The following is a 105,349-nucleotide window of genomic DNA, read 5'->3' on the forward strand; positions in this document are numbered from 1 at the left end:
TGCCCGTTATCTAGTTCTGTTACCAAAACATTCCAGCTTGCTTCAAACTAGCACAGTTGAGCTGGAGCCTCCTGTGCTGCAGCTTCCATCCATTGCTGCTTGTCCTGCCCCAGGGAACAGTGAGCAGAGCCTGTCCCCCCCTCCTGACCCCCAGCCCTCAGAGAGTTACAGACATTGATTCAATCCCCTCTCAGTCTTCTCTGCTCCAGACTAAGCAGCCCCAGGTCCCTCAGCCTCTCCTCACCAGGCAGTGCTCCAGTCCCCTCATCATCCTCAGGACCCTCCACTGGACCCTCTCCAGCAGATCCCTGTCCCTCTTCAACTGGGGAGCCCAAACCTGCAGGCAGTGCTCAAGATGGGAATCCCAGGCTCACAGGACATTAGGGGTTGGAAGGGACCTCCACAGATCATCCAGTCCAACCCCTGGCAGAGCAGGACCGTAGAGCCTAGCTCAGGTCATCCCATGGAGGCCCTGCTGAAAGACCTCATGCCTTGTATATGTAGATATGTATTTATAATTTGTTTTTCTTTGTCATTTTTCTGCCTTAGTTCTCCTCTTTATTTCATCACTTTATCCTCTTAGGCAGATGTGATTTGCCCTTCTTCAGCCACCACAGCGAGCTGGTGAAGATGTCTGGCCACTGCTCCCAGCAGAGATGACAGAGGGCTGGCCATGCACAGGCTGGTTTCAATGCAAGCACTACAGGGCAGTTCTCTGTGCTTTGCTTTTTCTTTATCTCCCTTCTCCCCCATCTCCCTCCTTTTCTCTCCATCTCCTATTTCCCCCCATTTTCCTCCTTTCCTCTCCATCTCCCTCCTTTTCTTCCATCATCCCCTTTTCACCTCCAACCTTTTCCTCTGTCTCCTTCCTTTTCTTCTATCTTCCCCTTTTCATCTCCAACCTCTCATCTCCCTCCTTTCAGCACCACCTCCCCTTTTCCACCACACCTGTCCTTTTCCCACCCTCACTGCATTTGCCCCAGTCCCAGAGCCCCTGGGATCACCCCAGGTGTGAACACTTTGCCCTCCCTGCACACTCCCCTTTGTAACGTGCCGCAGGAAAGGCAGAGGCCCCAGGCTGTGCCCAGCTGGGCAGAGGGATCCTGCTGCTGTCACCGCTGGCGTGTCCCCATGGCACACCCTGGGCATGGCTCTAAGGGCCTGGTGGCCCCTGTTAGGGCGGAGGAGGGCTACATCTCGGCTAGCTTGCAGAGCAGCTGCTGGAGCTCAGGGTTCTGCTGGCTGAACACAGCCCTCAGACCCTAGCCCGGGAAGGGCCTTCCAGCGCCAGAGGTCTGTCAGGCAGGACAGGCAGTGCTGGCTGCAGCCAGGCCTTTAAATGGCTTTCCAGTTCTGCTCCGCGCCCCATGGCTGCTGCTGCCCTTCCTGCTCCTCTTTGCCTGCTCCCACAGGAAGCTAATCCATCACCCCTCAGCCTTCCTCTTTCCAAATGCACCTTTGGCGATGCCTAAGGTCCCTTCCAGGCGACGCCGTTCGATGGCACTGCTCTCTTCCTGGCTTGCTTCTTTCACTGCCTTGCGCTGCAGCCAGCGTGCTGCAGTGAGCTGCCCCTGGGGGCGTCCTGAGGGGACTGGCGAGTGGCACTGCCACCTTCACGGCTTTTTCCTCCCTGCCCGGTCTCGCACAGGAACGAGGAGCTGCGAAAGGAAACAGTTACTCAGGTTTTCCAGCAGCACTAAGCAAATGCTCCCTAAGCATTCCTCACGGGAGCTCAGAGCTCACCTGCTCCAACCTCCCCACCGTGCCCAGGGACACCTCTCAGATAGACTCAGCTGCTCAAGGCTGCACCAAGCCTGGCCCTGAACACCCCCAGGCAGGAGGCAGCCACAGCCTCAGCCTCTCTGGCCAGCCTGTGCCAGAGTCCCACCACCCTTGTACTGAAGAACTTCTTTCTCAGCTCCAGTCTAAACCTGCCCTGCCTCAGCTTCAAACCACTCCTTTATTGTTTGGCCAGATGGACTCCATCAGCACCTGCTGACCTAGCAGGCAGCTTTGGTAAAATCTCCAGCTGGATGCTGATGGACCTCTGGCAAATATGTTCTCTAGACCCTGCTCAATCTGTGCCAGCAATTCACAGGATCACAGCATGGCAGGGGCTGGCAGGGACCTCCAGAGCTGATCCAGTCCAGCCCCTCCCAGAGCAGCATCTCCTGTACCAGATCACACAGGAACACACACAGGAGGGTTTGGAATATCTCCAGAGAGGGAGACTCCACAGCCCCCCTGGGCAGCCTGTGCCAGGCTCTGTCACCCTCACAGGGAAAAATTCCTCCTCATGTTTATGTGAAACTTCCTCTGCCTCAGCTCCCACCCAGTGCCCCTTGTGCTGTCCCTGGGCACCACCCAGCAGAGCCTGGCTCCAGCCTCCTGCCACTCACTGCACACAGTGATAACCACTGCTGAGGTCACCTCTCAGTCTCCTCCTCTCCCAGCAGCACAGCCCCAGCTGCCTCAGGCTCTGCTCCTAACAGAGCTGTTCCATTCCCTTCAGCATCTCTGTGGCTCTGTGCTGGACTCTCCAGCAGTTCTGTCCCCCTCTTGAACTGGGGGGCCCAGAACTGGACACAGTACTGCAGATATGGCCTCAGCAGGGCAGAGTAGAGGGGCAGGAGAACCTCTCTCGACCTTCTACCCACAGCCCTTCTAATCTACCCCAGAAGGGCATTGCCTTTCTGGCCCCCAGAGCACATTGCTGGCTCCTGCTCAACCTCCCATCCACCAGGGCCCCCAGATCCTTTCCCCCTTTGATGCCTTCCAGCAGGTCAATCTCCAACCCATCCTGACCCCTGGGGTTGTCCTTTCCCAGGTGCCAGACTCGTTGAATTTCATTCCATTTCCCCCTGCCCACCCCTGCAGCCTGTCCAGGCCTGGCTGAATGCCAGCACAGCCTCTGCTGTGGCAGCCACTCCCCAGCCCCATGGCCACAGCCACCCACAGCCACGCAGCATTCACGCCCATGCGCAAGCACCACAGGAGATCTCAGCAGGTTGGGGCTGTGACAAGATGTGTGGCATAGCACTGGAGCAGGACAGCTGCCGCCACTGCCTCCTCCTCCTCCTCCTCCTCCACCCCCCCCCCCCCCCTCCTCCTCCTCCTCCTCCTCCTCCTCCTTCTCCTCCTCCTCCTCTTCCTCTTCCTCTTCCTCCTCCTTTCCTCTGCTCCGGGCAGCTAGGTAAATACCTCCTGCTCTGCTGGCTGACTTCTAGGAGTCTATTAGGAAGGCAAAACTGGTTTAACTAAGGATGCCTTCAAGGTGGCCATCAAGCAAGATGCTGGTGGGTCTCCAGGGAAGATGTATTAGCTCATACTATGAAGCATCAGAGATGCTATGAGCCAAATGGGATCTAATAAGCAAATAAACAATCTGCAAGTCAACAGACAAGTTCCTGCACTTCCCTCTTGCCCTGGAACTGCTCAGGGCAGCGAGGTTGGGTAATTTTTCTTGCCTCAGACTCAAACCACTGTCGCTGTATGAGCAGCAGATCTGCAAAAGCTGCGGGAGAAAGGGCCACAGCTCCGTGAGCAAAGTGTCCCACCAGCAGTCCTGCTGGGCACCCCGTGCTGCTGCTCAGCCCCCCATGCTCCTGGATAAGGGTACAAGTTGATGACCAGCTCCCGTCCTCTCATCCAGCCTGTGCCCCTCAGCACCACTGGCACAGGAACAGGTTGTCCAGAGAGATGTTGGAGCCAGTCCAGAGGAGGCCACCAAGATGCTGAGAGGGCTGCAGCAGCTCTGCTATGAGCACAGGCTGAGAGAGTTGGGGCTCTGCAGCCTGCAGAAGAGAAGGCTTCCAGGAGAGCTTGGAGTGGCCTTGCAGGATCTGAAGGGGGATACAGAAGGGCTGGGGAGGGACTATTGACAAGGTCTGGTAATGCCAGGAGGAGGAATGGGTTTGAAGTGGCAGAGGGGAGATTGAAAGTGGATGTGAGGAAGAAGTTGTTTGCAGTGAGGGTGGTGAGACACTGGCACAGGCTGCCCAGGGAGGCTGTGGCTGCTCCCTCCCTGGAGGTGTTCCAGGCCAGGCTGGATGAGGCCTTGAGTGACCTGTTCTAGTGGGAGGTGTCCCTGCCTATGGCAGGGGCTTGGGACTGGCTGAGCTTTGAGCTCCCTTCCAGCCTAACCCATTCTGTGATCCTGTACCCCACAGGATGAACACAGCAAATTGTGGACGGACCTAGCTGGGCAGTACCTGACATAAACCAGCCCAGAAAGCCACACTGCTGCACCTTACTGTCCCTCTCATCTCAAGGGCACCAACCAGCTGAGTCAAAGTCTGCAGCAACTTCAAGACCAGGTTGGAGACAATGAATCGTAAAAGTCACTTTGCATTGGCTTGCTCCTCGCATGTCAACCTTCAGCCCTTACTCAGCTCTAAGCAAGGTTTCCACCTTTAAAATGGGTGTTTGCTTTTTGATCCCAGTGTGCTTCCCAAAGTAAGCCTTCTCCAGCTGCCTCTGCTGGGAAATGAGGCCCTTGTGTAGCTCTGAGCATGCACCCAAATTGTGTCCCCCACAGGTGCTGAATTTAACACCTGAGAGAAAGGAGAACCAAAGTCTGTTCTCTTGGAAGAGGGAAAGTCAATTCCATGGAGAAAGCCAATCCCCCTGAGACCCAGAGAGCAAAGGGGGTGGCAGGAGAAGAAAATGCCTGTGAAGGCATCAGCTCTGGAGAGGGAGAGCAGGACGACTTGCTCTGCCCTGCAGAAAGACTCTGGCTGGTGCACTTTGGTGTGTCTGCCTGGGGAGGGCCAGCCCACAACAGGGCTCTCCTGCACGGAGAGCAGTCGCAGCCTGAGCAGCCAGCCCTGTGTGTCCATGGGATCAGAATGATTTGGGTTGCAAGGACCTCGAAAGGACATCTAGTCCAACCCCCCTGCACCCAGCAGGGACATATGCAACTGGGCCTCAGCTTCCTTCTGCCCTTTGGGGCAACTCTTTCAGGTGGCACGCTGGCTTCTGGGCCCCTCTGGCAGCGCAATGGGCCCAGGGGACTCCGGACACGTCTGCACTCACGCCCTTGTGTGCCAGGGCCTGAGCAGCTGGCAGCAGAGCACGGCCAGCTACGGCAGACTAGCTTCTTGCTCTTCAGACCAGGCAGCCCAGAGCAGCCATGACCTCCACAGCTGCGGGACAGGAGCCCCAGCTATGGCTACCGAAGCCTCTCAGGGTGGCGGTAGCTGACACCAGCCGCGGTGATGGAGCCATGGAGGAAGATCAGCTGGCCCTGGGAGAAACTCTTTCCCTCTTGCCTTGAGGGTGGCTTAATTATAACCTCACTTTAGTAGCTCAGGGGCCCTTTGATGTGGGGAGCAGCCCAGACCTCCTGCAGGTATCTCAGTGAGGAGATGTCTCCACATCAACCAGCTGTCTAGACTCCCCGTGCAGAGAGGAGCAGCTGGGAGGGTGTGATTCAGCTCGGCTTGCAGCCAACATCTACATCCCACCCAAGGTGACTCTTCACAGTAAGTGGCAATGAAATTGCAGCCCTCAACGGAAGCCACTGGGCTAGGAGACACACCCAGGAACCCATCTGTGCCCTGGGCACGGGGTGAGCACCTCCCTGCAGACAGGGGTGGCAACTTGCTTTGCCTCTGATGGTGGCTCGTACTCAACAAACACTTCTACAGGCTCCAAGTTTTTCCCTTTATCCAGTATTTTTTCCCTTTATCCTATATTTCCCCCTTATCTCCTGTATTTCCCCTATGCCTTGGCTGCCTGGGAAGGTGTTGGAGTCACCATGCCTGGAGGTGTTCAAAGAGCACACAGACCTGTCACTTCAAGACGTGGTTTAATGGGCATGATGGTGGTGGGTTGATGGTTAGATCTGATGATCCTGGAGGTATTTTCCTGCCTTAATGATTCTATGACTTCTCCCTTTTGCATCATGCAACAAGCAGCAGCCAGTGCTGGCCAGGGGACCATCTGTCCTGCAGGACGCCAGGCTGACCACCCCTTTGAGGTCTGCCACCACGTGTGCCTCTCTGCACCAGCAGCCAGGGACAAGCAGTGCCTGAGTTCTGCTTGAGTTGGGGTGAAATCAAGTCTTAGCTGGAGCATGGGCATCAGAATAGCTGTTGGCAGGCAGCCAGGATAATTCAAGTCCATTGAGGGGAAGGAGCTGCCCTTCAAGCTGCCCATACCCGGCACGGGAGGCAGCAGCTTCATGTGCTCTTGCAAGGTCAGGGAGGAAGCCATGGACTGGTCATGGATACAGGGATGCTGCCCATTAGGTGTCTTTGGCAGAGGAACTGCTGTTTGCTTGATGAACTGGAAATAAAGGACCATATCTGGAGGTCTGGGTCCAGCTCTAGGCTCCCCAGTTCAAGAGAGACAGGGAACTGAGGGAGAGAGTCCAGAGGAGGCTATGCAGGTGCTGAGGGGCCTGGAGCAGCTCTGCCAGGAGGAAAGGCTGAGCCCTGGGGCTGCTGAGCCTGGAGAAGGGCAGGCACAGAGGGCATCTGGGCAGTGCTCAGCAAGGGGGGCAAGCGGATGGAGCTAGACGTTTTTCAGCAATGCTAGGGACAGGACAAGGGGCAACAGGCACAAACTAGAACCCAAGAAGTTCCATCTCAACAGGAGGAGAAACTCCTTTGCTGTGAGGGTGCAGAACAGTGGAGCAGGCTGCCCAGAGAAGTGGTAGAATCTGCTTCCCTGGAAAGACTGTCAACCCACCTGGATGTTATGATCCTGGGCAAGCTGCTGTGGGTGACCCTGCTTTAGCAGGGAGATTTGGACCAGCAAATCTCCAGAGATCCCTTTCAACCCCTACCAGTCCTGTGATGGCAGCCACAGCTTGGCTGCTGCTGGCAGGCATCCCCTCTGGAGTGCTGAAGTCATCCTGGCACGGGCAGCTGATGCTAGGGCTTCCTTCTGGGCCGTGGGTGGATGCCCTGTCCCTAGAAGTGTTCAGAGCCAGGTTGGACGGAGCTGTGAACCCATGGCAGGGGTTGTAACTAGATGGTCTTTAGGGTCCATTCCAATCCAAGCCGTTCTGTGATTCTGTGACTCACTACAACCGGAAGAGAGGCAGACCAGACCGCAATACCTGCAGCCTGGCACCTCCTGCACTCGGTGCTGTTCCCACTTTTGATCTCAAGAGGCAAATGAAAACACCCAATAAGCAAATGCCACACTTCCCTCCTAGGCCTTCCCCACCCATGGTGAGGGCATGGAGCTGCTCCCCCCCAGGTCCTGCCCTCATGACCTTTGGGAAATGGCCATAGCCAGAGTTGAAGAGCAAGGCTGAGCAGGCAGGCCCAGTCTTGGTGGGCTTCAAGTCTGACCACATGCCTTCTGCAGGAGAGACCAAACCAAAGCGAACTGGATATCAGACTGGCTATTAGAAAGGAACTCTTTGCAGTGGAGACACTGGCATGGGTTGCCCAGAGATGTCCTAGATACACCCTTCCTGGAGGTGTTCAAGGCCAGGTTGGATGAGACCTTGAGCAACCTGGGCCAGTGGAAGGTGTCCCTACCCATGGCAGGAACTAGATAATCTTCAAGGTCTCTTCCAAACCAAACCACTGTATGAATCTGTAGTTTCCATCCTCGACTTCTCTAGCAGCAGCTGAGGTGAGGGAGAAGCCCCAGTGTGAACATGGTGCCCAGGCCATCCACCATTGTGTGCTAGGGGTGTCCTGACATGCCATGGATCATGGAACTGTAGAATCACAGGGTAGTTTGGATGGGAAGGAACCTTGTAAAACCACCTAGTCCAGCCCCCTGCAGCCAGCAGGGACACCTGCAACTACAGCACATTGCTCACAGCCCCAAACAACCTGACCTGGAGTGGCAGTGAGTCGGAACTATATGGTGTTTATGGTCCCTTCCAAGCCAGCCCCTTCTATGATTCTACAAAGCTCTGACATTCCACCACTGCTGAGCTTCTCCTGGAGAAAAAGCTCCATGTTCCCACCAGCGTACCCTTGAAGTGTTGGCTTAACCCAGATCCTGATTTTCTCTCTCCCACCAGTGGCTGCTCCTCTGATAAAGAGCCAAGTGGAGTTTATCTCACCATCTTTCATTAAAATAAGCCAATTAGGCAACCTCAGGAACCTCTGATCCTGGCCAGCTCGGTCAGCTGGTGTAGCCATGTTTCCAAAGCACCTTCTCCCTCTGCTTTCCTTCACATCAAAGCAGGCTGCGGAGCAGCAATGTCCTCAGAGCACTTCAGCAAAGTATGTCAAGAGGTTTGGGAAACAGCTGATTTAATGCTGAGGGAATTAGTAACCAAATGAGTTCTTAGCCAGACGGCTCCTCTTCTTGATCTTGGGCAAAAGTGGTGCTTAAGTTCTCCATCTCCTGGTTTTGGACTCAGGAAATGTGATTGCACATCTGTCATTATTTCACTGTGCTGTGCTGCTGGCTCATATTAAACAAACCACATTCCTGCATGGCTTAGTCATCTCTGCTGTTCCTTGCTGAGGAGACAAGTCCCAGCTTGACATCCATATACCTGTTGATCAGAGCTCCACTGTTAACCAACCGGCAGAGCTGTGTAGACACCAGCTGCAGGGAGCCTTACCACCACCACCACTGACCTCTTTTCTCCAGCTTGCTGCCACTTTGGATCCCCCCGCCCTTGTGGGTTTTCTTCCCCTCTAGCGATCATTTGGGTGAGGAGCAGGAGGAGCTGGGAGAGATCCACACCTCGCTGAACCCATGTGTTTCTTGGGAAGGTGCTTGAGCCTTCCCCTGTCTTCCACCGAGCAGGTAAGAACTTGTGCTCCAGTTGGCCACCAGTCAAAAAAGGGTAGGTCTCTCCAAGTGGAGCACAATTCCCAGGGATCCTGGTGCCTCACCAGCCTGGGAGGACGTGGTGAGCCCCACGGGATGGGCTCCCTCAGGCAGTGCAAGAGGAACATACCTTGAAGTGTCCCACCTATGTGGGAACAACTGAGCTTTTCTCTTGGTGGCTTTGTCTTCCAGTTCTGCTGAGTTAACCCCGGAGCTCACCATGGAGCTGCTGGAGGAACTTGACTTGTAGCTGTTCCCAGCATCAGGTAGGAAAATGAGCGCCTGTTTGTAATGGTGTTGGGCTGCGGAAGCAAGAAGGAAGGGCGGTGCAGATGGTGACTTGCTTCTGGAGGGGCCATCTTAGCTGGCTCCCAGCTGAGCCGTGGGGCTGTGGCATTGGCTGGGAAGAGCCTGTCGGTGTGGTGTTAGCTGTGTGAGTGGTTCTAAGAGCTTTCTAGCTGCTGGAAGCTCAGCAGAAGAGGTCAGGGCAGTCGTGGTGTTGTCGAGCATTGTGCTTTCCTGGAGAGGATGTGACTGGCCAGGTGCTGTCAGCCATGCTCCTCAGGGCCACCCTTTCCTCTAACATGGCATGTTGGAACAGGAGCTGTGCCAGGAATGGTGCTGGTCCCTGGGGTTGCTGTCTTGGACAAAATATGATTCCCATGGGAAAAGAGAAGTGGCTTGGGAGATTTATCCAGCTGGTTCAAAACATCAGTTTGAAACTGCGCCATCAGAGATCCCACAGTGGTTTTCTCCATCAACTCCTACAGCCGGAGAAGGGAAGGTCCTGGAAAAGGAGGACCAGAATAAATTGGTGGTGAGAGTGGGAGTTCAGGGCTTGGCAGTGGGCAAAGGGACCCCTCTTCGCTATGGGAAGCTGGGTGGAGGGACTGGGGGCTGCTAGGGGATTGCCATCCCTAGGGTCTACCAGAGGATTGCTGCCTCTGGGCGCCTCCACTCCCTCTGCCTCCAGAAGCTGGGAGAACGGTGGTTCCCTCGGCGCAGGGCACGGAGGGCTCTCTCTTCCCCACGCCCACCCATCCAAGGGTGATCTGGGGAGTGGATGCAGTTCTGCCTTGAGTTCAAATTGGGAGTGGTGGCAGATCCCAGCTGCTGGTTGAATCTACCAGCTCATGCTTGAATCTACCAGCTCATGCTTGTGCCATAACTTGAGAAAGGAGCTGGGGGTGCAGTGCAGGTTGCTGGTCTACTGCTGCAGACAGCTTTGGAGGTTTGTGTGCATGGTTATGAAGATGCTGAGGGGCCTGGAGCATCTCTGTGAGGAGGAAAGGCTGAGACCTGGGGCTGTTGAGCCTGGAGAAGGGCAGACACAGAGGGGATCTTCTCAAACTCTCAGATGATTCTCAGATCTTCTCTTCAGCCCTAGACCAGGCTGCCCAGAGAGGTTGTGGAGTCTCCTTCTCTGGAGAGATTCCAAACCCACCTGGACATTGTGATCCTGGGCAAGCTGCTGTGGGTGACCCTGCTTTAGCAGGGGCATTGGACTGGATGATCTCTAGAGGTCCCTTCCAGCCCCCACCAGTTCCATGATGGCAGCCATGGCTTGGATGCTGTTGGCAGGCATCCCCTCTGGATTGCCAAAATAAGTATGACATGGAGAGCTCAGGCTTGCTTCTGGCCAAGGGCATCAGCAGAGTCAATGATCATGCCATTGCAATTTCAATCCCTCCTTGAAAGTCTGATGGCCACAGGGGCTCATCCCAGCTGCCCCACAGGGACCCTGCTCATGGACATGATGCTGTGGCCATGGCAAATGACGGGGCACCTTGTGGCAATCTAACTGTGGCATCAAGGGATGACCATGGTGCAGACTTCACCCAACTGTCTCCTTGTGGCTGCCCAGGTGTCACATTGTGCTAAACCTGGGGTGGGATGGGATCCTCCTTGAGCTCTTGGGCTGTCTAGCAAAAACCTGCATGAGGGAGATGTTATTTCTTCTGAACTGGTTTCATTCAGGGTCCCATGGATCCTCCTGCAGAGTCTCAGGTAGCAACACGGTGCTGGGGGCTTTGGGTCACCCAGTTTGAGCATGGAGTTTAGGAACTCTTTATGCCTTGCTGCTGACCTTTGCTGCTTTGAAAGCATCTACAAGGTAGTTGACCCTGACCCTGCCAAACTCCTCCAGCCCCAGTGAAGCAAGGGGCTGGCTGCTCTCGGCAGGCAGAGCAGCCTGGGAGGAACGTTGGTAGAAGGCTCTTTGGAAGCAGCTAAGAGCTTCTCCAGATCATTTCCTCCCAGCTCTTCGCAGAGGAAATTGGCTTAATTAGCAGTCTTTGTGAATAATTAATTTTCTCCACATTTTGAGATACCTTCTTTTACAGTGAAAGGAGGTCCTGAGATACTCCAGAACTCCCAGCACAGTGGCTCTGCCTGTTAGCTGGTGACCCCAAGACTCACTGAATTCCCTTATGGGTGGTAGAAACAGCCTAAAAGTGACATGAGATGGTGCAGGGGCAGGGAGCTGTTTTCTAAGTGCTTCTTCATCCCCAGCATCTCACAGAGATCAGTGTGAAGTGTGGGGGTTGAGGCTGTTCAGTCTGGAGAGAAGGCTCCCAGGTGACCTTACTGTGACCTTTCAGTATCTGAAGGGGCCTACAAGAAAGCTGGGAGGGACTTTTTAGGATGTCAGGCAGTGATAGGACGGAACCAAGCTGGAAATGGGGAGATTCAGACTGGACATGAGGAGGAAGATGTTCAGCATGAGGGTGGTGACAGCCTGGAAGGGATTGGCCAGGGAGGTGTTGGAGGTGTTTCAGGCCAGGCTGGCTGAGGCTGTGGGCAGCCTGCTCTAGGGTAGGGTGTCCCTGGGCATGGCAGGGGGGTTGGAACTGGCTGGTTCTTGTGGTCCCTTCCAACCCTGACTGATTCTGTTGTTCTACAATTTATATTAGGAAAAAATTCTTTACTGCAAGAGTGGTCAGATATTGGAACAGGCTGCCCAGGCAGGTGGTAGAGTCACCATCCCTGGAGATGTTAGAAAACCATATGGACATGGCACTTCAGGACATGGTGTAGAGATATGATGGTCTTAGGTTGATGATCTTGGAGACCTTTTCCAGCCCAAACTGTTCTATGATGCTCTGTCAGAGCATGGATGTGTGGCCCTAAATTCTGCTGCCCTCCCCCGCCCTCCCCCCCAGTAAAACCAAGATTGTAGGAATGTTGAGGCTCCTCATCCATAAAAATGAGGCTCCTCTTCAGCTTTTAATAGCAGGAGGGTCTGCTGTTGTTGGGACCTGAGCAGAGAGACTTTAATTACTACTTCTGAGCCGAGCAAGATGTAAATATGGGCTAAGGGAAGCAACAAGGGTTATTAAAGTGAAAAGGCTGTAATTGCTGTGCCCCTCCCTCTCCATCAGATTTTCCTCTCACTCTGGTTTGGAGAGGACTGGCTGATCCAGTCAGGCTGTCTCTGGCCATGGGCTGCAGGCTGTCCCCAGGCTGCCCGCTGGTAGGGAATGGATGTGCCCAGCCAGCACCCACCCGAGCTGGGGCTTCCACCAGCCCAGCACACATCGAGGAGGGAATTGCCTTTATACAGGCAGGAAAAGCATTGCAGCAGGGTGCCCAGGGAGGTGGTGGAGTCACCATCCCTAGCAGTGCTAAAATATGTGTAGCCATGGCACATTGGCACATGGCTTATTGGGCATGGTGGTGTTGGTTTGATAGTAGGACTGGATGCTCTAAGAGGTCTTCTCTAACCTTGTTGACTTTGTTATTCTGTGATTCAGTTATACTGAATCATAGAATCAAGCAGGTTGGAAGAGAGCTCCAAGCTCAGCCAGCCCAACCTAGCACCCAGCCCTGTCCAACCAACCAGACCATGGCACTAAGTGCCTCATCCAGGCTTGGCTTCAACACCTCCAGGAACAGCAACTCCACCACCTCCCTGGGCAGCCCATTCCAATGCCAATCACTCTCTCTGACAACAACTTCCTAACAACATCCAGCCTAGACCTGCCCTGGCACAGCTTGAGGCTGTGTCCTCTTGTTCTGTTGCTGCTTGCCTGGCAGCAGAGCCCAACCCCACCTGGCTACAGCCTCCCTGCAGGGAGCTGCAGACAGCAATGAGCTCTGCCCTGAGCCTCCTCTGCTGCAGGCTGCACACCCCCAGCTCCCTCAGCCTCTCCTCACAGGGCTGTGCTCCAGGCCCCTCTGTGATTCCATGGTTCCATGTTTCTGTGATTCCATAATTCCACAGTTCTGTGATTTTATGATTTTAAGATTCCATCAGTCCATGATTCCATCCCCAAGCTTCAGCTTGGCCAGCCTGAGATGTTCACTGTTTGAGGAGCAGGGCAAAGTAATTTTGGGTGAGTTTTCCTCAGGGAAACTCTTTTGCAACTGAAGACACTCCCAGCCCAGCTGCAAAGAGCCTCTCTCAGATGCAAACCCTCCCATGCCTTACTTTAAGTTTTTTTAAGTTGCTATCTTTGATTTCATTTAATAATGGGTGAATTATCAGAACTATGTGCTGGCAGAGAGCCCAGGTTTTGTCAGGAGGCAGAAGTCTTCAGTAACACATTGCTTGAAAATATTTCATCCAAAAAAAAATTAATAAGAGAGAGAGAAAATGAAAAGAAGAAGAAGGAGAGGGAAACATGAAGTAAGTCTGTGACAATGCCTCCAGGGATGGGAAAAAAAACAACTCAACTGCAGGACTTTTTTCTCTCTTTCTTCATGCCTGTGCAGAAGGTGGGACTCCTCTCACCTCCACCAGACAGCCCACACAGCTGAGCCCAGTCCCTGATGGATTGTGGGAGGAGATGACATGTGCACCCCCTCCCAGGAGCCTTCTCTTCTCCCAGATCTCCAGCACAGAAATGGCAAGAAGAAAGGAGGTGCCCCCTCGGCCTTCCGTTATGCTCTCCACCACATCTACCCCTTCAGCCCAGCCTTTGCCATGCACCTAAGCAAAGCATCCCGGAGCCATGTCTTCCCCTGACTAGGACAGCATCCCTGTGGAGCAAGGAGGCCAGGGCTTATTATGGGATGAAGCAATCACACCCAGTCATCAGGCAGGAACGAGGCACAGCCAAGGCACACGGGAGCAGAGGGGGAGGCAGCAGCTCCCCGAGTGCATGCACCAGCACGCCGGGCGGCACGGCCGGCAGCACCCACACTGCACCCCTCTGGGATCCCTGCCTGGCAAGATGGCCAGGCTTGAACCACCCCTTCAGAGCAGTCCCTTTAGTCCTGTACTTATGGGAGACTTAGAAGAAGTCTAGGGGCAGATTCCTGAGGCAGGCCTGTTGTGACAGGACAAGGGTGATGGTCTGAACTAGGGGAGGGAGATTCAGGCTAAAGGCAAGGCAGAGATTTTTTTTACACTGAGGGTGGTGAGACACTGGTCCAGGTTGCTCAGAGAGGTAGTTGATGGCCCACCCCTGGAACCATTTCAGGACAGGTTATTCCCTGCCTCTTCTTTTCTTTGGGGTGGTTTAATTTCTTCAGCTTGCTTATCTTTCTTAAACATGCTTCTTTAAGCCCTGGGCAGGCAGCAGCAATAGCAGGGCTGGTGGGAACTATCTGCTCCCCAAAACTGAAGGGAGTAGCAACATGGGAGCTCAACTCTGAGAACAAGAAAGTAGCTCATGCAATGGAAGAGTATCTCAGCTTTGTGTCCCTAGGGATACAAGGCAGCCAAATGGCTAAGCATGGCTGAGCCAGGGTTGTAAGTTACCACCATGGGAATGAGGGTGCTGAGACCCTGTCCTAGGTTATCCAGAGGGGTGGTATATGTGGACCTACTGTGGGTGAGGACGTTTGGAGCTGTGAGCAACCTGTTGTAGTTGCAGGCATCCCTGCTGATTGCAGGAGAGTTGGACTAGATGACCTTTAAAGGTCCCTTCCAACCCAAACCACTCTGTGATTCAGCCCAATGGCTCTGAACATGTTTACCAGCTTCGAGGATTTGGGATCCCTGCCCTGGTGGCAGCATTCTTCTTCTCCCACGCCACAGTGGCTTTCTGGCTGTCTGGAGGGGGAATTCCCACCCTCCCTGCGCTTGGCCGGCTTTAAGGTAAAAACAGGGAGATGAGGATCTGTAGCCAAAGCCCTGACTGCATCTAAGCTGCTTGCTCTCACCAGTGAAACGGCTCCATTTCCCTGGAGAAAGTGATTTCTCTCCTGCAGAGGAAGCGATGGCAGTGCCAAGTGGATCCCCGCAGGGATCTCGGGTCGCAGCAGCTCTGGGTTCAGTGCCCACAGCCTGGCTGCGTGGCTGGGGCAGGAGTTGTGCCCACGCCAGATTGCAGCCCACTCTGCAGTCTGAGTCAGAGTGAGTCAGCTCTCTGGATCGCTCTCCTGCTGCCCCGAGCCAACCCAGCTCATTTATTAGTTAATTAGTTTTCATTTCCTCCTCCTCTCTGTCCTTCCATTCGCAGCAAGCCCTCTGCCCACTCTCTCAAAGCAAAGAGGCAAACCAGAACTTCCTCTGTCCAGGGAGGGGCACCTCTCTGGGCAACATGGGACAGGGTCTCACCACTCTCAGTGCAAGAAATCTCTTCCTTCTCTCCAGTCTGAATCTCCCTCTTCTACTTTAAATCATCACCCCTCGTGCTGATTTAAGACACTCTTCAAAAGTTTGTCCCCAGATTTCTTCTTGGCCCCTTTCAATTACTAAAAGGCCCCCAGAAGGTCTCCCTTGAGCCTTCTCTCCTCCAGCTCTCTCAGCTAAAAGAGGAACATTGAGACTCCACGGGAGAAGACATGTTTGACACTGAGAGCAGTGAGACCCTGGCCCAGCTTGCCCCATTCCAGGTGAGGTTGCCTGGGGCTGTGAGCAACCTGCTCTAGTTCCAGATGTCTCTGCTGACTGCAGGGATGGACTAGATGACCCTGAAAGATTCCCTGCATCCCAAACTTTTCTATGTGCGTGATTCTATGATCCACATAAGCATCACTGCCAAAAGAGAGAAGCTTTGGGCTTGGCTTTCTGCAGAGGGGCCCATGGACACCAGCTCTTGGATTCCTGTCCATGAGGTGGGGACAGGAGGGAGCCATGCTGGAGATCATAGAGTCAGAATCATTTTGGTTGGAAAAGACATTTCAAATCACCACAGAATCATAGAGCTGCTGAGGCTGGAAGAGACCTTTGAGTTATCAGGTCCAACCATTTGCCCAAAGCTCAGTCCCACCATTACTGCTCAGCTGCTGCCACTGGACCACGTCCCTGAGTATCACATGTTTTATGCAATTCCAGGGATGGTAGCTCCACCATCTCCCTGAGCAGCCTGTTCCAGTGCTTGCGAATACTGCCTGTGAAGAAACTCCTCCTAATATCCACCCTGAACCTCCTCTGGCACAACTCAAGCTCATTTCCTCTTGTTCCTGTCACTTGTTGCATCCAAAAAGATACCAATCTCCACCTTGCTTCTCCAGCCCAACCATTGGCTCCCAGGGCCTCTGCCAGCCTTTTCCTCCCTACAGATCCACTTTTGGCTTTCCAAAGAACCCCCAAAATGTCATTACCTGGCTTGGCTCCCTGGCATTATTCTCTGGCCTGTCTCAGCACTGCCATGTTCCAGCACAGGGTTGCTGGTGGAGGACTTGGGAAGGGCTCAGGCTGTTATTTTGGCATCCCAGTAAGTTCTTGGCAGGGACAGACATGTCTTGAAGATTGTGGGGCAGAGGAGGAAGGCTCAGCGGCTTTGCAAAGAGCTTGTCACCAAGGCTGGTTCCTCTCTATTTCCATGGTGTCCCCTCCTTTCAGAAGGTTTTCTCCCTGGGGAAGCAGCTGAGTGGGGTCCACGGGACGGGTCCTGCAGACAGGGCGGGTGCCTGGCTGAGCCCTGCACACCCTGTGCTGCCCACACACAGGTTAACAGCCTGAAGGGAAACAGAGCCTGCAATGCTGCTCCAGCTGCTGGAGGGGCTCCATGGGGAAGGCAGCGGAGGAAGGGATCAGAGCATCATCTGGACTGGAAAAAGACCTTTAAGGTCATCCAGGACAACTGTGATGGGGACGGGAAAAGGAAACAGGTGCAGGGATAAGTATGGCCATGGAGATGGATATTGGGATAGCGGTGAGTGAGACTAGGAAAGGAGATAGGAACGAAGGCGGGGACATGGATAGGAATGGCTATAGAGATGGGAATGAGGATGAAGATAAGGACAAGGATGAGACTAGGAAATAGGGATGGAAATTGAGATAAGGATAAAGAAGGATGGGAATTTGGGATAGAAACAGGGATGGGGTGGGAATGAGGATGAAGACTGGGATAGTGGTGGGAGTGGTGACAGAAACATGGAAAGAAAAGGAGATAGGGATAACAATCCTAGTGAGATGTGTCTCTGCCTATGGTGAGGGCTTGGAACTAGATGATCTTTGAGGTCCCTTCCAACCTAAACCATTCTATGATTCCATGGAAATGCAAAAGGGGACAGAAAGAAGGATAGGGATGGGGGTGGGAATGAGGATGAGACTGGGAATGGGGATAGAAATGGGAAGATAGACATGGAGATGGGGATGAGGATAATGACTGAGATGAGGATGGGGAAGAAGTAGGGGATAGGAAAGGGTAAAGAGACAGGGAAGGTGAAAACAGGGATAGGGATGAGAGAAGGAATGAGAATGAGAATGGGTGTGGGAATGGGAAGATAAGGATGGGGATGAACATGGAGATGGGGTTGAGGATAGTCATAGAGATGGAAAAGGGTAAAGAGATGTGGAAGGGGAAGAACAGGGACAGGGATGCAGATATGGATGAGAACAGGGATGGGGCTAGGAATGGGAATGGGAAGATAGGGATGGGGGTGGACACGGAGATGGGGAAATAGTAGTAGGTAGGAAAAGGTAGAGATGTAGAAGAAGAGAAAGAGTGGGGTGCAGAAAGGGAAAGGGAGTACCCTCCTGCCCAGGCTGCCTGCTGGCTGGCTCATCCTGCTCTGCTAATAAGCAGGTTGGTTGTGCCTCAGCTTCCCTGCCTGGGTGGGGAGGATTTTTCCAGCACTGAGGGCTTGCAGCTGAGGCATAAGACAGCAGATGGGAATAAGCAGGTAATTTTTATCCCCATGAACTAAGCAATGTCATTTCACTTGGAAAATGAATGAATGAATTTTCCTGCTGTTTCCCTCCTCCCACCCTTCATTCTTCCCCGTCTTGTTCCATAAGGAACCCTCAGGAGCTGGGCAGTTTTAATGCGGCATGTTACATCTGATAGGTAATCAGAGCTGTCTCCATCTCATCTGGGGTGGAAAAAGCTCTCAGTTTCTTTGGCTTTGCTGATTAAAATGTAATTACCTTGAATGCAAATCATTTATCAAAGGCATACAGATGATGTTTTCCTTAAGAAGTTCATGTGTAGACTGGGAGGCGTTGGGCTGATGGTTTGACTTGATCTTGGAGGTCCTTTCCAACCTTAATGATTCTATGAAGAGTGTTTATCGAGGAGCTCATCTGAGAAGGGTCTGCTCCATGCAAGGCAAAACACTTGGGCAGAGGCAGGGGAAAAACAAACCCTTTGCTTCTCCTCTGTTAAAGATCTCCTGAGCACTTGACAGCATCATGCAGCCAACCTCACCAGCGACTTACATTCTCCTGGTCTCTGCTTTTACAAACCTGTCACTGGGAACTGCCTAACCTGGGGGGAAATGAGACTTTTGCTGGCTTTCCATTTTCTTTGTGTAAGTTCATGTGCTGGGAGATCTGATTGCAAAACCAGTCCCAGGGAGACAAAAGTGCAGGTGTTCCACTGCACTCAGCCATGGCTCTTCTCTTCTTTGGGGTGGTTTAATTGCTTCACATGGCTTATCTTTCTTAAAGATGATGCTTTAAGCCCTGGGTCAGCCAGCAGCGATAGCAGGGCTGAACTATCTGCTCCCCAACAATAAAAGGAGCAGAAAATGTGGAAGCTCAACTTTGAGTATAAGAACGTAACTCGTGCAATGGAAGGGCACCTCAACTTTGTGTCCCAAGGGACAAAAAACAGCCAGATTGGCTGAGCATGGCTGATCTGGGGTTGTTACCACCATGGGAATGAGGGTGGTGAGACCCTGTCCCAGGTTGCCCTGAGAAGTGGTAGATGCCCCATCCCTGGAACCATACCAGGTCAGGTTGTTTGGGGCTGTGAGCAACCTGAGGTAGTTGCAGATGTCCATGATGACTGCAGGGCAATTGGACTAGATGAGCATTGAAGGTCCCTTCCAACTCAACCCACTCTTACGGCAAGCACAGAAGACTCCAGAGCCACTGCTGGTCACACTAGAATGTGGCTTGAAGATGGAGGGGAAAGAACTGCTCCTATGAGGAGAGACTGAGGGAGTTGGGGCTGTGCAGTCTGGAGAGGAGAAGGCTCCCAGATGACCTTTCTGTGGCCTTTTTGTATCTGAAGGGGGCTACAAGAAATCAGAGAGGGACTCTTTAGGCTGTCAGGCAGTGACAGGATGGAACCAGGCTGGAAATGGGGAGATTCAGACTGGATGTTAGGAAGAAGTTGTTCAGCATGAGGGTGGTGAGAGCCTGGCAGGGGTTGCTCAGGGAAGTGGTAGAAGCCTCATCCCTGGAGGTGTTTAAGGCCAGGCTGGCCGAGGCTGTGTGCAGCCTGCTCTAGTGTGAGGTGTCCCTGGGCATGGCAGGGGTGTTGGAACTGGCTGCTCCTTGTGGTCCCTTCCAACCCTGACTGATTCCATGATTCTGTACTCCCCACTAAAGCCTTTGGAAATGGAAGCCACATCTGACAATGTGTTTCCTACCCTTCTCCAGAATTCCCATATGCTTTGTCTCTAAAGCCGCTAGAGGATACCAGATTGACCATATGTTGATTGTCCAACTTCCCCTCAGCCTCTTGCAGATGGTAGGTGATGCTCAGGGGCAGCCAAATCTGGCTGCCAACCCCTATCCAAGGAATGTGGGCTGTGGATGTGGCTCACCTCCAGCTCTGGCACAAGGGCGCTGCTCCCCTCGGGCACAGCACCCACGGCGTGAGGGGTGGCTGGGCAGCCTGGCCCTGAGGAATCAGACGCGCCCGAGAGCATATGAAAGGGATGCAGCTGGCTGGCTGCCCATGGAAAGTCCCAGCTCGCTCCTCAACGCCCGAGCTTCTCACCTCGAGCTGTTTGCAGTCTTCCCAATTAGCATAAGCAAAGCTAAGCTGGCTGGATGCTGGCTGCAAGCTCTTTTTGATTGCACTAAGCTGCTGCCCCTCTTGGTATCTGAGGCTGTTTTTAATGTCCTTCCCTGCTCTGCTCCAGCACCTAAAGCACTACCAGCAGTGACGAGGCCAGCCTGGCACGCCTCGGCTTCCTGCACGGACAGACGGACGCATCCTGGAGGCCCTCCGTCAGCTGGGCAGTGGCAGCAGGCTCAGCCCTGCCTCATCACCATCACCTCCTGCTGGGTCAGCCGTGGAATGCCCTGTGCCAGCCGTGCCCTGAGCTGGGTGCTGCAGGAAGTCTTCTTTTGCATCCCCAAGGAGCTGCTTTTGCAGCTTGTGGCAAAAGTTATAGCGACTCTGAGGTGCAGAATGTCATCAAGCCTGGAAGCAAAGCTAAGGGCACTGAAATGGCAGAGAGTGGCAGAATCACAGGATGGTTTGGGCTGGAAGGGGCCTTTAAAAACCATCCAGTCCAACCCCCTGCAGTCAGCAGGGACACCTGCAACTAGAGCAGGTTGCTCAGAGCCCCAGACAGCCTCACTTCCATCTATCACCTCTCTGGGTAATGTGGGCCAGGGTCTCACCACCCTCAGCACAAAGAACTTCCTTCTCCTAGTCTAAATCTCCCCTGTTTCAGCTCAAACTTGTCACTCCTTGTCCTGTCACAACAGGCCCTGCTCAAAAGTGTGTCCCCAGCTTTCTTCTTGGCCCCTTTAAATCATAGTATCATAGTATCATCAGGGTTGGAAGAGACCTCACAGATCATCGAGTCCAACCCAATATTGAATAGCCACCAGAAGGTCTCCCTAGATCCTTCTCTTCTCCAGGCTGAACAACCCCAACTCTCTCAGCCTGGCCTTACAGCAACAGGCTTCCAGCCCTCACATCACTCCTGGCCCTAAATTGATCTGCAGAACATTCATAGTCCATTTGCATAATGCAAAGATGTTATTAATTGCCAATTAGCTGCCAAAGAGGACTAATGGCACCTGCTGCAGGTAGAGTGAATGCAATTGGCCTTTTGCAACTGGGAAAACACCCTGTGGTGTGTAATTGAGTGTCTTCTCCATGCTCACCCCACCAAACTGGCCAGGCCACTACTGTAAGGAAGCTTCCCACAATGCCAGGATGGACACTGCTGGGATAGGGCATTGACAAGAACAGATGCTGCTAATCCCAGAGATCACAGAATGCAGGGGTTGGAAGAGACCTCTTGAGATGACCCAATCCAACTCCTCTGCTAAAGCAGTGTCACCCATGGCAGCCCACACAGGACTACAGTATCTAGGCGGGTTTGGAATCTTTCCAGAGAAGGAGACTCCACAACCTGTCTGGGCAGATGTGTTTTCCTTCCCTAGTGTCGTTGGCATGGCCAGAACTCCATCCCATGGGCAGATGTGTTTTCCTTCCCTAGTGTCATTGGCATGGCCAGATCTCCATCTCATGGGCAGATGTGTTTTCCTTCCCTAGTGTCGTTGGCATGGCCAGATCTCCATCCCATGGGCAGATGTGTTTTCCTTCCCTAGTGTCATTGGCATGGCCAGAACTCCATCCCATGGGCAGATGTGTTTTCCTTCCCTAGTGTCGTTGGCATGGCCAGATCTCCATCCCATGCTGGTGTGTGTTGGGAAGGAGCTGCTCAATCCTGCATGCTGGTAGGAGAACTTTGAGCAGTCACTGTGGAAGGTAGTTGATGGACAGGGGCAGGAGAAGGGGTGATAGGATGATTTTAGGCTGGGTGTGAAGCCTAGCTCAAAGGAGGACAAGCCTGGTACTCTTCATGCAACAGCTGAAGATCCAGCCCTGGCATAAACACAGAGGAATGTGATACAGCCTCTGAGCCTGCTCCGCAGGTAGGGCTGTTTGCTGAGCTTGGTGGTGGAGAAAAAGGAAAATTCTCTCTTCTGTTTTGGGGTCTGGCCTGAGTAAATCTGAAAAATAGGGGTTAATCCTTGGGAAAACACACTGTTTGCATTATTTTCACTGCATTGTTTATCTGGTGGCCTTTTAGAATCACTGGCTGGGCTGGTGCACATCCCATGGGCTGGTGCACAGCCATGCAGCAGCATCCCATACCCCTGAGGAGCTAAGAAAGCCTCAGCCAAGGGCAGAGCTTCTCACCCCACCGCGGGTAAGGGCTGCTCCCCCTGAGCTGGGTGCAGCATCCAGGGGGTCCCACTGTGGGGCTGTCTGTCCTAGCCCAGTCCTCTGCACTGGTACCATCAGGAAAAGCCAAAAGCCGACCAGGGGGCTCTAATGGAACTGCCAGAGCCTGAGGGCTCTCTAAGCAACATGGGACAGGGTCTTGCTACCCTCAGTGTCAAATGTTTCTTCCTTCTCTCTGGTCTAAACCTCTCCTCTTTTAGTAGTAACCCACCAGCCCTTGTCCTGTCACAACAGCTCCTGCTAAAAAGATTATCCCACCCAAAAGCCCCCACCTCACTACCCACGCCCCCTGTTCTGCTCCAAAGCCCACAGCAGGTAGCACGGATGCCTTCTCCATCTCCAGCCATCCTGGTCCCTAGCCCATGGCACCCACTTTTCAGCCTCCCCTGCACAAACACAGCCCTCAGATGCCTCTCTCTGCTGGGGTTCAGCCCTGCTTTGCAGGACAAAGGGGTGATTCCAAGCACAACCATCCTATGCGAACCTCCCCCAACCAGCTTGCCCTGATTTACACCACTACCACCATTGCATTTGGCCAGGCAGTGAATGCCCTTCCCCTGATTCACCCAGGCCCCTCAGTACAAGTTTGTTGGTGGCAGAAGGGATCTGTAGCCTAATTGCTCATGGGAACTCTGTGGTGAGCCATCACTTTGCATCCACAGAGGGGAAGCAGATGCCTGGGAAGCCTGGATCTGGTGCTCCGTGGGTAGCTTTGCACTTCCACAGCCAGGGCACCCTAGCCCCTCCTGTAACAGGCAGAAGTGCTGACAGGAGTTGGGCAGATTGTACCTGTGAAGGGCTGGAGGTGGGTGGGAGTTTGCATGCACCTAAGTATGGAATCATTAAATTGGATCATAGAATTGTTTTGTCTGGAAGAGACTTTTCAGGCCATTTCCTCTTGTTCTATCACCTGATCTAGGGAAAAGAGACCAAGTCCATCTTGGGATCCATCCTCCTTTCAGGCAGTTGTGGAGAGCAGAGAGCTCTGGTTCTCTAGACCCTTCACTGGTTTTCTTGCCAGTCCTCCTTACCAGTCCTTTCCTAGCGAGCCCCCAGCATCTTTCACCCCTTCACCATCATTTGGGTAAGGCCTTGGGCAAAGAAATGTTGGCTGAGGGCAGGGCTGTGCAAACAGGAGCCAAGGTACAATCAGGTGAGAAACACCTGGGATTTCTCCCTTGCTGCCCATCACACCTTCCAGGCACTTTAATTTCAGGGGTTTGGGTTTGCTGGTGTGGCTTTTGTTTGGTTGTGCAGACTAGAACCATAGAATCAAGCGATTTGGAAGAGAGCTCTGAGCTCACCCAGCTCAACCTAGCACCCAGCCCTGTCCAATCAACCAGACCATGGCACTAAGTGCCCCAGCCAGGCTTGGCTTCAACACCTCCAGGCACAGCCACTACACCACCTCCTTGGGCAGCCCATTCCAATGCCAATCACTCTCTCTGGCAACAACTTCCTCCTAACATCCAGCCCAGACCTGCCCTGGCACAGCTTCAGACTCTGTCCCCTTGTTCTGTTGCTGCTTTCCTGGCAGCAGAGCCCAACCCCACCTGGCTACAGCCCCCCTACAGCACACCCCCAGCTCCCTCAGCCTTTCCTCACAAGGCTGTGCTCCAGGCCCCTCCCTAGCCTTGCTGCCCTTCTCTGGACACCTTCCAGCACCTCAACATCTCTCTTGAACTGAGGAGCCCAGAACTGGACACAGCACTCATGGTGTGGCCTCATCAGTGCTGAGCACAGGGGCAGAAGAACCTCCCTTATCCTGCTGCCCACACTGCTCCTGAGCCAGCCCAGGATGCCATTGGCTCTGCTGCCCACCTGGGCACTGCTGCCTCCTCTTCAGCTCCTCTCTGCCAGCACCCCCAGGTCCCTCTCTGCCAGCACCCCCAGGTCCCTCTCTGCCTGCCTGCTCTCAGCCACCCTGGCCCCAGCCTGTAGCGCTGCTTGGGGTTGTTGTGGCCAAAGTGCAGAACCCTGCCCTTGGCCTTGTTCAGTCTCATCCCATTGGCCTCTGCCCACCCATCCAGCCTGGCCAGGTCCCTCTGCAGGGCTCTGCTATCCTCCAACAGCTCCACAGCTGCTCCCAGCTTGGTGTCATCTGCAAACTAAATCCCCTGCTCCAGACCATCAATGAAGATGTTAAACAGTATTGGGCCCAGCACTGATCCCTGGGGCACACCACTAGTGCCAGCTGCCAGCTGGATGTGGCACCATTCACCACCACTCTCTGGTCCTTAGTAGAGGGGGAGGAGAACCTCCCTGGATCTGCTGGACATGCTCTGCTCAATGCCCCCCAGGATCCCACTGGCCCTGTTGGACACAAGGAGAGGGCATCCACAATTTCCCTCTTCCAGTGTCTCACTACCCTTACTGTAAAGAATTTCTTTCTACTATCCTGTCTACATCTATCCTCAAACTCCAGCCTGGTCCTCCCCAGACCCCAGCCCCACCTGGGCACATCCCAGAGGGGCGATGCTGTGATTTCAGAGCCATATTTTCCAGCACATTTACACTGGGTGGTGGTCTGAGACACAGTGCTCTGCCTGAACCCCGCACTGCCTTTTCCATGCCTTGCTTCCCATGGGACGTGTGGTCCTCGGGGCAGAACAACCACGGGTGGCAATCTGGGGCTGATCGTTTTGGCGTGGGGCCATGCCTGCTGCGCCTGACTCACCATTTAACCCCGTTCTGCAATTTGTGCGATGAGCTGGGAGCTGGCTGGGGCCGGGGGGAGGAGCGGGCGGCTGGCAGAAGCGGCACAGCTGCTGCTTCCCGGGGAAATGGTGTGTCTGGGAAGTGCTGTCCACGGAAAAATCACCCTTCAAACCAAACCAAAACCAAAACACAGCGTTCCTCTGCTGCCCAGAGGGCAGGGAAGGCTGCTGGTAGCAGTTGCTTCTGATCTCGGCGCCATCTCCCTTCCTGCTGGGTGGTGGCATCACACCGAGGAATGTCTCAGGCAGTCACTGGGTTGCTCCCAGAGCAGCACCCCGGCGGGATGGTGAGACCCTTCCCTGCACTCCAAAGAAGTGTTGGAGGAGGGGAACCACAAAGCTGGGGCTTTGGAGAGCTCAGCTGTTACGAGCTGCCTGCCAAATAGCTGTGGGCACCGGGAGGGAGGTGGCAGCGGCAGGCGCTGGGGGAACGCCGAGTGCCCTGCGCTCATGCGTGCTGCGGGCGAGCAGCTCACCGACAGCGTCAAGGCCACTGGCCTCCCAGGCTAACCTCAGTGGAGTGCAGCCAGCAGGTCCAGGCAGGGTTTCCTGCCCTTCTACTCTGTCCTAGTGGGGCCATATCTGGAGTTCTGGGTCCCCAGTTTAGGAGAGACAGGGAGCCACTGCAGAGATTCGGTCAGAGGCTGCAAAGGTGCTGGGTGGACTGGAGCATCTCTGTAAGGAGGAAAGGCTGAGAGACCTGGAACTGTTTAGCCTGGAGAACAGCAGCCTGGGAGGGGATCTGATCAATACCCAAAGGTTGGAGGTCAAAAGGATAGGGCCAGTCTCTTTCAGGTGGTGATCAAGAACAGGGCAAGGGGCAACGGGCTCAAACTGGAACCCAGGAGGTTTCATCTGAGCAGGAGGAAAAAGGTCTTTGCTGTGAGGGTGCTGGAAGCCTGGAGCAGGCTGCCCAGAGAGATTGTGAGTCTCCTCCTTTGGAGAGATTCCAAAGCCACCTGGACGTTGTGATCCTGGGGGACCAGACATAGTGTCCCCTCTTTGGCCTCCCCCCATGGGTGCTGCTGAACTCTGTGGTCAGATGTCCCGGGAAACAACCTGGGCTGCAAACAGCCTGTGGCTGCTTCTGAGCTGGTGCCCACCACTGGCTGCAGCCTCATAATGGTGTTTTTGTCCCCAGGGTGTGACGGAGCAGGGGAGGGTGTCCTTGGGTGAAGGGGGGGGAGGGGAGCTGGAATGAGAGATGAGGGAAAGAGAGAGAAAAACAGAGGTGGCCAAAGCAGAGGGATGTGGAGACCCAAGCAACATGACTGCAGCAGGTGGGGTCCTGCCTGCCATTAATTAAATACAAAGGGATTAATGAGCTATTCGTGGGAGCCCATTAGATAATCATTAGCCAAGTTATGGATCCTGGAGGAGACCTGCTCAGCCCATTGCTCAGAAATCAATTCCCATCTGGCTGAGAGGACGCCACTGCTGCTTCAGAAGAGAGTGGCATGGCCCAAATCCTGCCCTGCACCACCAGCACCTTTGGAACTCTTGCTGCCAGGCACCTGGTGCACTGCGACCCCAGCACACCAGCACCTCGCAGGGGTGGCTTCAGGCTGGGATGGCCACTGTGTCATTGACACTGGTGTCAAAGCTGCTGCTCCCTTCCTGTGACACAAAGCCCAGCCCCAAAACTTCTCAAGGTCTAAGCAAGGGATTGGCTGGATGTCCCCAGGGCCCCCGAGGCAAGGAAGGAGAAAAGGCCAGCACGAACTTGTCTACACAAGTATGAGTGCTGAGGGAGCTGGCAGAAGGCATTGCTGGGCCACTCTCCATCCTCTCTGAAAAGTCCTTGAGGACAGGAGAGGTGTCTGAGGACTGGAGGAAAGCCAGTGCCACTCCAGCCTTCAAAAAGGGCAAGAAGGAAGACCTGGGTAGCTATAGACTGGTCAGCCAGTGGGGCTGGACTCCATAGTCTTCAAGAGTCCCTTCCAACCCCCAAAATCCTGTGATTCTGTGATCACACTGTCGGGGTGAGTGGGCTCTGCTTTACCCCTGCCTCACGCCCACCATGGGCTCCCAACCCCTCTCCCTCCTGGCATCTGTGTGACTCCACACCGAGCAGAGCACTGACCTTGGCTGGGGCTGCTGGGAAGCCCCAGCAGCACAAAAAGCTCTTCAGAGTGGTGGTAAATCATTGATAGATGAGTGGCAGATCCGTTGGGCCACAGCCACACTCCTTGCTGCCTCAGGTGCTGTGTCCCTGGGGCTGGCAGTGGGGGACGGGTGGCCTGGGCTGGCTTTTCCCTGCCGCAGTCCTGCCTGTTTATGAAGCACGAGGTGAGAGCCCTGTTTCCACGGGCAAAGAGGTGCCTGTCTGCACCCCTGGAGATCTGGGTGGCATCATTCACCTTTCAAAGCATGCTTGAAACTGGTGCTGGCCCCTGGAAGCCACAGGTTTTGCAGCCATCTGCCTGCCCCTGCTTGTTTTAAACCACGTTGTGCAGAGAAAAACATCAGTGTGGTGGGGCATCTCTGGGGCATGGTGACAGGGGTGCAGGTGGTGCCAAGCCCACAGTGCCACATGTGGTGGGGCCTTTTGTGGCCTTCTGCACTGGAGTTGTGCTTGGTTTAAACATATTTATGGTGAGAGGCCCCTCCAAATGTCACCTCAGGGTGTGAGGGTCCAACTGGAGTTGGTCTTTCAGAAGAACCATATTGGACGACCTCCACTTCCAGGAACTCTACTAGAGAGAATCCGGTGGAGGCTCCAAGGATGCAGAGGAGGAAAGGCTGAGACCTGGGACTGTTGAGCCTGGAGAAGAGCAGTCTGAGAGGGGATCTGATCAGTGCTCAGCAAGATCTAAAGGGTGGGGGACAAGAAGATGGGGCCAGACTCTTTCCAGTGATGCCCAGTGACAGTACAAGGTGGCACAAACTGGATCTCAGGAGGTTCCATCTGAACAGGAGGAGAAACTTCTTTGCTGTGAGGGTGCTGGAGCCCTGGAGCAGGCTGCCCAGAGAGGCTGTGGAGTCTCCTTCTCTGGAGAGATTCCAAACTCAGCTGGACCTTGAAATCCTGGGCAAGCTGCTGTGGGTGCCCCTGCTTTCCCAGGGATGACCTCCAAGGGTCCCTTCCAACTCCTACCACTCTGTGATCCTGTGATGCCTCCCAGCCTAGCATGCTGGTGTGGATTCTCTGATATCTCATAACATGGGGGCTGCTTGTGACCCCCTTGAGGGGCCCTCACTGGGGTTTCTTTCCTGTTTGGGAGGACAGAAGGAGCCCTGAGGCATCTGCTCTTCCATCAGATAGGACTGAAGTCAGCCGAGCAGGCACATACATGGGCTATAAATATCCCCCCACTCCTCTGATCCTTCCTCCCCCCTGGCTGTTGCCATTCCTGCATTAGGACAAATTTCCAGAGGCTTTTCAGCAGCTCAGGCAGGGTAGGATTAAAATCTGGGACTAACTCTCAGGCTAAGAGCCCCCCAGGTCTCCTTTAGGGCCCGAGGAAATGCCTGAGGGAGCGGGGAAGGGAGGAGAGTCTCTGGCTTTTCTAGGGGGCGGAGGGACTGCAGAGAGTGCAGGCTGTGCATTGCACGGGGGGGCTGCAGCAAAGCCCCACACCGAGTCCTGCCCATCTCACCCCACATTCATCCATCTTTTGGTACTCAAGGCCAGCACGGGGTCCCAGTGTGGAAGGGGGGAGGCAATCCTTGCTTCCCATCCGGTCATCCTAAGGAATCTCACAGGATGGAACCACAGCCGGCTGCTGCCGCTCGGTGTTCCAGAGGATCCTGGGTTAGAGGCAGCTGCAGATCCGGCGGGATGGATTACAGAATTCACTGGATCAGCACTGCCACAGTAGCTGCAGGCATTTGATCTGGGGGGAGAGGGTATATGCTTACCCATCGGGATGCACACTTACATTTCAGGCACTGGAGTGAGCTGCCCAGGGAGGTGCTGGAGCCACCCAGCCTGGCTGTGTTTAAGGGAGCTTTGGCTGCAGTGCTTAGGGAGACGGTGTAAGGTGAAGCTTGTGGAGCAGGGCTCTAGGCTGGACTGAGTGAGAGGCTTTGCCAGCCTGGGTGTTTCTGTGATTCTGTGATTGATGTTGCCAAGGGTTGTGGATTCAGGATGGATTTTTCCTCTTTTTTCCATCCCTCTTTGTCTTGGATGGAATCCAAGAGATCCTTTTGATCTCTGTCCTTGCTGCCTTCCCGAGCAAAGAGGGAGAGGATAGGTGGGTAAAGCAGAGGCAGATTTTGGATTCCAGTTCAATAAGCTGTCACACCCCATCCCCAGCATTTTTTGGCTGGCAGCACCTCCTCTGTGAGCATCCCTCAGGCCTGGGGGTGGTTCTGCGTTGCTGACATTCCTTCCCTGGAGCTGATGGCTCCATGCCACCCCAGGCCACCCCTGCATGTTCAACAGGTCAGAGCATCAGAGAACCAGAGAAGCAGAGAATGGTTTGGGCTGAAGGAGACCTTGAACATCATCTAGGAGCACCCTGCAGTAGACCTGACTGCCCAAGGCTCCATCCAACCTGGCTTTGGCACTTCCAGGGAGGGGGTATCCACAGCCTCCCTGGGCAACCTGTTCCAGTATCTCACCACTCTCACTGTCAAGAATTTTTTCTTAATGTCTGGCCCAGATTTCTCTTGTAGGTCTTCTACTTCCAGGTACTGAGCTGGGCTGACACCAGTCCTCCCCTTGGGAAGCTTTCCTCTGTCCTTAGGGAATCTTAGTACCATTCAGAGCTGGCTCCTGCAAGCTGAGTAACTGGCTTTCCTCACTCATTGACTGGGACGGACTGGGGCAGAGGGAGTCAGCTGGGGGGCTGTTTCACTCAGGAGAAGCGAGAAGCGGGGCAGCATAGAAGCAGATCCCCAAGGACGGGTCCTGAGGTGTGCCCAGCATTTAGCCACAGACCCAAATTAAAGCAGATACTTTATTCTGTCTCTGCAAAGGCAGTATTTCAGGCCAAAGATCCGATGGTGTTGTCCTGAAGGTCCCACAAAACACCAGAGGAACCACCCACTCCCCAGCATGATGCTTGGACCCCTCCATCCCAGTTGCTCCCACACATCTCCCTCACCGGGACGGGGGGGGGGAAGATGACGATGCTTAGATCAGCCCCAACCCCAGCACAGTCCACTCTGAGTAGCTGGGATTTGTTTTGCTATCTGGTCCAGGGAAGAATTTCCACATCTAAGCTGCAGCCCTGATGCTGTGCCAGGCATTGCTGAGCAACAGTGACACACCTGTCCTCAAATGCTCCCCAGGAGGATGCTGAGCATCACAGGTGGACACTGAGGTCCTTTTGCAGGGTAAAGTTTCATAGAGCCACAGAATCATTAAGGTTGGAAAAGTCTTCCGAGGTCATCAGGTCCAGCTACCTGGAAGGAGTTCGTAGTGAGTGGGGGTTGCCCTCTTCTCTCTGATACCAGGTGACAGGGCAAGAGGCAATGCTCTACTTGGGAAAAGAGATCAACCCCCAACCTGGCTCCATCCTCCTTTCAGGGAGCTCTGAGGAGGTTCCTGTTGGGACATCCTAAAGATTACCAAAGGGGATGCCAACCACTGGTGGCTTCACCCTATGAGTTGGCACAGCTCTGTGGGATTGTAAGAGCATCTGCCCTTGGGAAAGGGATGAGATCTGGGTGGATTCAATTGTTACTGTTGCTTTGTTCCTAGTTTTTCATCCTGTTAGCAGAACGACAGGGACACTATGCAGGAGATAAAGAGAGCTGAAGTGTTTGTGGGACCATCCCCACCAGTAACAATGCTGGCATTGAAGGGCTGGGATGGAGGATGCTCAGCTGGTGACACAGCAGTGAGCAGCTGCTGTTTCACATCTTCTCCATACAAACACATTCAGTGCAAGAAAAGATCTGCAGGTTTGATGTGAAGGTTTTCAGTCAGAACCAACATCCTGAGACACCTCCAGCAGCACAATCAGCTGAATTAAACCTTGCCCAAGAGGAAAAAACCAACAAACTTCCATTTAGGATATTTCCCCATCTGTGTTTCCTCCTGTCTGGGGATGTTAATCGTAGAATGATTTGGGCTGGAAGGGACCTTAAAGGCTGTCTAGTTCCAGTTCCCCTCGCATGGGCACAGACACCTTCCCCTAGAGCAGGTTGCTCTCTCCAGACTGGCCTTGAGCACCCCCAGGAAGCAGGCTGCCACAACACCCTTGGGCAGTGTGTTCCAGTGTCTCACCACCCTCGTGGTGAAGAATTTCTTCCTAATATCCAGTTTAAATTTCCTCTCCTCAACCCTCGATCCCCTCTCCCTCACCCTATCGCTTCTAGCCCTTGTAAAAAGTCCCTTCTCAGCTTTCTTGTAGCCCCCTCAGGTACTGAAGGTCACTATAATGTGGCTTCCCAGCGCCTCCACTTCTCCAGGCTGAACAACCCCAGCTCCCTCAGCCTGTCCCTACAGGGGAGGTGCTCCAGCACTCTGACCATCTTCATGGCACTCCTCTGGGCCCTCCCCAACAGTTTGGTGTCCTTCTCGTGCTGGGGTCACCAGAGCTGGTTGCAGCACTCCAGGCGGGGTCCCACAAGAGCAGAGGAGAAGGGCAGGGTCACCTCATTCCTCCCCTAGCGGTTCAAGAGAAACGCCACCAGAGTCTTTGTGCTTTCCCTTCCCCAGGAGGACAGGCAGGCACCAGACGCCGGCTGAAGTCCGTGTTTCCAAGCTCCCATCTTCCAGAGTCCAGAGTGCGACACACCTGGTGACTTCTCACAGGGATTCTCCTCCAGCCAGGAGGGTATCAGGGGACACACAGAGCTGCTCCTCTCCTGGAGAGATGGAGCTGCTCTGAGGCTCTTCCCCAGCATTAGCAGCTGTGCCACCCCAGTCCACGACTGTGCATCTCCTTGCTGGTATGGCAGGGCTCTTCCCGATGTTCTGATCAGCCTCTGCGGCGAGGCAGGCGCCGCCGTGCTGCAGCTGTGCCTTACGTGGGGCCGGGAGAGGGCGGCAGCGGTGGTGGTGCGGGGGTGACAGAGCCACGCAGGACCACATGAAGTGATGGGGCCGTGCCCTGCCTTCACCCTCCCCAGCCCCTACAGTGTTTAAGGAGCTGGGCTAAGTGAGCTGAAGGGCAGCTCTGCCACAGGCCTGCCCCAGCCTCGGCTGTCACAGAATCAATCACAGGCCAGTGGGGGCTGGAAGGAACCTCTGGAGATCATCTAGCCCAACCCTCCAGCCAGAGCAGGGTCACTCAGGGCAGGCTGCACAGCATCACATCCATGTGGGCTTTGAGTGACTCCAGAGGAGAGTCCACAACCTCTCTGGGCAGCCTGGTCCAATGCTCTACCAACCTCAAAGTAGAGAAGCATGTGGGGTGCTTCCAGGGTGAATCTGTGTGTAAAACAAGCTACTTCTGCCTGGGGTGGTGGTCCCCACAACCTCACCCCTACCCTCAGTGTGGTGGCACTTGGCATGGGCAGCTTTGCAGAGACTCAGTTAATGGAGGAAATTCTTCACATTGAGAGTGGTGAGGCACTGGCACAGGTTGCCCGGGAAGGTTGTGCATGACCCCTCCTGGAGGTGCTCAAGGACAGGCTGGATGGGGCCTTACACAACCTGGTCTAGAGGAGGGTGTCCTTGCCCAGGGGATAGTGCAACTAGATGATCTCAAAGGTCTCTTCCAACCCAAACCACTTTATGAATCTACAACATGTGTTGATGGTCATGGTGGTGTTAGGTTGACAGTTGGACACAGGACCATAGAATCAGGCAGGGTTGGAAGTGACCACAAGGAGCAGCCAGCTCCAACTCCCTGCCATGGGCAGGGACACCCTACCCTACAGCAGGCTGCACACAGCCTCAGCCAGCCTGGCCTCAAACACCTCCAGCCATGGGGCCTCAACCACCTCCCTGGGCAACCCAGTCCAGCCTCTCACCACTCTCCTGCTCAACAACTTCCTCCTCACCTCCAGCCTCACTCTCCCCACCTCCAGCTTTGCTCCATTCCCTCCAGTCCTGGCACTCCCTCACAGCCTCAAAAGTCCCTCCCCAGCTTTTTTGTAGCCCCCTTCAGATCCTGGAAGGCCACAAGAAGGTCCCCTGGGAGCCTCCTCTGCTCCACCCTGCACAGCCCCAACTCTTTCAGGCTGTGCTCACAGCAGAGCTGCTGCAGCCTCTGAGCATCCTCCTGGCCCTGCTCTGGACACACTCCAGCATCTCCACATCCCTCTTGTCATAGGAGCTCCAGAACTGGATGCAGTACTCCAGGTGGGGTCTCAGCAGAGCTGAGTGGAGGAGAAGAATCACCTCCCTCGGTGTGCTGGCCACTCTTCTCCTGATGCAGCCCAGGCTCTGGTTGGCCCTCCAGCCTGCAAGTGCACACTGCTGGCTCAGTGATGACTGAGAGAGCTTTAAGACCTGATGATCTTAAAGCTCTTTTCCAGCCCAAACAATTCCATGATTCTATGGCACAAGCAGAAGCGAGCTGATGGGTGGAAATGCTCTCTGGATTTCACATGAGCGTGAGAGAAGTCAAAGTGCTTTCCAGCCAGGGCCCTGCTAAAGCCAGCCTGTTGGGCTTTTTCCAGGAGGAGAGCAGAGTGTTGGATTCCCACAATCAGTAGCATGCACTTGCACGGTGTAATTACCCAGCATGAGCTGCTGAGCTGCGAGCAGGCTTCAGGACCGAGCAGGGCTGCTCTTTATTTAGTTGAGGGAACAAGCGGCTGCTCTCCACCGTAGTCCCTTCGTGCAGGCTGCGGGGGCGGAGCTGGCCTCGCAGGTCGTCCCCAAAACGCCTGTAGATGCTCCAGAGTGAGGAATAAATAACTCCACCAAAAACAACCTCAAGCAGATGGCACTTCTGGAGGAGAAGCAGCTCCAGTATGCTTTGCTGCTAATTTATGGGGCTCTTGTTGCTGCTGCTGCTGTTCCCATTCCTGGGTCACCTGTGGAGAGAGACCCACATGTGCTCCATGCGAGTGCAGACCTCCCACCAGCCAGGCCAACTCACCTCACCCAGCTGCCAGGGGGTTGCAACGGGAGCACGACTTGGTCCTAATTCTAGTACTGCATCAACACAATTCCTAAATGCTGGCTTGAGATGCCAGGGCTGGGGATACTGGGCTGCTGGGTGCAGGGTCCAGGGGTGGGCTTCCCTCTCCTGGGGTGCTCAGAGAGGCATATGTGGTCTCTTCCCTGGGAGATGCCAAGGTGGATGCTCAGCTCCTCTCCCTGGAGATGTTTGGGTGGGGAGGTTTGTATCCTTTCACGGGAGTTGCCCAGGCCTGCCAGGAATGGTATCCATGTGCCCTTCCTAGGGGATGCTCAGGCTCCTCCCAGGCTAAATTTGTGTTCCCTCAGAACACCCCCAGAAGCAGGATGGGGCCAAGATCTGTACCGGGACTGGGACTGGGACCCATACTGAAATGAGGGCTGGGACTGGTAACAGGATTGGGGCCGGTACTGCGGCCTGGGCTGGGATTAGGATTGCAATCTACCGGGAGCAGGACTGGGACGAGGGTCGGGACTGGGATTCGGACGAGGGCCGGGACCCGCTTTAGGACCGGGAGGCAGGAGTACCGTATTTCCCGGGTTCCCTCCCCGGGAGCCTGTGCCAGATTCTCTGCGGAGTCCCTCGGGTGGCTGCTGCCGCCGTGCCCCCCACCGCCGGGCTGTCCCGGGGCCCAGGCTGAGGCGGGAGGCGGTGCCGGTGCCGCTCGGGGCGGCGCGGTACGGCCCGGGAAGGGGAGGGGGCGGCGAGCTGGGCTGGGCTGAACTCAGCTGAGCTGGGCACAGCTCCGCTAAGCTCGGCTCGGCTCGGCTCGGCACGGCTCGGCTCGGCTCGGCTCGGCTCGGCACGGCTCGGCTCGGCTCGGCACGGCTCGGCTCGGCTCGGCTCGGCTCGGCTCGGCTCGGCTCGGCAGGCAGCGCGGTCCCCGGAGCCGCAGGTAGGTGCGTTCCGGGTGTCTGCTGTGGCCCGGCTGGGCTGGGCTGGGCTGGCAGGGCTTGGGCCCGGTTTGGCTGCTTGTTGCGCTTTTGGAGCCCGGAGCCCGGGAGCCGGGCGGGGGGAAGATGAGTTGGAGCCGGAGAAGCGGGAGCTGCAGGAATGCGAGTCATTTCCTCCGCCCGCCCGCGGCGACGGGGACGGGGACGGGGACGGGGACGGGGACGGGAGAGAGAACCAGCGGCGCCCAGGCTGCTCCGACCGCCGGACCCCCGCCCGTGCTGGCCGCGGCCACGAACCGCCTGCCCCTCGCCCACGGGCTGGGCGAGACGCAGGGTCACACGCCCACGGGTGCCTCCCCCCCTGGGGCTTCTAATCCCTGGGGTCATACTCCCCCAGTGGGAGCCCTCAACCCCAGCTCACAATCACCCACAGATCCCTTGCTCCTGGGTCACGCTCGTCTGCAAGTCCCTGTCCCGTGGGACCCTTCGCTTGTGGCTCACCGCTCACCCACATCTCCTCGTCTGCGGCACCCCTTGCCCCCGGGCTGCACTCACCCACAGGTCCCCTCATCTCAAGGGGAACATTCTCCCGTGGGTCCTCTCGTCCCTGGCTCACAGTCGTCCGTGGATCTCCTTACCCCCGAGGCACTTGTTCTTGTAGATCTCCTTGTCTCAGGGTCACACTTCCCCACAAGTCCCCTCGCCCCCGGGGCATGCTTGCCCAGAAGTCCCCTGCCCGTCGGACTCCTTCCTGAGTCACATTCTCCCAAGGGTTCCCTTGTCTATGGGACCACTCACTTCTGGGTCACACTCACCCGTGGGTCCCCTCACACTCAGGTCACACTTGTCCACAGGTCCCCTCTCCCCTGGGTCACACTTGCCTATGGATTCCCTTGCCCTTAGGCCACATTTGCCCATGTGTCCCCTCACCTGTGGGACGCCTTCCTTATGGGTCACACTCACCCCTGGCTCCCCTTGCCCGTGGGACCACTCACCTCTGGGTCACACCCATCCACGCATCTCCTTGCATGTAGGACTCCTTTGTCGTGGGTCATACTCTCCCATGAATCCCCTTTGCCCCTGAGTCCTGCTCACCCTTGTGTCCCTTAACCCAGAGGTCATGCTTGCTCACAGGTCTCCTCATTTGCCCATGGCTATCTTTGCCCTTGGGACCCTTTGCTCGTGGGCTACCACTCACCTATGAGTCATCTTCCCTGTGGGACCCCTAGTTTGTGGGTCACACCTGCCCACAAGTGCCCTTGTCCATGGGACTCATTTCTCACAGGCCACACTTGCCAATGGATCCCCTTGCCCATTGGGACCTCTTGCCTATGGGTCACACCAACCTGCTGGTCTCCTTGCGGTGGGACCCCTTTCCCTTGTGTCACAGTCACCTGTGGATCCCCTTGGCTCTTGGTCACACTTGCCAGTGGGACCCCTCACCCCTGAGCCATACCTGTGAATCCCCTTGCCTCTGAGTCACACTCTCCCTTGTGTCTCTTCACCTATGGGCACCATGCCCCTGGGCCACTCTCAGCAGTAGGTCCCCTTACCCATGGGTCACACTCTCCCACGAGTCCTTTTTGCCTGTGAGATGTTTTTTTCCATGGGTGCCATTCACCCATGGGTTGCACTTGCCCATGGGATCCCTCACCCATGAGTGCCATCATCTGTTTGTCCCCCAGGCCACAGTTCTCTTGGCTGTGGGTTGTGGTTGCCCATGGGATCCCTCATCCGTAGATCCTGTTCATCTGTTGATCCCCTCACCCATGGGTCCTCCCATCCATAGATATTCCTGTTCCTGGGTTACAGTCAACCTGTGGGGTCCCACTCTGCATGGGTACCAATGGACCGTCACTGTGGTGCCATGGCTCAATGTGCCAGCTGGTACCTGGTACCACCACTTAAGGTCTTCTCCATGTTTTCTACCAGGAGTGCAAATCCCCACAAGGTTCTGGAAGTGGGAAGGATAAACTCATGGAGCTCTTTAGCTGAGCTTTAGCTGCCACCATGTCGTCATGGGGGCTGAGCTGTCCCAGGATGGAGCTGAGCTTTCCCAGGCCCACGCTTGGTGTTCCCGTGTCCTTCAACTGGCACAGGGGAGTGAGACAGTGCCCATCCCACCAGCCTCCCACCACCTTTGCTGTCGTTTTATGGTCCCTCCTCAGCTTTTATTTTTTCTTTAGCTCACAGTGATGCATTTTCGTCCCTGAGGATGTTTTTTCCTTCCAAAATGCTGGAGTTTTCCTGGAGATGCCTCGGACAGAGCTGAGCACGGGGAGCTGTGCTGCGCAGCCTGGTTCGTGTTGGTGTTTTTCCATGGAACTCACCGATTCTCGGGATAGAGCTGGCATTAATTTGAGCTCTTTTTGCTTGAAAGCAGTGCTGTTTGGTCTCAAGCTCCCAGTCCCATGGGCGTGCTGGGGTTTGGTTGGAGGTACTGGGGCTTGTTTTCTTTCATGCTGCCGTTTGGTGACGGGTTTGCTGGTTTTAGCCAGCCAGGCTTTAGCCAGGCTCTTCAAACCCGGAGTCTGTAAGCAATTACTGCATTACATGAAAGTCAGGGCGCTGGGGGAAAAAGAAAGGAAAAAAAGATTAATTCAGACCAGATGTAAAAATAAATGTGAATTTCAAATTCAGATGATGTCAGCTCCCTCCTGCTAAAAAAAACAGCCAAAAACCAAAACACAACAGAAGCAGCCTTTGGGCTCCAGATGGAGGACGCGGCGATGGCGGTGGGTACAGTATCCGTCTGCTCCTTCCTGGAGTTTGATCCCTTTTATTTTTAGGTTTTTATCTTCTCAAAAAAAACCAAAAGCAGGGTCTGGTTATTTTTCAAGCCAAACCAAAGCTTCTCCCCATCGCTGCTGGGCAAGGGAGGTTGTGGTGTGGTTGAGGAGCTCTCCCAGCTGAAGAACTGGAGAGCAGTGCTGCCAGGGGAAGACAAATGCCCCGGATTTAATTTCATTTTAATCTCCAGGATTAAAAAACAGAGTAACTTGGCTTGGCTTTGGTTTGTCAGAGCTGGAGGCGAGGGTGCTGCGGGGGCAGGGGGGGCCTGGTGTGTTTCAGAGGTGGTTGTGTGTTATTCGCCATAAAGTGGAGCTGGGTTTTGGGCTCTTGGCTGTTCGCATCCCTTTTGGTTTTGTCCTCTCCATGTTCTCCAGAGCAAGGATGGGTTTGGAGGCAGCCCTACACACAGGCCTGTGCCCAGAAGCAGGGCACTAGGGATGGGCTCCCCAGAAAGTGTCTGCTCCTGTGGGAAGGAAGGAATTACCCTGGGTTGGAGCATCTTGGAGGGGGTTATTCAAGAAGGAGGTCCATGGTTTGGAATCTGGGGCTCGTGCTGGCTGTGCCATGGGGATGCAGGATGGTGATGCTGGGCCTTTATGGATGCTTTGTGGTTCAGGGATCCCACAGCCAGGCCAAATCCCAAGGGATTTACAGAAGCTAGTCTGGGCTGCAGTCTGCCCACAGAGTGGGCAGCAAAGGCTTTGTGTCTGTGTGTGTCCTTAAGAGTGGTGCCTGAGCTTGGACTTGTTGCTGATGGTGCTGGGGAATGGTTCATAAAACCCTCGGGAATGCAGAGGAGGGGACAGAATCCAGGGCTGGACTGGGAAGCTGGGGCATCCTGATCCCTACCCCACCCCGGTCTTGATGCAGCTGGAATGCTTTTAGCAAGTACTGCTGCGATCCCAAAGGCTTGGGGCTGAAGTTTTCCGGAAGGAAATGAGGGAAGGGGCCAGTTGTCAGCAGCAGCAGAGGGAAGAGGAAGCGCAGGCTCTGGCCCTCCGTCCCTCCCGCCCTCTCCGGAGCTGTGCCAGCAACATCCATTTCTGCCTGCGTCTTGGTGCAGCCCAGGACGCTTTATTTACATTTCAGTGTGAGAGGGAAGGAGGAATGAAGAGGCCTGGGATGGCTCTGCTGTGAGGTTTCCAGGCTGGATTCAGTTGGCAGGAGGATGGATGGATGGATGGGAGGAGAGGTCTCCCGAGCTGCTGAGGCTTGACCCATGATTCCCCATGCCCTGATGCGATGTCCCATGGGGCATGTCCCCAGCACTGGCTGCAGCACTTTGGGGAATCCCATTTTTGGGACCGTGCTCTTGACTTGTCCATTGCTGGGTGTCCCTAGATTGTGCTCCACCCATCACTGTCATCCCATTGCAACAGCCAAGGGGGAGGAAGAGGAGGAGTGTTGCAGAGATGGAAGACAAGTGAACTCCTGGGGGGACCTTCCTTGTAGAGCTGTTTTGGGCACCTCCAGCACTCAGGGACCGCTGGTGGGGCTGGCCTCCAGCTGCCCAGGCTGAGTTTCCAGAATCTAAATAGCTTTTGTGGTGGATGAAGTAATGCAGTGTTGATAACGGAGTCCTCTTTCCCAGTGAAGGTCCCTTTCATCCGCCTGTCTTCATTAGGAGGAAGCTGTTGAGTTCATGAGGAATTGGAGATGATTTTAATTACAGGGTAACCGCAAGCAGGAATTAATCTGGGCTTTGGGTTAGTAGAAGGTGCATTAAGTGAGGGCTGGAAACTTGTGAGAACAGCTCACGCATACCTGCAGCCTGTGATGTGGGGTAAAACCAACTCCCAAACTCTTCAGAAACAAGAAATTCCTGCCCTGTGAATTCATCTTCCCAGCTCGTGCTGGAGCCTCTCACTGCAGGATGGACGGTGCCTACGTGTGGGTCCTGTGCTGAACCCCTTCCCTCGCCCCTGCTGTGGCTTGGAGAGCTGGCACGAAAGCCTGGAGATGAGTGAGATGCCTGCTGTGGCAGAACTGCTCAAAACTCCTGATGTTTGGGTGATGAGAGGATGAGTTTGGGTGTAGCCAACATGCCAAGGGTGGTGATTCTGCCCCGCAGCTCTGCTCTGCTGAGACCTCCACCTGCAGTGCTGGGGCCAGCTCTGGAGTCCTCAGCACAGAAGAGACATGGACTTGTTGGAGCAGGGCCAGAGGAGGCCACAGCAATGGTTAGAGGCCTGAAAGCCCTCTGCTGTGAGCCTAGGCTGAGAAAGTTGGAGTTGTTCAGCCTGGAGAAGGAGAAGTGGTGGAGAGAGGGTCAGCCCCTGACCACTCTCTGCATGAAAAACTCTTTCCTAATGTCCAATCCCAGCCTCATCTTGAGGCCATTCCCCCTTGTTCTGTCTCAAATTTCCTGCCAGAAGAGATGTTTGAGGAAGGCCTACTGTGACAGGACCAGGGGTCATGAGTAGGAACTAGAGGAGGGAGATTCAAACTAGCGAGGCAAAGACATTTTTGATGCTGAGGGTGGTGAGACCTGCCCAGAGAGGTGGCAGATGCTCCATCTCTGGAACCATTGCAGGCCAGGTTGTTTGGGGCTGTGAGCAAGCTGCTGCAGTTGCAGATGTCCCTGCTGGCTGCAGGGGGTTGGAATAGATGGTCTTTAAAGGTCCCTTCCAAGCCAACCCATTCAGTGACTCCATGGAGAGATGGACTGGAGCTGATTTGGGGCTGGTGATGCTGGCTGGGTTGAGTGGTCAGCACTGTGATGGTCTGGTGGCTACGACGGAGGCACAAACCTGACCCAAAACCACAGTATGGACCCTCAAGCACTTTTGTAGGTGGTTCAGTATGTGAAGGGCTGCAGAAACGCTGCCCATGCAAAGCAGCCTTGCTTCACATGCATCTTTGGAAGAAAACCACTCTTCAGCCAACAAGCTCATTCCATGTTAAATCTGGAATTGCATCCAGCTTCCCTGTGAGAGCCTGGCAGGATACTCTAGTGCCAGCTCCGCTGCTGGGTGAGGTCCTGCCGAGTCGGCAGCGCCGGCGCCGGCTGCCTTTCCAAGCGCGCAGGTTTGGCTGCCTGACGTCGTCTTTACCCCATGGCCCTGGTATGAGGCAGGGAGAGGGTATCCCACAGCCTGGGCTCGAACCCAGGCGGGCTGAGGCCTTCCCTGCAGGTAGCCCTGGAATCACAGAGTAACAGATCGCTTGGTTTTAAAGGGATCCTGAAGGTCATCTAGCTCCCAGCCCTCCACCATGGGCAGGGACACCTCCCACTGGAGCGGGTTGCTCAAGGTCCCATCCAACCTGACCTTGAACACCTCCAGGAAGCAGGCATTCACAGCCTCTCTGGGCAGCCTGTGCCAGGGCTCTGGGACCCTTACAGACAAGAAGTTCCCCCTTGTGTTGAGCTGGAACCTCCTGTGCTGCAGCTTCCATCCATTGCTGCTTGTCCTATCTCAGGGAGCAGGGAGCAGAGCCTGTCCCCCCCTCCTGACCCCAGCCCTCAGCGAGTTACAGGCATTGATTCAATCCCCTCTCAGTCTTCTCTGCTCCAGACTAAGCAGCCCCAGGTCCCTCAGCCTCTCCTCACCAGGCAGTGCTCCAGTCCCCTCATCATCCTCACAGCCCTCCTTTGGACCCTCCCCAGCAGATCCCTGTCCCTCTTTAACAGGGGAGCCCAAAAGTGAAGGCAGCCCTCACTAGAAGCCCTTGTATAAAGTCCTTCCTCAGCTTCACCAGAGGCTCCCTTTGGGTACCGGAAGGCTGCTCTGAGATCTCCCCGGAGCCTTCTCTTCTCCAGGTTGAACAGCTCCGGCTCTCAAAGCCTGTCCCCACCGCGGGAGGTGCTCCAGCCCTCTGATCATCGTGGTGGCCTCCTCTGGACCTACTCCAACAGTCTGATGTCCCTCTGGTGCTGGGTGCACCAGAACTGAATGCAGTACTCCAGGTGGGGTCTCTCCAGGGCAAAGAAGTTAACAAGGCATTTTGTGGCACACCCCCGTGGAGTTTGGATGCCCTTTTCCTAAAGCAGGGAAGACACAGCTGGAAAACATGGATCTCCCAGTGCTACTGAGGCTGATCCATGCTGGAGTTCTCATTCCCAGGGTTTTCTCCAGCTTTCCAGATGGAAAACCTCTCACAAAACTGCCTGAGGACATTCCCACTGGAGTTGTGAGATGACCTGTGTCGCCCCTCACCCCAGCACAGCATTCCAGGGTGGGTTTTTCCAACAATCCAGGCTCTTTCCCACTCGGATGCCTGGCGGTGGTGAGGGCACCGACACAGGGTGCTGGCGAATCAAAGCTGACATTGTAGGAATGAGCAGCAGATGCTTGGAAAGAATTTGCCTGCGTCTGGCTGGGGCTGCTGGAGGCAAATCGCCCTGGAAAGAGCTTTTTTGTGCCTGCTTGCTAAATCTGCTGTGGCTCCAGCTGCAAGAGCCTTGGGGGAAACGCCTGGAGCTGAGGGAGGTCCCACAAAGCTGTTGGCCACCTCTGTGGTGCCCTATGGCCACCCCTTTGGTGCCTTACGGAGTTCTCTGATGAGGTGTTTGCATCCAGCAGCCAAAACTGCAGCCTTTTCTCTCTGCAGACACCAAAATGTATGGGTTTTTCCTCTGCACTGCTGTGGTTTCTCTCAGAGGTAGAGTCCTGCAGGGCCGGGGGAGATGTTTTCTTTGGCTTGACAGTGCTGTCCCACCAAACCACGAGATGCCAGCTCATGTGCTTTAATCTGTGATGTTCAGAGACCAATTTAGGCTGCATGAGGAGAAAATACAGTGCCTGGTGTGGGGACAAGCAGGCAGGGGATGCAAAGAGCCGTGGGGAAACTCCTGAGGGACACCCAAGCTCCATGATGGGGCCGGATGCCCCCCTCTGCGTGGTTTTCAGAGGTGGTTTGGGGGCAGCAAGGAGATGAGCTGAGACATTGGTGGTTTTGCAAGCACCTTGAAGACTTGGGTTAATTTCCAAATGCTCTTAAGGAGTTGTGTTCCTTGGGAGTCCTCCTGTGAGGAGGCTTGGTACAGGAGCCGTGCTGGAGCAGGAGCCCATTCCCAGCTGGCTGCTCCAGCATGTTCCCATGATAGGAGTGCTCTGGGTGTGTGGCACTGGTGATGGTGATGGGATCTGGGCTGGTTTGTGTTTGTGGCTGCAGTTCTGGATTTAATGGTGAGCTGTTTGGTGGATGAGGAACTGGCTGGATGGTCACCTCCAGAGGGTGGAGGTCAGTGGCTGGATGTCTAGATGGAGATGGGTGATAATTAGTGTCCCTCAGGGTCTGCACTGGAAACAGTGCTGTTTAGTATCCTCATGAATGTGCTTGATAGTCATTGAGGCACATCAGAAAGTTTGCAGATGACACCAAGCTGAGTGGTGTGGTCTATGCCCCTGAGGAAGATCCAGCCAAAGGCACCTGGAAAGGCTTGAGAGCTGCACCTGTGTGAACATCATGATGTCCAACAAGGCCAAGAGCAAGGTCCAGCACCTGGGGCAGGGGAAATGCCAATGCCAACATGGGCTGGGAAGAAGGGATGAAAAGGGCCCTGAGGAGAAGGACTTGGGCTGCTGGTGAGGGAGAAGCTGGACATGAGCCAGCATCATGCATGCACAGACCAGAGCCAGTTGTGTCCTGGGCTGATCAGCAGCAGCATGGGCAGCAGGTAGAGGGAGGGGATTCTGGTGCACCTCAATGAGGCTGCAGGAGAACTTTGGGTGGGAGCAGGGTGTGGAGGGTGCTGGAAGGTGCCCCAGGACATGACTGCTTTGCACCCTCCCTGGCACAGCTGACACAAGCCTCTTCATGCCCAGCCCCAATGGGTGCATGAGAGGTGGGGTGGGGATGCTGCCAAATACCTTCAGCCCTGTTTTGTTCACTGCTGTGATTTGTAATGAACCTTGAAGCCAACCTGGCTTCTGCTCTGTTTGCTCCTGGTTGGGATCCATCCTGTCTGGGCATGGCCATGGCAGCAATGTGTGGATGCAGTGTACAGCTGCAGTGGCAACAATGCATGGTCATGATGTATGGATGCCATACCTGGGTACAAGCCATAGCCATGATGTGTGGATGCAATCCATGGGTGCAGTGCATGGCCACAGATCACAGCCACGATCATGGAATGGTTTGGATTGTAAGGCACATTAAAGATCATCTCATTCGAATTCCTCTGACATGAGCAGAGACACCTTCCACTAGAGCAGGTTGGGGGAGGTCTAGGCTGGATGTTAGGAGGAAGATGTTGGCAGAGAGAGTGATTGGCATTGGAATGGGCTGCCCAAGGAGGTGGTGGAGTGGCTGACCCTGGAGGTGTTGAAGAAAAGACTGGATGAGGCACTTAGTGCCATGGTCTGGTTGACTGGCTAGGGCTGGGTGCTAGGTTGGACTGGATGAGCTTGGAGCTCTCTTCCAACCTGGTTAATTCTATGAGTCTGTGTTGCTCAAAGCCCCATCCAATGTGGCTTTGAACACCTCCAAGCAGGAGACATCCACAACCTCCTTGGGCAACCTGTACACCACCCTCACTATAAAGAATTTCTTCCTAATATTCAGTCTAAATCTCCCTTCTTCAAGCTTCAATCATTGCCCCTTGACTTGTCACTACAAGCCCTGGTAAAAAGTCACAGCATACCGCAAGAGACACTGGAACAGGTTGCCCAGGGAGGCTGTGAATGCTCCATTGCTGGAGGTGCTCAAGGCCAAGTTGGATGAAGCCTTGAGCAACCTGGTCTAGAGAAAGGTGTCCCTGCCCATGGCAGAGGGGTTGGAGCTAGATCTTGAAGCTGCCTTCCAACCCAAACCCTCCTGTGATTCTATTACTCTGTGCTGCGCAAGTGCCATGCACGACTGTCATGCATGGCCAAAATCACAGAACCACAGAATCAGTCAGGGTTGGAAGGGACCACAAGGACCATCCAGTACCAACCCCCCTGCCATGCCCAGGGACACTTCACACTAGATCAGGCTGCCCACAGCCTCAGCCAGCCTGGCCTCAAACACCTCCAGGGATGAGGCTTCCACCACCTCCCTGGGCAACCCCTGCCAGGCTCTCACCACCCTCATGCTGAACAACTTCTTCCTAACATCCAGTCTGAATCTCCCCATTTCCAGCTTGGTTCCATTCCCCCCAATTCTATCACTGACCTGAAAGTCCGTCCCCAGTTTTCTTGTAGCCCCCTTAAGATACTGAAAGGCCACAAGAAGGTCACCTGGGAGCCTTCTCCTCTCCAGACTACACAGCCCCAACTTCCTCAGTCTCTCCTCACAGCAGAGCAGCTCCAGCCCTCTGCTCATCCTTGTGGCCCTTCTCTGGACACCTTCCAGCACATCTATATCCCTCTTGTAATAAGAGTCTCCAGAGCTGGATGCAGTATTGCATACATGCAGCCCACAGTGCATGGATACACCACACAGCCATGCTACACATCTGCAGAGCTCCTCCGTGATGTCAGCCTGGAGCCACGAGGGGAGTGGGCATCACCTCTGCAATCCTAATCACAACTCCAGGCTGGGTGGGGAGTGGCTTAGATCAGCCCTGAGGAACAGGACCTGGAGGTCTGGGGTGATGCAAAGCTCAACATGAACTGGAAGCATGTGCGCAGTCCAGAGAGCAACCCTGTGCTGGGCTGCAGCCAGAGCAGTTTGGGCACAGGGCAAGGGAGGGGATTCTGCCCCTTGGCTTTGCTCTCCTCACACCCCACCTGCAGTCCTGGGTGCAGTGCTGCAGCCCACAGCACAAGCAGGACATGGAAGTGTTGGAGCCAGTGCAGAGGAGGCCACCAAGATGCTGAGAGGGCTGCAGCAGCTCTGCTCTGAGCACAGGCTGAGAGAGTTGGGGCTCTGCAGCCTGCAGAAGAGAAGGCTTGGAGGAGACCTTGGAGTGGCCTTGCAGGATCTGAAGGGGGCTGCAGGAGGGCTGGGGAGGGACTATTGACAAGGTCTGGTAATGCCAGGAGGAGGAGAAATGTGTTTGAAGTGGGAGAGAGGAGGTTGAAAGTGGAAGGAAGAAGTTGTTTGCAGTGAGGGTGGTGAGACACTGGCACAGGTTGCCCAGGGAGGCTGTGGCTGCTCCCTCCCTGGAGGTGTTTGAGGCCAGGTTGGATGAGGCCTTGAGTGACCTGTTCTAGTGGGAGGTGTCCCTGCCCATGGCAGGGGTTGGGACTGGCTGAGCTTTGAGCTCCCTTCCAGCCTAAACCATTCTGTGGTTCTGTGATTCCCCAACTTCTGCAGAGCAGCAGAAGCTGCCTAACACAGTCACCTCTGGAGACCCTTTCTTTCCCTGCCATACAAACCTGTGATGGGGGAGGAGGTCTGGACTAGATGACCTGTGCAGGTCCCTTCCAAACAACTCAGTGCGTGCTGTGGTTCTGTGAAGTTGAACCCTTTTGGGAGCCAAAGGCACTTTCACGTAGACCAGAGCAAATATTTGGTGAAGAGGGAGACACTACACTGTCCTCAGTGCCAGAACAAATCTCTGGGTTTGGAAAGGGGGTGACCTAGTTTAGAGTTTAAAATGCTGGTGTGCAATGTGTGTTGGTGTCTCCAGGGGTGGTCATGGAGTAAAAAGTGCTTAAGGAATATTTACCCTTGGAAATGAGAACTGCCTGGAGATAGTGCTAGGAGCTCAGCCCTGCTGTGGATCTAGACATTGTAGACATGGCACTTCAGCGGCGGTGTTGGGTTCCTAGCAGTTGAGGGAGGTCAAGGGATGTTCTTGTCCCCATTCTCTCTGCCTTGGTGAGGCTGTATCTGGAATATTGCTGTCTGGTTCAAGAAGGACAGGGAGCTGCTGGAGAGGGTACAAAGGGCAGAAAGGAGATGAGGGGACTGGAACACCTCTCTCATGGGGAAGGACTGGGAGAATTGGGGCATCTGGTCTGGAAAAGAGCAGTCTGAGGTGGGGATCGTGTAAATGCTGGCCAATACTCAAAGGGTGGGTGTCAGGAGGAAGGGACCAGTGTTGTTATCAGTGCTGCCCAGTGGCAGGACAAGGGGTAGTGGGCACAAGTTTGAACATAAGGAGGTCCATCTAAGCATGAGGAATTTCTTTGGCTCAGCAGTAATGGAGCACTGGAGCAGGCTGCCCAGAGAGGTGGTTCAGTTTCCATTTCTGGGAGTGTTCAGAACCCACCTGGATGTGTTCTGTGTGCTTTTCTCTAGGTGAGCCTGCCTTAGCAGAAGGTTTGGACTCGATGTTCTCTGGAGGTCCCTTACAACCCCTGCCATCCTCCCATTCTGCCTTTTTCAACCCAGACAGTTCTAATGGTTCTATAGGATGGGGAATGGCAGGAGGCACCAATTCCCACCTGCAAATCCCTGTTACTCCTTGGATTGCTTTATGTAACCCCCATAAAGAAAGAGAGATGGGGTGGGGAGGGGAAGTTACCCTGGCAGCTCCTGCCATGGGGCCCTGCACTGGCCCCCTCGCCCTTTTGCTGCTGTGGACAAAACCTCCCCTGCCACTGTGGTTTGTTCCCAGCAGATACTTTCTGTTTTCATTATGCCAGGAAAAACCTTTCCTGAGGACTTTTTCCAGCCCCAGGCCACAGAGATGAAACTGCTGGGTCAGGTTTTTTGGGCTCTGCTGCAACCCTCGGCGGCACCAGGGTTGGAATGTGGGGTGAGGGGATCCGGCGACACCAAGCTTCTGGTGATGAGTGGTTCAGGGATGTCGTGGATGCCCCCTCCCTGGAGGTGTTAAAGGGAAGATGGGATGAGGCCTTGAGTACCCTGGTCTAATGGGAAGTGCCCCTGCTCACAGCAGGGGGGTTGGAACTTGCTGATCTTTAAGGTCTCTTCCCATCTCAACCCATCCCGAATCACTGAGCCTTGCATTTGCCCACAGGGATGGCACCCGCGGGGACCGTGGTCACCCCGGCCCACCGGTGAGGTGCCCACTGCCCACCCTGAGCCCCAGGCCTGGCCCACGATGAACAAACTGCCCTTCCACAACAACAGAGTCATGCAGGACCGCCGCAGCGTTTGCATCTTCCTCCCCAACGACGACTCCCTCAACATCATCATCAATGTAAGGCAGTGTGGTGGGGGGAGGGGGTCAGGGAAACTCCCCTCAGCACCAACTTTTTCATCACACCCTGGTCTATTTGCAAGCTCTGGTCCTTCCTGCTTCCATCCTTCTCCCACCCTCCGTCCTCATATCCATCGTGGCTGACAGTTCAGTCTCCTGTGCCCCAGCAGGTAACCAGGAGGGGGTTGGCTCTGATTTGGGTGTAGAATTGAATGTGAAACTCTCCCAGTTCTGATGGGTTTTTAATTCACCACCCACCAGTATTCTGCTTTCTTCCCCCCAAACCAGTACTCACTCTGCTTTTGCGCCCTTCCATCGTGGTCCCACGAAATAAAATGAGCCCAAAACCCAGCCTGTCACCCCCTGCAGAGTTTGGTGTCTCCTCTTTGGCTTGAATGGTCATAGACACATCCAAGACCACATGTGGGTGGTTTTTGCAGGTGAAGATTTTGTGCCATGAGCTACTGGTGCAGGTGTGTGACCTCCTGAGGCTGAAGGACTGTCACCTCTTTGGGCTCAGTGTCATCCAGAGTAAGTCAAGGGCTTAAGTCATGGCTGGGCCAACCTGATGCCATCGTGGCTAAGCAAGGCATGATGCCACCAAGGGGGGGGGCTGTGTATTTGACCAAAAGTGGGTGCCAATTTACCCAGACCTTTGATGGCCTCTCATTAGATGATGAAGAAGTTATGGGCCCACCACACACCAACAGGTTGGGGGAGGCTTGGAGGGATGCAGGGGACATAGTGGGGGGGCGTGCTGATGCCACCTCTGTCCCACCCAGACAATGAGCACGTGTACATGGACCTGGCCCAGAAACTCTACAAGTACTGCCCCAAGGAGTGGAAGAAGGAGGCCAGCAAGGTCAGCGGTGAGGTCTTGCATGGAGAGCTGACGGCACTAAGGCCACCTCTGTCCCCATCGCAGGTCACTTCCAGGACATGGGAACACAGGCAGGGGTTGGGGGAGGGCAGAGCACGGGGCTGTTACAGCATGTGGGACAGGGTGGGGGGGGTGAGCAAAATGGGTGGAACCCCAATGACAGGATGATGTAGCCATAGCACCAGTGGTGATGGTTTCAAGCCAGAAGAGGGGAGTTTTACAGTAGGTGTAAGGCAGAAGTGTTTGCAGTGAGGGTGGTGAGAGACTGGCACAGGTTGCCCAAGGGGGTTGTGGATGCCCCGTTGCTGGAAGTGGCCAAAGCCAGGTTGGATGGGGCTTTGAGCAGTCTGCTGTAGTGGTAGGTGTCCCTGTCTCTGGCTGGAGAGTTGGAACTAGATGATCTTGAAGGTCCCTTCCAACCCAAACCAGTCTGTGGTTTTATGATGCTTAATAGCTGTTGCCTCAAGTGCTGCCATGTATCTCAGCTCGGGGCATGGCCTCCACTTGCCCTGCTCTGGAGCAATGGATTTTTTCCTCCCTTATTTCCTTAGGCTTCAGCAGAACTTTTAGGGGGGCACTTTTTTTCCAGTCTGGGAGACTTTCTGGTGGCCTTTAAGTGTTTAAAGGAGCCAAGGAGACCGCTGGGGACAGACTTCTGAGCAGGGCCTGTTGTGTCAGGACAAGGGGTGATGGGTTTAAACTGAAGGAGGGAGGCTCAGAATAGAGACAAAAAAGCAATTCCATAATGTGAGGGTGGTAAAAGCCCATCCCAGCTTACCCAGGGAGGTGGTGGATGTCCCCTCCCTAGGACCGTTCTTTGGGGTTCTGAGCAACCTGCTCGACTGGCAGATGTCCCTGCTGACTGCAAGGGCGTTGGACTAGATGGCCTTTAAAGGTCCCTTTCAACCCAAACCTTTCAGTGATTCTAAGATCCAATCAAGTCGAGCATTTGGGTTTTGCCCCCACCCGGAGCACCTTTCAATGATTCCAACACAATGTACCAAGAAGGTTGATCTGAAGGTTCCAGTGCTGGTGCTGAGTTGGCACCCAAGATAGGGACTGGTGGGTGGCAGCCTGGGGAGAGGTGGGAGAAGGACAGTGGTGGTGAATGGCTGCAGACCCCTGGGGGTCTCTAACATCACCACCTCCTTCCTTAAATCCAAATCAGGATAATGGGGGGGGAAATGGGACCAGTTAGTGACTGAACTCTCTCTTGTGGCTTTCACCCAGCGGGGGGCAGGAGAGTGGCCAGGTGGGCCTGGCCCTGGGCAAGCCAAGCCAAGGGACCAAGGTGTGGTGCCATGCTCCACAGAAGCCCTGAACATCTCCTCCCTTCCAGGGCATCGACCAGTTTGGGCCCCCGATGATCATCCACTTCCGAGTGCAGTACTACGTGGAGAACGGCAGGCTGATCAGGTAAGGGGCACCCACCCCTCCCCACCACGGTGGGCACCCACGCTGGGGGAGCAGTTTGTCCCTGGCTGGGAGGGTGCACATCCTTGGGATGCTGCAGGCTGCTGTAAGATGCATCCCAAAAGCCCGTCCCTTCTGTTGGAGCTGTTTGTGGCTGGGTGCCAGGAGCAGGTGGGAATGCTGCTCCCAGCCAACAATGACAAAACCTTCCTGGGGTAGCTGAGGACATCACATTTAGGTGATTTGTCACAGCTTCATCCATGGCACAGCTGCAGGTCTTGTGCCAGGAGCTCCAGCTTCAGGGAGCTGAGAAAAAGGGACACCAGTTGGCACCCAGCCCTGCTTGCTCCCTGCGATCTTTCTGCCAGGGTGGGAAGATGCTGGAGTTTCATGGTTGGACTCCATGATCTCAAACATCTTTTCCAACCAAAATTCTATGGTTCTGTGAGTTGTCTCTCACCCCCTGGTCTCAGTCATGCATGTGGCATGGTGAGGAGTTGCTTGGGAGCGGCTGGGGCTGTTCACCCTAGAGAAGAGAGGGCTCCACGGACAGCTTATAAGCAACCTTCCAGTGCCTGAAAGGACACAGGAGATTTGGGAAGGGGCTTTTTACAAGGGCTTGCAGTGATAGGATGAGAGGGAATGGATTAGAGGTGGCAGAGGGCAGGTTTAGACTGGAGATTAGGGTGCAATTATTTGCAGTGAGGGTGGTGAGACACTGGCACAGGTTGCCCAGGGAGGCTGTGGCTGCTCCCTCCCTGGAGGTGTTCAAGGCCTTGGATGAGGCCTTGAGTGACCTGTTCTAGTGGGAGGTGTCCCTGCCCATGGCAGGGGGTTGGGACTGGCTGAGCTTTAAGGTTCCTTCCAACCCAAACCATTCTATGGCTCTATGAATTTATGAGTGTTTGGGCTTGCATTGGACCTCTAGAGGTCTAGTCCAAGCAGGACCACCTAGGGCAGGCCATAGAGGAATGTATCTAGAGTCTCCAGAGAAGGAGACCCCATGACTGCTCTGGGTAGCCTGGAAAATTAACCTCAGAAACCTTGGATGGACCTCCAAAAATAGAGCTGTGGTACTTCTATGCCTGAAGTGGTAGACTCACAGAACACCAGGTTGGAAGTGGCCACAAGGATCATCTAGTCCAGCCCTTCAGGATAAGATGCCCCATGCCTGGAACCATCCCTGGAGCCAGGTCATGGCTGTCTGGGGTTCTGAGCTCCTCTAGTTGTTGAAGTTGGGCCAGATGACCTTTGAAGGTCCCTTCTGGCCCGAAGCTATGCTTCTGTGGTCCCCCTGTCTCCGGGAGGGCAGCTGGAGTGCTTGGCACTAGACAGTTAGGAAGGTCCCTTCCAGCTGAAGCCGTTCTGCAGTCCTGCAGTTCCTGGGCTGTCCTGCTGATTGCCTCTGCTCTCTGCTCCGCTCCGCAGTGACCGGACCGCACGGTACTACTACTACTGGCACCTCCGGAAGCAGGTGCTGCACTCCCAGTGTGTGCTGCGGGAGGAGGCTTACTTCCTCCTCACCGCCTTCGCCCTGCAAGCCGACCTGGGGGACTTCAAACGCAGCAAGCACTACGGGAAGTACTTCGAGCCCGAGGCTTACTTCCCTGCCTGGGTAAGCACGGTGCGGGGAGGTCACCAACGCGCTAAGCTCGGGTAACCCCCGCGGCTCTTGGTGCTGGGTGGCTGGCAGGCTTCCTGGGTGGCCAGCATCCTGCTGCCTCCTCATCCCTAGTTTAGGTCCAGTTATTAATAGCCTTGGACAACTGTGGGCTGCAAATAGCTGCGGGCAGGGAGGGTTGGAGGTGGTGGATTAGCTCACGCTGCTGCTGGAGGTTCCTCTGCATGTCACAGGGATGCTCGCGAGGGCTTCCCTGCCTGCCACGTGCCATCGTGGCATCAGCACGTAGCCATGTGCAGCCCTTTGGAAGCTGTGTTCTCTTTGCTTTGTAGCCCTCTGGAAGCGGATGTTCTCCTTGCTGGCAGTGGCCATTAGTATAGGCAGCTCTTGGGATATCCTGGAGGGAAAATGAGGCAGGGTGTGGAATGACACCCAGCCTCAGGTCACATCCAACCAGCAAGCAGAGCTGGGTGCTGGGGCAATGCCATCCCAACAACCTTGAACATGAGTGGAGTAGGTAGAGGTTGCATGTGGCAGAGCTGTGTGCAAGGGCAATGCCATCCCAACGACCTTGCACAGGAGTGGAGAAGGGAGAGGTTGCATATGGCAGAGCTGGGTGCTGGGGTTGCATATGGCATGGCAGTGCTGCTCCTCAGAAGCCTTGCACTCCAGACTCTTCACCAGCTTCACTGCCCATCCTTGGACGGGTTGCAGCTCCAAAATGGAGCATATTGCCCCAGTTCCCCTTTATCCCTGAAAATTGTGGCAGCCATGGGTGAGCGTGGAGCAGCAGCCTGGGACAAGCTTCTCTTCTCCTTCAAACAGGTTGTTGCTAAGAGGGGCAAGGACTACATCCTGAAGCATGTCCCAAACATGCACAAGGATCAGTTTGCTCTGACAGCCTCTGAAGCCCATCTCAAGTACATCAAGGAGGCTGTCCGGCTGGATGATGTGGCTGTGCACTACTACAGGTTATACAAGGTGAGCCTCAGCCAACAGCCCAGGCTGGGCTTGGGATTCAGGGTTGGTCTTTATTGAAAGGAGCCCCTGCCAAGCAGTTCTCAATGGTGTTTTGGGAAAAGCTGTGCTTAAATTGGCTGGAAGAGAGCAGTCTTAAAGGCAGGGCTTTGCTCCCAGAGACAGGGAGACCATAGAACCGTAGCATGGCTTGGGCTGGAAGGAGTCTTCAAAGGTCATCTGGTCCAACCCTGCTGCAGTCAGCAGAGACATCAACAACTAGAGCTGCTCAGAACCTCCAGCCAATTCCTTGTCCAGTGAGTTGTACACTAGTATGGAAAGTTGTACACAAAGTGTGGAGAAGTCCATACTTTTCCACTCTGAAGACTGGGTGCAGTTCTGCAGCCCCCAGCACAAGCAGGACATGGAAGTGCTGGAGCCAGTGCAGAGGAGGCCACCAAGATGCTGAGAGGGCTGCAGCAGCTCTGCTCTGAGCACAGGCTGAGAGAGTTGGGGCTCTGCAGCCTGCAGAAGAGAAGGCTTGGAGGAGACCTTGGAGTGGCCTTGCAGGATCTGAAGGGGGCTGCAGGAGGGCTGGGGAGGGACTATTGACAAGGTCTGGTAATGCCAGGAGGAGGAGAAATGTGTTTGAAGTGGGAGAGAGGAGGTTGAAAGTGGATGTGAGGAAGAAGTTGTTTGCAGTGAGGGTGGTGAGAGACTGGCACAGGTTGCCCAGGGAGGTTGTGGCTGCTCCCTCCCTGGAGGTGTTTGAGGCCAGGTTGGATGAGGCCTTGAGTGACCTGTTCTAGTGGGAGGTGTCCCTGCCCATGGCAGGGGTTGGGACTGGCTGGGCTGTGAGCACCCTTCCAGCCTAAACCATTCTATGGTTCTGTGATTCTACCATTCCAGTCTCTGGTCATTGGATGCCAGAGGATGTGTGACTGAAAATGAGCCTGGGGAGGACCTCAGTGGATGTGTCTGAGAGTTGTGCACACCACTAATTAACTGCTTGGACTCAATCCTAAGGCTCTTTTCCAACCTAAGTGATTAAGGTGGCACATGTAGCCATGGAAGGTGAGGTGGCTACACCTGAGGTCGTCTGGGGGCCAGGTTTATCCAGTTCATTCTGCAAACTGTGTGCTTAAAACCATCTCATTTTGTTCTCCCTTAGGACAAAAGGGAGGTGGAAGCCTCCCTGACGCTGGGACTGACCACACGGGGCATCCAGATCTTCCAGGTGGGTGGCTCAGCGAGGGCGAGGACTCCGCTCCCTGCCCTCTGCTGGTGTCCTCAGTTGGGCTTTGTCCCTTCTCCTTTTGCAGAACATGGACGAAGAAAAGCAGCTGCTCTATGACTTCCCCTGGACTAATGTGGGGAAGCTGGTGTTTGTGGTGAGTGCCACCATCCCTAGGAAGACCACCTCTGCCCATGGCACTCCTGGACTCGAAGTCCTGCACCTGGGTCAAGGCAGACCCAGTGCCAGCATAGGCTGAGGATGAAAGGATGGACCAGCAGTGCTGAGGAGGAGGACTTGGGGGTGCTGGTGGGTGAAGAGCTGGGCATGAGTTGGCACCATGCTCTCTCAGCCCAGCCCCAGCTGTGTCCTGGGCTGATCTCCAGCAGCGTGGGCAGCAGGTGAAGGGAGGGGGTTCTGCATCTCTGCACTGCTGAGCCCTCACCTGCGGTGCTGGGGACAGCTCTGGAGTCCTCAGCACAGGACAGACATGGAGCTGTTGGAGCAGGGCCAGAGAAGGTCACAGCAATGAGAGGAGGACTGGAAGCCCTCTGCTGAGAGGCCAGGCTGAGTTGGGGCTGCTCAGCCTGGAGAAGAGAAGGCTCCAGGGAGATCTTCTGGTGGCCTTTCTGTGCTAAAAAGGGGCCAGTAAGAAAGCTGGGGACAGACTTTTGAGCAGGGCCTGCTGGGACAGGACAAGGGGTCATGGTTTGAACTAAAAGAGGAGGATTCAGACTGGAGGGAAGAATTTTTTATACTGAGGGTTGTGAGATCCTGTCCCAGGTTGCCCAGAGTGGTGGTAGATGCCCCATTCCTGTAACCGTTACAGGCCAGGTTGTTTGAGGCTGTGAGCAACCTGCTGTCGTTGCAGATGTCCCTGCTGACTGCAGGGGGGGTTCGATTAGGTGACCTTTAAAAGTCCCTTTCAACCCAAACCATCCAGTGACTATGATTTGGGCATGGGCTGGTGCCGTGCAGACCTCAAGCCAGGTGGTTGCCAGCTGAGGGCTCAGGTGGGCTGCTGCAGGGCTGGGTGAGAATGGAGCACTTTTCTCTCTGAGCTGATGTCCCCCCTCTGCCACACAGGGGAAGAAGTTCGAGATCCTGCCGGATGGGTTGCCCTCAGCCAGGAAGCTCATCTACTACACAGGCTGCCCTCTGCGCTCCCGCCACCTCCTGCAGCTGCTCAGCAGCAGCCACAGGCTCTACATGAACCTGCAGCCCATCCTGCGCCAGGTCCGCAAGCTGGAGGAGAACGAGGGTAGGTGTCCTGGTGCCCCTTCCAGGGACACAAATCCCACCAGCACTGGGCTCCCACCCAGCTTCTCTACCTCTGCAAGCACCTGCTCCTCGACCCTGCCCCGCGGCTTGGGAGCATCAGTTGGTGGCTGTCCTCATGTCCCCCTTTGCCGTGCATTGGTGCACCCTGCCCCTGCTCCACCTGCATAGCCACTCCTGGCTGGGTTGGTGTCAACAGGCCCCTCACAGCTGCCTAGAGCTGGGCACAAGCCCCACTGTGGTCTCTGATGTTAGTTCTTCCAATGCCTCAGAGCAGTGTTCCCAGTGCCCTGTGTCTCATGTCCAGTCTCTAAAAGGCCTCATGCATGCAGAAGATATTTCTCCTCATCTTCTTCTTTCCCCTCCTCATCTTCATCCTCCTCTGCTTCTCCTCATCCTCATTGTCTTCCTCCTCTTTTTTCCTCTTCTTTTTCATACCTCTCTTTCCTCTTCTTTCCCATTATATTCCTCCTTTGCCTCCTCCATTAGAGGGATAGCACATCACAGAGCACAGCAAGTTTGAGGCTCCCCTCCCCACCATGCCCAAAGGGTGCCAGGACAGGGCTGGCTTCCAATGCACCACCTTACTGGCCTTGGGCAGCAATGCTGTTGGGTGCCCCTGGGTTTGGGGTGGTGGCCGTGGCACCATGAAGGGCTGGGGTGCAGGTTGTTGCTGGCTTTGCAGAGAAGAAGCAGTACCGGGAGTCCTACATCAGCGACACCCTGGACCTGGACATGGAGCAGCTGGAGAAGCGGTCTCGGGCCAGCGGCAGCAGCGCCGGCAGCATCCGGCACAAGCGTCTCTCACGGCACTCCACCGCCAGCCACAGCAGCTCCCACACCTCGGGCATTGAGGCCGACCCCAAACCCAGGGAGATGGGAGCAGAAGATGGCTTCTCAGGCGCTGGTGTCCACCGCAAGCTGAAGACTTGCAGCTCCATGACCAGCCACGGCAGCTCTCACACCTCAGGGGTGGAGAGTGGTGGGAAGGATCGGCTAGAGGAGGACTCTCAGGACGATGGTGAGACACCAGCTGAGCATGGGCTTTGGGCCTCACCAGGTCACTGAGAGCTCTCTGAAGGTGCCCATCGGTGGCTCATCCCACCTCTCCCTTGCCTGCAGAAATTGAGATGCTGGTGGATGACCCCCGGGAGCTGGAGCAAGCTGGTGAGATGGAGGTGAGCCCTGACATGTGCGTCTACATCACAGAGGACATGCTGCTGTCACGCAAGTTCAACGGGCACTCAGGTAAGGCTGAAGGGGAGATAGGATCTGTTGGGTGAGGCTGTGAAAAGGAGGGGCTGCCCAGGGAAGGTGAAGGGTTTACTCAGAGCAGGACTGGCCACAGAATCTCAGCATGGTTGGAAGGGGTTGGAAGGGACCTCTGGAGATCATCTAGTCCAGTCCCCTGGCTAAAACAAGGTCACCTGCTGCACGTAGTCACCCTGTGGCACAGGTGTGTGTGCCCAAGCGTGCTGGGTTATTTGGAGGTACCACCAGGGGACGGTGCAGGAGCTGCCCATGGGTGATGGACTTAATCTCAGTGATGTTCTCAGTTGCTGTCCCCTGCTCTCATTGTCCTGACAACTATTTGCCTGTTCCCACGAGCACGGGTGCTGTTACCACACTGGTGATTCTGGCTTATCCAGAGTTCTGCCTGTACCCAGAACCACCTGCATTTCCATACTGGGAGCTACTGGGAGGTCTCTGGGGTGCCATGCTCCCTGATGATGCCATTTTGGTGCAAATCCAGGATGCTTTGGAGGTAAGGCTGGTTGCAATGGAGCTGTTGAGCTGAAGGCACCCCATCAAGCTGAGGTCTGCTTTCATCCCAAAGCAATGGCAAACCCCGAGAGTAGCAGAAATGGATCCCAAGTGACCTCCACACCCTCCTCTTCCTCTCTGCTTCATGCAGGGCTTATTGTGAAAGACATCAGCTCCTCCACCTCCAGCTCCTCGGAGACAGTAGTGAAGCTGCGAGGACAGAGTACCGACTCCTTACCCCAGGTATGTGGCACTGGTGGAGCTTCGGTGCAACCCAAAGCCCTGCTGGCGCTGGAGTGTTGGGTTTCCCTGACCTCCCTGGCTGCCCAGCAAGTCCTGATCCTCCCTTCTGCTTTGGCCAGACAACGTGCAGGAAGCCAAAGACATCGACGGACCGGCACAGCCTGAGCCTGGACGACATTCGGCTCTACCAGAAGGACTTCCTACAGCTGGCCAACCTCTGCCAGGATACAGCCCAGAGCTACACCTTTGGTTGCGCCCACGGGCTGGAGGAGGAAGGGCTCTACTGCAATGGCTGCTTGGCCCAGCAGTGCATCAACATCCAGGAGACCTTCCCTGTCAAAAGAACCAGCAAATACTTCTCATTGGATCTCACCCACGATGAAGTCCCTGAGTTTGTCGTCTGAGCGCCATGGGGGCCAGGACTGGCTGCCCACCTGTGGTGGGGAGGCTGAGGCTCCTTGCCCTACACGGGGGGCCATCATCACTGCCTTTCCCCCCCTACCCCACACAGCTCCCTGCCAACCAAGGCTGTGGCAACCTTTGCACTTGGAGGATCGTGGGATGGAGCCCTCCAGGCATGGTGGAGTGCCACCAGCGGTCCATCCTTTGGAATTTGTGCCAAATTGTCTTATTTTGGCTGGGAGAAGCCCAACTCATTTGAAATAGCAGAAGCCAACTGGTGACTTCTTGTTGCCTCATGGGGAGGTGGCATCTTCTCCTTGCCCCCATCCTGAACGCTGCCAGCGGCTCCACCGGCGGTTTGGTGGCGAACGAAAAAGTGCCAGACTGTTGTGTTCCAAGTCAAGCCAAAGAAATGTAAATACCCTAAAGGCCAGTACGGGGAGGGAGGATTCAGCAATAACCAGCTGGGCATCTGCAGCCGTGGGTGATGTCCCATGGGGAAAGGCACACCAGCAGCAGAACATCGACCCAGCTGTTCTTCCAAAACCACGTGCTGGGGTCAGGCCGGCGTGGCTGCAGCGAGGCGGCTGGGAGCTCTCAGAGCTGGTTTGCAGCTTGGGTTTTTTTTCCTTCTTTTTTAGAGAGAAGAAAGAAAAAACAAAACCAAACTCAAACCTAAAAGCAAAAAAAACCCAAAAACCAAGCAAAAACCCAAACAATCAAAAACCAAACCACCAAAAAAAGACCCCAACCACCCAAGAGAGAAAGGAAGGCAAAGAAAGGAAGATGAGGCCATCTGGGAGGATACCTGAGAGGTCACCTGTAGGGATATTGCAATAACACATCCCAAACTGTCGCGTCTGTAGAGGCTATGTATATAAATATGTCAAGGTTTGTATGTTTCTATATGTCTTGGATCTTACAGACCCATTCACGGCTTCACTCCTGCTCTACAATCCCTTTTGTACAAAGAATCTGCCTCTCAAGGTCCCCTACAACCAAACCGTTTTGGCCAAGGTGAGACAGACTTTTGAGAAGGTTTTGTATGCAACCGCGCTGTGACTGTGGCTCTTCCTGCTGTGGCCTCGGTGGGGTTTCACCAAAGCTTCTCATCCAGCTCTGTGTCTTATAGTTTGAACAGTTCTGCTAAAGGATGATGGTGAGGTGCTAGAAAAATCCCAGTTTCAGCTTGGGGAACCCCAGGTTGACTGCTGGGTGCTGGAGCCCTGGAGCAGGCTGCCCAGAGAGGTTGTGGAGTCTCCTTCTCTGGAGAGATTCCAAAGCCACCTGGTCATTGTGATCCTGGGCAAGCTGCTGTGGGTGAGCCTGGCTGAGCAGGTGGCTCAGACGAGATGATCTCCAGAGGTCACTTCAGTCCCTGGCCAACCCACTCTGGAATTCTGAGAGCATTCGAGGGACCAGGTGTGATGGTGAAGATGAAGCATTCCAGCAGGTGACAGTGGCAGCACAGTGCCTTTCTCCTTGAGGTTCTTAGCGCGGCGGGGAGCGACTGACAGGCAAAGGTGTGCTGCATTTTGATACACCACCTTTTTCTTTTGTAACTGGAAACTTTTCTTAAACAAACAAGAAAATCTTATTTTATAAATAAGCACAATCTTATTTTTGTAAGAAATGTTGGGGGAGGGAGCCAGGGATGGGAGCTGGTACCAAAAGAAAAGGGTGGTGTGGGGAAAAAACCAGCAAACCCAAACTAAAACACCTTCATTGTTCTTGGGACACAAGTTGCTGGAAGGAGAAAGAGCACCAGGTGCTGGAGGACCATGGCACCAGCGTGGTGTGTGCTCCCTCCAGCATGTGATCTCACCTGGTGGTGTTGGGTCATATGGGGCAATTCTGTGGCTAGCCAAATGCTGGCAGGGTGGTGGCCCCAGAAAACCTCTTTTGTCTTCCCAAACCCACCCAGCACAGCTGGTGGGATGCTGCTGGAGGACTTGGGGCTCTGCACATCGTTCTGGTTTTGGGGGAACCCCAGAAAACACCCCAAAAACATTCCTTGTGGACACCACACACAACCCAGGTTGGGTTTGCTAGCAGCATCCCCACTCCATCCCTCCATCCTTGGGCAGGTTTGCACCAGCAGTGAGGGTTTGATGGAATTCGATGGGCTGCTACCGGCAGGAAAATCCCCCAGATTCATCCCTGTCCTCGTTTTTATCCCTCTGTGCCAGGCACAGCTTGTCTCCAGGACCCAACTGCGGAAGTCCTGGGGTGTCCTTCATGGGACCTTCATCCACCGCTCTGACAAAATGGCTCTAGAGGCAGGGATAAAACCCTGTGCAAAGAAACACAACTCCAATCAGGAAGCACTGGGTGGGGGGAGCAGCTAGATCAGAGCATCCCCATTTCTTCCTACCCTCCTACCCCTTGCCCCCACCATTACCCTGCAGCCAACTCCCTATCCAAAAGTTGTCCAGATAGGGTTGGAGTGATGCTGGAGGCCATGGTGGAGCTCCTGAGCAAGCAGGAATGATGCTGGGGGAGGTGGGAAAGGGGGGGTGGACACAGAGGTGCCATTTATTCCACAAGTGTCCATGGATGGGATGGATGGAAATGGGGGGGTGGCGGTGCCCTTGGTGCCTCTCTCCTGGCAATAATGAGCTGTCTGTCCCTGCATGAACCAAATAATCCTTTCTGTGAAAGGATCTTCCCATCCTCGAGATGGGAGAGCCACTCGCTTGTGCTGCCAAAGGACAACACAAAGGGAAATGCTACCCAACCTCCTTCCCCACCCCTAACCCACCAACCCCCTCCCCACCCCACAGCAAGAGTGGTGTGTTTGTACCCAGGAAGTCTGTAGAGTGCCTTTTGGGATACGGCTGCAAGGGACAATAAAGTGAGAGTTGTTTGCATTGCTTTGGCTCTTTGAAGTGCTCCCCCGGGATGAAGGGAGGAGGGAACAACAGGGGTGGGTTGAGGAGTGTGTCACGTTTGTTGTCCTCTGCTCTTCAGCATTGCCCAGCACTGAGGAAGAGGATACAACAACTCCTGCTTTGGGCAAGGAAAATGGAGGGTTTGGTCCTTTCCATCCTGGGTTTTGGTGCTTTATGGAAGTGGGATCCAGTGCCAGCACTCCCACATGGGGAAGAGATGTGGGGGGACCTGCAGGATTTGTCACTGAGGTTAGTCTTCTGTCGAGCTCTGGATTCCTTAGCACAGGAGAGACATAATTCTGTTGGAGTGGGTCCAGAGGAGGTGACAACGGTGATGGAATCCCTCTGCTGTATGGCCAGGCTGAGAGTTGGAGTTGTTCAGCCTGGTGAAGAGAGGGCTCCAGGGAGACCTTCTGGTGGCCTTTCAAGGCTTAAAGGGGGTGATCAGAAAGCTGGGGACAGACCTTTGAGCAGGGCCTGTTGTGACAGGACAAGGGGTAAGGGGGTTAAACTAAAAATGAAGAAGATTCAGACTAGAAAGAAGGAAGACATTTTTGATGCTGAGGGTGGTGAAAGACTGGCCCAGAGTAGTGCTAGATGGCCCCACCCCTGGAACCATTCGAGATGAGGTTGATCTGGGCTCTGAGGAACCTGCTCTGTTTGCAGATGTCCCTGCTGCATGACTCCTTAGGACGGGAGGAAATGGCCTCAAGTTTAGGTTTAGGTTGCACATTAGAAGAAACTTTCACTGAAAGATGCAGAGATGTGATGTGGAGGGACATGGTTTAGGACCAGGCTTAGTAGAGTTAGATACTGTTGGGACTCCATGATCTTAGAGGACTTTTCCAACCGAAATAATTCTATGATTCTATGACCTTTAAAGGTCCCTTCCAGCCCAAACTGTTCTCTGTGGTTCTGTGAATGAAGAAGAAGAGCCTCTCCCATGGCAAAGCAGCATCAGTACAACTTCTGAGTGGTGTCTCTCGCCACCTCTAATTCTTTCTGCCACCATCCTACAGGCCTGGATGCAACTACCTGCCACACTAGTGCTGGGACCACTGCGGCTGCAACCACCTACCAGGGTCCTGGGGCATCCATGGGACCCAGTTAGCCATCCATGCCTCCTCCTGGCACTCTGGCAGAGGGATGGGCAGGAAAGTTCTCTGAAAACAGCCTTTGTCCTCAGCAAGGCAGATGCTGGCCACAGGTCTGGGTGCCTATTTGTCCCCTAACTCATGTTTGTCACTATGTGCAAGGTGAGTGGCAGGAGGCTGGAGCCAGGCTCTGCTGGGGGATGCCAGGGACAGCATAAGGGGCACTGGGTGGGAGCTGAGGCAGAGGAAGTTTCACATAAACATGAGGAGGAATTTTTCCCTGTGAGGGTGACAGAGCCTGGCACAGGCTGCCCAGGGGGGCTGTGGAGTCTCCCTCTCTGGAGATATTCAAGAGCCATCTGGATGAGTTCCTGTGTGATCTGCTCTGGGTGACCCTGCTCTGGCAGGGGGCTGCACCAGATGAGCTCTGGAGGTCCCTTCCAGCCCCTGGCAGTCTGTGACTCCTTGCTTCTAATGGTGCTGCTCCCACTGGACATTTTTGAGGCAGGAGGGAGCAAGTGGCTTCTGGGAGGGAGCTGCCTTGTGGCTAAGTTTAGCCTCCAGATTTCATCCTTCACCCCTAAAAGCCTCAAATTTCCTAAAGCCAGATGTTGAAAGGTTTTTCACCCCAGGGGCAAGAGAATAGGTTGTCCCTTCCCCATGGGCTGCTTAGAAAGGATTGTACCTGCAGCTAAGATTCCAATGAACCTGCCTCCCTCTGGAGGCATTTGATGACTTCACTGCTCCTTCATCGCACCGCAGGAGAGGTCTCCAGGCCGTAAGAGGCCCTCTGGTCCCCGGCTCTGCGTGTGCCCAGGCAGCCTTGCAGCCACGCTGGCCTTTCTCTGGGGTGCTCCGCTCGAACTGAAGCTCTCACCAAAACAGTGAAAAGGCTACGCTAAAGCTTTTTATCTCCACTCACTGCACTACCAGCGTTTGCATCTTCTGCCCCCACTCTCTGGCAGCCTGAGAGGCCCTGTGCTTGGGATTTGCAGGGTGACAACACACAAAGGAGCCAGCTGCAACATACCCTGAAATAAGTGAAAAGGCTCAGAGATGTCTTTGCTTTTGTGTTACATTTTGCAGCCGGGTCCAAACAGGTGAGTCTTGCTCCTGCTGTTAAGCACTGGTGGTTATTTGCAAGCAGGTGTCTCTTAAAGGCCTGTAGAGGTCTCTAGGGGTGTGTAGGAGTCTGCAGGGGTCTGAAGCTGTCTGTACAGGACTGCATGTGCCTGCAAGACCCCTTCAGATGTCTACAGACCCCAACAGCACTCTACAGACCCTTACTGGCAGAGGTGAGCAGCTGGCCTGCTGGAAAGCAGCTCTGGAGAGGGACCTGGGAGTGCTGCTGGAACACAGGCTGGCCAAAAGCCAGCAGTGTGTTCCTGTGGCCAAGAAAGCCAATGGCATCTTGAGGTGTGTGAAGAGGAGCATGGGCAGCAGGTCCAGGGAGGCTCTCTTCCACCTCCACTCTGCCTTAAGGAGGTCACAGATGCACTACTGGGTCCAGTTCTGGGCTCCCCACTCCAAGACAGGGAACTACTGAACAGAGTCCAGTGGAGGCTCCAAAGATGCTGAGGGGCCTGGAGCAGCTCTGTGAGGAGGAAAGGCTGAGAGCCCTGGGGCTGTTGAGCCTGGAGAAGGGCAGGCACCGCGGATCTGAGCAGTGCTCAGCAAGGGCTACTGGGGCTGGGGGCAAGAGGATGTGGCCAGGCTCTTTCAGTGGTGCCCAAGGACTAGGGGCAATGGACACAAACTGGAACCCAGGAGATTCCATCTGAAGAGGAGGAAAAGCTTCACTTGAACATTGTGGTCCTGGGCAAGCTGCTGTGGATGACACTGCTTTAGCAGGGGGTTGGACTAGAAGATCTCTAGGTGTCCCTTCCAACCGCTGCTGCTTGGATTCTGGGATCACCCTTGGATGCAACACTTTGATTTTATGCAGCACCACACAACCTCTGGCTTGTGTCTGGGGTCAGTGGCTCCAAATCTATGGGGGGAGGGGAGAGGAGTCACAGCCAGGCCCAGCCCTGTGCTGGGTGCTGCCTGGGATGGGCTCCAGCTTCCCCGGGCACTGTGGACCCCAGGGTGTCCTCCTGCAGGAAGGAAATCAATCAGGGAGCGTTGCTGTGGAAACCAGATGGGGAAACCCAGTTTGTGGCAGTCAGTGCCCCTCTGCCCACCATCTGTGGGACTCAGTGATGCTGCTGTGGGCATGGGCATGGCTTGCATGGATGTCTCGGGGCTGCAGATGGAGGAAAGGGAAAAAAGCCACCTCATAAAAACCCCACCCAGCCTTCACCAGGGCTCTGGAATCTTCCATCTGAATTCCCAAAAACTGGCACATGGATGGAGAAGATAACATCAACTATTGAGTGCTGGGTGTCCCCCAAGCTGTGTCTGGAGGTAGGGGAGACGTTTGGGCTGCAAAGGGTCTGAGAGTGGCAAGCAAGGGGCTGGGGGATGCTGGAAAGGCTGCGCCAGTCAGGATGCCCACAGCAGGGCAGAGGTGAGAGCTGGGGAGCTTGAGGGTGCTTAGGGGGGGCAGGAGAGGGGATGCAGGCATGGGGTGTTTGGAGCTGCTTGGGGAACTGTGGATGCAGGGCTGGGTGTGTGGAGTGCAGGGTGTGTGACTGGGGGGAGGGTATGTGCGGGGTGAAGGGTGTGGGGGAGGTTTGGGGTGCAGGGTGTATGATGAGGTGCAAGGGAGTTGGCTGTAGAGAGTGGTTAGGTGCAGAGGCTGTGATGGGTGCAGGGAGATTGTGGAGTTCAGGGGGTGTGATGGAGTCTGAGGGGAGTGTGGGGTGTAGGGGATTGTGGGGTGCAGGGTGTGTTATAGGGTCTGAGGGGGTTTGGGGTGCAGGGGGTGTGATGGGTACAAGGGGACTGTGGAGTGCAGAATGGGGGCACAGAGGGTGGGTGTGAGGATCGTGGGGTTGCTATGTGGCATGCATGGGGTGCAGGGTTAGGGGGTGGGGGATCAGGAACAAGGGAGCAGGGAGGAACACGAGCAGAAATGGGCAGAGACAGGGAGAGGGGACCGAGGGAAGGGGAGTCTAGAGAAGAACGATCTGCAAAACACGGAGATGGGGTAGGATAGGGTGGGATGGGAGGGGATGGAGCGGTAGAAGCAGAGGAAAGGGAAAGGAGAGAGAGAAGCAGCAAAAGCAAGAGAACCAGGAGGAGGAGGAGGAGGAGGAGGAGGAGGAGGAGGAGGAGGAGGAGGAGGAGGAGGAGGAGGAGGAGGAGGAGGAGGAGGAGGAGGAGGAGGAGGAGGAGGAGGAGGAGGAGGAGGAGGAGGAGGAAGTCGGGGCCGAGCCGCTTCCTGTAGGCAGAGGGATGAGCGCAGACAAAGCTGGGTGGGGACTCGCCGCTCGGGGCTGCTGCTGACCACCTTCCTCCTGCCTCCATCTCGCCATCCATCCATCCCTCCGTCTGTCCGGCGTTCCGCCCGTCCCGCCGCAGCTCGCCCCGCGGGGGACTCAGGGCAGCACCTCCAGGTACCACCGTGAACAGGGCGGGGGAGACTGGGGCTGGGCTGGGGGGGGGCACTGGGAACACCGAAAGGACTGAGATTGGCAGCACTGGAGCGCAGCGGAGCTGAGCAGGGCGGTTCCCAGCCCCATGGACACCCAAACCCTCTCAAATCAGCCGAAAATCCACCGCCCCACCTCCCGGGAACCAATCTCCATCCCATGAGGGGGTCTTGGGTGGCAATGGAAGCTGCAATGCCCATCGTGGGAGGGGGAGCATCCCTCAAGGAGAAGGCGCCTGGCACCGAGAGTTCAGTCTCCGCAACAAAGATTTGATTTAGAGGGCTTTATCCTCACCTAATCAGGGGATTTGCCATCACAGGAAAGGGTTTTTCCGCGGATGAATGACCCATAGTGTTCTTTTTCCTCGGAGAATTTTCCTCTCTGCGAGGCTTTCCCACCCTAAATCCTGACAGGAACCTCAGCCGGGTTGGATCTGCCCCCAGCTTCGCTTGGTTTGGGGAGTGACGACCATGCTGGCACCCACCCCTCCGTGCCCGCTGTGGCTGCTCTCTTCCTCATCATCACTCCCACCAAAATCCTCGTTTTTCCCAGCCATGGCTTGTAGTAAGGCTGGGGAAATCACTGGGGAACAGTGCTGGGGGAAATCCCAGCTCAGGGCTTGCTTGCCCTGGCAGAAGGTGGGGGCATCTAGCCCAAAACTTTCGCCTCCTGGGTGGGAGTTGGGTTTGTATTTAAGGAGACCCTCGGAGCAGTGATCCCCACAAATTACTAACGAGTTAGTGGTGAGCTTGGAGCTTGCCACTCCAAAGGGCGTGGATCACTGGCTGCTGCCCTACCTGCTGGAGATCAAACGTCTTTCCTCTGCTTCCCCCACGTTATCGGACAGGCATCGCCCCCAGCAAGCGCAGGCTCGTGGGCAGGGCGTGCGGGCGGCAGGGCACACACCCTGGCAGCAGGCCGTGCCAGCACAGAGGACTTTTCCTTATAACTGGATTTCCCTGGATTTAAATCCTCTTTCCCACCATATGGCTGCTGGCTGGATTGAAATATGACTCAATTAATTATTGCCAGGAAAGCTCCGGGGTGAAGCCTTCCTCCAGGGCGACGCTCCTGGGGTTTGTCAGGGGGCTCTTCTCGCCCTGTGCCATGCAGCCTGGCACATGGCTCAGCTCCAGCCTCCCCAGCTCCCACGTTGGGCCCACAAGGCTGGGCACTGGCCATGCCGCTCCCTTGGCACCAGTTATGGTGTCTGGGGGCTTTTTTAGCCTTGCAGGAGGAAGCAGGGTCCAGTGCTTGACTGTACTGCTGGCTGCTCACTTGTGGCACGAGTTTGGCAGCCTCAGCATTGCCTGGGTGATGCCTGGAGCCAGCTTCACTTCCAAAACTGAGTAACCCCAGCTTGGAGGGACCACTACTAGCACAGGGCTACCATCCTCTCTCCCCAGTTCCCCGGGGCGGCCAGCCTTGCTCCCAGTGACCTCCATACTGGCAGTAAGGAAGCTCGGTGCACTCCCTCGTTCCAGTCGTGTGCTGGTGGTGGCCCCCTGGGGCACGCTTTGCATGTGGGCTCAGCTGAGAGGCTGTGCCATGGCACTGCTAGCCCAGGAGCAGGGAATCACAGTGGGATGCCCAAATGGATTCCCAAGGGTAGAAGGCTGTGAGCTGGTGACAAGGTAGCTTTACCATCACTGTCATTGTTGTTGTAGCTGACATGATGATGATGATGATGAAGAAATGCCGAGGCAGCCTGCTGCTTTGCCACCCTGTGCCACAGTTGTGGCCTCCAAACTGCGGTGGCCAAGGCACCACTTCTCCTTTGGACACGCTGTGAGTCACCAAAGGAGGACAGTCAGGCGCCAGCACAGGCTGTTACCATAGTAATTATGGCTGCCAATCTGGCATCAGAGCCCCATGGACAGCCCTTGTGTCCCCCAAAATGCACTGCCCGGGGGGGGGGGGGGGCCCTGCCTCTCCATCCCACTTGTCAATGCTGGGATGCTTGAGTCTGGCACACTCATGACATGTGCTGCCAGCAGGGACTCCCACCAGCCTGTTGCTCCATTTTGGGTTGGGAACAAGAGGTTCCCTGTAGGAAAAGCATCATTTTGGGCATGAGTTGCATCAATTCTCACTGTGGCTTCTCCAGCCCTTTCACTCTTGTGCCTGGAGCAGGATGAAGGAGTGGGATACATCCATGTGCATTCACAGCCAGGCATGCAAGAAATAATCTAAGGGATTAGGGTGGGTTCCCAATTCTTCTTGCTTCTCAGACTCTTTCCTTTCTGTTTCACCCTCTCTGGTTTCTTGCTTCATGGGGTCACAGCAGCTGTTGGGAAGAGGGATGGGATGAAGGGCATCAGAAGATGCTCTATGGGTCATTAAGAAAGGGATTTTTGTCCCTGTTCACTTTCCAGTGGGGATTCAGCCCTTCCTCAGGGGTATTTTTTCCTTCTTGCACCATGCAAACACCCCCAAAAGTGGTCACTTTCAAGTGCAGGAACAGCTTTACACCCTCAAAATCACGGGGAGGAGGCCAAGGTGGAGGGAGATCCTGCTTCTGATGCTTGTAGTAGGGTGTGTAGTGACTGCGGGGGAAAATGAGTTGGCTCTCCTGGGGTTGGCTCTCCCACTGCTGCCTCTGCCAGATTTGGCTCTCCTGGCATTGGTTCTCCTGGTGTTGGTTCTCCTGGTGCTGCCTCCCTGGGCATTAGTTCTCCTGGAGCTGGTTCTTCTGGGGTTGGCTCTCTTGGTGTTGGCTCTCCCAGCTGTGACTTTCCTGGCATTGGCTCTCCCAGCTCTCCGCACAGGCCTGGCAGGAGCTGCTTGGCACTCTCCCCATTTTGAGGCAGGTCTGAGCTCTAGTTTCAGAGTGACATGGAATTGCCTCTGCGGAGTAGGGCTTGCTCCAAACCCCAGCTGAAGTGGCTGCAATGGTGTCTGTTGGGTCTTGGCTTTGGGTCAGGCCAGTGATTAATTAACGATGTCTTCCATCAGAGCAGTGTAAGTAAATCAAAGGACTTGAAGGTAGCTGTGAAGATGGAGCTCAGCTGAGGCTGATGCTAAAGTCATGCATCTCCTGCACTTCACAGAATCCCAGGCTGGTGGCAGTAGGAAGGGACCTCTGAAGATCATCCAGTCCAACCCCCCTGCTAAAGCAGGCGTGCCCACAGCAGCTTGCCCAGGATCACAAAGTCCAGGTGGGTTTGGAATCTCTCCAGAGAAGGAGACTCCACAACCTCTCTGGGCAGCCTGCTCCAGGGCTCCAGCACTCTCACAGCCAAGAAGTTTTTCCTCATTTTCAGGTGGAACCTCCTGGGCTCCAACCCTTTTCTCCATGTCTGGATACCACTGGAAAGAGTCTGGCCCCAGCCTCTCCCCCCCACACACACCCTTCAGCTCTTGCTGAACATTGAGAAGATCCCTTCTCAGGCTCAACAGCCCCAGGGCTCTCAGCCTTTCCTCCTCACAGAGCTGCTCCAGGCCCCTCAGCATCTTTGTAGGTTTCACTGGACTCTCTCCAGTAGTTCCCTGTCTCTCTTGAAGTGGGTAGCCCAGAACTGGACCCAGTAGTCCAGCTGTGGCTTCCCTAGAGTAGAGGTATGGTGGACTTCAAACCCCAAATCCAGTTTTTCACTGGTTCAGTGGGCAAAAAAAACCCAACCCCGAAGTGGCTTCTTAGCAAATCTTCCAAACATCACCTCCCTGTTACGGCCACGGAGCTGGAAAACCCTCTGCACTTCCTGGGCAGCAGCTGCGCCAGGACCTTCTCATCGTACCAAACACAACTACTTTTCACCTTATCTCGTCCTTCCCTGGCTTTTCACACAGCATTTCTCATCCCTTGTTTCCTGTCATCATCACTGGAACTCAGGCTAATCAGTTCAGCCAAGGGAAGGTCCATGCGTTGCTGGGCAGCAGTTGGTGGGTGCCAGCATTGTGGGGAGGCCTCCAGTGGGGGGTGAGTGATGCTTTTGTACAGCATCCAAAAGCCTGCTGAGATGCATGGAGGGGTTGCTTATTCTTAAAGGGGTGATATGAACCCCGAAGTGGTGTAGCCAGTGCAGGGTGGAGGTGCTGCTGTGGTGGATAAGCTTCTTTACATAAGTCCATGTCTCGGTTTAACAGCTTTATCATCCCATCCTCACTCGCTTCTCTGAGGGCTTTAGGAAGAAAAGTTGACTCTGCCCCTCCTGTAATGCTCCCTGGCTAGGACGATCTTGGCTGGCAGCTGGTTTGGTAAGAAGGACCAGTGTGGGTGAGCTGGAACAGCCTAGCACAAGCCTTAGAGCTCCTCAAGGTTCCTGAGCATTCGTGCTTCTTCCTGGATCAGGAGAGGCGCCACTGAGGGCAAAACTCCCCGGCACAGCATGGGGCACTCACGCCGCAAGCTCTGCGGTGTCCACAGCACTCTCCAAACCAGGGCTGCCACACCCCAGCCCTGAAGCCTGGCAGCTGCCTGAGACCCATCTCCACGGGCAGAGCCACCAGCTGCATCAGGGACCGTGGGGATGTCGCTGCCCTGTGCCACCACCGGCACTTCTGTGCAGAGACACAGACCTATTTGTGGAGGAGGCTCGGAGTAGCTCAGGGCGGAGAAAGCCCCTTTCTCTTTCTCCTTCTGCTCCTGCAGGAGCAGCTCAGCAGCTCCAGCTCTCCCTTGGCTGGCACCTTCAGGAAAACAGTGACAGGGCTTGAGTGGGTTTGTGACCTAATTATAGTTGAGCTGTGGCCAGATTGGTCCCTGCAGCATCACTGTGTCAAATCCCTGCGCCTCTTTGAGGCACTGAAACCACCGTGGTGAGGGACCTGGAATGGGGATCATGAGTGGGTGTGGGTTTGGGTTTGATGAAAAGTTGCAGTGAATTGCAAGTTGCATTACTCCAGGCCCTGCAAGGGGAGGATTTGTCATGGAATCATAGAATCACCGAGGTTGGAAGAGAGCTCTGAGCTCATCCAGTCCAACCTAGCACCCAGCCCTGGCCAATCAACCAGACCATGGCACTAAGTGCCCCAGCCAGGCTTGGCTTCAACACCTCCAGGAACAGCAACTCCACCACCTCCCTGGGCAGCCCATTCCAATGCCAATCACTCTCTCTGACAACAACTTCCTCCTAACATCCAGCCTACACCTCCCCTGGCACAGCTTGAGGCTATGTCCCCTTCTTCTGTTGCTGGGTGTCTGGCAGCAGAGCCCAACCCCACCTGGCTACAGCCTCCCTGCAGGCAGCTGCAGACAGCAATGAGCTCTGCCCTGAGCCTCCTCTTCTGCAGGCTGCACACCCCCAGCTCCCTCAGCCTCTCCTCACAGGGCTGTGCTCCAGGCCCCTCCCCAGCCTTGCTGCCCTTCCCTGGACACCTTCCAGCACCTCCACATCTCTCTTGAATTCAGGAGCCCAGAGCTGGACACAGCACTCAAGGTGTGGCCTGAGCAGTGCTGAGCACAGGGGCACAAGAACCTCCCTTGTCTTGCTGCCCACACTGCTCCTGAGCCAGCCCAGGATGCCATTGGCTCTGCTGCTTCATCTTCAGCTCCTCTCTCCCAGCACCCCCAGCTCCCTCTCTGCCTGGCTGCTCTCAGCCACTCTGTCCCCAGCCTGGAGCGCTGCTTGGGATTGTTGTGGCCAACGTGTAGTGTCCTAACACTGCCACACAGGTTTGTGGCACTAAATCTCAAGCTGTGGCAGGGGAGGTCTAGGCTGGATGTTAGGAGGAAGTTGTTGTCAGAGAGAGTGATTGGCATTGGAATGGGCTGCCCAGGGAGGTGGTGGAGTGGCCGTGCCTGGATGTGTTCAAGAAAAGATTGGATGAGGCACTTAGTGACTGGCATCTGGTTGACTGGACAGGGGTGGATGATAGTTTGGACTGGATGACCTTGGAGCTCTCTTCCAGCCTGGTGGATTCTATCGTTCTATGTCACAGAGTGCCACATCCACACACTTTTTTGAACACCTCCAGGCTTGGGGACTCCACAACTTGCAGCCAAGCGAGAGCAGTGGTCATGGTGGGGATAGAGATCTTGCAGCTGCCCCAGCCTGGAGAGCTGGGACAGGCAGGGTATCCTCATGCACCCACCAGCATCCATGTGGCTGTGCAGAACCATGATTTCTCTTGCCTGCTCCCATCTGAGCTGCATCCCAGCAAGGTGAAGTTTGATGAAGCACAGGAGCATGACCCTGGCGCAGCTTCCCCCGTGATGACATGTCCAGGCATCAAGAGTCATCAGCCTGCAGTGCAATCCCCTTAATGGGGATGCTGAAAGAATGCTTCAGGCTTTGATCTTCTTAGTCATGATTCAGAGAGTCACAGAATCCTTTGGTTGGAAGCCACCTTTAAGACCATCAGGTCCAACCATTAACCCAGCACTGCCAGGTCAGCACTAAACCAGGTCCCTCAGCACCACGACTACACAGCTTTGAAATCCTTCCAGAGGTGCTGGCTGCACCACTCCCCTGGGCAGCCTGTCCCAGGGCTTGACAACTCTTTTGGGGAAGAAAATCCTGCAGACTGAGCAGATTGTTTTCACCATGGGTTTGGAGGAGATGGGCTTTTGGGAGCGTCTAGGGTAAGAAATCACCAGTCACCAGCAGATGTGGGATGCTCAGTACTGACTGAAGTCCTTTCTGGTTTCAGTGTCTTTGGTTTTCTTCAGAGTAGAATCAGTGAAGGTAGGAGAGCAGAATAAGGAGGATGTTGGGAGTCAGAGAAAGGATCTGGTACGTAACAGGGTGCCAGAAAGCTGCCTTCATGATCCCGCTGGCACCAGGATGGTGCCAGCATGTCTCTGTGCCATCATTAGGGCTTTGTTGTTTTACCCCAGTTTAGGGTGAAGAGCACCCATGAGACGAGGTCTGGGCTCTGGGCTTTCGGCAAGTCTGGGTTCTCCAAGAGGTTGAACCCAAAGCAAAGAGCTGTGGCACAGCTGCTACAGCCTCAGGCTTGCTGTGGGGCTTGACTGTGTTGGCACAGACCCTCCGTGGTGCTTTATCTATCACCCATGGAGGTTGAGATGAGCAGGATGGTGATTGTCAACCACGTCAGCCTGCTCTCCTTGCTGGAGAAGGCAACATGGGAGCCATTTCACTGCAGAAATAACCTTGCAAGAGTTTATTCTGTTTCAATGTGTTCCCCCCCCCCCCCCCCGTGGGGTTGGGGTTGTGTGCTTTATGCAGGGCTGTGCAAGCAGCAGGCACTGTGGGGCAGGAGAAGCATGGGGGATAAGTTGAGGAGACCACCTTCCTCCCCACTCTGCTTTAAGTTTAACATCTGCAGACACCATTCTGATAGGGAACAGTGTGTGCCCAATGCCTGCAGATGTCTCACATCACTGTGGCGTTAGTGGCTCCTTAAGCATGTGCCACGTTGAGGTTTATGGCTTGGGAGAAGGTTAAATGTGCCTGGAGGTCCTTTTGCACTCATAGAATCTGTTGGCACCATCACCTCACTACACTGCTGCTCTCAAATGCTCCTACCAGATCCTTGCTGCCTTTTGCCTCTTGATAGGGTCAGAGGGACACTGCTCCCTTGTTCTGAGCCTCCTGAGGACCAGGCACCGGGAACACCTCCCAGTGCCCGCTTTTCTAAGGCACTAGAGGGGCAAGGCAGCCCAAGTGCTGGTGGTACCTGTAAGGAGGGGATAGCTCCTCTTTGAAGCCTTGGGAAGTCCTGAAGTGTGGTCTGAATGTAGCAGGAGCTGCTCAGAGCTGGTTAGTCACTCTGAAGGTGAATGGACTTAATCTTCAGCTGCCTGCTTGTAAACCTTGTGGCATTCCCTGCTCTTCACATCTGACCACACCAGACCTCTCGTGACCTGCATGAGGTTGAGCAGTGCTCTCACCACAGATGCTCATGGGAAGTGTTCTGGGCTGGTGCTTCCCCTCCACTCTCCAGCAAGCTTCTTCTGAGCCCTGAGCTGCTGCAGGACACCAAGAACCATAGAATAGTTTAGATTGGAAGGGAGCTCAGAGCTCAGCCAGTCCCAACCTCCCACTAGAGCAGGTCGCTCAAGGCCTCATCCAACCTGGCCTCAAACACCTCCAGGGAGGGAGCAGCCACAACCTCCCTGGGCAACCTGTGCCAGTCTCTCACCGCCCTCACTGCAAACAACTTCTTCCTAACATCCACTTTCAACCTCCTCTCTCCCACTTCAAACCCATTCCTCCTCCTCCTGGCATTACCAGACCTTGTCAATAGTCCCTCCCCAGCCCTTCTGTAGCCCCTTCAGATCCTGCAAGGCCACTCCAAGGTCTCCTCCAAGCCTTCTCTTCTGCAGGCTGCAGAGCCCCAACTCTCTCAGCCTGTCCTCAGAGCAGAGCTGCTGCAGCCCTCTCAACATCTTGGTGGCCTCCTCTGCACTGGCTCCAACACTTCCATGTGCTGCTTGTGCTGGGGGCTGCAGCACTGCACCCAGGACTGCAGGTGGGGTGTGAGGAGAGCAAAGCCAAGGGGCAGAATCCCCTCCCTTGCCCTGCTGCCCACACTGCTCTGGCTGCAGCCCAGCACAGGGTTGTGTCTGGGCTGCACTCACACTGCAGGCTCCTGTTGAGCTTTGCATCACCCCAGACCCCCAGGTCCTGTTCCTCAGGGCTGCTCTCAGCCACTCCCCACCCAGCCTGGAGCTGTGCTTGGGATTGCACCCTCCCAGGTGCAGGACCTTACACTTGGTCTTGTTGAGTGTCCTGAGGTTGGCCTGGGCACAGCTCTGCAGCCTGCCCAGGTCCCTCTGGATGGATCCCTGCTCTCTAGCAAGTCGTCTGTGCCACACAGCTTGGTGCCAACTGCAGACTTGCTGAGGCTGCACTGATTCCTCTGCCCATGTCACTGACAAAGATGTTAAACAGCACTGACCCCTGAGGGAGCCACTTGGCACTGCTCTGCAGGTGGACGTTGTGCCCTTGCTCACCACTCTCTGTGTGGGACCAGATTTTTAGTGAGATGAATCCTTCTTCCCAAGGTCCCAGTGGCTGTGCAGGGAACACCTGATAGTCACATTCCCATGCTAGCAGCACAGTGTGTGGCCAGGGCCCTCCACATACGAGGATTTTGGCTTTCAGTTGTGTTTTGGCTTTCTTACCTGCTCTGGAGGATGTTCCATCAGCACATCAAGCAATTTTAGCTCACTGGCATTGTGGTTGCCTTGGCCCCAGGGGCTCCTTCTGCTTGTTTTGGTTCTTGGATCAGACCCATTTGGGCAGAAGCTGGATGCACAGCACGGAGTGACGGTTGCCTCTCCGTTGCAGTCTGGTCCAGCTGGAGGCACAGGAGTAGGCTGGTTGGTTTTCAGACCAAGTTCTGGGTGTTGGTCGCATTTGTTGTGGCAGAAGTCTCCAGCTGGGGGTTTGGCTTTCTCCAGGCTGGGATGTGTCAGTCCCAGGAGCTGGTGGTCGTGGGGAGAGCTGCCTGAGGATTTGTGCCACCCCCCCCTCTTCACTGTGATGTTTTCTGGATGCCTCGGGGGCTTTGCAGTGAGCAATCAGGGATTTCAGCAGCGAACCAGCATGGGCACTAGCGCATTTAGGGTGGAAGACTCTGGTCCCGCCTGCTGCTCAGACCAGGGCCGATGCCAGAGGCAGACAGATCAGCATTGTCCCCACAGACACCATCTGAGTTCATAGGGGTGTGGGTGCCAACAAGGTGCCCCACAGAAATGCAGCCAGGTCTCCATGTGGCCAGATCTCCAAGAGCGCATCTCTGCGTGCCCTCTTGGAGACTTCCCACTCCCCCGCTGGGTCGGCAGTGGTTTGAGGTCCTTTAAGGGATCGTCTGCCACCTGCATCCTGTAAACCTGTCGAGACCTCTTCTAGTTAGCCTGCAGGACTGTGGTGCTGCTGGAGCAGCTCTGCTCCCTTTGGGAAGCACCCAGGCAGAAGCCTCTCGCCCTGGGTGGCTGAAAGCTCTGGTGGAGCCAGAGTCATGAAATCACGTTGGTTGAAAGAGGCCTTTGAGATCATTGAGTCCAACCTCTAACTCAAGCACTGCCAAGCCCACCACTAAACCATGTCCCTCAGCACCACATCTACATGGTTTTGTAAAACGCCCAGGAACAGGGACTGCACCACTGCCCTGGACAGACAGCTTCAGGGTTTGACTACCCTTTGGGGAAGAAATCGTTCCTCATGTCCAACATGAACCTCCTCTGGTGCAACCTGGGGCCGTTTCCTCTTGTCCTACCACTTCTTACTTGGGAGGAGAGACCAACACCCACCTCACTCCAACCTCCACTCAGCGACTTGTAGGGAGTCAGAAGGTCTCCCCTCAGCCTCCTTTTCTCCAGGCTAAGGAACCCCACTTGCCTCAGCTGCTCCTCACAAGAGCTTTCCTCCAGACCCATTAGCCAGCTGCACTGCCCTTCTCTGGACCCCCTCCAGCGCCTCGGTGTCCTTCTCAGAGTGAGTGGCCCCAAAAGTGAGCCAAGTGTTCAAGCTGTGGTCTCAGCAGTGCTGGGTACAGGGGGACAGTCATTGCCCTGGTCCCGCTGGCTACACTGTTCCCCTCCAAGCCAGGATGTTGTTGGCCTCCTTGGCCACCTGGGCACACACTGTCAGCTGTCAACCAGCACCCTCGAGCCCCTTTCCACCTGGCAGTTCCCAGTTCCCTCAGGCACAGCTCACAAGCTTTGGCCCATGGGTGGGACCTCCTGAAGACGCAGCAATCTGTTGTCTTTGCCAAGGGGCCAGAGCTGTGCTGTGTCCCCAGGCCAATACCTTAGAGGGTTTTCAGGCTCAGTGACTCAAGTCACACTCCCCCACTGCTCCTTGCCCCCTGCATTTGCCATGGGCACGGTGTCCGTGCGGCGCTGCAGCACGGCTGCCACCCACACCCACTGCCTTATTTATCAGCTGCTTCAACAACACTGCTGCTCAGCCCCACAGCCTCGCCTTGGGGGCAGCATGGGCTCCTGGCCAGTGCCCCCCCGCTCCCCACTGACCGCTGGGGGCACGATGCCTGCTTCCTCCATCCGTGCCAGCAGGGAACGCAAAGGCGATATTAATGCAGCAGCCCAGAGCTCATGGGGAGGTGTGAGCAGCAAATAAGGGAGACACTGGCTAAAGCTAAACCCTCTCTGAGTGCTTCTAGTACAAGGTGGCTGTAGATTGATGCTGCTCCTCCATCCTAGCTGGAATCAAAGCCAAAACCACCCCCCCCAAAAAGGCAGCAGCTGCCTTCATCGATTTTCATCACTCATGCCAGGAAAAATAGAGAAGGGAACAGCAGAGCTTCCCAGGTAGAATCATAGAATCAACCAGGTTGGAAGAGACCTCCAAGATCATAGAATCATAGAATCATAGAATCAACCAGGTTGGAAGAGACCTCCAAGATCATCGAGTCCAACCTATCACCCAGCCCTAGCCAGTCAACTAGACCATGGCACTAAGTGCCTCATCCAGGCTTTTCTTGAAGACCTCCAGGGTAGGCAGGGAAAGGAGCCTGCTCTTGGGAAGCAGAGCAATGGGGGAAATTCAGCAGATCCAGCTCATCCGGAGGAGGATGAAGCCCCAGAGGTAGGCATGGGTAGGGGGATAAACGAAGCATGTGGGTGTCATGGCATGGCCAGGATGCACTGATACCCAGCAAAGGAGATGCATGGCAGGGTGAGGCAGCATGGATAACACATCTCCAAGGCAGAGACACTGGAACAGGTCACCCAGGGAGACTGTGGATGCCTCCTCCGTGGAGATGTTAAAAGCCAGGCTGGATGAGGCTCTGAGCAACCTGCTCTAGTGGAAGGTGTCCCTGCCATGGCAGGGTGGGTTGGAACTCTATGATCTTTAACGTCCCTTCCAACCCAAATCATTCCATAAGTCTACGAGTCTATGACCTGGGGCTGCTTAGTATGGAGGAGAGAAGCCTGAGAGGGGATTGAATCAATGTCTATAACTATCTGAGGGCTGGGGGTCAGGAGTGGGGGACAGGCTCTGCTCACTGCTCCCTGGGGCAGGACAAGCAGCAATGGATGGAAGCTGCAGCACAGGAGGCTCCAGCTAAGCACAAGGGGAACTTTTTTCCTGTAAGGGTCCCAGAGCCCTGGCACAGGCTGCCCAGAGAGGCTGTGGAGTCTCCTTCTCTGGAGCCTTTCCAGGCCTGTCTGGATGTGTTCCTGTGTGCCCTGAGCTGGATTGTCTGGTCCTGCTGTGGCAGGGGGCTTGGAATGGATGAGCTCTTTGGGTGCCTTCCAAACCCTGACATCTGTGAACCTGTGAACATCCTGTGATCTTACTTTGAGCTTCTTTGGCTTCCAGTATTTCATCCTGGGTTTTTTTGGTTTTGTTTCTGCTGGAAGCTCAGTATGGGGAGTGGAAGCCCACCAGCCAGGCTGGCAGCTCTAGGGTGGCTCTTTCCTCCTGTCTGGGGAATATTGGTGCTTGCTGAGCATGTGTCACTTCGAGATCCAGCCAGATTAACGTGGGCTGGGAAGAAGCAGGGCCACTGACTCAGCAGGAGGTGTGGCTGAAAGGAGAAAAGGAGCTGGTTCAGGGGGTTGGATTCCATGGGAAAGCCAGGTGATGTGTGCGGAGTTTTTTCGGCAAGGAGCACGATGAAGAAGGTGGTGAGGCTGGAAATGGGCTTGGCGAGCACGGGAAGGGCTCTGAAGGCACAGGGAGCCAATGCTGCTGCTCTGCAGGAGCATCATGGTCGAGAGACATGCAGGTGGGTAAGGATGTGGGCAAAGAGAAGCTGCCGAGCCTGTGGCAATGATGCTGATGCCTCTTAGTCCCTCAGCATCCATAGACTCATAGAATCACAGAATGGGTTGGGTTAGAAGAGACCTTAAAGATCACCTAGTTCCAACCCCCTGCCATGCGCAGGGACACCTCCCACTAGAGCAGGTCGCTCAAGGCCTCATCCACCCTGGCCTTGAACATCTCCAGGGAGGGAGCAGCCACAACCTCCCTGTGCCAGTGTCTCACCATCCTCACTGCAAACAACTTCTTCCTGACCATGTCCCAATTCTGCCACCATGGCCATGCCCTCCTCTGCTCCTCAGGAAGGACCCAGGCGTACTCACTACCCCTCTAACCAGGTCTTAATTTAGACCAAAAAGTGGGGGGAAATAATAATAGAGGCAGCAGCAGGCTGCAGAAGTTAAATTTAATTGAGGTAATATGGGTCAGCTCACAGACCAGGACAGAGCAGCAACCTACTTCTCCCACGCCAGCCCCAGCTAACCTGGTTTGCAGCACTGCCAGGGTTCTCAAGCACTGCCCACATCCCTGCCTGCAGCCCTGCTCTCATCCCCTGTACCTCTGCCTGCAGTCCTGCTCTCATCCCCTGTATTCCTGCCTGCAGCCCTGCCCACATCCCTGCCTGCAGCCCTTCTCTCATTCCCTGTATCCCTGCCTGCAGTCCTGCTCTCATGCCCTGTATTCCTGCCTGCAGTCCTGCCCACATCCCTGCCTGCAGCCCTGCCCTTATCCCCTGTATTCCTGCCTGCAGCCCTGCTCTCATCCCCTGTATTCCTGCCTGCAGCCCTGCCCTTATCCTCTGTAGTCCTGCCTGCAGTCCTGCTCTCATCCCCTGTATCCCTGCCTGCAGCCCTGCCCTTATCCCCTGCCTGTATGTCTTCCTGCACTCCTGCCCTTATCCTTGCCAACATCCTGCCTGCAGCCCTGCCTGCACCTCTGCTCCCCAGAGTAGCCCCAAGTTTGCCAGCAGGTCAGCTTCAGGCCACAGATGTCCAGGCCGGCAGAAGCCACCAGCAACCGCTTCCTGAAGCCCCTGCTCACCAATGCATAGAGCAGGCACAGGGGAAGAAATCTGATTCTCCCTCTTCTTACTTCTGATTCCCAGAAACCTGCTAAAACCACCCCCAGTTAGTTGTGATCCTCCACCTGCACCTTGGAATCTGGCCACCAGCTTTACTCATCTCAGTGATGCTGTAGCACAACAGCTTTGTAGCCAAACCTTCTTAGGGTACCTGGAGCTGCCAGATCGTAGAATCACAGAATGGTTTGGGTGGAAGGGACCTTTAGTGGTCGTCCACTCCTACCCCCCTGCAGTCAGCAGGAACATCTGCAACTAGAGCAGGTTGTTCACAGCCCCAGACAACCTTGTCTGGAATGGTTCCAGGGATGGAACCTCCTCTCTGGGCAACCTGGGACAGGATCTTGCCACCCTCAGCATCAAACATTTCTTCCCTCTCTCTAGTCTGAATCTTCCTCTTTTAGTTTAAATCCATCTCCCCTATCCTGTCACAACAAGTCCTGACAAAAAAATACATCCTCATGTGTTCAGATGTGACACTGGGTTCAGTTTTGGACTCCTCAATCCAAGGACACTGAGGTGCTGGAGTGGGTGTAGAGAAAGGCAGTGAAGCTGGGGAAGGGTCTGGAGAGCAGCTCTCGTGACGAGGAGCTGAGGTTGTTAAGTCTAGAGAAAAGGAGACTGAGGGGAGACCTCATTACTCTCTACATCTCCCCAAAAGGAGGTTGGAACCAGGTGGGGGTTGGTTTCATCTCCCTAATATCAGGCGATAGGACAAGAGGAAATGGCCTGAAATTGTGCCAGAGAAGGGTTAGGTTGGATATTAGGAGCAACTTCTTTAGTAGTGGTCAGGCATTGACACAGGCTGCCCAGAGGGGTGGTGGAGTCACCATCCCTGGAGGTGCTCAAGAAACGCGTGGACATGGCACTCTGTGAGATGGTTTAATGCCCATGGTGGTACTGGGTTGAAGGTATGAGTTGATGACTGTAAGAGATCTTCTCCAACTGAAACGTGACTTTTATCAACACCTTTGGGTGCTCAAGGGCCACCAGAAGTCACCCCAGAGCCTCCTCTTCTCCAGGCTGAGAACCATCGACACTCAGCCTGGCCTCACAGCAGAGCGGTTCCAGGTAGATGTTTTTACCCCACACCCAGTCATAGACCATAGAATCAGTCAGGGTTGGAAGGGACCACAAGGATCAGCCAGTGCCAGCCCCCTGCCATGCCCAAGGACACCCTACCCTAGAGCAGGCTGCACACAGCCTCAGCCAGCCTGGCCTCAAGCACCTCCAGCCATGGGGCCTCAACCACCTCCCTGAGCAACCCATGCCAGCCTCTCACCACTCTCCCACTGATCTGCCAGAGGAGTTCTGTCCTCCCATTTCCACGCTCTGTAGCAGTAGCTCTCAAAGCACAGCTCTGCCCAACACACCAGCTGTGCCCAACGCACTGGCTGTGCCCAAAGCACCGGCTGTGCCCAACGCACCAGCTGTGCCCAACACACCGGCTGTGCCCAATGCACCGGCTGTGCCCAACACACCGGCTGTGCCCAATGCACCAGCTGTGCCCGACGCACCAGCTGTGCCCAACGCACCAGCTGTGCCCAACGCACCGTCTCTGCCCAATGCACCAGCTGTGCCCAACACACCGGCTGTGCCCAATGCACCAGCTGTGCCCAACACACCAGCTGTGCCAAACACACCGGCTCTGCCCAATGCACCAGCTGTGCCCAACACACCGGCTGTGCCCAACACACCGGCTCTGCCCAATGCACCGGCTCTGCCCAACACACCGGCTGTGCCCAACACACCGGCTGTGCCCAACGCACCGGCTCTGCCCAATGCACCGGCTCTGCCCAACACACCGGCTCTGCCCAACGCACCAGCTCTGCCCAACACACCGGCTGTGCCCAATGCACCGGCTCTGCCCAATGCACCAGCTCTGCCCAACACACTGGCTCTGCCCAACGCACCAGCTCTGCCCAACACACCGGCTGTGCCCAATGCACCGGCTCTGCCCAATGCACCAGCTCTGCCCAATACACCGGCTCTGCCCGATGCACCATCCCTGGCTGCCATGAAAAGCCCCTTAAAAAGAGAAAAAGAAGAGAAAGCATCTCCCAGTCTTGCTGCTTTGCTGGGAAGAGATGCACCAGGGAGCAGCAGCACTAGCACTGGGGCTTTGTTTCACCAGAAGAAGGCTATGACCTGTTTGCTGTATTTGAAGCTTGAAATAGAGTCTTATGTGTAATGTGGTTCAGGTGCTTATCACTAATTAATTAATTCTTTTGTACCTAATTAAAGCAGTCCCAGGTAATTCCTGGGGGGTGGTGGGGGGGGGTTGTTCAGCTAATGGGATGGTTAATAGGGTTATTTCTTTGCTGCTGTAAGTTGCTGGGTGATTCCTGAGGGCTAGAAAGGGTTGTTGGGCTTGATGTGAGTGGTACTTAAAATAAACCTCTTAATAAAGGTTAGGGATGGGTGAAGCCATCAAGAGGAGGGCTTCTCATCGGGCTGGCTTCTGCAGCCTTCAGATGCTGCAGATGTCCTTTGGGCGAGGAGATGCTCACACTTTCAGCCAAAAGAATTGGGTTGGGGTTGTTTTAGCTGGGCTGAGAAATGCTTTGCAGTGAAGCCTTTGGCCCTGTGTCCCACAGCTTCCTCCTGAAGAAACTGGCTGCTCACAGCCTGGATTTGCAAAGATGTGCAGTGAGTGCCAGGAGGTTGGAGCCAGGCTCTGCTGGGTGATGCCCAGGGACAACACAAGGGGCACTGGGTGGAAGCTGAGGCAAAGGAAGTTTAATTTGAGGAGGAGGAATTTTTAACCTGTGAGGGTGACAGAGCCCTGGAACAGGCTGCCCAGGGGGGCTGTGGAGTCTCCCTTTCTGGAGGTACTCCAAACCTCCCTGGATGTGTTCCTGTGTGATCTGGTCTAGGAGATGCTGCTCTGGCAGGGGGGTTGGACTGGATGAGCTTTGGAGGCCCCTTCCAGCCCCTGACATGCTGAGATTCTGTGGATGGGTGGACACTTCAATGTGTAAAAACAAGCTGGGTGGCCAGCCCCAAAGAGTGGTGGGGAATGAAGTTAACCCAAGCTGGCAGCCAGTCACCAGTGGTGTTCCCCAGGGCTCAGTGCTGGAGCCAGTTCCCTTTAATATCTTTATCAATGATCCGGATGCGGGGATCAAGGGCACCCACAGTTAGTCTGCAGATGACAGTAAACTGGGAGGGAGTGTTGACCTGCTTGAGAGCAGGGAGGCTCTACAGAGTGACCTGAACAGGCTGAATTGATGGGCTGAGGACAATGGGATGAGATGCAGCCAGGCCAGGTCCTGCACTTGGGTCGCAACAACTCCGTGATCTCTCTAGGTCTGGGCCAGAGTGGCTGACACCTGCTCAGCAGAAAAGGACCTGGGGCTGCTGGTTGATAGCCAGCTGAAAAGGAGCCAGTGTGTGCCCGGGTGGCCAAGAAGGCCACCAGCATCCTGGCCTGGATCAGCAATAGTGTGGCCAGCAACACAGAATTTCAGCCCTTCAGAGGTTGGAAGGGAGCTGCGGAGATCACCGAGTGCAGCCCCCTGCCAGAGCAGGACCAGCCAGAGCAGTGCGCATGGGAAGGCGCCCAGGTGAGTTTGGGAAGACTGTCCCCCTGTGCTCAGCACTGGTGAGGCCAGACCTCAAATACTGGGGTCAGCTTAGGGCCTCTCACTCCAAAAAGAACATTGAGGTGCTGGAGCAGGTCCAAAGAAGGGCAGCAAAGCTGGTGAAGGGTCAGGAGAATGGGTCAGGTGGGGAGTGGCTGAGGAAACTGGGGGCATTCGGTCTGGAGAAAAGGAGGCTGAGAGGAGACTTTCAGACTCTCTACAACTTCCCAAAAGGATCATAGAATGATAGAATGGTTTGGGTTGGAAAGGACCTCAAAGATCTTCTAGTTCCAACCCCCACCCTAGGCAGGGACACCTCCCACTACATGTTGGAGTGAGGTGGGGGTCAGTAACTTCTCCCAAAGAATGAGAGACAGGACAAGAAGAAATGGACTGAAACTGCACTAAGGGAGGTTTAGGTCAGACAGGAGGAGAAATTTCTTCCAGGAAAAGGTTTGTGAAAAGCTTTGGAACAGGCTGCCCAGAGCAGTGGTGGAGCCTGCATCCCTGGAGAGATGTAAAAGCCATGCTGAGGTGGTGCTGAAGGGCACGGCTTGGTGCTGTCCTGGCAGTGCTGCCTTGATGGTGGAAAGGTCCCTTCCAGTTAGAACGGCTTGGCACTCCGGCAGGAGCTCCTGCCAAGTCCCCATCTTCCTAGTTTCTTAGCGTCACAGGGAGGTTGTCCTCTAAGCAAGAGACAGGTTAGCTAACTCGGGCAGCCCAGCGCCTTGCCTTGTCTCCCTCTGGGTGGCTGCACCCTGGTGCGGATGGGCAGGCAGCTGGCAAGTCATGGCAGCCTTGGGTTCAGCTTTGTCCCATCAGGAGTGGGGCAGGCACAGCCAAATAACCAAATCCTTCTGCAGGTGTGATGCTGGGGAATGTAATCCCTTCTTCTTCTCTTCCAAAAAGTATTCTTATCCTTGCAGGATCTGAAGGGGGCTACCAGAAAGCAGGGAGGGACTTCTTAGGCTGTCAGGCAGTGATAGGACATGGGGGGAATTGAACCAAGCTGGAAATGGGGAGATTCAGGCTGGATGTTAGGAAGAAGTTGTTCAGCATGAGGGTGGTGAGAGCCTGGAGGGGGTTGCCCAAGGAGGTGGTGGAAGCCTCATCCCTGGAGGTGTTTAAGGCCAGGTTGGCTGAGGCTGTGGGCAGCCTGATCTAGTGTGAAGTGTCCCTGGGCATGGCAGGGGGGTTGGGGCTGGATGATCCTTGTGGTGCCTTCCAACGCTGAATCTATCATTCTATGAACAACAAAACATAGCCCTTAAATCAGTTTAACTTTTGGTGCTGTGCAGCAGTGCAGAGCTGAAAAGGTAGTGATGGGGATGGCCTGACAGGATGCCTGCCCTTAGCTGTACTTTTTGGTGTGTCACACCCAAATATGACATCTGAAACCTTTTTCTTTGTGTGGGACAGCACAAGCAGGTAGCAAGAGGCCCATCTGTCCTTCTGTGTCACCAGGAAGCACTTCCACCAGCTTGTGTGGGTGTGGAGGGCACAGTGAGGGCTTGCTGGGGGTCAGCTGTGAGCTGGCAGTGATGGGTGCTGTGAATGTGGCTGAGAACTCAGGCTGTGGGAAGAAAGCAATGCTCAGCTGCACCTTTGCTTGCTTGGACCACTGGACCATGCATTTGGTCATCCTTTTTCCTCATTATTTGGGTGTCCTTATTCCCCAGCACTTCACCATCCTTATTGTGCAGTACCTGGGCTCCCTCACTCCTCAGTATCTGGGGATCCTTATTCCTCAAACTTGGCTGTCCTTATTCCCAATTATTTGGGCACTTTTATTCCACTACCCCACCCCCCAACACACAGAAACAAGACATTGCCAGCCTTTGTCCTTGTCCCTCAGTATCCTTACTCCTCAGGATTTGGGTATCCCTGTTCCTCGATATTTGGCCATGCTTACTCCCCAGTACCTGGAAATCCTTACTCCCCATTATTTGGGCATCCTTGTTCTCCAGTGTCTGGGCATCCTTATTCCACAACGTTTGGCCACCCTTATGCCTCAGGCCTTGGCCATTCCTTTCCTCCAGCTTTTGACCATCTTTACTCCCCAGTACTTGGCCATCCTTGTTCCCCAGTGTTTGAGCATCCCCGTTCATTGAACACCTTTATTCCTCAGTGTTTTACCATCCTTATTCCCCACTATCCGACCAAGCTCCCAGACCACCCTTCCTCCCAGTAGTTTATCTCTGGGGGTATTAAAAAGCAACTATTTTCCCCCCAGTATTTTCCCCAAAATGACGACTTTTCCTTCATTCCCAAAGGCCCTGGGGCAGGGTGGGAGCTCACAGAGCTTACTGGCTTGCTGGGACCTCCATGCATTGCAGGAAGAAACTGAATGAAATTTGACAAGGGCAAATGTAGAGTGTGACATCTGGGAAAGAACAACCCCAGGGAGCAGGATAGGTTGGGGACTGACCTGCTGGAAGGCAGTGAAAGGGAAGAGGATTTGGGGGTCTTAGTTGATGGGAGGTTGAGCATAAGCCAGCAATGGGCTCCAGTGGCCAGGAGGGCCAATGGCATTCTGAGGTGGATTAGAAGGGCTGTGGTTAGCCAGCCAAGAGAGGTTCTCCTGCCCCTCTGCTCTGCCTTGCTGAGGCCACATCTGCAGTACTGTGTCCAGTTCTGCCCCCCCCCAGTTCAAGAGAGTCAGAGAACTGCTGGAGAGAGTCCAGCACAGAGCCACAAAGAGGCTGAAGGGAATGGAACAGCTCTGTTAGGAGCAGAGCCTGAGGCAGCTGGGGCTGGGAGGTGAGGAGCCTGAGAGGAGACCTCAGCAATGGTTATCAATATGTGCAGGGTGAGTGGCAGGAGGCTGGAGCCAGGCTCTGCTGGGTGGTGCCCAGGGACAGCACAAGGGGCACTGGGTGGGAGCTGAGGCAGAGGAAGTTTCATGTAAACATGAGGAGGAATTTTTCCCTGTGAGGGTGACAGAGCCTGGCACAGGGTGCCCAGGGGGGCTGTGGAGTCTCCCTCTCTGGAGATATTCCAGATCCACCTGGATGTGTTCCTGTGTGATCTGGTACAGGAGATGCTGCTCAGGCAGGAGGTTAGATTGGATGAGCTCTGGAGGTCCCTGCCAGCCCCTGACCTGCTGTGGTCCTATGCTTGGCAATGCCAGTGGTGGTGCCATGGTCCTGGAGCCTGGAGGATGGGTTGACTCCTTCCCCAGGGAGCCCATCTGGAGAGAGCCACCATTTCCTGTGACTGGTGGCAGGAGGGAGGAGCAGATGGTGTCTGCTGGTCCCTCAGCTGAACAGCCTGTCTGAAAAAACAAGAAACCAACCGAGAGGAGAAGGAAGTTGAGGTTGGTTGCTCTTTGCCTCTGTTTTGAGCCATTAGGGTGCTGTGAGAAAATAAAAGCTGAGACTTTCACTTTTGTGTATCACCCAGGCCTGGTGACTTCTGAGGGCAAAAAGGACAGCTTTGCTGCCCCCAGGATGAAACGGGGCTGGAGCAGCCTAGCTCCATCACACCTGCCTTCCCCCTGCGTCTGGATATCCTTGGGAAGGAGGTTTCTCCTGGAGCCCTGCAGCAGAGCACGGATGCAGGAGACATCCTGTGCTAGGCTCTCTGCAAAGGCAGCTCCAGTGCTGAGCTCATTATTATTTAGTGCCCCAGGAAAATTAGGGAAGATGAAGATCTTTGCTGCAGCTTCCTCTGGCTCCATGTGCTGTGCATTGGTAATGAGGTTTTAATGTTCCCCTTAATACTTTCATCAGCAGTGATGAAATTAACCCAAGGCACTAATTGCCCCAGACAGGCTTTGCTTCAACACCACCAGGCACAGCAACTCCACCACCTCTCTGGGCAGCCCATTCCAATGCCAATCACTTTCTCTGACAACTTCCTCCTAACATCCAGCCTAGACCTGCCCTGGCACAGCTTGAGACTGTGTCCCCTTGTTCTGGTGCTGGGTGCCTGGCAGCAGAGCCCAACCCCACCTGGCTACAGCCTCCCTGCAGGTAGTTGTAGCCAGCAATGAGCTCAGCCCTGAGCCTCCTCTGCTGCAGGCTGCACACCCCCAGCTCCCTGCAGAAGCAGCAGGAGGCAGGCACCAAGCCCCAGGCCAGAGGGAGCAGACATCCCTCCTTGGCCCAGGTGGGCAGGAAGGCTGGATGCCGGCGTGAGAATGAAGCCGTTCCCATGGAAACAGCTCATGTTCCACTCGAGCTCCTCAGCAGCTATTTATTTACTTGCTGACATGTCTGAGGTGCTCTTTTGGTGGTTTTAATGCCATGTTGGACACAGGGCATAAAAAAACAGGCCTTGGGAAAAGGGCATAAAATCCCAATGGGTGAGGACCAGGCATTTGTGGCTGTAGCCACTGCTGAGGCCGAAGGCTCTGTGCCCCAGAGAGGTGGTCAGATGGGAGGCCATGAGCACGTATCTGGCTCAGAAGATTTCTTTTGCTTAATGGACTGATGACACCTGCACTTTGGGCAGCCTGGGGCTCCTTTCCCAGCCAGGTCTGCAGCTGGTGGTGAGGTCAGTGTGAGTGCAGCAGCCCCTGCCCCCTGGCACTGTGCCTTTTCCTGGCTGCTTTCTTGGCCTCTGGAATATCTTTGTTTTTCTCTCTATATTTAGCAACTCTTTTTCAGCTGAGCTGTCTATTTTTAGTCTTGGCTTTTAGCAAAAGCAGCAGGATGCTATGAAGGGCCCAGCCTGCCCTGGGTGAGGGATTCCCACGCTCCAGCCAGGCAGGGACTGTGATGGCATGGCCCGAGGCTCCCTTATCCACCCTGCACACACCTGGGGCGTGGGGAGGAAAAGGCAGCTTCCAGGAGACCCCCACTGCCTTGCTGGGGACCTTGTTAGCCCTTACTGTGAAACAGAAGCAGAGTCAGAGAATCACAGAATGGTTTAGGCTGGAAGGGAGCTCACAGCTCAGCCAGTCCCAACCCCTGCCATGGGCAGCGACACCTCCCACTAGAACAGGTCACTCAAGGCCTCATCCTGCCTGGCCTTGAGCACCTTCTGGGAGGTTGTGGAGCACAGAAGCACCCAACATGCTCTTTGATCACATTTGGTGCTTCTGTGCTCCACAACCTCCCTGGGCAACCTGTGCCAGTCTCTCACCACCCTCACTGCAAACAACTTCTTCCTAACATCCAGTTTAAGTCTCCCCTCTGCCACTTCAAACCCATTCCTCCTTGACCTCTCACGACAAGACCTTGTCAGTAGTCCCTCCCCAGCCCTCCTGTAGCCCCCTTCAGATCCTGGAAGGCCACTCCAAGGTCTCCTCAGAGCCTTCTCTTCTCCTCTGAAGTGCCTCCAGGCATGGGGAATCCATCACTGCCCTGGGCAGCCTGGTGACCCTTTTGGTGAAGAACTTTGTCCCAATGTCCAATCTAAACCTCCCCAAGCACAACTCAGAGTCAGGACAGGCTGGGGAGAAGGTGTGAGAGAGCAGCCCTGTGGAAAGAGACTTGGGGACCCTGGGTGACCTGGGCTGGTGAGGATGCGCCTGCTGGCTGCAGGGGAAACAGACCAGGTGACCTCTAGAGGTCCTGGCCCAGAACGTTCTATGATTCTATGAACCTGACACCATTTCCTCTTGTCACATTGCTTCTGTCTTGGGAGAGGAAACCAACTTCCACCTCACCCCAATCCCTTTTTAAGGGGTTGTAGATAGTGAGAAAGCTTCTCCTCAGCCTCCTTTCCTCCAGGTTGGATGACCCCAGCTGTTCATCACAAGACTTCTGCCCTAGACCCTCCTCCAGCTGCACTGCCCTTCTCCAGAGGTGCTCCAAGTGCAGTCTGCAGCGCTGGGCTCAGCTGCTGGGACGAGCAGGGGGAGCAGGAGTAAGAGCTGGAGAAAACTTACCCATTCCAATACCCACCTGGGCATGCTTCATGGACAGAAAGTGCATCCTGGTAGGGACAAGCTCCCCAGATTGCTGCCTGCCCCAGGGCTGTTTGCCTGCTTGGCTGCTGCCAGCATGAAGACACTGGCACAGAACTCGACTCCCCACACGGAGCCAAGGGGCAGAGAGGCTCTGACTTACCCATCTCAGGCTGCTCTCGGCGGTGGGTGAAGACGTGAGGTGCTCCGAGGAGCAGATTTGGACCTGTAAGCAGCAGCTAAACAGAGCAGCTCAACCTAAGTAAGGAGGCCCAGCCAGCAGCCATGGGGGATGCTACAGTGATCACCAAGCTCCTGCCCTAGCTAACCGGGGGGCCACTAGGCCCCCCGGCCTTTAGATCCCCTCCACCATTCACCCAGTGTGTGCCATGGGACTCACCAGTGGCGACGGGAGGAGGATCCCTCTGCCCAGCTGGGCAAGCTTAGGAGCTGCTTTTCCTGGGGCTTGTTATAAAGGGGAGTGGGCAGGGAGGGCAAAGTGGTGACACCTGGGGTGGGGCAGACTCCAGCAGGACCCAGGTGCTCTGGGTTTGGGGGATAAAAGGGGAAAATGCAGTGTGGGGTGAGAAAGGGGCAGGTGTGGTGGGAAAAGAGAGGTGGTGCTGAAAGGAAGGAGATGGAGAGGCAAAGGAGGAGGGTAGGGGTTAAAAAAAGTGAAAATAATAACAATTCAAACTGGCATGTTAAAAAAAGGTAAGAGTGCTGCTGCTCTGGCAGGGGCTGGACTGGGTCAGCTTTTGAGGTCCCCTCCAGCCCCTAGCATGCTGTGACTCTGAGTGATTCTGCACTTGAGAAAGCTTTCACCCTGGCAGATGCATGTGGCTTCCTTCCTGCAGAGCTATTCAAGGAGTCACAGACTGCCAGGGGCTGGAAGGGACCCCCAGAGCTCATCTGGTGCAGCCCCCTGCCAGAGCAGGGTCACCCAGAGCAGATCACACAGGAACACATCCAGATGGTTCTTGAATATCTGCAGAGAGGGAGACTCCACAGCCCCCCTGGGCAGCCTGTGCCAGGCTCTGTCACCCTCACAGGGGAAAATTCCTCCTCAGGTTCACAGGGCTCAGCCTCCAGCCAGTGCCCCTTGTGCTGTCCCTGGCATTCCCCAGCAGAGCCTGGCTCCAGCCTGCTGGCACTCACTGCACGCAGTGATAAACATTAACCAGGTCAGCCCTTGGTCTCCTCCTCTCCAAGCCAAAAAGCCCCAGCTCTCAGTGCAGCAGGGAGCTGTGAGGAGCCTGATAGTCTGTGGAGCAGAGGAAAGCCCTGGGAGCTGGAAACAGGCTGGAAAGGTGTGCCACCCACGGGGGAGGACAGAGGAGGCTGCAGCAATGATGCAAGGCTGTGAGGCTGGGGGAGCTGGGGCTGTTCAGTCTGGGGAGGCCTCTTGCTGCTTAAAGGGATGACCAGAAAGCTGGAGACAGGCTTTTGAGCAGGGCCTGGTGTGACAGGACAAGGATTGATGGCTCTAAACTGAGAGGGGGAGATCAGACAAGAGAGAAGGAAGAGATTTTTGATGCTGAGGAGCTGTCCCAGGTTGCTCAGAGATGTGGTAGGTTCCCCTCCCCTGAAACTCTTCCAGGTCAGGTTGTTTGGAGCTCTGAGCAACCTGATCTAGTTGCAGGTGTCCCTGCTGACTGCAGGGGGGTTGGACTGGATGGACTTTATAGGTTCATTCTAACCCAAACTGTTCTGTGATTCTATCACCTTTGTGAAGAGCTGGGCCACAGCAACCATACCACAGCTCCCAAGAGTTCCCCCTGCTTCCATGCCTCCTTCCATGGGGCTAAATTTCATTCCCTATGTGATTTCCCACCAGAGCAGCAACAGACCACAGTGCTCTCTATGAAATGGCACAGGATCCCAGGCTCACAGATGTCAGGGGGTGGAAGGGACCCAAAGGGATCACCCAGGCCAAGCCCCCTGCCACAGCAGGACCATCCAATCCAGATCAGGGCACACAGGAACACATCCAGACAGGCCTGGAAAGGCTCCACAGAAGGAGACTCCACAACCTCTCTGGGCAGCCTGTGCCAGGCTCTGGGACCCTTCCAGCCAAGAAGTTCCCCCTTGTGTTGAGCTGGAGCCTCCTGTGCTGCAGCTTCCATCCATTGCTGCTTGTCCTATCCCAGGGAGCAGTGAGTAGATCCTGTCAGGACTCCCAGGTTCCTCTCCACTGGGCCAAGAATGACATTTGCTGCAGTAGAAGTCTTTGCACCATCCAAACCATGCAACAGCATAACAAGCATGGAATCCTTTTGGATGGAAAAGATTACCAGGTCTAGCCATTGGACTTAGCTGGTGTAGACCTCAGTGAACCTCAGATGGCCACCAGCTTTCCCACCAACTCAGCACCACCTGAAATAGGATGATCCACTCTGGTTTTGCAAAGAGAACTGAAAGCAAAAGCAGGAGAGAAGCACCCTGGTAGACACCCCTCCAGCAAAGAAACTGGGGCAGAGCTGAGAAGCAGCAGCACAGAAGCAGCACAAATGCTTGAGCTGAACCTCAAGTGACATTGCAGAGTTCTGCCTGATGAGAACAGGCCCAGCAGCTCAGGCTGTCTGGGATGCTCAGCTGGTGTGGTGAAGAGAGGAGGATTTTGACAGCCTTCTCTGGGGAGATGCTTTTTCCACCTCACCACATGTTCTGTGCACCAGATGGTTAAGTCCATCCCTCCTCACCAGTTAAATTCTATCCCTTCTCACCATGCATCTTACAGAGAGCTCAGATGTGCCATGGGGTACATCAGAAAGAGTTCATAGAGTCACAGAATCAACCAGGCTGGAAGAGAGCTCCAAGCTCAGCCAGTCCAACCTAGCACCCAGCCCTGCCCAACCAACCAGACCATGGCACTAAGTGCCTCATCCAGGCTTGGCTTCAACACCTCCAGGCATGGCCACTCCACCACCTCCCTGGGCAGCCCATTCCAATGCCAATCACTCTCTCTGGCAACAACTTCCTAACAACATCCAGCCTAGACCTCCCCTGGCACAGCTTGAGGCTGTGTCCCCTTGTTCTGTTGCTGGGGGCCTGGCAGCAGAGCCCAACCCCACCTGGCTACAGCCTCCCTGCAGGCAGCTGCAGGCAGCAATGAGCTCTGCCCTGAGCCTCCTCTGCTGCAGGCTGCACACCCCCAGCTCCCTCAGCCTCTGCTCACAGGGCTGTGCTCCAGGCCTTCAGCAGCTTTGTCACCCTTCTAGTGCACATTAGGAAAAGTGTGGCCAGCAGGCCAGGAGAGGCTCTCCTGCCCCTCTACTCTGCCCCAGTGAGGCCACATCTGGAGTACTGGGTCGGGTTCAAGGCTCCCCAGTTCAAGCAGAACAGGGAAGTGCTTAAGAGGGCACAGCAAAGGGCCACAGAGATGCGTAGGGGACTGGAACATCTGTCCTATGAGGAAAGGTTGAAGGACTTGGGCTTTTCAGTCTGGAAGGGAGAAGACTGAGGGGGGATCTGGTTGCCCAGGGAGGCTGTGGCTGCTCCCTCCATGGAGGTGTCCCAGGCCAGGCTGGAAGAGGCCCTGAGTGACCTGTCGTAGTGGGAGGTGTCCCTGCACATGGCAGGGGTTGGAACTGGCTGAGCTTTGAGCTCCCTTCCAGCCTAAGCCATTCTGTGGTTCTGTGATTTGCTCAATGCTGAGCAATAGCTGAAGGGTGGGTGTCAGAAAGGTGGGACTAGTCTACCTTTGGTGGTGCCCAGAGACAGGGCAGAAGGTGGCAGACACAAACCTGAAGGTAGGAAGTTCCATCTGAACATGAGAAGGAGCTCCTCTGCTGTGAGGGTGATGGAGCACTGAAAGAAGCTGCTGAGAGAGGCTGTGCAGTCTCCCTCCATGGAGGCACTCACAACCTGCCTGGCTGTCTTCCTGGGTGGCACGGTCCAGTGGCCCTGCTTCAGCAGGGAGCGTGGCCCAGGTGACCTCCAGATGGCTTCCAGCCCCCATCCCTGTAGTGACTGTGCAGGGCTCCCTGCGAGCTGCACAGCAGCCACGAGCCCAGCTGCCAGCAGCCCTCCGATGGTTGCCCACTGCCTGAAACCTCTTCCTGTGCTGAGCAGCTCACTGAATGCAGCTCACTGAATGCAAACCAACCTGTGTCTTGGGGGCCATGCTCCGGGGCACAGCAGGGACACAGAGAAGGGAACCCACAACCCTCCTGGCTCCCTGGCGGGGCACTGGGCCTGATGTCTGCAAGGGTTCTGCCTTCCTGCTTTGTTCCTGTCCCACTGGTTGGCAGCACAGCAACCTAACACAGGTCCTTTCTGTTCTATCTCCTCTCTGTTCAAAGGTTGCCCGAGAGGAGCAGACCTTCCCCTAGAGACAGATCACTGGTGAGACCTGCTTGGTAAGACCCCTCCTTGGGCTTCCCAACGGGCAGGGGGGGGCTGGGGAGGGGGATTCCTCTTGAAATCCAGCTGGACCTGGCAAAACTTGCTCTCCAGTCACCTCTGAGCACAGGTACCTTCCTCAGTGCCAGGCTGCTTTATTTCTGTAGGTCCTTGGATAAGCTTCTTCACAAGCATCAAGTGTTGTGAAAAACTGATGACACCAAGCTGGGAGGCTTGGCTGAGGCAGCTGCAGGCTGTGAGGCCACCCAGAGAGACCTGGGCAGACAGAGCTGGGCACAGCAAGGACAAGTGCAGAGTCCTGCACCTGGGGAGCATTAACTGACTGCTGGAGAGCAGCCCTCAGGAGAGGAACCTGGGAGTGCTGCAGGAGAACATCCATGGGGCAGCAATGTGCCCTGGGGGCCAAGAAGGCCAATGGGGTCCTGGGAGGCATTAAGCAGAGTGTGTCCATCAGATCCAGGGAGGTTCTCCTCCCCCTCTGCTCTGCCCTGTGAACATCCTCATATCACCCACAATGGGCTTGAGTTGAACAAGTGTGACCAGCAGTACAAGGGAGGTGATTCTGCCCCTCTACTCTGCTCTTGTGAGACCCTCCCTGATGTACTTGTTCTACATGCTCTGGTGTCCTCAGCACAGGAAGGACATGGATGTGTTGGAGCAGATTCAGATGAGTGCCACGAATGTGATCAGAGGGCTGGAGCACCTCCCCCGTGGGGACAGGCTACAAAAGTTGGGGCTGCTCAGCCTGGAGAAGAGAAGGCTTCAGGGAGACCTTACAGCAGCCTTCCAGTACCTGAAGAGGACCTACAAGAAAGCGGGGGGGGGACTTTTTGCCAGGGCTTGCAGGATGAGAGGGTCTGCACTGAAGCTGGAAGAGGGCAGATTGAGACTGGTTATTGTGAAGAAGTTGTTTGCAGTGAGAGTGGTGAGACACTGGCACAGGTTGCCCAGGGAGGCTGTGGACACTGCCTCCCTGGAGGTGTTCAAGGCCAGGTCGGATGTGGCCTCGAGTGACCTGTTCTAGTGGGAGGTGTCCCTGCCTGTGGCAGGGGGATTGGAACTGGATGAGCCTTAAGGTCCCTTCCAACCCAAACCATTCTATGTATCTGCATCCACAGCTTCTAGGTGTCCTCCCTAAAATGTCACCCTTGTCCCATCACCCACAGGGCTAGTGGAGGGCTTGATGCACCCTGCTGCTGGAGGACATCCCCAGACCAGGTTCTGAGCTCGAAGGCAGCTTCAGAGAGGTCGGGGCCAGCACACCATGGCTGTAAACCCCTCAGCTGCTGGAGGAGCTCAGCTCTGGGTCTCTGGCTGCTGCTGCCGGAGCTTGTGGCTGTTCCAAGGTGGTGGAAAAACATCCGTGACGCAGACGAGGTGGATTTAATGAGTGTGTGTCCCACCCCAGCCTGCTTGGGTTATAAAACCCAAGAAACAGGAAACTCCAGCGTCCTGTTTAGCATCTCAATGTTCAAGCTGGCAGCAACTCTACTTGGGAGAGGCCAAGGGATATGAGACCATGATGGGGCTGGGGAATGAGCCTGGCACAGCAGCTCTGGACTACTTTGGGGGGGCTGTTCCATGATTTTCTTTTGCCTTGGTGCCACCTCAGCCTCTCCTGTAAGAGCAAGAGCCAAAGCTGGGATCTTGCTCCTGCAGCCTGTGCCCCACATGGTCGCAGCGTTCCCTAAGCACGGCTGACAGAAGACAATGCACTGGCCTAGGAGGCAGTGTACGACCCCCCGTGCGCAGGTGCTGCGTCCCACCCCGGAGCAGCCTGCTCCAGCTGCAGAGGTCCCTGCTGGCTGCGGGCTGGAGGGACCAGCTCACCTCTGCAGGGCCCTCCCGAGCCAGCCGACCCTGCGGTTCTAGGCGTGGGGCATCTCGGGGCGGGGCAGCTCCGCGCAGCGCCGCGGCTCACGCGTTCCGTTTGCGCCCGCAGCAGCGCCCGGAGCGCTCCTCCTGCCCATGGCGAGCAACAACACGGCCAGCATCGCGCAAGCCCGCAAGCTGGTGGAGCAGCTGAAGATGGAGGCCAACATCGACAGGATAAAGGTAGCGTGCCGCAGGAGCTGCCTGCTGCCTCAGAGGCAGGCTGCAAGGCGATGCCTGCAGCTTGCACAGCTGCCAAGAGCATGCGGTGGGAGCTGGGACGCGCTGGTGGGCAGTGTTGGCTGAGGTCTAACGCGTGGAGGGCAATGAAGGTAGCGAAGTGTGTGGAGAACAGGGCTGGTGAGGAGCAGCTGAGGAAACTGAGGCTGTTTAGCCTGGAGGAAAGGAGGCTGAGGGAAGACCTCACTGCTCTCTACAACTGCCTGACAGGAGGCTGGAGTGAGGGGGGAATCGATCTTGTCTCCTGAGGAACAAGTGATAGGATGAGAGGAAATGGCCTCAAGTTGCACCAGAGGAGGATTAGGTGGGACGTGAGGAGAAGTTTCTTTCCTAAAAGGGTTGCCAAGGCCCGGAACAGGCTGCCCAGGGCAACGGTGGATCCCCACCCCTGAAGGGATTTCAGAGCCCTGTAGATGTGGTGCTGAGTAACATGGTTTAGTGGTGACCCGGCAGTGCTGGACTAAGGGTTGGACTTGGTGATCTTAAAGGTCTTTTCCAACCAAAAGGATTCCATGATTCTGCACATGCTCCTGGTGGCCATGACTGAGGTCAGCAGGAGATGCTCACCTGTGGAAGCACCACCCAGAGCCCTGCTGGGGTGTGAGAAGCAGTGACTGTGTCCAAGCATCTCACCTTCTCAAGAACAGGTCAAACCACTGCTGTTTGTCACAGAAGCAGTTAAAACTTTCCCTTGGGCAGGGCTTGGTGCTCAGGCTTGAGGATAGCAGGGAAACTGGAAGACAACTGCTCCTCATTCCCCTTTCCCAAGGAAATCTTGATTCTGCTGGGAGGTGTTCCCCCAGTTTGACCCTTTCTGCTCCACCCTGGTGGAACTGATGCTCTGGGACATATCTTCAAGCTGGAGAGCTCAGAGGATTGAGAGGGGATTGAATCAATGTCTATAACTATCTGAGGGCTGGGGGTCAGGAGGGGGAACAGGCTCTGCTCCCTGCTCCCTGAGGCAGGACAAGCAGCAATGGATGGAAGCTGCAGCACAGGAGGCTCCAGCTCAGCACAAGGGGAACTTCTTGGCTGGAAGGGTCCCAGGGCCCTGGCACAGGCTGCCCAGAGAGGCTGTGGAGTCTCCTTCTCTGGAGCCTTTCCAGGCCTGTCTGGATGTGTTCCTGTGTGTCCTGAGCTGGATTGGATGGTCCTGCTCTGGCAGGGAGCTTGGGCTGGATGAGCTCTTTGGGTCCCTTCCACCCCTGACATCCTGTGAGCCTGGGATTCATGGTCTCTGCTGAGCTCAGGGGACTTGTGTTCTCCACCAAGGTGTTTTTGGACAACAGCTGGCCCTGAGGAGAGAGGAGCCTGAAGCATGCCTAGGTGCTTGCAAGCAAAACCTCTCCTCTGAGGGCTGAGGTGAGCTCTGGCAGCTGAGGAGCTGCTGCCGTGTCCTGAACAAGTGGATGAGTTGGTGGCTGCAGACAGCCAGAGTTGCTGTAGCAGCTGTGGACATCCCTGCTGGGGAGCAGGGGAAAGGCTGGCAGGGATGTGGTGTCTACTGAAGTCTGTAAGCAAGTGAAAGGGTGCTTAGCACCCCCTGCCAGGTGAGCTAAGAGCCCCAGGGTGGGAACCAGCCCCACAAGGGATGTCAATCCGGTCTTTGGCCAGGCTGTGTTCTATACCCTGGGTGCTGCCAGCTCAGCCCCACCACTGGGATCTCTTGGGGTAGGATGTCCCCAGCACAGCCTGCCCATAACGTGGGGCTCCTTTTATTGCAGGTGTCCAAAGCAGCAGCAGACCTGATGGCGTACTGCGAAGCCCACGCCAAGGAGGACCCATTATTGACCCCCGTCCCAGCCTCAGAAAATCCCTTTAGGGAGAAGAAGTTCTTCTGTGTGATCCTGTAAAGCCTCGAGGAGCCTGGCCAGCACCCAGGCCACCCTGGACACTGACCTAGAGATTTTAGGAACGGGGACAACCTGCTAAGCCTGAGAATTTAACAAACTGTAAGCAAACTATACTGCCTGGAAGCTCCAGAGATGTGCATGTCTAGAGAACCTGGCTGCCTTTTGGGGGGATAAGATGATCTGCATTGATGAGGCAAAAGATTTGAAGTCTGTAGAGTTGCCCAGAAAGAAAAAAAAAAGGGAAAAAAAAAAAAAAAGCAAGAAAAAAAAAGCCAGAAAAAAGGCAAGACAAAAGAGCCAGAAAAAACATTGTAAAGAATAAATCTGTGTCACGTCCTGCTCGCCGGAGCGTTTGTTCCGTGCCTGTAGCAGCTGTGCCCAGCAGGTGACTGCTCTGGGCTGCCCATAAACCTTCCCAGAAGGACACTGTCGGCTGCTTTCCAAACGTGGCTCCCGGCGCCTCCCGGCTCAGCTGCCAGACCCCTGGAGACAGGCTGGGTGCTGGTGACATCACTCAGTGCTTGCCTGCTGCCAGACCCCTGGAGACAGGCTGGGTGCTGGTGACATCACTCAGTGCTTGCCTGCTGCCAGACCCCTGGAGACAGGCTGGGTGCTGGTGACATCACTCAGTGCTTGCCTGCTGCCAGACCCCTGGAGACAGGCTGGGTGCTGGTGACATCACTCAGTGCTTGCCTGCTGCCAGACCCCTGGAGACAGGCTGGGTGCTGGTGACATCACTCAGTGCTTGCCTGCTGTCAGATGCCCAGTGACAGGCTGGGTGCTGGTGACGTCACTCGGTGCTTGCCTGCTGTCAGATGCCCAGTGACAGGCTGGGTGCTGGTGACGTCACTCGGTGCTTGCCTGCTGTCAGATGCCCAGTGACAGGCTGGGTGCTGGTGACGTCACTCGGTGCTTGGCTGCTGTCAGATGCCCAGTGACAGGCTGGGTGCTGGTGACGTCACTCGGTGCTTGCCTGCTGTCAGATGCCCAGTGACAGGCTGGGTGCTGATGACGTCACTCGGTGCTTGGCTGCTGTCAGATGCCCAGTGACAGGCTGGGTGCAGGTGATGTCACTCGATGCTTGGCCTGGTGGGTTTTCCTTGCCCTTCTGGTGGCAGTGTAGCGCAGGGGTGGAGGAGCCCTGGGGTAGGTCGGCCAAGGAACCAACAGCTCCTGCTTGCTTCCTGCGTGCTGGTGGCTGCCCTGTCTCTGGCAAACACCTTCCCTTCTAACGTTCTGTCCATGGTTAGCTTCAGCTGGTGAGTCCTGTGCTGTGGCTGCTGCTTCACGCTCCTGTGGCCGTGCTTGGTGGTCGTGCTTCTGTTCATCTGCTCCAGACTTTTCTTTCTCTGTCGTGTGGACCCACATGCTGGTGGGAGAAGCGGTAGGGAGGCCAGCAAGACAGCTCTGAAAGCAAAGACATCTCCTACAATGCCTTAGGTGTGCCTGAAATACCTCCTGCATTGCAGTAGGTGCCAACTCCTGAGTGCGAGGGCTTGGGGCGGGCCCAGGCATCGTGGGGGTAGCTAGAAAGCTGAAAATCAAAGTTGACCACTTTGTTCCAGGTCTTTCCTCTTCTCCTACACCTCTGTGCCTCTGTCCTCCTCACTTGGTCCCTGTTCTGCTCTTTTAGCTTCCTGGCAGCATCTCCTCTCCACGGAACTGGGTTGGGATGTTGTCCTAGGGTGGCATCCTGTCCTATGCTGTCATACTGCTCTGTGGGCAATGCTGCCCTACCACGAGGCAAGTTGCCCAAAGAGATGGTAGGTGCCCCATGCCTGGAGCCATTCCAGGTCAGGTTGTCTGGGGCTCTGAGCAACATGCTCTAGTTGCAGGTGTCCATGCGCAGTGCAGGGATGACCTTTGAAAGTCACTTCCAACCTAACCCAGTCTGTGGCCCTATGATTCTCTGTGAAGTTGCTCCATGGAGGGATGCTGGCCTGCTCTGGAATGTCCCTCCACCATGAGATGTTGCCCTGTGGTCAGATGCTGCCCTATGGTCAGATGCTTCCCCATGGTGGATCGCTCCTCCACCACGGGATGCTGCCCTACCATAGCGTGCTGCTCCATCACTAAATGCTAACCCACAGTTGGATGCTGACCTGTGACGGGATGCTTCTGTCCCTTCTTGCACCCACCAGCTCTCCTGTTCACCTCACATGATGGGTAGGGGGCAGGGCAGCACCCTGGGGAGCCATGGGGCCACCCCTTCAAGGAGACACCCGATACCTCGTTTACACACAGCCTGAGCTCCACATCGGGCTGGGGAATTCCTCCCAGGCCAGGTTCATCCACAGTCAGCATTCTGGGGGACCCACGCCACCGCTTTTGGCTCCACCTCAGGTTAACACTTGGTGGACGAGGCTTGTCTCTCCTTCCCCTGCAGAACACCTCCTGGACTTCCCCACTCATCTACAGCCCTGGGAAACTTTGGGAATCACAACTTATGGATCAAAATTAGGTGGGCATCCCCTCGGGGGCTCGGCGGTCTGCAGTGACCACACTAAGCCCCTGGAGCGCAGCTTACCAATCCCTAGGGACTCCAGGGGGCAGCAGCCTTTGGGTACTCTGGCGACGCTGCCTAGCCCACAGAAGTGCATTTTGGGTTTTCTACCTTTTCATACTCTTTTCTAGCCTGCTACAGAGAATAGCAGTGGTTCTTACACTGGACTGCAACCTCTTTTGGCACCTGGGAACATTTCTACAACACGAGTAGCCTAGGTGGCCACAGGCCCTCCCACGGTGGCCTTCCACCCTCCCTAACCTTCTTGTTCTGCTCTTGTTTGCCCCAACAGCTCACGTAGCTTTAGTGCGAAGGATGGATGGAGCTGCTCACTCTGCAGCTGGGTCCATTCCTGGCGTTCCAAAGCAGAGCTTTCTGAACCCCAGCCCGGGTTTGTCTTTCCTTTTTTACTGCTGACTGACCACCACAGGGAGCGAAGCGCAGCAGGTCTGGCCCTGGGGGGTGGTATCTCCCACCCCCCTCTTCTCAAATGCTGTCATCAAGTGGTTTGTAACAATTTTTTTAACTACTTAACGTATTTTACAACTCAAATTCTTAATAAATAAACAAAGATATTTGCATGAAGAGTAAATGTGTTTGGGGGGTGGGGGGTTGAATTAGCCTCAACTACTCATGGAAGGTGTTTTTATGTTGCTGCTCTTGATTTTCCTGTTGGTTAGTGGTGTTGACATTGGTGTGCTGCCAGGTATTTCACCTCAGTGTTTATATTTACACAGATACTCCTCTGTTAGCCAAGCAGAGATCTCCTGCCAAGATCATTTCCACCACCATCTCCCCCCCACATACACACTTCTCACAACCAAAATGCCAATGGTCTCCATCCCCATGCTGCATCTCCAGCATAGAATGGCCTCAAGCTGAGGCTGGAGAGGTTTAGATTGGACATTAGGAAAAAGTTTTTCATGAAGAGAGTGGTCAGGGACTGGAATGAGCTGCCCAGGGAGGTGCTGGAGGCCCCCAGCCTGGCTGTGTTTAAGGGAGGTTTGGCTGTGGTGCTTAGGGAGATGGTGTAAGGCGAATCTTGTGGAGCAGGGTTCTAGGTTGGGCTTGGTGATGCTGAGGGGCTTTGCCACCTACATGGTGCTGTGACTCTGTGATTCTGTACCAAATGCCATTCCCCCTACCCCTAGGTCCCTAAAGAAGCAATGGAAAAGGATTGTTTTGTCTGTTTTGGCTTGCCGAGGTTGATGTCCCTCCAGTGCCAGCCTGCTGCTGCCAGTGCGTTGGGAAGGCAGGGGCGGCTGCAACCGAAGCCAGTGCGGGGAGGAGGTCGGCGTTGCCATGTAGCTCATCCCCATCCCAGATGCTCTGTGTGTACTCGTTGGAAATAAAACTTTGGATTTGGTTCAAGCTGTTGGAGGTGATGTTCTCTGTTCATGGGCTCCTTGGGCGGGTGGGTTCCCGTCATGGTTGCAACTGAATCCTGTTCCAAACAGGTTTAGGAGGTCTCCCTGCTGAGCCATGGGGTTCAGCAGGGCCTTTGGCATCCATCACTGAAGAAATGTGAAGTCTCTCAGAGCTGCTGAGCACAGCTTCTTGTTCCCACCCATGGAGCCAGATCAGGGTAGGCTCAAATTCCCCACTGCTCAAACACTGAGAGGCACCTGAAAGTCCTGGCTTTGGTATCCATCCCTTCTCTCATTGCTTTCCTTCTCCTCCCACCCCCGGCAGCATGTGCAGACTCTCCTCAGTGTCACCTCCAGCACAGGATCCAGCTCACTGTGCTTCAGCCCCCAGCCCAGAGCAGGAATGGGCTCATTTGGGGCTGATCTGAGGAAACTCTGAAGGTCTGAGCCCCAGCCCCCAGCCCAGAGCAGGAATGGGCTCATTTGGGGCTGATCTGAGGAAACTCTGAAGGTCTGAGCCCCAGCCCCCAGCCCAGAGCAGGAATGGGCTCATTTGGGGCTGATCTGAGGAAACTCTGAAGGTCTGAGCCCCAGCCCCCAGCCCAGAGCAGGAATGGGCTCATTTGGGGCTGATCTGAGGAAACTCTGAAGGTCTGAGCCCCAGCCCCCAGCCCAGAGCAGGAATGGGCTCATTTGGGGCTGTTCTGGGAAAACTCTGAGGGTCTGAGCCTCATCCTTGCAGTGGTGAGAGGCTAGGGAAGAGGAAGTGGAGAGCAGGACTCTCCCTGCCCAGATTGTTCCCGGACTGCAACCAAGCAAAGGATCCTTCACGTCCCCACTCAAGCCCATCTCCCTTCCCCAGTGCTTCCCAGATTTTCCTAACAAATTCACTACAACCTGAATGGACACTCTGGGTTTGCAGAGCTCTCACAGGCAAATAATTTCTCAGCTAAGCAGCCAGACACCATCTGGGGCTGCTCAACCTCAGGTTGTCTGGGGGGGTTCAAAATGAAACCTGGCATGAATGTCACAGAGGTATTTCAGGTTTCCACGTGTGGTAAGAGTAAATGTTGTCTAGAGACACTGTTCTGCAGTGGTCGGATCAACTCTCAGCTGCCCATGCCCAGCAGCCTGGGCAGCAGGCGGAGGGAGGGGATTCTGCCCCTCTGCTCCACTCTGCTGAGACCCCAGCTGCAGTGCTGGGGACAGCCCTGGAGGCCTCAGCACAGGACAGGCAGGGACCTATTTGAAGGAGGGACAGAGAAGGCCACAGCAATGATAGCAGGGCTGGAAGCCCCTCGCTATGAGGACAGGCTGAGAGAGTTAGGGTTGTTCAACCTGGAGAAGAGAAGGCTCCAGGGAGATGTTCTAGCTGGGGACAGACTTCTGAGCAGGGCCTGTTGTGGCAGGACAAAGGGTGATGGTTTGAACTAAAAGAGAGAGGTTCAGACTAGAGAGAAGGTGGTGAGACCCTGTCCCCGGTTGCCCAGAAAGGTGGCAGATGCCCCATGCCCGGAACTATTGCAGCTCAGGTCGTTTGGGTCTGTGAGCGACCTGCTGCAGTTACAGATGTCCCTGCTGCCTGCAGGGGAGTTGGGCTGGATGACCTTTAAGGTCCCTTCCAACCCAAACCATTCTGTGATTCTCTCCCTTTCTGTGTTCATTGTGCCAGCTTAAAACTAAAAGCTCCACCAGTGCCACTGTGACGGAGTGAGCCAACTGCCGCTCCCGCGGTGCCGCTCTCGCTCAGCCTGCCAAGCCAGGCACTGCTCAGCTGTTGCCATACCTCACTGGCTCCCCTCCATTTCCAAGCCTTGTTCTCTTTCATCTTCACCTCCCCAAGCTTCAGCTCCAGAGCAGCAGCTGAGCCAGCAGCATCTGCTGAACTGGAGGAAGTGTGGAGAGCCAGGGAAAGCTGAGGCGAGATGTTGCTCCCTGCACACCATGCTGCTGCCCACCCCAGCACTGGTGTGAGGTCCTGGGTGGCTCACTAATGAGAATAAACCCATTAGCACTAATTGCATTCATTAGATTAGAGCCCTTTAGATCTGCAGCAGACAATGGGAAGAGGAGAAGCACAAGACCTCATCACAGCTTCTGGGGATGGCTTTGCTCTGGGAGGCCTTGCAGGGTATTGCTACAGGAGGGGTTAGACCCACCAGGAAAGAGGAAGATTCCCAACCCAGGGTGAAAGGAGATGGGTTAGAAAGACCAAGAGCTGTCCTGATGGTGACAAAGGCAGGAGAGGTGGAGGGAGAGCTGAGAGCCCCATTCCTCTGCTAGCACTGGACCACATTTGCCACAGGCTGTGTATTTGTTCCCCCACACCCAGACAGAGGTTTCATCACCCCCATCACTGATAACCCTTGCTGGGGTGGACATAGAATCATAAAATCACAGGATAGTTTGGGCTGGAAGGGACCTTTAAAGGTCATCCAGTACAACTCCCCTGCAGGCAGCAGGGGTATCTGAAACTACAGCAGGTTACTCACAGCCCCAGACCTGACCTCGAATATCTCCAGGGATGAGGCATCTGCCATTTCTCTGGGCAGCCTGGGCCAAGGTCTCACCATCCCTAGCATCAAACATTTCTTGCTTCCATCTAATCTACATCTCTCCTCTTTCAGTTTAAATTCATCATTCCTTGTCCTACCACTACTGCACCTGTGAAAACGTTGCCTCTTTAATGTCTGGAAGGCCACCAGGAGGTCTCCCTGGAGCCTTTTCTTCTCCTGGCTGAATAACCCCAACTCTCTCAGCCTGTTCTCACAGCAGAGGGCATACACTCCTCGCACCATTGCTGTGACCTTCTCTCAACCTGCTCCATCAAGGCCACATCTTTCTTTGCTGCTTGTGTGGCTGAAGGCACATGCCATCAGACGGCCACATGTGCCAGGGATGGTCCCAACCTGCTTTCAACCATGCCAGTGTTTGTACCTTCACTGCTCACTGCACATCATCACTGACACTGAAGCACTGGTGGGCTCCAGCTGTAAAAGCTGAAGGAGGCAGAGCTGGCTCCCTGCCTGCTGCAGGTAACCAAGAACAGGACAGTGAACGGGTAAGAAATGGTCCTAGGGGCAGCAGAGCCACCCACAGTCCCACCTAGGTGTGGCTGTGGGGAGGACTGGCTCAGCCCCGTGCCACTGTGCCATCACAGCTGTGCTGGCAAGGGCTGGCGTGGAGAGAAATGTCAGGATGAATATTGCATTGGTTTGGCATGCTGTCAGCACAGTGTCTGGTGGTGGGGTGCGATGGGAAACGGGGGGGGTCTCACTCCCAATCCAAGCTCATCACCTTCTCCAGGCAAAACCACCCAAAATGAAACCCACTTAAACTAGCATACTTCATCCACTGGCTGGCACTTAGTGCAGAGCCCTGCTGCAAGGTGCCACCAGAAACTTCTCCTGGCCATCAACCACGTCACCACCCTGATGACCAAAACATGCCTGGGAGCACAGCTTCAGGACGATTGTCTTCCCAGAAAGTATCGTCATGCCTGGAACAGGCTGCCATGGGCTGAGGTGGAGTCATCCTCCCTGGAGTGACTGCAGAGCTCTGTGGATGTGGTGCTGTGGGACATGGTTTAGTGATTACCTGGCAGTGCTGGCTTGACGGTTGTGGCGTACAGACTCTGTAACTGCTGAGTTAGGAAGTAGGTGTGTTTATTGCACGGGGGCATCTCCTCCAAAATCGTGCATCCCCCAAAGGAGCAAGCCCCCCCCCATTTACACACTGAATCCATGCATGCTCCTGAAACGCCTATACACCCTTATCACTGAAACCCACCTGCTCCCCTATCAGCTGGGCTTGATTGTCTTAAAGGCCTTTTCCAGCCAAAACGGTTCTCTGAATATCAGCAGCAGCACAGAAAATGGTTCAGTTGCAGCTGGACATGGCACAGAAAAGAGAGGGGCTCAGCCTGCCCCTGCCCAGACACCCTTTTCTGCTTCTCAGGATGATAGAACACTGTTGACCCAGCTCCAGGCTGGGGTGGACCTGCATGAAATTGGGATGAGAGACAAATGAAGACCGTGAAAAAGGACAGGCATCTAAATTCTTAAGGGCACACCAAGAAGGAACATTCTGTGATTCTTCTGGAGCACTGTGTCCAGTTCTGGGCTTCACAGCTCAAGGGAGACAGGGAACTAATAGAGAGAGTCCAGTGGAGGCTGCAGAGATGCTGAGGGGCCTGGAGCATCTCTGCCAGGAGGAAAGGCTGAGGAGCCCTGGGGCTGTTGAGCCGGGACAGGAGCAGCCTGAGAGTATCCTCCGAGCGCTCGGCGAGAACTAAAGGGTGGGTGCAAGAGGATGGGACCAGACTCTTGTCAGTGGTGCTCAGTGACAGGACAACGAACACAACCTTGTAGTTTCCATCTGGACAGGGGAAAACCGTGTTTGCCGCGGTGCTGCCGGAGCCCCGCAGCACGCTGCCCAGGAAGGTCGCGGAGCCTCCCTGACCCCAAACCTGTCTCGGCATTGTGATCCTGGGCAATCTGTTCCCCGCTTCAGATCAGCGCTCCCCCGTACAGCCTAGCGCGGCTCAGCGGAGCGCAGTACCACCCCGTACAGCCCAACACACTCCGGTACCGACCAGCTGCCGCCCTGCCCCTCCCCACTGCGGCCAGTACAGCCCAACACACTCCAGGACCGACCAGCTACCGCCCTGCCCCTCCTCACTGCGGCCGGTACAGCCCAACACACTCCAGTACCGACCAGCTACCGCCCTGCCCCTCCTCACTGCGGCCGGTACAGCCCAACACACTCCAGTACCGACCAGCTACCGCCCTGCCCCTCCTCACTGCGGCCAGTACAGCCCAACACACTCCGGTACCGACCAGCTGCCGCCCTGCCCCTCCCCACTGCGGCCAGTACAGCCCAACACACTCCAGGACCGACCAGCTACCGCCCTGCCCCTCCTCACTGCGGCCGGTAGAGCCCAACACACTCCAGTACCGACCAGCTACCGCCCTGCCCCTCCTCACTGCGGCCGGTACAGCCTAACACACTCCGGTACCGACCAGCTGCCGCCCTGCCCCTCCCCACTGCGGCCAGTACAGCCCAACACACTCCGGTACCGACCAGCTGCCGCCCTGCCCCTCCCCACTGCGGCCAGTACAGCCCAACACACTCCGGTACCGACCAGCTACCACCCTGCCCCTCCACACTGCGGCCGGTACAGCCCAACACACTCCGGTACCGACCAGCTACCGCCCTGCCCCTCCCCACTGCGGCCCCTCCCCACTGCGGCCCCGCCCCACTGC

The 105,349-nt window shown here is 55.3% G+C and overlaps 2 protein-coding genes across 4 annotated transcripts; both read left to right on the plus strand.

Annotated features, from left to right (window-relative positions):
- Positions 1–34,568: 34,568 nt before the first annotated feature.
- Positions 34,569–60,077, plus strand: FRMD6 (FERM domain containing 6). 2 transcript variants are annotated; one of them, XM_064140316.1, is made up of 14 exons: positions 34,569–34,642; positions 47,233–47,415; positions 47,856–47,946; positions 48,198–48,340; positions 49,635–49,711; positions 51,137–51,323; positions 52,155–52,310; positions 53,458–53,523; positions 53,609–53,677; positions 54,607–54,781; positions 55,484–55,819; positions 55,921–56,046; positions 56,714–56,805; positions 56,925–60,077. In XM_064140316.1, the coding sequence occupies exons 2-14, from the start codon at positions 47,317–47,319 to the stop codon at positions 57,207–57,209; spliced, it is 1,902 nt and encodes a 633-aa protein (XP_063996386.1). In that variant the 5' UTR covers positions 34,569–34,642; positions 47,233–47,316; the 3' UTR covers positions 57,210–60,077. The 2 variants fall into 2 exon arrangements, with proteins under 2 accessions (XP_063996386.1, XP_063997123.1); XM_064141053.1 differs by having other exon boundaries at positions 48,198–48,277.
- Positions 60,078–64,497: 4,420 nt separating this feature from the next.
- On the plus strand, positions 64,498–100,089 carry GNG2 (G protein subunit gamma 2). Of its 2 annotated transcripts, XM_064141921.1 has the most exons (4): positions 64,499–64,692; positions 92,190–92,246; positions 94,193–94,305; positions 96,087–100,089. In XM_064141921.1, the coding sequence occupies exons 3-4, from the start codon at positions 94,219–94,221 to the stop codon at positions 96,213–96,215; spliced, it is 216 nt and encodes a 71-aa protein (XP_063997991.1). In that variant the 5' UTR covers positions 64,499–64,692; positions 92,190–92,246; positions 94,193–94,218; the 3' UTR covers positions 96,216–100,089. The 2 variants fall into 2 exon arrangements, with proteins under 2 accessions (XP_063998113.1, XP_063997991.1); XM_064142043.1 differs by lacking the exon at positions 92,190–92,246 and having other exon boundaries at positions 64,498–64,692.
- Positions 100,090–105,349: the final 5,260 nt, after the last annotated feature.

This window comes from Pogoniulus pusillus, chromosome 1 (genome assembly GCF_015220805.1).
Source record: "Pogoniulus pusillus isolate bPogPus1 chromosome 1, bPogPus1.pri, whole genome shotgun sequence".
NCBI classification, from domain to species: domain Eukaryota; kingdom Metazoa; phylum Chordata; class Aves; order Piciformes; family Lybiidae; genus Pogoniulus; species Pogoniulus pusillus.

Coding starts and splice junctions, on each gene's coding strand:
- FRMD6 (XM_064140316.1), top strand. CDS start 47,317: ATGAACAAACTGCCCTTCCACAACAACAGAGTCATGCAGGACCGCCGC. Junction 53,678..54,606: donor TGGGGAAGCTGGTGTTTGTG/GTGAGTGCCACC, acceptor TCTGCCACACAG/GGGAAGAAGTTCGAGATCCT. Junction 56,047..56,713: donor CAAGTTCAACGGGCACTCAG/GTAAGGCTGAAG, acceptor TGCTTCATGCAG/GGCTTATTGTGAAAGACATC.
- GNG2 (XM_064142043.1), top strand. CDS start 94,219: ATGGCGAGCAACAACACGGCCAGCATCGCGCAAGCCCGCAAGCTGGTG. Junction 94,306..96,086: donor CCAACATCGACAGGATAAAG/GTAGCGTGCCGC, acceptor CTTTTATTGCAG/GTGTCCAAAGCAGCAGCAGA.